Source organism: Lepus europaeus, chromosome 22 (assembly GCF_033115175.1).
Source record: "Lepus europaeus isolate LE1 chromosome 22, mLepTim1.pri, whole genome shotgun sequence".
Classification (NCBI taxonomy): Eukaryota; Metazoa; Chordata; class Mammalia; order Lagomorpha; family Leporidae; genus Lepus; species Lepus europaeus.
Genome location: NC_084848.1, coordinates 16,090,890 through 16,235,068, shown reverse-complemented (window position 1 = coordinate 16,235,068; position 144,179 = coordinate 16,090,890). Strand labels below are relative to the sequence as shown.

Here is a 144,179-nt window from a genome sequence, read left to right as displayed (position 1 = left end):
GACTGATGGGAATTCTCTGAATATATGTAGATAATGTGTATTGACTTACTTCCACTCAAAAGTGAATGCAATTTAAGCACCCAAACAAATGACATTTATTTACATTTGAATTGAGGTGAGTTTTAAAAAATTAATGGAATGAACTTTTTTAAAATATTTATTCTTGGGGTTTACCAGAGTGCTGGTTTGAGTCCCAGTTACTCCACTTCCAATCCAGCTTCCTGCTGACATGCCTGGAAAATCAGTGGAAGATGGCCAAGAAACTTGTACCCCTGTCACCCATGCAGGAGATCTATATGGAGTTCCTGGCTCCCAGCTTCAGTTTGGGCCAGCCCTGGCTGTTGAGGCCATTTGGGGAGTGAATCAGTGGATGGAAAGAATTCTCTCTCCCTCTTCATCTCCCTCTCCCCCTCCCTCTCCTCCCCTCTCTCTCTCTTCGCTCTCCCCTCTACTCCCCTCTCCCCTCTCCCTGCAATGTATGTCTCTGTCTGCACTCTGCCTTTTGAATGAATGAATAAATTAATTAATCTTTTTAAAAATTCATCCTTTGAGATCTCCAAGGACTATAACTTTAAAAAGGAACAAGAAATGTTTATATCAATAGATTCTGTATTATTTTTCTATAAATCAATAGAATTTATTTTATTATTTTTTTCTTTTTTTTTATTAAACTTTTATTTAATGAATATAAATTTCCAAAGTATAGCTTATGGGTTACAATGGCTTCCCCCCTCCCATAACTTCCCTCCCGCCCGCAACCCTCCCCTTTCCCGCTCCCTTTCCCCTTCCATTCATGTAAAGATTCATTTTCAATTCTCTTTGTATACAGAAGATCAGTTTAGTATATATTAGGTAAAGATTTCAACATTTTGCCCATATAGCAACATAAAGTGAAAAAACTACATTGGATTACTAATTATAGCATTAAATAGCAATGTACAGCACATTAAAGACAGAGATCCTACATAATTTTTTTTCAAATTAATTAATTTTCTATGCCATTTCCATTTTAACACCAGGTTGTTTTTTTTCATTTCCGATTCTCTTTATATACAGAAGATCACTTCAGTATGTAATTAGTAAAGACCTCATCAGTTTGTGCCCACACAGAAACGCAAAGTATAAAAATACTGTTTCAGTGCTAGTTATAGCATCACTTCGCTTTAGATGACACATTAGGGACAGATCCCACATGGGGTGTAAGTACACAGTGACTCCTGTTGCTGATTTAACAATTTGACACTCCTGTTCATGGCGTCAGTAATCTCCCTAGGCTCTAGTCATGAGTTGCCAGGGCATATAATATTATAAATGTCTGACAAATAACTAACCTTTTAAATATTTGAAACAGTTATAAAATTCAGCAGTTATCTTCTAGCCACTTCCCATTCTCCACTAGAGAGTCTCTCTGTGGCCTCCAGCATACCTGCTCATCACTCCAATGTTCACAGCATAAAAGCAGAAACTTCTCCAACACGTGAGTTAACCCTTAATGTAATGAAACATTCAACCCTATCTTTCCTCTTTAATAGAAAGAGAATATTAATAATTTTCTCTTCCCTCCATTTTTCTGTGTATTTTCCCAATTTTTGCCTCTGTTAATGGCAAAATCCCCTATAGTGATTGTCAATATCCAGTGTCTCCAAGTTTCTTCTTCCATTCTTTTTTGTTTTTGTTTTATTTTATTATTTATTTATTTGAGAGTTACACAGAGAAGGAGAGGCACAGAGAGAGAGGTCTCCCATCTGCTGGTTCACTCCCCAATTGGCCGCAATGGACAGAGCTGTACCAATCTGAAGGCAGGAGCCAGGAGTTTCTTCCGGGTCTCCACGTAGGGTGCAGGGGCCCAAGGACTTGGGCCATCTTCTATTGCTTTCCCAGGCCATAGCAGAGAGCTGGACGGGAAGTGGAGCAGCCGGGACTCGAACTGGTGCCCATATGGGATCCTGGCACTGCAGGGAGCAGCTTTACCAGCTATGCCACAGTGCCAGCCCCTTAAATTTATTTTTATTAATTTATTTTTTTTCTTGACTTATTTTGCCCTTCTACCATGGGATTCAGAAAGAGAGCCCTCATAAAATGCCAGTACCCTTCTTTTGGACTTCCTAGTCTCAAGAATTTATGAGGAAATAAATTAATTGTCTTAATAAATGACCCAGTCCCAGATATTCCATTATAGAGGCACAAAATAGGAATAAGGTATAATGCATCTCCCTCCTTTTCTAAGACAATAACTCCCACCTACATAGCCCTAACAAGCTGGCTTAGAAAGCCATATTTTGTTCCACATAATGACCCTTTTCCAGGAATTAATGGATTAGACTAAGAATAAGCCATGACAGAAGGACAGTGAAATCCCCAGTCCTATGAACCAATGTGTCATCACTGTGACCTCATCTATGGAAGCAAGGGAGACCAGTTAGTCACCTCTTTGGTGTTTGGTTTGGGGAAGCTGAAAGACTGAACCACTTGATAGAGTCAGGGAAGAGAAAGATCCAGGGATGGCACTTGAGTATCCACATGGACAGCAAAAATCAAAGGGAGCATCAGAGAACAACATGAACACAGGGAAAGTCAGTTTATAGGAAAACAAAAAGGAGCAAGAGAAGAACACAGAGGCTGTGATCATAAAACATAGTCTTAAGTCTTAACATAACAATAGGTCTATAAGTCACTGTTCTTAAAGTAACTTAAATAAATCTCTTTTCCTTGCAGACAAGCTAGTCTAACAATTCACCAACAAAGTGCACCATGAGGTTATATATTTATATTAACTACACAAGACATTAATCTTACTTTTGTGTTTGAGTAACTGTTTGTTAGGTCAGGTATGTTTGATATTGTCAACAAACAAAAATGAACATAATCACAGTTCAATGACTAAATGTTTAAGTCAATTACAAAAAACAATGTTAAAATCGGTATATTTCATGATCTACTGGCAAATGATTTCATGTATATAAGCGTCTAGTGAGGCTCAGAACAATGCAGCTATAATTTCAGTTGAACTGGAAATAGTGGGTATACAAATTTGTGGTCTCTGATTTTATTCTTAATTTTCAAATATACTAAGCTAAAGATCAACTGTAACAGAAAAGATGGAGGATGATCTTTGCTAGGGGGATGGAACCTGCATTTTGATTGGTGATGCAGTTTTTGTGGTAGCTATTGTGTGAAAGTGACAGAGAAAAATAGACACCAGAGACATTAATCACACAAAATCTGTCACTAAGGAGGGACACAACCAACAATTTTACCATCAAAATGCAATCCATAATCAAGAGAAAAGGGAATTGCTTCACTATGTGATTTCACTGCTGATAACTAATTAATTGGATGCCAACTGCTAAGTACTAGAGCCAAGGCAGACAAAGGGTCTATTTTCTGCTTTTTCAACAAAAGCATTTATCAGTGAACTATATTCATTTCTTCAACTTTTTTTTCGGTCAGGCTGAGATTTTAAATGACTCATGTAAAAAAAAAAAAAAAAAAAAAACCTCTGATAATTAAAATTCCTAAAGGCTTGGGCATAAGTTGCAAGTGGAATATTTTTTAAAATGTGATCATTGCTATTAATTCTAGATATCAAATAGTATGGTGTACTTCTTGGAATATTGCAAATGTTTGTTGTTACCTTGAGTTAAAATTTAAGTAAATACTAATCAAGAAAAACATATTTTATGTAAAGGCTAGACTGGTATATATTTTTGCATTCACATGGTTTATGTTTCTTGTTCAGAGTTAACAAAGGAAGTAAAATATAAAAATTATGGAATAAAGAGGTCAACCTTGAACTTCAGATTTCAACTCCATTAAAAGATGGATTCTACAAAGATGGTTGTTTTTATCTGAATTGTTTTTCTTTTCTTTCCATGCCCATCCTTAGTTATTAACCAAATTAGAGTTATTACCCAAAGACAGAGGGGCTACAATCAAATCCAGAGGGAATTCAAGGGCAATAACTTTTTTGTATGCAAGTGTGCTGTTCTGTTCTACTAGAGCTATTCAGGCTTTCAATGACTTTATTTTTACCAATGCTTTAGGGGAACAACAACAGTAAAAAGGATTAATATTGTGTGTACATGAGAAACAGTGAGGGAAGGATCATTGAGATTGGACTGGTCAAAAGGAAAAACCAAAAGAGAATATGTAGTTTCTTGAGAGATGATAAGACATAGTAAGATAGTAAGATATATCATCTACTTGAAGCCATTTCTGGTAGGTCTGTAAATCTATGATCATTTCCCTATGTGTACCCATCTTCTGTGACTCCCAACAAAGAAGTAATGTCCACATACTCTTCTGATCTCAAACAATATTAAAGTCTCTTCAGTAAAAAATGTCACTTCTCATTGAACATGGATTATTTCAACCCTCTTTGGCACAAGCCACTGCATTTTTACTGCGTATTCACATTGTGACTAACCTGCCTAGCACAATCCAATGTTTATTTAATTTTTTTAACTTTTATTTAGCAAATATAAATTTCCAAAGTATAGCTTATGGATTACAATGGCTTTTCCCCCCCATAACTTCCCTCCCACCCGCAACCCTCCCAACTCCCGCTCCCTCTCCCATTCCATTCGTTCATTTTCAATTCTCCTTATATACAGAAGATCGATTTAGTATATACTAAGTAAAGATTTCAACAGTTTACACCCACACAGAACATAAGTGTAAAATACTGTTTGAGTACTAGTTATAGCATTAATTCACATTGAACAACACATTAAGGACAGAGCTCCTACATGAGGAGTAAGTGCACAGTGACTCCTGTTGTTGACTTAACAAATTGACACTCCTGTTCATGGCGTCAGTAATCTCCCTAGGCTCTTGTCATGAGTTGCCAAGGCTATGGAAGCCTTTTGAGTTCACCGACTTCGATCTTATTTAGACAAGGTCATAGTCAAAGTGCAAGTTCACTCCTCCCTTCAGAGAAAGGTATCTCCTTCTTTGATGGCCCGTTCTTTCTACTGGGATCTCACTCAAAAAAAAAAAAAAAAAAAAAAAAAAAAAGGAGGACCTAAATGAAAGATCTCTGTTTATTTAATTTTTAAAGATTCATTTATTTATGTGAAATTCAGAGTTACAGAGACAGAAGGAGAAACAGAGATATTGTCCATTGACTGTTTCCTCCCCAGATGGCCACGATGGCCAGGGCCAGGCCAGGCTGAAGTCAGGAGCCAGGAGCTTCTTCTAATCTCCCACATGGGTGGTATCCAGGAACTTCTGTGTCTCTCACATGGGTAGCAGGGGCCCAAGTACTTAGGCCATCCTTTGTTGCTTCTCCCAGGCCATTAGCAGGGCACTGGATGGGAAGTGGAGCATCCAGAACATGAACCGGCACCCATATGGGATGCCAGTGTCTCAAGCAGTGGTTTTACCTGCTATGCCATAATGCCAGCCCCAATCCAATGTTTATAAAATATACCCCCTGTCCTCAAAGAGGCTTGTAGTCAAAAGGTCTGCAGTGGAGGTTAATCTAACATACAAGAAATACCAAGAGTTGAGGGAAAGAATGAGAGGAGAATGATACAGATTGTGATTTTGACTTTAATAAACTAAGGAAATAACCTTATTATTAATTCCTTATTCTAAAATAATTGTAAATTTATGCCCAAGCCTATAGGAATTTTAGTTATCAGAGATTTTTACATGATGTGGTATATTATTGTAAAAGATAAGTTATTTTAATTTATGGTATTTTGAATTTCCCCTTAGAAAAAGCTAAAAGTTTATATTTTTTAGATTTGAAAAAGAAAAATTTGTTTCATACCCAGTTAGTGCTAGCCCACTTTTATGTGTTGCCTTATATCAATGTCTGATTTTCATATTGTGGGCATGTTGTTGAGGGTGAATGAAGCCTGCCTTTTTTTTATAGCTCCATTTCTAATTTTCAGGGTGTTGTCAACTGCTAAAGGTGTCAATGAACTCTTTTCTATGGTTTTAAGTAAATATTTGATTAATCATTTCTTTTTCCTCACAGTATGATACACAGTAGTAGCACACTGGAATAGATTTTTAAAAATATATACCTAAATTAGCTTTGCTTGTCAGAACAGAGCAGTTTGATTATTTTATGGTATTTTACATAAATTTTGCCCTTGGGTAGACAGCAATCATTTAAAATGTATGCAGACAGTATTTGGGAATACTATGCCAGTTCATTTATTAAGAGTACTATGTCATTTAAAATGTTATAAAAATGGACATTTTTTTCAAGTATTTTTAATACACTTATTTGTTTCCACAAAACAATAAAACAAAGTTCTGTGCTAGGAATCCAGAGAACTAAGTATTATTGTCTGCTCTTTTACCATTTTCTGATCATCTTTAATGATTTTCCATCTCTTAATAATCATAGTAACAATAGCTTGAGTTGAGATATATCACTAGAGAAATGGGAAACAAAAATCCAATGATTCATGCTATGAGATACTATATATGGAAAGCAATAAATGCACATATTTCAAAAGTATGACACTTAGTAAAAAAATTAGAAGCAGAATAATATTTGCAGAACAATAGTTTGTATAAATTTGGCAAACATAAACAACAGTGCTACATTCGTTATTTTTAATTTTATTTATTTTTATCTTTATTTTTTACAAAAATACACAGGGCCTATGTATCATAGTAACTATCACCTGAGTGAAAATAATGATGTGGATGGGGGGAGAAAACTAAAGGTCAGTAAAGCAAGGGAGAAACTTTGCTTGAACTCAGAATGATAATTTGGCTCAAGTGGAGAAATATGATTGTAGTTTATCTTAGCTCTTAAGGATCAAGAGGAGATTTGAAAAGTATTCTTAGATTCAGGTAGCTATGCCTGTGTCCTGCACTAAGGACCTCCTGAGAGAGGATTGTGGGTGCTCAAGGGTCTCAGCAGGGGGCAATAAAACAAGGAGGGACTCCACCTATCCTGTTCTCTGCAACCTGTGGTAACCCAGGTTCTCTCTTTCACTCTGATGAGGTGGTTATATTGTCTACAAGTATTTTCTCTTTTGGAGAGTGAAAAACTGAATTCAGAGCATCTTTAAGAAACATTATGGAGTTACAGAAAGCACGGCTGTTGTGGCATCAAGGTAAAGCTCTGCCTAGTTCTTTGTAGGCCAAAGGACTTTGGATGAGTTATTTGTATCTGTTTCATAAGCCTCAGTTTCCTTATCTGTCAAAGGAAGAGATAAAAGCATTTGCAGTGCAGGGTTGCTACACTGAGATAATTTATTCATTTCACTCAACAAATATTTATTGAGTCTCTGCCATATGCCATTTTTCTTGGGGTTTGGATTGATATAGAAGCAAGCAAAACAAGTTTTAAAAGCCTAATTTTTTGAATTATAGTTGGAGGGAGGGACTACAGTAAATAAAATAGTTAAACAGATCACAATGATAGATGGTGATATGATTACAGGAGACCAAAAAAAAAAAAAAAAAAAAAAGCAGAAATGGGGGATAGGACCATGCCCACAAATGGGACAATTCTGTTATTCTATTTTAAATAGAGTTCTTGATAAAAATTTTGCTAAGAGTTTTGAACAAAGATCTGAAAACATGAAGGAGGAGATATTCAGGATAACTGAGAGAATGGCAAACAGTCTTGGTAAGCATGTGGTAGAAGCTAGTCTGACATATTGAAGATGAGCAAGGAATCAGTATAATTAATGCCGTGATTAATTATAACAGGCTGTTGGCTCCTGAGTTCATGCAGATGAACTCCCAAAGTCCTAAGTTGATAGTACTAAGTGGCAAGAATCTTAATCCAATTTTGGTGTCTTAGAGATGGGCCTGAGAGGGTTAAGTACGTCATTGGCAGCATGTTGTAAAAAGGCAGTTCTTGGTAGATGTTATAAAAGCCTCAACCAGACCTAGCCATTTTCTCTGTCTCCTGGTTTGTCATAAAGCCCTTCCCCTTACCATGTAATGTTCTGTGTTGCCTGGGGAATACTCTCACCAGATGCCAGCCACTGGGTTCAGACTGTGAGTCCCTAAAACCATAAACTGAAATAAACCTCCTCGCTTTGTAAGTAGCTCTTGTAGTATTTTCTTGTAGTATCAAAAAGCTAACTAATATAATTAGAGAGTAGGGAGCAAGGGGAAGTAGGAGATAAGGGATAAAGGCTCAGTGTCCACATCACAGGGATTGTGTGGACCATTATAATAAGTTTGACCTCTTCTCTGAGACAGAACACCCTTAAAGGGAACTAAGCTTAGGAATCATAAAACTAGTTTACTTTAAAAGAAGACTTCCTGGTCGCTATGTTGGGGGAGATTGAAGAAAAATGGTAGAAGCAAGAACCTGATAGGAGACATTTGCAGGGATTTCATCAAGATGGTAGTGACTTGACCTGACTAGTACAACAGAAATAATGAAAAAAGAATTTGGGTCTCTTTTGAATATGCTAACAGACTTGGATGTAGAGTATGAAACAAATGAAACGATCTAGACTAATATTCATAATAAGCCAGCTCATGCAACGCTTGGAATCTAGAAGGGACTTTCTCAGGCAGTCACTCCCAATGTTAATTTATACTAGAACTCCCTATAGGGAACTGTTAAAGTACGAAGTTCTGGTACCTGTGATCAGAGGTTTTTATTTGTTTGTATTCAGGATGATGCCTCTCAGGTATCTTCACTTTTGACAAGCATGCTAGGTGATTCTGTATGGCCCACATATCTGTCCATCTAGAATTGTTGATCTAGAAAATTTCTTGATATTTTCAGAAATTTAAGTATTCTTTGAAAAATGTAATTAAACTAGGAAAAATCAGTGAAAACTCTAAGGTAAATATTGCATTTTAGTTTTAAGACAGGGGAAAATGTCCAAAGATATGACTTATTTTCATTATGTGAGAAATGTGGAGGTAAGTGGAGTCAACAGTTAACACTTGCTTTTAGGGAGTGTAAAAGGCAAGATGACAGGGGCTGGTACTGTGGCACAGCGGTTTAAAGCCCTGGCCTGAAGCGCCAGCATCCCATATGGGTGCCAGTTCTAGTCTCGCCTGCTTTTCGGAGATCCAGCTCTCTGCTGTGGCCTGGGATAGCAGGGAAGATGGCCCAAACCCTTGGGCCCCTGACCCATGTGGGAGACCCAGAAGAAGCTCCTGGTTCCTGGCTTGAGATCAGCGCATTTCCGGCCATTGCAGCCATCTGGGGAGTGAACCAGTGGATGGAAGACCTCTCTCTCTCTCTACCTCTCTCTCTGTAACTCTATCTTTCAAATAAATAAAGTAAATATTAAAAAAAAAAGGCAAGATGGCAGAGCATGCCAGTGAAGATATATTTAATCATCTTTGTACATGGAAATAGTAGGCAATATGAAAAATGAAGTAAAAGCAGAAATAAGACAAAACTGACTACCAATCCTTTCCCATTATTTTGTATTTAGGTTAAAATTATATCTGTACCTCCACTGGGGCAAAAAAGGTGAAAGAAAAGTAGCTACCATTGATTGTCAAATCTCAGCTTTAATTTGAAGTTTCAAGATGAAGGAATATAAAGCATTTGTAAGCCTTTTGCATTTTTAACTCGATTATCTTTCTTTGAAATGTGCAAACTATTTGGTGCCTCTCCACCGAGATTTCTGCATTTGTAGATTGAAAGCTCTCAAAAGGATGCTGAATTAAGATTCCATCTGGGTCTAAAATAATCTGTCAAGCTAAACAAAGCCAAGTGACAAAGTGTCTGTTGTGATTTTAATTAAGTATCAGAGGTTCACTTATACAAGTTCCCTGTATCCATAACTACCCTTTGAATTAGCTAACAGTCTTAAAAGCAGGAAATCTACTGAGAGGTCGCTCTCTAATTGTGAGCTCAGTTTTTGAGATGTGAAAATCAAGAAGCACAGACCATTCTGATAAGACTCAGGTAAAGATCCTAACATTTTGGGTGTGCTTTAGCCTTTTGAATTCATCCATTCCATCTGAAGGAGAAGATGGAAATTTGACAATAAAGCACAGAGACTATTTTTATATTGGAATATGCAGATAAAAGATCAAGGTTAATTGCCAATGGTACCTATTATTCATTTTTATAAATAAAAATAGCATCATCATTATTTTGGCTTGGAGATTGCTAGAAGATTAGAAACAGTCTTGTTATGTAGTTAGGAAAATTAAAGGCAGGACAGCCAAAAGAATCACTTCAGGTTAGTAAGTTGACCAGGAACAATGGACTACAAATGCCGAAAAGACCAGGCTCAAATGCTTACCGATGACAATTCAATGCAGACAAATGAAATGTAATTATGACTTTGGCAAGTCTTCATGCCACAAGACAACTCTTTGTGAGAAATAAAATATGAGGTTTTTTTTTTTCTGAAAGGACGAAGAAGTCTCTGGAGACAAATCACTATGTATCATTAATGAAAGAGAAACAGAAAGAAAAAGACAAATCAAGGTAGTTAAAGTGTGTTAATGGCTCAATTGTGTTTTCACCAAATCTGAATACTTGAGAGAGCACAAAACAAAAGACATATTTTGAATTCCAAAATCATAGAAATGAGTAATAGACTTCCAAAGTCTGGATAACCTTTGAACAGGAAAGAAATTTCTGCATCTTTTCAGGTTTTGCTGTGATAAATCTAAAATTAGAAAATAATAATGGTCACAAGTTTTCCCAAATTACAGCATTTTACGTTGTTATTTTTCCTTTTTTCTTTTTTCCCTTTTTGTGAAATGCCTTCAAGGGACAAATAAGAACGAGTGATTTATGTGGAATTCAGAGGATACCTGATGGGCGTGGGACTGAAAGGTTGGATCTAGAACAATAATTCTTGACCCTCAGATAGTTTTATCCTCAGGATAATTCTAGCAATATTTGGAGAGTTTTTGTAAAAAAAGATTTATTTATTTATTTAAAAGGCAAAATGTCAGTAAAAAGAGAGCAGGAGAAACAGGGAGAGATGGATCTTCTATCCTCTGGTTCATTCTTCAAATGCCTATACCAGCCAGGGTTGAGCCAAGCCTAAGCCTGAAACCAGGAACTCCATCTAGGTCTTCCACTTGGATGGCAGGGACCCACGTATTTAGACATTATTCACTGCTTTCCTAGGTACAGTACAAACCAGCACTCCAATATTACATGCTGGCTTTGAAAGGAGTGGCTTAGCCTATTATATCACAATGCGGGCTTCTGGTGATATTTTTGATGATCATGGATTGGCATCTTGGGATGCCAGTAGGGGCCAGAGGTGGTTCGGAGCATTCTACACTATTACAAGGGAAGTTTCCCATGACAAAGAATTAAGCAGTTCAAAATGTCCTTCGTGCCAAGACTGAGAAAACATTTAAACCTTTTAGACCTCTAAAGAGGGATTAATCCATGTAGGAGGAATGAAGAATGTTCAGGCTACTATTAGAAAACACCTGAAGTTCTTTAGGGATGGGGAGAAGGTAAGAGAAATACTTTCCACCTGTGGTCATTTTGAACTCAGTTTAAATGAAGAATTTTGACTGATAGAGGTAAAGACAAAGATAAGCAGAAAGGCATAAAAGTGAGGGAGATTGTCAACGTCTACTGACATCAGGAAGATATGTACTGAGGAGAAGCACAGGACAGATTCATCAATAAAGTGCCTACTATGTGCAAATACCTTGCTCTCTGCCTTGCAGATACATTTTATAAACTTGAATTACATGGAGAACCTCAGGCTTTGAACACTGCAGTCCAGATGCTGGATTTATTCTTAGTTGATATGAGGAGACTTCAAGAAGTTTGTGGGAAAATGGAATTAAGAGATACATTTATTTGAAATATGAAGCCACTAGGGTTTTTGAGCCCAGGGGTAATATGACTATCCATATAATTTTAGAAACATAATTCTGGTTGAAGAAACTAAAATTACTTGAAGGAATAAGAAAAGTTTGAAGAAAATTATTGGCACATTTCCCAAAATGAATTTCCAGACTTACTAAAAAGTATCATTGGATGGAAGTTTTCTATGGCCAAATAAGTTTGAGAAATGCTTAAACTAAATCATGGGGCTGGTGCTGTGGTGTAGTGGGAAAACATCCTGGGCTGGAGCGCCGGCATCCCATATGGGCACCGGTTAGAGACCCGACTGCTCCACTTCCAATCCAGCTCTCTGCTGTGGCCTGGGAAAGCAGTAGAAGATGGCCCAGGTCCTTGAGCCCCTGCATCTGCGTGGGAGACCTGGAAGAAGCTCCTGGCTCCTGTTTTAGAATCGGTGCAGCTCGCTCCAGCTGTTGCCGCCAACTGGGGAGTGAACCATCGGATGGAAGACTCTCTCTCTCCCTGCCTCTCCTCTCTCTGTGTAACTCTGACTTTCAAATAAATAAATAAATCCTTTAAAAAAAACTAAACCAGACAAAGTTCTCTATTATACCAATTCTTAGAATCTTTCCTTAGTTACTACACATTGTGACTCTTCACCAGATACTGTAGGATGTAGCATTTTCCAAATATACATGCCTAAGGAAATTTTTCATGGTTTATACAACAGGAATCATGTTCCAAAGAAGACTTCATAGATGAAATATAAGGCAATATATAGGGAAAAAAATACTACAGTGATCTAGTAGCTATTGTGTTAAAACAATTTGCTTTTAGACCTCAGACTGAGACACTGAGCAGAGAATGATACCCTAGGGAAAACCTTCAGGAATCAAGATGCTCTAGTGCACTTCAAGATATAGGCATGGAAGCAGGAAGTAAGAAGTCCTCAGAAAGGGCTAGAAGATGGATTATGGCGCTTTGATAATACTGACCAATTATTGTAGTTTGTTTGAAAGACTGGGTTAAGAAGGATTCTGAGGCTCTATAGAAATCAAGAAGAGATTAAATCAGTCAAGTGATATCTGCCTTAAAAGCAAGGAAAGTTGGGCCGGCGCCGTGGCTCACTAGGCTAATCCTCTGCCTTGCAGCGCCGGCACCCCAGGTTCTAGTCCTGGTCGGGGCGCCGGATTCTGTCCCGGTTGCCCCTCTTCCAGGCCAGCTCTCTGCTGTGGCCAGGGAGTGCTGTGGAGGATGGCCCAAGTGCTTGGGCCCTGCACCCCATGGGAGACCAGGATAAGCACCTGGCTCCTGCCGTCGGATCGGCGCGGTGCGCCTACCACGGCGGCCATTGGAGGGTGAACCAATGGCAAAAGGAAGACCTTTCTCTCTGTCTCTCTCTCACTGTCCACTCTGCCTGTCAAAAAAAAAAAAAAAAAAAAAGCAAGGAAAGCAATAAGGAGTCCTCATCTCATGTGTGTTACACACAGACTCGGGAGAAGTGCTATCTCGAGATGGTTTATTTAGTGTTTTCAAACTTTTTTTTTTTTTTTCAAAAGAAACCTCACCTAGACACCTTAATAAGCAGAAGACGTAAATGCAAAAACTCTAAGAAATATCTAACCTAGAAACTCTGCTCATTGTATTCTTACTCCCTCCCTTCCTTCTCTCTGACATCACTACTCATTCTAGTTCCTGGAGTTTATTAACTAATTGAAAAAGAAAAGGCTAGGAGATACTAAGGGGAGCCAGATACAATAAATACAAATATTTCTTTCTTATCAGCGAAATCCTTTCTTTGTTTTTCTTCTCTTCATTAAGTTTTTATACAGTTTTTTAAATCAATATTCAGGGAGGATTTAGAGGAATTTAAGAGGAATTCAGTTTTAGCAATAGGCAATCTAGTAGAAGAATTTTTGGTTCATATGTGACCAGTAAAGTAAAAGGTTGGAATTTACAACTTAGGGACCCAAATTGATGTTAGGAGCCTTAGAAACTTTGAGATGTATTTGCTCAAAAATATTTACTTGCAACTTTGGTTGTTAACTTAATAATTTATCTGGTAAAATCATAATAAAGTGTGATGCACAATTTTTGTCTTGGAACCAACATAGAAATACTATACAAACAATTTATCACTTTGACATGTTTCAGAAAGCTAATGAAATTGGCAGATACCTGTTTAAAAAATTAGATCTAGAGCAAAGTTAAACCAATAATTTGGAGTAATGGATGGGTTTTATCTGATACATAGAAACCATTCTTGTCAGCTGCAAGGACTGAGTGTTCTCGGCTCCAGTTTAAACCAAACAAATTTGGGAGGATCACAGCTTCTTACTCAGCTTTGGGCACCTAACCCCTACTGAAGATACCCAGCCCAAGTGTTACAGATTCCCAGTTATTCTTTGCTGATGTAAAGTTATTGTTTTGAGTATCTAGACCATGTACAATTGCAATGGGTATTTTATTTCTGAGACTTTAAAAACAGGGAGCCGGAAAACAGTAGTCTTCTTTTGGGAGGTCCTGTCATGTCTCTGAGGAAATAAAAGTATACAACATACACAAACTGCACTTTTGGATGATTTTTGAGCCATGAGTCTTAGGTTACTACATTACATGTCTATCCATAGGTGGGTATAACTAGCAAACTTGATATGGATGGGGTAATTTTTGTTATAAATTCCATCCTAATATAATATAGAATAGCTAACATACTTGAAGCAGTGGATCCCTGAACATTTTTCAGGGATTATTTGCCAAGATACAACTCTAAAATGGGAGTTTTAAAAGCATTGATTCTGTGTTTTGAATTATCTAAAATGTGTTCTATGCACTGTGGCTATGAAACTTTGAAGAGTTGCAGTCTTGATATCCTACTCTGGAATTGTGTCAGACAAATCAATAACTTTTACAACTAATAATAAATATCACCTTTCAGCAATTTTAATGAGCCTTATAAGGAAATGTGGAAGTTTGCCTGGTGTTTGCAGATACTTAGCTATGAGAAAATTAAATTAGAATTAAGTCATATTAACTGCCATTAATTAGAGTATGAATATATTCATATAACTTAAGACAATTAAGTAATGTTACATGATTAATATGATTAGTATTAATCCTCAAAAATTTAGCAATGAATATATGATATTTTAGGCATGATAGAATGGAATTATTATTATACCTTGAGTATGAAGATCCATTCACAAAGATACTTGGAGTTAAATCCAGATAGACCCAGCATCATTCTAAAATATTCTTGGCAGAAAACTGGCACTTTTTCATTTCCTTTTATTTATTCTTTTGCTTGTGCCATATTTCACTAAAATGAACCATGTCATTAAAATAAACACTTCAAGAATGTGCTGTTAGACCTTTGTACTTGTTTCTTCATGGAAGTGTAAGTAGGAGCATCTTTTTAAGTTAGTAGAAATGAAAAAAAAAAAGGTAACAATTATGAATCTTAGGATTTGTGTTTTAAAACATAGAGAAAATACACATTTTACTTTCTGGACAATAGATTTTTTTCTCTTCTGAAGTGTAAACCACTATATACACATATGTATGCACATGCATGTGCACACATTCACATACATGCACACACATATATATGTATGTAGTAAATGTACACACATATGTGTAACCCACTATATATTCATACACACACACATAGGCTCTAAATAAAGAACTTTCAACTTTATGCCTCCACATGCTTTTGGGGACAAGTTAAATGAAACCTTATCCACATACATCTGGACATACTCAGGATTTGTCATGTTGGAATCAAGAACTGGGATGGCATCAATCCTACTGTCACCGGATTTTGATCAGTGACCTTCCCTTAACATAAGGACGTTTAGACAGTTTCTGAAGAGTTCTCAAGATGTAAACCACACTGACATGACTTCATACACACGAATCGGAAATGTTTCATTGTTTGGTTGTGATTTCCATGCCAAAAGTTTCCAGATACTGAAGATATTGACAATATGTTTTCAGAGAATAGGAACTGCCGGACTGGCAGGGGATGGGGTATCCAGGATGTCTGGATTTGGAGTGCTAAAATCAATGAAAGCTTGAAGTTCCAAGCTATTTTTGCTAAGAATTTAAAAGTGACATCTCTCATCGATGATCTGTGATGCCCAAGAGAGAAGTATGCCAAAAAAGGAGAGGTGAGGGATTTCCTTTACTCATAGTAAATAATATCTCCCAAATGTCTTGCAGAAACCCACAATTAGGAGTTGCCAAAACACTTTAACATCACATTCTGGCACAACTTCACTGCCTCTGCATTCAACTGCAGAATAAGATGAACGGAAGAAAAATGGAGTTGGAGAGAATGACCAAAAAAAAAAAAGGAATGAGCTTCCTAAGTCTTTAAGGTGATAGTAGTGATATTATCTGTGAAATTGATAAAATTCCAGTCTTGAATAAAAATAAATTACAGATGAGACCACTCTGAAAAGGAAAGAAATGGAATAGAAAATATGTAACTTTTTAAAGAGAAAAGGCAGATTCTTTACTCATCTTATCTCTTAAGAATGAGATATTACACCATCTGCTCCCCAAACCGTTATTTCATTTCACTCTGGATTTCTCCTTGGTCTCCTCCCTGCGCTTCTCTGAATTTTCAGATAGGCTCTCTTCCTGTGAGTCACATCCTTTCTTTAAATGTTTCCATATTCTCCCCTTCTCTCTGCAGCTTATGTGTGACTCCTTGTTAAGCATTTCAAAATATTACACTTTACTTAGTTGAAATACTTTGCCTAGATCTAGCACCTTTTATTTTTAGAACTCAATGGTGTGCAAACAAACACTATCTTCCTAACTACTGTGTTAAAGCAAATGATTACTTATTTTACAGGTATAAAATTGTGTCACCCTTTTTAAAATGATAGAATGAGTTGCTCACATATTGATTCTATAATGCTTAGTTTAACTCAATGTCTTTTTTAGGGATTTGTTTATTTATATTGAAAGTCAGAGTTACAGAGAGAGGGAGAGACAGAGATCTTCCATCTGCTTGTTCATTCACCATTTGGTCATAATGGCCAGGGCTGGGCCAGGCCGAATTCAGGAGTCAGAATTTTCATTCAGGTCTCCCACGTGGGTGGCAGGGACTCAAACACTTGGGCTATCTTCTGATGCTTTTCCCAGGCCATTAACAGGAAGGTGGATCAGAAGTGAAACAGCCAGGACATGAACTGGCATCCATATAGGATGCTGGTATTGGAAGCAGCAGTTTTACTCACTATACCACAATCCCAGCCCCTACTTCAGTGTCTTTCTAGGGCCATTTAAAGATATCCTTTAAGCTGTGGTCAATTATTTTTTTTAAAAAAACCATTTATTTATTTGAAAGTTGGAGTTACACAGAGAGAGAAAGCAAGGCAGAGAGAGAGAGAGAGTCTTCTATCCGCTGATTCACTCCCTAGTTGGCCACAATGGCTGGAGCTGGGCCTATCTGAAGCCAGAATCCAGGAACCAGGTCTCCCATGGGGATACAGGGGCCCAAGGACCTGGGCCATCTTCTACTGCTTTCCCTATGCCATAGCAGAGAGCTGGATCAGAAGTGGAGCATCTGGGACTTGAACCAGCGCCCATATGGGATGTCGGCACTGCAGGCAGTGGCTTTACCCACTATACCGCATCACTGGCCCCTGTGATCAATTCTTATAAGAACTGATTGACATTGCCTTCTTCTGTAACATTCTACATGGTATTTCAACAAGGGTGCTTTTCGGCTACTCATTGGTAATTATTTGCCACACACTGATTAAGCGAGTAACTTGGCGTCTTCCTTTGTCTTACTTCGAGCCAGTGACCAAACCCTTTCTTGCTTACCTCCTGAACAGCTCTCTATTTCTTGCAAACTATGACCTGCGGATCAATTCCAACCATCAGCTTTGGTGAGTAAATGAAGTTTTATTGGACTAAGCCCCACCAATGTCCATGGCAGAATCCTTATCACTCTCCTATTAAAAACCTTTCATGACTTTCCATTTCAGTCAGTATAATTCTAAACTCAATTACAGGTCCTATTGCTACCTCTGTCTTTTCTGTTTTCTCTTTTTTACAAATAACTATAGATGAGTTTCTGTGATATTTTATGCCATACTTGAAAAAGCTCCTATCTACAAAAGGCCATACTAGATGCCTCTTACATGTTTTCCACAAAAGCATGTTTTCCCTAAATTAGCATTTACTATAATTGTACAGTAATTTCACTAATTTGTCCCAATCCTCTGCAACAGTCTACTTCAGAATTATATTATTATTGCCACATTGACTGGCACCAAATGCTGCAATTGGCCCATATTGGAGTCTCAGAAATACTACATGCTGTAAGTCATAAAATGTAGACGCCATTCACATACTAAAAAATAAAAAGAAAGATCTATCATATTGCCATGAAGTTTAATCTGGAAAATTAAAACAGAAAACCAAGTTGAGAGAAGTAGTTCAAGCCCAATAATGGTAGAGCAAATGTGGCTTTTTGTTGGAACATTAGCTAAATTTATGTAAGTGATATGATATTGTTATGAAGAGATAATGAGGTAATAACTAGACATATTTACTGGTTTATGACATGCAAAGAGCAGGAAACAATTTTGCAGCTATATATCATTTAGCTCAGTCTATTACTGTAAGCATGCTAACATTATTACATCCATATTCTCTTGTTATGAATGACTCTAACATACTCACTATAATTATTTAGATATGCATTTTGATGGGTTATTATTAATGATAACTTTTTGGTTTGAGTCTCACTATTTTGAAATATATGAAAGTATCAGTATGAGTGCAATAAAACTTCTATAAGGTAGGGGGAAATATTTGAAATCTATTGATGAATCAGTACAATGTTACCCCTATAGGCATAGAAAAGAGATGATTTGTTTTCCATAAACACATTTATTGATTGTGACCCATTGTCAACATATCCTACATCTTGAATTATTTATTCATAGATGGTTATGGGTATTCTGGGATACAGATATATACTTTTTCCACATGAATGCATGCCATCCTATTAGACATGAGTTTTTCCATATTATTTTTTTAAACAAAAGGAAAGATAGCTTACCTATTATAGGAACTCTAGTATTTGCCTTCTCAGAGCAATCTCTGACCATCATAGTCATGAGTTTACCTAAAGTGTAATGAATGTTGAGAGGTCAGAGATAAGAAGAGCAGACAAGAAATTCATGTTTATCTTTTGCAGTTTAGTATATCTGGACCTCCAAAAACAAAATGGAAATTTGAATTTAATATACTCTTCTTAAACTAAATTAAAAATTAATAATATTAAAACACGCACTTAAGTGTTTTATACAAATTCCACCCACACTGTTCTTTAAATGGTCATTTAAACATTATTTCTGTTGAGATCTTTGCTATTATAGATAATGAAATCAAAGCAAAACTACATTCCAACAGATGGATATACTTTAAAACATTTCCAGGAAGAGAAATATTGTAGAATGTAAGTAAGAAAAACAAAATTATTAAAATATTTACAAATGAGACAATTTTAGAAGCCTTGAAAGTTAAGTATAATGAAAATATAAGGAGGTTAGCTCATGCAAATGAGTCCTGGTGTACTTCAAATGTCCCTTCAACTGCAGTTCCCAAAGTGGCTTCTTATTGTGTAAAAGTAACACATTCCTACATTAAACAGTTTGCCAACAGAATTTATAAATTGGTTGGAAATAGCACTTGTTTTCCAAAATCTCACCCAAAACATCCACAGGAAACATTGTCAGTGTTCTTTCTAAGTATAACTTTATAGCTTTCTAAAGCAAATAAATGTGGACTATTATGTGTTTCACTTAAATGACTTATGCTGAGAAAGGAAAGCCCCCCTTCTGTTCTTAATGGTTATGTGACAGGGACAAACCAGGTCTGAACCGTTTGAATATGTATCCCCTTACTTCTGCATGGTGGGATTCATGGTCACCCGCTAGGCAGGGTTAACTAATGACTGAAATGAAATCCAGTCATTGAAGGAAATCTCAAAGGCTTCCTGGAGTTAGATTGGAAAGATGTCACTGAGAGAAGGGCTGTACCTTATGTGTTTGCAGTGTTTACAGAACCTATGACACAATAGAACATGATTAATGAGGCTCTTCAAACTCTGAAGTCCCAAGCATAGGACTTTGTACTTGTCATGTCTAAAGATCAACCTTTATCACCCCCATAACATAAGAAATGTAAACCAGAACGTAATCATTTCCTAGAGGAATAATCCTGGCTTTCATCCTCAAGTAAACTAAGGGGTTAAAGAGGAGACATTCTCATTTTTAAATATTACTGACATTTTTGCTTTAAAACTGCTTTATTCTTAAATACTTTCATATTTATCACTTTATTTTATACTAAACTAGCAAAATAATGGAAAGCAAGTTCATCGGAAATTATTATCACCTTCTGACAGTTGAGACATCTGGGCCAGAAAGACATTAAGGGACTTTTGTAAACACCCAGCTGGTTGGGAACATGTTTAACACCAGAATTTGAGATGATTCTATTTCAAATCGACTGCAACATGCTCTTCTACTTAAACACATCCTATATGGCATTAGTGAAAGAATCTGACTAATTGGTGAATTTTCTCTGTATCTTCACATTTACTTTTTACTCTTCTCCTACATCTTGAGTAATGTGACTAATTTTTAAAAATGTGATTTATAGCCCTCATAATTTTTGTGCATGTCAATTCAAGAAATTAATCTCAAAACCTTCAAAATTATCATTTTCTGTCCATCAAAACTCACACCTCATTAAATGCATTTGCTCCCATCTCTCTTCCATCCGGGATACGGTTGTGAATGGGTGATGGATGACTCACTGGTCCACCAGATCCAGTCACAGTTCTGACCTCTTTCATTCTATCAACAGTTTCCCGAGGCCTGAAAAACAAGGTCTTCCTGGCTGTAAAAAAAGGCTATTAAAGAGCATACGAACTCAATTTTGCTACTTCTGGTGGGCAACTTTTGTTTCAGAAAAATGAACACAAAATACCAACCAGGACTCATTTTCAACTGAGAGCCACGATGCCAGTTGTGCCTAAGCTCCTAGCGTGAGGATTATAAATCCGAGCTGTGGACCTTTTTATATTGCTGAAGGTAGATTTAGATTATTCTTCTGGGCATTGTCATCAGCAGCTCCTAGCAAAGCATGATGACAGTTTATCCAAGTGTGAGAGACATGACATGTTCCTATTCAATTTTCTTCTTTTTTCTTTTCCTCTTGTAGTTAATTTTTAGCAGGTCATCCCACTGATAAAGTGACATGTTTATCCATTCCAGACATTTCAATGGAAATCGTGAAGAAACACATTTAGTGGTTTTGCTTATTTATTTTCTGGTTGCTCATAGCTTGGGTTCTGTCTTCATTTGAACAAAGAAAGATCCTTGATCTAAGCTCCTTGATGGACAAGATGTTGTCTTTATTTTTTGTTTTCCCTTTGGCAATTGATACTGTGTCTGACTTTCTTCTTAACCCATCTGTCTTACGCTTTCTTGTTTTGCCAGAGAAAAAGAAAAATTTGACATCCTCACAAAATGATATTTATATTGCCCTAACTAGACAGAGTAAGAAAGAAGATAACTGATTGATAAACATCTGAAGGAATTAAACTGTTCCATGGCTATGTTGAAACAGTTCGTAATTCTATTATCAAAGGCAGATTTTTATTAATGAAGAGTTGTGTTCCTTTAAATCTCAGTAAACAAATGTATTATGGATTGTAAAAATAGAAGAATCTTGGCAGTGGAATCCAGTGAAAGAGAACTTAATACAAAATCAGTAAATATTTTCATCGTTGATTTATAAATCTTTTAAAAAGTTACCCATTTTTCAAAAGAAAATAGAGTAGAAAGTATTTGTCATTCTGTAATTTTTTTTTGCTTCTGAGTCTTATAGATCACATAGGTGATTTTAATCAAATTGGAAATCACCTGCTGTCTTAAAAAACTAGTAAGCTACAGGAGGAACTGTTTAGACATGCATGCTACTTTATTATTGCTGATCTTCTCTATGTCTTTTATTTACCACTCTTAAAATAATTCACATCTTATTTATTGTTGATGTGAGAGGACCTAGCAAGGATTTTGCCAAGGTTGTGTATTCGTAAATGTAGATATCTTCCTTGTTGGCTTTTTAAAAAAAATAGTTTTATTTAGAGATACTTTGAAAATCATATAATTTTCTTTCTTGAGTACACAGCTCAGAGATATTCTCTAGTAAATTTAGTAAGTTATGCATCCATCATAATGAATCACCTTTAGCACATGCTCAACCCAGCATTATGATCCCTCATACACATTTACTGTTCATCTACATCCCCTTCTCCTTTCCCCAGTCCTCCTTCCCCTGACAACTAGTAATTTGCTTCCAGACTTCATAGCTTTGCCTTTTCTGTAAACCTATCTAAATTAAATCAGGCAGTATGAGGTGTCTTGTGGATAGCTTCTTTCAGTAAACATGATGCTGCTGAAATTTTCCCTTCTCATGGCATGTATACGCAATTTACCTTTATTGTCAAATAGTATTCCTTTACCTGGATATGCCACACTTTATCCAATCATTTACCAGTGGATGGATATTCAGGTTGTTTCCAACTTTTGACTATTATGAATGATGCTACAGAGAACATTCCTGGAAAAGTAGCTGTGTGGTCACGGGTTCATTTCTTTTGGGTAGATACCCAGGAATGGAAATCTTGGATCATGTGGTAAATTTATGTTCTGCTTTTTGAGAAAATATCATATCAAATTGTTTTCCAAAGGATTTACACTATTTTTCTCTCCTATCAGTAACGTACGAAGTTTCTAACTTCTCTACTTTTTTTGCCAACATTTGTTATTGTTTTTTTTTTTTTTTTTTATTGTACCATTCTAGTTGGTACAAAATAGTTTCTCACTGTGGTTTGGCTTTGCATTTCCCTAATAATGCTGTGATCTCTGGCTTTCATAGGCTCACTTCTGTAATTTGTTAACTTATCTAATTAAGGCAGGCAAATGAAGAATACTTTGAAACTATTTTTGTTTTTATCCATAATGACAAGGAAAAAAAATTTCCTGGTGACGAGTGAATAAAATGTTCAGCAGAGCATGGGCCAAACCCTGGAAAGGCTTCTAGAATCCTGTTGTCTATTACTAGCTGTCTCACTGATTCTGTGACTTTGGATATGTAGCTTACACTTCAATCTTCATTATCTTTTTGTGGTGGGAGTGGGATGGAGGACTGTAAGGTAAAATAATTCATTTAGGAATGTTTGGGGGGCTGCTGCCATGGCTCACTTGGTTAATCCTCCGCCTGTGGCACCAACATCCCATATGGGCACCGGGTTCTAGTCCTGGTTGCTCCTCTTCCAGTCCAGCTCTCTGCTGTGGCCCAGGAAAGCAGTGGAGGATGGAAGTGCTTGGGCCCCTGCACTCACATGGGAGACCAGGAGGAAGCACCTGGCTCCTGGCTTCAGATCAGCGTAGCTCTGCCCATAGCAGCCATTTGATGGGTGAACCAACGGAAGGAACACCTTTCTCTCTGTTTCTCTCTCACTGCTCTCTCTGTCAAATTAAAAAAAAAAAAAAAAAAAAAAGGAATGTTTGAAGGGACAAAGTCTCCACAAATGGAAGTATTTTAATATCAACAGTTTGACCTGCTAATTCTGCTCTGTACCCCGTGTACTTATATTTGCTACACTTAAAAATAATCTAATAGGGGCCGGCTCCACTTGCAGCACCGGCATCCCCTATGGGCGCCGGTTTTAGTCATGGCTACTCCTCTTCCAGTCCAGCTCTATGCTGTGGCCTGGGAAAGCAGTGGAGGATGGCCCAAGTGCTTGGGCCCCTGTACCCACATGGGAGACCAGGAGGAAGCACCTGGCTCCTGGCTTTGGATTGGCGCAGCACCAGCCATAGAGGCCATTTGGGGGGGTGAACCAATGGAAGGAAAACCTTTCTGTCTCTCTCTCTCTCACTGTCTATAACTCTACCTCCTCAAATAAATAAATAAAAAAATCTTTAAAAAATAATCTAATAATATATCATTTATAAATCATTAAAGGAAAAAGAAGGGGGAATCCCTTCTTTTATATTTCTATACAAAGCATGAGAATGCAGCAGAACCCCTTGAAAGAAAAATCAATAAATAACTCAAAAACAACAATTCCTACCTTTCGGTGTTTTGATATTGTGTTTGGGATTAACAAAATATGTCTTCAAAACATGAAGGAAAATGGGAAGGACTTTCAAAACCAATCGCCTAATGACCTCATCAGAGACAAGGCCCCCGAAGCCTTGGTTAACCTGCAAAAGAGACTTGTGACCCACACTAGCTTTTCAGTAGCCAGGAAGGAGCATGGTAAATGATTCTCTAGCCTGTATTTAAAATATCATGTTAGTGGAAACACCCAAAGTTAAAACAGAGAAACTATCTCTGAGACACTATATCCTTAAATTTTTTATTATCAAGTTTCAGTTTTATTTTTCAAAAATGATTTAAGTGGAGAAAAAGTAAACATGAAAGCCAAGTTGTTCCAACTGAGTGAGTAAATGAGATGACTAAAGCCAAGAAACTCAAGCACTGGAATAATTAAGAATAAACTTTGTAAAAAACAAAATGAAAGAACAACTTGAAAAACTTTACTGTTACTTTTATTATCTAAGAATGGGAAATATATAAAGCAATTCACCAATTAAGTATATAAATCTTTAATATCTATTTATTTGTTTTTATTTGAAAGAGAAAAAAAAATAGAGAGACAAAGACAAACAGAGATCTTCCATTTGCTAGCTCACTCACAGATGCCTGCAACAGCCAGGGCTGGGCCAGGCCAAAGACAGGAACCTAGGACTCAAGCCAGGTCTCCCATGTGGGTGGCAGGGATGGACACAGTATTTGAGCCGTCAACACTTGCTGCCTGCCAGGGTGTACATTAGCAAGAAGTTATAAACAGAAGTAGGGCCAAGATTTAAATTCAGGCATTCCAGTAGGAAATGGGGGCTTCCCAAGTGGCATTTTAACCAACTGCCTCAAATACTACTCCTATATTTTTAATGATATTTAGAGAAGATAAACTCAGAATTTCCTGAGTTGAGGAAGCTTATTTCTTGAGTGGGTCAAAATATGGTAGCAAGAGGTTATACCTGAAGGAATTGTGCAGAATAACTTTTCCTGAACTAAGCAGCTTTATACCTTTGAAGCTCTGAGAGTGGAACAAGGATAACCAGCAAAGCAAAAAATGGCAACACAAATTAAACTTCATGAAGTAGCTGAATTCTATAGGTTCAAATCTATCTTACATTAAACTGCGCTCTACAAAGCCCAACTATTACTCTTATTTTGAATTTTTAAATACCCCACCTCACTTGATTTCTTTATTTCTACCCTAGAAGATGCTTTTTATTTAAATTTATTTCTTTAAATTTTATTTGAAAGGCAAGGACAGACAGACAGCTTTTCCATCTGCTGGTTACCTCCCCATATACCTGCAAAAAACAAAGCTCTACCACACTGAACCCAGGAATCTGAAACTCCATCAAGGACTCCCACATGGGTGGCAGGAACCAAAATACTTGTTGAATTGGAAGCAGAGGAGCCAGAACTCGAACCAGGCGATTTTAATTGAGACTCAGGTGTCCTAAGAGGAATCCTAACTCCTATGCCAAATACTACCCCTTGGCTTTACTTCTCTTATCTGAAACTAAGGCTCGGAGCATTTAAATAATTTCTCTGATAAAGTGATGAAAACTTGCAGTTAGATCTTTCAAGGCCAAATTCAGAGTCTTTTGTAATTGCACAAACCTTGAGATGCTCTCATAAAAATTCTTGAAAACTGTTTCTTCCCTTGTATAGGATGAGATTTGATTTTTCTGTATCAGTAAAAAAAAAAAAATCAATTCTAACTCAGAATTATATATAGTCTCTCTCTCTCTCTCTCTCTCTCTCTCTCACACACACACACACACACACACACACACACACACAGGTAAATGTGTTTTCTCAGATGAAGACATCACCTTCTTATTTTTTAGAACTATAGTTAGATTCTGAAGGCTCGGTAACATTTTCTACAATGGAAGCATCTAGGATTGACTAAGTCCCTGGGTAGATCTTTCATCTCTTTTTATATCCTTTTTAGAAAGGCGTTTCCCTCACTTGTGCCTCCCAGTGCAGTTGGAGAATGTTTGCATCAAGTTTTTGCCAGCTTCCCTTTGGAACAGAAAGCAACTGCTTAACAAATGGCAGGTTTATGTAAGAGGAAATCTCCATGGTTTAACGTGCTTTTGTTTCCTGTCAGTATGTACCTTCTGTTTTTGTTCACGCATAATCATCTTGTAACCTGCACAGAAAAGCAAAGAAACCAAGGCTTTGGGAAATGGATATTCAGGCAATTACTTACACATTGATTTTCCAATTCTCAGTCCAACGGGCTTTCCATGAGACAGGGGACTCCAGTAGCTAGGGCTGCTGAATGCAGAAGGATAGATATAAAAGTAATGCCAAAAAAGTGTCCTGTAAAATCAGTGCATTGTCTAAAGAGCCTCATCATAATTTAAATGAGAACTTCTCTCTAGAGAAAGGCGTAATGTATTTGCATATACCTAAATTGTATTTCCCCATTGAGTGAGTCTCCACTAGATTGAGAATTTTGACAAGATAGAGACTGAATCTATTCAAGGGCCTGCTGCATGTTTTATATTTTCTACTATTGTTTATTGGCCGAAAAGAAGAGCCACATCCTGTAGTGTGGGGTTTCAAAATCAGAGGGGTATACCTTTTAATGTCACAGATTCTTGTGAATCAAGTCACAGTCATAAAAAAAAAGGATATTATAGATTAGGAATACTTCAGGCTATGATAGAAAAGCAAAGCGACCTCTCCACAGTTGTGCTAGGCAGGGCTTTCCTTACAGTAATCTTCATCTTAGAGAATACCAGGCTTTTTATCAGAAGCAGCTTATTCTTCAAGTCAAATAAGCATGTTTTGAGCATCTTCCAGATAAAAACCACCGTATTGTACACCAGGGGAATGGAAAAGGGAAACCATTTTGAGATACTAGGATCTAATAGAGAGACAAACATGAAGATAACTAATATCATTTTAACAGAGACCGAAATGAGCACATGACCAGAAAAATGTGACAGAGAGAATGAAATAAGAAGTATTCAATATCATCATTCCATTAAGAAATTGGAGTTCCAAACCAACCAGAGGTGTGACAATGGGATTGGAAAAGAAGGAGGGGAAGGGAGCATTTCAAAAAGAACCAGGATCTGGAGAAAGGCCAGGTTTGGGAATTATTAAAGCATGGCATGGTTAAAAGAGGCTTGAAAACCAGAGGAGATGGGGCCGGTACTATGGCATAGCCAATAAAGCCAGTTCTAGTCCTTGGGCCCTTGCACCCATGTGGGAGACCAGGAAGAAGCTCCTGGCTCCTGGCATCAGATTGCCCCAGCTCTGGCCATTGCTGGCATTTGGGAAGTGAACCAGTGGATGCAAGATCTTCTCTCTGCTTATGCCTCTCTGTAACTCTGCCATTCAAATAAATAAATTTTAAAAAATAAAAAAACAAAGGAAAAAAACAGAGGAGATTGTTGAGCATTTTCCTAAGGAAATACTGGAGAATTTTCTGAAAACCGATACAGGAGGAATTTCCTGGGAGATTATTCTTGGCTGAATTTAGTACTTGGGATGTTTACAAGTCACACTAAATGCTTACTTTACTCACTTCAAAAATCTAAATTCTTGTGAGTGGGCTGCACTTTGTGACTCACTTCCAAAGCACAAAGCATGGTGAGGGCCAATAACTTTATGGTACAGAAACATGGTACACACTATGTTGGAGAATGTTGTCATCAATGACATCACCTGAGAGAATGTGATAGTAAGATGCTCCCCCTCTGCTATTTTTTCCCAAAACCCATAAAAATGAAAGAACAACAGACAAACCCAAACTCAGAAATATTCTACAAAATACCTGGCAGTTATTTCTTGGAATTCTTGGGGTCATGAAAATTAAAATAAGGAAAGGCTGAAGAACTGTCAGCTCAGGAGACACAGTGACTAAATACCTTGTGGTGTCCTACATGGGACACTGGAATAGGAAAAGGACATTCATGGGAAAACTGATGAAATATGAAAAAAATATACAGTTTAGTGACTTGCAATGTATAAATTTTGCTTTCTCAGCTTGAGAAATATTCCAAGATAATGTAAGATGCTAACATTATGTGAAACTGACAATATTTAGATGAATATATATTACTTATGTTTTGAAGACTGGGACTGTGCTGTTATCATTAACAACATGTCAAATTTTAAAGCACTTCCATATATGCTGACTCATGATGGAACAATATTTTTAGGGTAATAGAGTAGGGATTTTTTTATGTCCACTTTATAAATGAAGAAGCAATATCAGAGTTGAACTTACTCAGCATCAAAATTGTTACTGCCTTGATAAGAAGCTATGGTGTTATTATCCAGATACTGTTTTGTTTTTATTTTCACTGTGTATTAGAAAGACAAGGGAATGTGTGTGTGTGAGCATGTGTGTGTAAGCTGACATGGAATTATGTAACAAAACTGTGTGTATGGGGAGGTGCACAGACTTCGATATTGCAATCAAATTTTCATGAAGGGACCTGGGGATTTGTGGCATAGCAGGTAAAGCCACCACCTGTGATATCCCATATGGGCACCAGTTCATGTCTCGGCTGCTTCACTTTTGGTCCAGCTTCCTACTCAAGGCCTAGGAAAAGCAGAAGATGGCCCAAGTACTTGGGCCCCTGCTACCCACATGGGAGACCTGGAAGAATCTCCTGGCTCCTAAATTTAGGCCTGGCCCAGCCCAACAGTTGTGATCATTTGGAGAGTGAACCAGCAAATGGAAGATCAATCTCTCAATCTCTCTCTCTCTCTCTCTCTCTCTCTCTCTCTCTCTCTCTCTTTGTCTCTACCTCTCTCTGAGACTTTGAAGTAAATAAATAAATATTTTTTAAAAATTTCAATTGAAATGAAAACTCCATTTTAAGGATTGAAGTTCTAGGAATAACTGACCTCTTTTTTAAAAAAAAAATTATTTGTTTGTTTGAAAGGCAGAAACACAGAGAGAGAAGATATGGGGTGCAGAGGCGGGGTGGGGGGTAGAGATCTTCCATTCACTGGTTCAGTCCCCAAATGGCCACAACCTCCAGGGCTGGGCCAGTCTGAAACCATTAGAAAGGGGCTTCTTGAGGATCTCCCACGTGGGTGCAGGGGCACAAGAACTTGGACCATCTTCCTCTGCTTTCCCAGGCAGGGAGCTTGATGGGAAGTGGAGTAGCTAGAACTCACATCGGTGTCCATATAGGGTGCCGGCACTGCAGGCAGAGGCTTAACCTTCTATGCCACAGCACCTGACCGACCTTCTGCTTTCTGAAGTTCAAAAATTTGCCTTTTGTTTCTTTTGTTTCTTTCTTGCCCATCTCTCTTGTCAAAGTGTAATTTCTCAATAAAGTAACCTATTTTTAACAGTTTTGAGAGTGTGCAAAACGATTAAATTTTGGAGCCCCTGAACTACACATTTCCTATTCTTTTGCCTTCTCTGGCCCTATTGTCTGTTTCTAAAGCTGACTCATAGGTCCTGTGGATAAGAATTTTGTTGCGATGATTCTGTTCATACATACGATGTGATATTTTCCTTGTCTTGATTACAACCGCAGCACCAATAGTCTTCCATAGGGAGTACATCATAATACTGTTTTCTTATAATGTAAAGAAAGCAGCAATTTAAAATACAACTCTGCAAACATCTTCACTCGCCTTTTTGGTCTAAACATTTTCCAGCAACATAAATCAGAAAGTAAAACCTATACAGGGCTCTGTTTTTGCTTTAAGCAAAAATGTCTTCTCAAAGAGGAAACCGTTACTGTGTTATCCCAAATCAAGATTCAGAAGGAAGAACCTCTTGGATAATTATATACACTTAGATAGAAAAATGGATGTTTAAAAGCAGGTAGATGAGTATTTGTCCAAAATGTGGTGTTCCTTGTTGAATCTGCTGCCTAAGAAGCTATTCCTATGCTCTGCTGCCACCTTGGTAAAACAGAAGGATTTACAACAGAATTCTTCCCCGGGGTGGCTGGAGGCAGCCTCCCCACTGCCTCTGTGCGCCGGCAAGCTTAGGAGAGGCATCTGACAGGCTCTTACCCCATTGGCCGGGGGTACTTTGTACAGAGGAGAACATCTATCCGGTGGGGAAGCATGCTGTCTCTTTTCAAAATAACTCGGTCTCAGCGAGATTCACTCGTTCCTGTAGAAAAGCTTTTCAAAGGCTCAGTAATTCTTTCTTTAGTCCGGAAGGGAGACCAAGGAAGCCGTCCCTGTGAGGATGTGAGTTTGCCCTGGCTCTTATGTGTGCGTCGGTGACAGCAGAAGTGCTCTGCCCACGGGGTTTTCTTGCCTAAGTTTCCATTCCGTGTCCACGAGATGACTCGCTCCCGACCCCGGTTAACTTCTTGGGAGTTCCAGAGCACGCGGTTTGCAAAACACCATGGCTCTGGGCTGCCAAGGCGGAGGTGTATTCTGTGTGAAGTCTTTGTCCCAGAGTTGGGGAAACTATCTCTGGTTTAAATCTAGGCGCTAAATCTGACCTACTGCTCTCAGTGTTGGAACTTTTTCTTTCCTCTCCTTTCCTCGTTCTGTTTCGTTTCCCCTTGGTTACCTTGGTTATTCCCTTCTAAGCCTCCTGTCTCCCCCTTTCATCCCATTCACATGTCAGACTGACTCATCTCCCCGCCGCAATCTTCCGAATTTGTCAGATATTTCAATATGTGTTATCTGGCTTACTCGGGCACTGAATGCATGGGGGGGGGGGATGCAGCTTTCCTGGAGGGCCCCCTTACATTTGGCATGGACAGTTGTGTGCCGTCCACAATTCGTGCCACGTTCGGTTACGAGCCAGAGCTAGAAGCAGCGAAGAGTTCCAAACCTTCGAAGCGCATCTAGGGGAGAAAAAAAAAAAAAAAGGAAAGAAATATTAAGGAGGGGGGGCGGTAGAGCAACAAACGAATAAAGACCCAACTTCGCTGGCAACTTCAATAAATCCGGTAACTGGAGGCAAAAAATAGATTCCGAGGGCTGGGTCTGGTCCGGATGAAACGCTCAGGCTCCTTCCCATCCCGGAGTCTGGAGCTGGAAACCCGCCGCTGGCGTCTTGCCACGCGAGTGCCCCTAGACAACCACAGCACCGCTGGAAACGCACGTGAACAAAGCGCTCGCTCCGGGAGCGGCCGCCTGTGGTTTGCTATTCCAGCGCGGCTCCTCCAGGGAGTGCGGGGCGCACACAGGGTTAAGTTAGTTCCCTCCTTGGTAGGAGGGAGAGGAGGGGGATGGGGCAAAAGCAGCCTGGAGTTCGCAGGCTCTGGTACCTCGCCGTTAGTCGTACGTTCCAAACCTGCCGCCTTCACTTGCGAGTCTGATCCCTTTTACCGTCACCGCCGAGGAGCCAGCGCTCGGAGATAACCTCAGTTCCCGCACTCTGCGCCAAGGCGCTGCGCTGCTCCCGCCCCGGGGTGCACTTCTGGTGCCCCGGGTGTCCAGCGGCGCAGAGCCAGCACCTCCGCGTCCACCGGAACCCCGGGACCAGGGCGGCAGTTCTCAACGATGGGCAGGAGGGACCTTGGCGGCGACCCCTAAAACAATACCATGCCCCGGGAGCCCCGCTGCTACCGCGCCGGCTTCTTCCCTTTCCACCTCCCCGACCCTGTCGGATTCGGATGAGCCCGTAGCGAGGAGACGTGGCCGCCAGGTAAAGGGGCTGCGGTGCCAGGTGAAGTTTCCAGCAACCGCCGGAGCTGTGGCTACGCAGGAACCACGCTGTCGCTTTGGGAGAAGCTGCTTCTTATTTATTTATTTATAACCAGCGGGGCGGGGGGGGGGGGGCGGGAGGTGGGGAGCTGGTCATCCAGGTGGCTTGTCCTAGTCTTTTCTCTTTCCCTGGGAAAGAAAATATTCTGCTCAGCTCTCCTCTGACTTCGGGGGACATCCATCTATCTGCGGGTCGAACCCAGCTCCTCTGAGGAGTTTTATAACTGAGTTCTGGGTCCAGAAGCAAATGAGCTTGCCAGCTATAAGCGCCGATCCTAAACTGGTGTTGCTGGAGCCCCTTAACGCGTGCAGGAGTCCAGCCTCTCACGTGCCAAGACTGAATCTCCTAACTTCCACGAGTAACAACCCTTCCAGCTCCCACCATCTGCTGTTAATGCCACCGGGGTTATTATCAAGTATCTGAAGCCGCGGCTGCGCACCCCCCCCCCCCCCGCCCGCAATCCGGGATTGATTAGCGGCCAGGACGATGCGGGCTGTGTTAATTCCTTTTCCTTCGCGTTTAGGGGGGTAGGGGTGGGAGGAGGAGCTGCTCTTTCCAAAAGCAAGTCCCACTAGAGCCCCGCGGGTCGCTGAGCCGGGGCCACGTCCCCTCCCTGGCTCCCAACCGGGGTGGCCGAGGCGCCCAGAACACAGGAGGCTGAGCTAGAGCTACTTTTCCTGCGCCGCGTGCGTGGGACATAAAGGGGGGGGGGCATGTAACGCTCCCACGCGCCGGATACACGGGCGAGGAGGAGGTGAGGGTGGCTGGGTAGGGCCTAGCCAGCTGCCACCGCGGCCCTGTAGGGTCTCGGGGGCCTCCTGGAAAGATCCCTCCGCCGAGCTGACCAGTCCAGGGCTCGCCCCCGCGCCTTCAGCGCCGGCGCGGTCACTTCTCGTAATCAGGCCCAGGATCACGGTGGCCGGGTTGAAGTCGGGGCACTACCCAGGGCAAGGAAGCCCTTGGGGAAAAGGTGACAGGAACCGGCTGAACCCAAGGCGGAAACCCGGGAAACTCCCGGACCCTGCGGGACTCCCTTTGAGCGGCTGCGGGTGGAGGCAGAGGCCACCGCTTCTGTCGTCTTGGACGCCTTGCTATGGTCACCTCCCAGCAAGATGGCACTCACGGTTCCCCTCCGATTAGCGTCCCCAGCCGCGACCCCGTGCTCCCCGGGAGAGTTAGTTGGTAGTCTGCATTTGAGTTTGGAGAGAAGATGGTCTGTGCTAGCGTTAAGTCAACGCGTTTTCCTCGCCGCCATCGTTTAATGGAACAGGAACAGCGCGCGGCGACCCGGGGGCTGTGTGAGCGCGTGTGAGCGCCGGGTGTCAGAGTGCGCCTTGGCGCGGGCGTGCGTCTGGGTGGACCCTTGCGTGGCCAGGGAGGCAAATCGGGCGTTTCTCCAAATCGTCCTAACAGGACTTTAGGCGCTTGGATTCGCGAAGGTAATAGACACAACCGGGATGCGGAGGAAATACAAACAGTCGGGGAAGTGGTGCCAAGTGACTCAAGCTTTGAACTGGAGACTGGGAGTGCGGGCGCGCCTGCCTTGGGCGCGTCAGGAAATCATCCCTAGTCTGTCTCGGGCCCCGCCCCACTCTCCTAACCCCCGAGAGCTGAGTGTTAGGTCCTGGGCTGGTTTAAAACTCGCCGTGTGCTTCTCGCGTGGCCGCACCGAGAGCGCGACTCGCAGCAGCCGAGCTCTTGGCGCGGGCTCGCTCTCCCTCTTCTGTTCGGATCCAGTCTCTCTCTCCGGACTTGTTAAAACATGACAGCAACTTACTGGAGGCAGGAGCAGCAGCAAAGAAATGAGGCGAAAATCAGCGCGCGCACGCACGCACCCCCCCCCCCCCCACACACACCTGATTTTCCTACATTACTCTTGAACCTTTGAGAAGGGATTGCAAGGAGAAACGTGGCCTGTGTACCAAGGAGGCTTCTTGAGCCATCAAGCTCGTCTTCCCAGTCTTGGAGACCGGGTCTTCAGCTGTCCGCTGCCATCCTTGGGGACAGTGAAACGGTCCTCCTAGCAGTAGCCAAGGGTGAAGAGAGCAAGACGAGCTGACATCATCACGTTAAATTCGGGATTATTTCCTCCAGTTAAAGTTATTTAAAGAGGTCTGGGATGTGGGACCCAGCGATGGGGTGGGGCACATAGCCACGCTTGCCTGTATTTGAAATATCGCCATTTTGGTTGAGAGGCTTCTATCAATCCTTACCCTCTAATCTCTCATTTCGATCATTTCTCAGTGTCTAAGTAAGCTCCTGCCAGGAAGTACAGTATTAGGCATGTACGGGCGAAATCGTCTTTCACGGCTCCATTGGTGGCGTTTTCCTTAGGAGCTGGGGATAGGAAGTGCAAGTGTAGGGCAGAGCGAGCGAGAGAGAGAGCGAGAGCGAGAGCGAGAGAGAGAGAGAGAGAGAGAGAGGCGTGCAGGGTCAAGGCGGCTTCCACAGGGGTGGCCCCGGGGCTCTGCGACTCTCTTCAGGCAGGACAGGGTTAAAAACCGAGACCGACTTTGCCTCTTAGAAAGCTTTGGGTTGCAGCCGCTCCTCCCAAGCATTCTTGAAACCCGAAAAGTGGGAGGGACTTGTAGGAGGGAGGGAGAGAAAGAGGGCTCGCGGAGGGGAGAGCGCCAGAGCGCGGGGGACGGAGGGAGAGGAGGAGTGCGGGAGCGGCGGAGGCCATCCCGCGAATTCATTACAGTAAACATCTCCCGGGGGGTGTCAGGAGGGGTGGGGCGGGGGCCGCAGCGCCTACATTAGCCGGCCCGCGTCGGATCCAGCCAGCAGTGTGGTCGGAGCCGCCTCCCGCCCCGCGCCGGGCGGGCGCAGCACTTGGAGCGAGCCCCGCGCCCGCCCCCGCGCAGTCCGGCGCAGCGCCGCGGTTCGCACACACGCGTCGGAGGTCCTCCGTCCGCGAGAAGCCCCGGCGCCGCGGGCCCCTGGCTGGCCCCGCTCGCCCTACTCGTTCCGGGGTCCGTTGGCGTGTCGGAGGCGGAGAGGGGGAGGCGGAGGAGGAGAGGAGGCGGGAGCCGCGGCTGCCGGATCCGAGAGAAAGTGGCATGCCCGAGCCCTGGAGGCGGAGGTGGCGGAGGACGGGGGAAGACGATGCCGCGGCTCCGTAGGGGACGTAGGCGAGAGCGAGCGAGGCGAGCGGGGCGCCCAGGCGCCTGCAGACTGCGGGGAGGCGCGCGCCGCTCCGAGGCTCCGGCCTCCGCTCCCCTGCGCCCCGACGCTGCGGGCGACAGGGCTCGGCTCCAGCAGCAGCCGCCGCCGTCGTCGCCGCCGCCGCCGCCACCCGGACAACCCGGCAAAAGTTTGGATCTGGGGGAGGGAGCGGCGCTGAGCGGGATTACCACCACCAGGGCTGGAAAGAGACCTCGGGAACCTTCACAGGTAACGCACACCCACCCCCACCCCTACCCCCACCTCCCTCCGTCCAAGCTTGCCCCTCCACTGCGCTCCTGCTCGCTCCCTGCTCCTTTCTTGGCGCTCGTCAGGTCTGACCCAAAAGGAAGAGGCAGGCGAAGTTCAAGATCCCGGGGATGGGCACCGAGCGCTCGCAGAGCCACAGCTACGTTAAAAGAGCCCGTGGTGCGTCTCTGCCCGAGGTGGGCAGCCGTGCGGGCCGGCGAATCCCTCCAGGAGCGGGTGAGAACCCTTAGCCCCAGCTGGTGCCTCGTCCCGCAGCTCTTCCAGAATCTGGAATTGGGAATTCAAGGCCCTTTAGTGTTATTCGTCCAGGGAGTTGATTGATGGGCTTCTCTCAGCCCCCCCACCCCCGACTCTCTCCTTCTCTCGCCGCTGTTTAGCATCTTGAAAAATTTGATTCAAACCCATACTCATTCCCCCGCTGCGACACGGGACCCAGGACTGCAAATTTGGGGGTGGAGAGTTGGGGGTTGAACATTGCAAGCTAAGGGAAAAATAACCTTCTCTCCTTTGGGCATCCCTGGAGTCCTCCCTCTGTTCGCATTCCGGCGTTAGAAATACGAACTTTTTAATTGAGAGGGGAGATGAGTCGTGCTGCTCGTGGGTGATGCGAATTCGCAGTTGCTGTGCGTGTGTGTGTGTGTGTGTGTCTCGGGGGTAGGGGGGTGCGTGGCGCTGCAGAGAGGCCGGCTTTCCTCGGTGGCCCTGATGCACCCTGGTGCCGGGGGCAGTGAGAGGCCCCATGTGCGCGCCCAGGCCGGGGTCCACGGAGAGGGACAGTCAGCTTCTCTCCAACTGCGGCCTTATCTAGGCTGAGAAAATCTGCCGCTCACTCCCGTGGCAGAAAGATTACAGCCCCAAACCCCAGCTCCTCCTCCCCCACCCCCACCCCCACCTCCGCGTGGAGTTTTGCCGCTGCTATCATCTTTATGATGATGGTCATCATTTATTCACCTGGAAACTCATCGCGCCCTCTCTTATGAATGGAAAACAGACCCCGAGAGCTTTTGATTAATTTTAATGGAGGGAATCTCTTGTAGAGCTTACAGTAAGCTAATCAAGGAAGTGCAAGGCACAAATCCGTGTAAATGCTCGCGCAGGAGTGCAAGGTGCTGATTAGATTTCTTTACATGCTGCATTTGCTATGCAAAGCCTCTTCTAAATGGGAGCTATTGCTTCCTACTCAGCTGGGAGGCTCTTTAATCACACAGGGTTTCAGGGAGCTTTGGAGCATGTCCACTCGCTCACAGGCTTATTGCTGAATTTATTATGTCTAACTTCCCCCAGCCAAAAGCTAATATGAAGCTACCCTGCGTATCGGGGGCAATATTGTGTGTGGATTTAACTGGTATGACCTTATTCAATCTCCAATGAAATGATCCCCAAAATATTTTTGAGGTAAAGAGAATGCAGGTTGGCGTTTGTCCAAGGATATATTTGGTTGTTGCAGTGTGAATGTGAAATTTTAGGTCGGTATCTGAAGTCTTCAGACTCCCATTATTAGTACATTTTTTAAATCACTAAGCAACCAACATGCACCAAATACATATGATCGACAAGCCACCATATTAGAAGAGAATCAATTTCTGGATATTACGTGTGCCCTGAAAAGGTGCTTTTTATCCCTAGGACGTGATTGCTTCTGAAAAGACAACTTTTCTTCCTTCCTTCCTCAGAAGCCTGAAACAGGATAAACTGTTTAAGGCTATTAATAATCACAAAAGGCAGTGCAACATCATGCTGTCATGTGTGCTTGCAAATATCTGTGACTGAGGAGGTCCCGAGATGAAATTTCAAGCATTACTCCATGTCTTTGCCAGGAGGTTACGAAAATTGTAAAAAGAATTGGAGTAGCTGTACTGTAGGAGAACCTTTTAGAAACCTAGCATGGAGGGAATGATTTTTCTTTTTAAAGCCCATGTCCTAACACTTCAGTAGTTTGCTTGCAGTTTTAGAAATTCCAGAAGATGCTGTTAACAGAAGAAAAGTAGATTCCCAAATGACACCATGCTGGGCTACCCTGAAGTACCCAGGACAGCCAAGGGTTTTCCTGCATGCTGGGTTTCAGGTGATGTGATCTTAACAGAGTTTAACTTTGACCGGCTGGATCTAATTTGAACCTTCTCTGATGCCCGTTACATTTATATTCGGGCCTGCTGGAGAGTTTGATTTAGGATTTAGATGTGTCTCCCTAAAGCAACTTTATATTTTCCCAGTTTGAAGCTGTGGTTTCCAGAAAGGCTCAAGTATGCAGGAGTGCAGAAGCCTTACTCTGCGGGGACTCAGGGTGAACATCTGATCTAGTGAGACTCTTCAGCTTTGCACTTTGGAAGAGAGAGTTGCTGGATGTTGGGCCTTTTTTGGTTTTACTCTATTTATATGATTCATAAAAGGCCAAGGTGATGGGGAATATTTCTAATCAGGGCAGACCTTTTTAGATAGTCATCTTTTGGCATCTTTAATTTCAATTCAAGTTCATTTTTCACTAGATTACTTTAATAACTTTGTGGTTTCTGCCACAGTGATTCAAATTCAGTCCATTAGTGACCTCTATCTGTGAGAAGTGAATACTCATTGTTTTTCTTCTCATCAGAGAATGCAGAATATGTGGTGGGGAAAAGCCCCACCAACCCTGTAGTTCTTTCCGAATATTTTCATTTTTATAATTTGATTTTTCTAATACTGAGTTCAGTATGGATAAGTGATATTTGATGACAGTAATAAAAATGTTATGGGCTAAGAGACTACTAAATGGTTATTCTATATAGTACTGACATATGATCAACATAAATAAAATGCCAGGGCTGTTCACTGCCAATAAAAGGATTGTACAGTTGGGTAGACTGTTTTTTGGAACTCACAATGCTGCTGAATAAAAGGGAAATTATATGCCCCTGAGTGCTTACATAACAAGGGAAACCTGAGACTAGCTCAGAACATATCCCTGGTAAGTAGACTTTATCATAGTAGTGTGCATATGTCTTTAAATTGAGCGGTGCTTCTCCTGTGAACCTACAGTGCAGATCAAGGACGAGGTAGAGTGTGAGAAGGGTATTTATAAACAGATGGTCCTTTTAAGGAGACTTTAAAAATCTGACTCCTAACCCAGTTTTGTCCTCTGACTGTGTTCAAATAGAAAATTTTAATTTTAGTTGATTATTCTAAAGGCTAATTGAAGACAAAGTTTACGAATTTCTTAGGTGAGTGGATGCCATTATTTGACATTTACCAGATGGTTTTGGACACAGTGGTATTTGGGGACATGGATTTTAAAATTATTTCTTTGCCCTTGTGCAGGTTTCCCTCAAAATACATTTTAAAAACCAATTATTACTATTACTACTAAAGATAAACAACATAGTACCCTAGGCAAATCTCTTACGTTTCCCACCCTACAAATTTCTTTGCTTTCTGTGAAATTATGTTTTTCTTCCCAAACTATATATTCGGGAGAACTATCAGTATCTTTTTACTCCTTTCAGTAATAAGTGACCTCCCATTAAGAATCTGTTTATGATAAAACACACACACACACACCCTAACAGCCATGTTAAAACAGAGAATCTTTTCAAGGTTTTAAGTATGTTCCTTTTTTAAGGGCTATGACACAAATATTGTAATAAAAATATCCTGTGTTCTGATGAATACAGAGACTTATTTCAGTCCCATGAAACAGTAAAACACTGTATTAGCAAAATAATCAGTGGTGTTTTGAGTACATGGTCAAAATCTGTTAGAACTTTCAGGTTTTTTTTTTTTTTTTTTTTTCTTGGCGAGTTTCACATCTACTGGTCTTTTTGGTTTTCTTTGATTCCTTCTACTGTGGCTCTTTGAAGTGATTCAAAATTAAACAGTAGCTACATTTTTAGGGAAATTCATCACGTTATGTTCAGGATTCCAGAAGAGTTAATGATGCAGAAAAAGTCCTGTAAAACATCTTTCTAAAAGAAGTCCTTCTCTTGCAGGCTTCCCACTTACTGGCCTCCTGTACCATTTGCAGTGAATTGGAACTCCGTTATTTATTTATTTTTTAAATACCAACTCTAACTTAATTTAATGTGGGATGTGTTCCTGCAAAAGTGAGCAGCGCCTTGTGTCCTGAGTCGCTTGAACAAAGCAGTGTCCTTGTTACTGATCTGTCATAAGGGAAGGTCAAAGAAAATATCCTTGTGCAATTTGGGAAGTCAGAAGGCCACATTCATGATTCTGAAACATTGGTCATTTATTTTGGTAATACTTAGTGAGAATGCACTTTTTGGGCAGTTTAGTGGTTAAAAAATTATTCTGGAATAATTCACAAAATAAATCGCTGGTGCTAGTAACTATTATGTGCTCATTAGAACTGGATGATTTTTTTTTAAATTTTCTTCTCAAGGTGCTTTTAAGGGATTGTATGAGGAATTTGGGGAAAGGTCTTCTCAGTTCACAGATCTTATTGTTATATTTTATTTCTCTTTATTAGAAGTTTCAAAACTTAGATAAGTGAACCTCCCCCTCTGAACCTTTGAAGAACATGAAAGTGTTTGGTCCCAAATCCATTGAAAAATTTCAGGACTCAAAATTCCTAGATGCTGTTAGGCCTCAGAAAGCTGAATCGGCTGCCATCAGGAAGTGAAAGAACAGTGCCTCCCTAAACCAGTTCATGAGGATACTGTCTGTTAAAGTCAACAGAGGTCATTTGACTGAATGGAAAACATTAGACACATATCAGTCCTGAAATAGGTTCACATGCTGGTGTCACTCTTAGCCCCAGCTGCCTTTGGGTGTCATTTCCATAAGAATCCAGTGTCAGAACAGCCTTGGTCAGAGTTTCTTTTCCCACATTGCTCTTGAACTTAGTTTTGATACATAGAAGAAGGAAAGGATGCATGGAATTGCACTATTCATCACACATATTAGATAAAGAGGAGGCGAGAGGTTAGGGGAACAGTTAAGGTAAGTACTGTCCATAAAACTTCTGAGGGAGCTCTTTTTTAAATTTAATATTTATTTGAAGTCAGAGTTACAGAGAGACAGAGACACAGATCTTCCATCAGCGGGTTCAATCCCGAGATGCCACAATAGCCAGAGCTGAGCCAGACCAGAGCCTGGAGCTTCATCTGTGTCTCACATGGGTGGCAGGGGCCCAAACCTTTGTGTATTTTACTACTGCTTTTCTCAGACCATTAGCAGGGAGCTGGATCAGAAGTGGAGCAGCTGGGACATGAACTGGCGCCCATTTGGGATGCCAGCAGCTCAGGCAGTGACTTACCTGCTACGCCACAATGCTGCCCCCGCCCCCTGGGAGCTCTTTTAAAATTTAATTTAAAATTACATTCGTATGTCTGCTTGTGCCCTTGACCCCTAAATTTTCCAGTTCTCACATACAGGATTTCACTTATTCTTCACAACTCCCTTTGTGCCTTGTTCAAGAAAAGTCCTACCTACCTAGCTTCTGACTGAGTAACTAGAATGAGAAAGAAGGTAATGGTTCTTAACACTGTGCAGAGTTAATGATGGACATTTATTTTACATTTTATTACACAGGTGTAGAATTCTCCAAGTGCAGTGTGGAAGTTTCATTCTTTACGAACTCACTCAGAATGATGAAGGTAGATACTTTTATTAAAACAGTAAAAAATATTACAATCTAGAAATACGTAGGCTTGAAATAATCGTATTTCACTATCCCTCCAACGTTATATTGGATTATAAGTTTGCCTGTTTTCAGTTCGCTTAAGTTTATGGTGTAGGCATTTGGCACTTTAACTGCGATGAGGAATGAGATATAGAGGAAATTTTCTTGGAGGAAGGAAAGGAAAAACCTAGATTCTCATGTCAGCACACTCCTTTCTACATTTGACCTTGTATGAATTACTTAATATCCTGGAGACTTAATTTCCTCTCTGCAGAGTTCAACAGAGTTGTTGAGGGGTCAAATAAGATTAATGTGTGTGAAAATGCCTCAATAACAATACAGTGTTATATTCTCATAAAGAGGCATTATTCAAATTGATAACATTTATCACCACATGACTACCATGTAGTCAGATAAGCGAGGTGTTGTCTAATTAAAATGGTAACCAAGCCAGAGTATCCAGTCGTGCCAGAGTTTTCCCTCCTGTAGATAGGGTAGCCAATCAGTGAAGTGTCTGGTGCTCCCTGCATCATTTCTTTCACTCCTTTAATGATGAGTTACTTCCTTTTGTGGATTTGATCTATCTTGACACACGTATCCTTTTCAAGGATGAAGGGTAATTAGGATGAGTCAAGTTCAAGGCCCAAACTTCCCTCTCTTGACAGCTTGGCATAATGTTGGAAACTGAATATTTCATGAATGGATTCCATGGAGAATCTTTTTTGGAAGAAGTGAGTGTTTCCTCAAATAAGGTTGTTTGTGTTTGCCATTGGCATTTTACTTTAGCTGTTCTAGTTACCTTTTGTGAAACACTGTCAGTGATTTTTTAAAATTTGATTTTGCAAAGTTCGGCAAACTAGTGCAAAAGACTATATTTTTGCTTCTTTGGCAAATCCATTACCAATGAATAAGAAGACCTGATTCATTACACCAGCACATATTCCAAAGCTTGTGTTATTTTGATGATGTTAGTATCAGTAAAACTTTGATGAAACAGTTCCTTACAACCTGTTTCTGAATATTTTTATGGTTTTGAGATTTGATATGCTTATAAGTGTTCCAAGAGTGAGCAGGTTCATTTTACTTTTTTATTTGTTTACATTTAGACCTTTGTAAAGGTTAATTGTTTATTGTTTTGGATGTCAGAAAATCCACATCTGTGTGAAGAGTGTACTTATAAAATGTGTGGTTAGATTGTCATTCTTGATAAGAATAAGTATTTCTATCAGTGATTGGATCTGTGAAGTCTGTATCAAACTTCTTTTCAGTTTCTCATTTGCTACTTGCTAAAATCTTCCTTTTTTCCCCCCTCAGTTGAGTAGTGCATTGTAAAGTGCCTCACCATAGAACTATATTTTAAAATGAAAGATAATTTTTGTAGTTTGGTAAAGTTTATCTGAGTTCCTTTAGTTCTGATAGGGATGAATAATATGATACTAATTTTTTGCACCAAAATAAATTTATCTTTTAATTCCATATTCTAGAAACTTTTTTGAAATACCCCCTACTTGAAGAAGGAAAAAAATCTTTGCTACTATTTGGAAGAGTTCTAATAAAATGAGAAAATGTGTACATACAGAATTGGTGTGTGTCTACGTATCCTTGAAATACAATGCAAAAGTAATTATAAGTCTTAGATACGTTATAGATGACCTCATGTAGCGGGAGTGGGTTACATCCTGAAGCTGGTTGGTGCCAATTTAGCACATATGCCCCTACTTCAGTAAAATAATAAGATTTAAATTGGAGATTTTCCAAGTTGGTCCCAGGGAAACTATAAATGAAGAAAAGCACAACATTGAATAAGAAAGAAACATATTTTGTATGAATGGCCTGGTACTCGTGAAGATGCTATTACTCCTGTAGAGGTAAGAGGTAATCTGTGGACAGCAGAGACAGCTTATTTGTTCAGTCAGTTTTTTAGTACTTACCACGTACAAGGCATAGCCTCCCTTTCAGACCAGATAATCCAAATGTAGATAATGTAGGATCCTTCCAGCTGAGACTACTGAGGCCAATAAGGAGAGTTGGAGACCTAATTGCATCGCGGTTCCATACTCAGTTGAACACAATGCACTCAACACCAAAAAGCATGCCAGAAATGTACAGTGAAAGCAAAAAGAGCTCTGTATTTGGAGAAGGATAGTCCCAGGTTCTACTGCTGGCTCTGCCACTTGCTATTTTTGTAATCTTGGCCAAACTTTAAAATGCCTTTAAGTCTTTGCTTCCTCAAGTAGAAAATGAGGCAAAGCACTTTATGCTTGTAGAGCTATTCTTCAGAGGATTGCAATAATTATGTAAACTGTCTACCTGTTCTGGCACATAGTAGAGGCTTAATAAATACTGACTACTGATCCTTTCATCTTCCAAATGACACTGATTTCATTGTGTTACTTTTATTCTCTACACATATTTTCTTGCCATTTTCTCTGTAATCCCAAAGAATGCTTTTGATTTTTTTGAGCTTGAGACAGCCTCTTCGGCAAAATAAAATTTCATTATTTATGCATGTAGCAAAGCATGAAAAAGACAGCAAAGGAAATGAGCGTTTCACGCGGTGGCAAAAGGAGCTTACAGCTAGTGGTGTGTAACATGGGGTGATGATGTGAAAAGGGAGCTTGTCTCGGTTTAGGGAATCATGGAGTGATGTCAGTGAGGTCCTGCCTACCTAGTTTGTTTGTTTGTTTGTTTGTTTGTTTTTTTGGCTGTTGTTTTTCATTGTAGTCATAGCTTTTGGCAGTTGAGAGTCATATCTATGCTCCCTGCACTCTGGGCCCTGTGTCCTTCCTATAATAGCCAATGCCTGCAGATTGCCAGGAGCCCTGTGTCTAGACCATGATGCTGAGTACAGGGACCTGTGATCAATATGCCCTCACCAAGGGACAGACATTTTAATCAAGATGACTGTTAAGCACTTGCTTCACACAGTTGATCCCATGATTCTTGGTGGAGTCATGAAGATATTTTATTGTAGAAGATTAACGTGAATTATTGTTGTGCTTACGCAATGCTTATTCTGACCTTAGAGTGATTTTCCTTACGTAACAATGAATTGTTAGAATCAGAGTTCTGTTTTTGTGTTATCAGTCTAGTGCGGAAGTATTTCTTTCAGAAGGTGATTTCCAGTTCATTTAAGTAAAGGAGCATCTCATCACCTCTCTGGAAGATACTTCTAAACCAGTACATGCTCAAAAGCATTGGTGAAAATGCATAATCCTGGGATTAGTTTTCATTTATCATTATAATTGCATGTCTTTGTATTATAATTTCTAAATTCTACTCAACCAGGTAATGTTTGCTCTTTATCTCTCAAAGCTGAATTTTTAAATTATGGATGCAGGGAATATATATTTAACTAGCACAGATCTCCAAGTTGGGAAACACATCACTAATTCTTCCAGTTAAGATCATATAGTATATAACATATAATGATATGTAACATATATACATATCATTAATCATAGTAGAATAGAGAAATGCAGGACTATAGTACATTTTGTAAGCTGTTAACTAAGTAGCTTCTGAATCAATATTCAACCCAACATGAAACAATAAGACCTTGTTTTGCTACTTTTGAAAATCTAAGAGATTAAAATTCTTTGTGAAATAGTTTTTTATTTATTTTTTGACCAGATAGGTAAGGAAAAAGTTCAACAGTGCTGACAGTAATGGAATTTAAAACTCGATTCTAATAATCTCTGAGTCCAAAGGAATGCCAAGCCAACATCCGTTGGAGTCATGAGCTTGTAACTGAGGATTTGACAAAGATTGAGCCCTTGCCTTGTGCCAGGTACCATGCTAGGTTTTGTACTAGGCACCTGGATATTCTTTCAAACAAAACCTGGTTCCCCTGCTCACAGAGAAGTCTGATGGGCCATCCTTTAATTACCCTTTTCCTAAACTGACACATCCATTGACATTAACTGGAGGAACTGGTTAAAAATACAGATTCCCAGCCTGTAGTCCTGGAGAGTCTCATTAATCATGTCTGCAATAAAGCCAAGAAATAATAAAATAATTTGTAGATACTTCTTCTGGTCCAGAGATTTCAGTGATTTTACGTGTCTGCTCCGTATCACTTGTGAATTTCTGGGAGAGTTTTTTTTTTTTTTAACTGTATTTTATCACATAATGTAACCCCACCCTTCTAGAAATGGATCTTCAGAGGAGCTAGATAGCAAAATGTCACTCTTGATAACCACAGTCTCCTGTGTGGTCTTTCCATCATCACTATCCTAGTGCTGTACTGTTCTTGGTATCGTCAGAGTTAGTTTCCTTAAAAGAGATCACATCTTGGAGGTCATTATTCACTAATTTCCTGGATCCCCTCTCTCTCTGTGTAAAGCTGGTCCAAATGGATCAAACCAGCACCCAGACCTCAGTCGCAAGTACCCATTCCCTGCACCTCTATTTTGACGACTGTAAGGCAGACACCTTTTGGTCCCAAGGCTTTCCCATGTGGTTTAGAGACATTTTCTGCTCACTCTCCTTTTAGATAGCTCTTCTAAGAGTTTTGTAAAAGAAGAGACATCGTTTTCTCTCGGTATTATTATTATTAATTATATTAATTACACTTTTCTTCTGGCTTCTATAGCATTTTGTTTGAACCATTGTTAGCTGATTTTTCATGGTTTATCATGAAGTGCCTATTTACATGTGTGTCTCTCATTAGACTCCAGGAACCTTGGCTCATTTGTTTTGCTTCCTTAGTGCTAACAAAAGAGCCTCAAACACATCAGGTGATGCATAAATGTAATTAAAGAGCAATTGTGTTATTGTAGCAGCCAATCTTAGAAGACAAGATCTCCATAACCTGTTGAGAGGGACTGCTTCCACAGAAGTGCTTTTTGATTTCCATAGATTGATTGCCTAATGGGCATGATACAACCACCTTTCTGGCTTCCTGTAAGCAGGTTTGTCAGGCAAATGCTTGCTGGTTAACCCAACCCTGATCGTATCAAGCTCTCTAAACCACACATGAAGTAATTCAGATGCCACACTGAATAGATATGTTTAAAGAACAAATAATGTCATTTCATGATATATCTTTCTTGGCACTGATTAAAAACTGTTGGTTAAGTAGTTGTTCACACAGATGTGGTTTTCCATAGAATGAGAAATTTTAACTTATAGCATTAACTCTGTGTATATGCCTTAAAGACAGCAAAGGAAAGAACTTGTGAAAATTTGTGCATGTACTCTGTTTTGTATTTTTTGCTCCTTGTTTTTGTTTATTTTATCCTAGGTAGATTATTTCCTGATGGAGATCTCTGAGGAGTCAGAGACCTCTAGAGAAGTAAAAAGAAGACTAGAACTGACAACTCCTTAATCATTCTGTCTCTACAAAGCAGGATCCATCTTAGACTTCAAGATTTGCACATTGAGTACAACAAAGACAATGTAAAGGTTACAATAAATTCTAAACTTTTATAGTTTAATGAGATCATGGTGGTTACAGAAGTTGGACTTCGGCTCTTTCCAGTTGGCCAAAAGACATTTTTAACAATGATTTGTTGCTTTCATGATGGATTATCAATTGATGGACAGAGATGACTTGCATGCAAGAAGTGTGAAATGTTCAGTGCATTCCAGTCCTCTCCCTCTTCCAGTACACCTCTTTTTCAGTGGCTAAAAATAGTAGAAGAAAATGATGTACATCTTGATGTGTTCCATTCTTGACCCCCGGTTGCCTCTGGGTTGTCTGTGTGTTCTCATGAATACACCATGAGACAGACATGAAACAGCAAGTCAAGTGATTTTTGATACACCACCCCGATCTTTTAATGTTAATTTATAAAACTGTTTGGGTTAAATAATTTGCTCTCTTGATTCTTTATTTATATGGAGTATTAGCCAGGATGCATTCTCATCCAGGAATTCCATATAATAATAACAACAGCAGCAGAAAAATAATGCAATTGATTGTAGATAAAACTGGAGTGCTATTTATGCAGTCCATATATATTATCATATGAAAAGCTTCAAAAAGTCCTTGTAAAGTTGGCTCTATTGATTAACTTTGTTAATTAGTCTCCATTTTACATGCAGGGAAACTGAAGTAGAATTGCCTTGGGTTGCTTATTTTATAGGTATTATTAATTATCTTTATAGGACAGGTAAACTCTGGGTAGTTTTCAAAATCAACTCTAAATTTATTTATCAGTGATTTCAGACCTAAAGTCAGACAGTGGCTCAGTGTCCACTGAGTACAAATGACAAGCTACTGACCAGTGGTCTAACTTTCCATATTTGACTTTGCTAATAGATAACTATCTAAGAATTCACCATGTAGCCTTTGCCATTTTTGAGTGAAAAAGATTCTTGGGTTTCTCAATATATTTCTGTATAATGGGAAGAGTGAAAGAAATTACTATTTGAAAATGAACATGAGAACTTTTAGCACATTTTCAGCACTAATGGAAATCTGTGGCTAAGTGCCTAATGATTAAGGACTACATTTATTGTAAAGAGCACTCTCCGTTCTTTGCCTCTACCCTTTTACCAGCACTACTAATAAATAGTTAAATGGATTGATTTGAGTTTCACCTCTTTTTCCCTGTGGAGGTGATAATGGACAATGAAATGACCAGAGGGCAGATAATAGCATATAGCAAGTAGCTTCTCAGAGGACCTTGGAATAATGGAGAATTGACTGTGTTATAAATAGGTCAGATTCACTCCTTTTCTAAACCTATGTAATTTCTCAGCAGTAGATTTTTATTGGGTGAAAAAAAAATGGCTCATAGTTGTGCTGGGAAAAGCTTGTTCCATATTGATAATTTGAAAATAAGCATTCTATGTGCTTGTAAGTCTTAACCCTGTTGAGTTGGACTTTGAATTTGGGGTTGTAATTACGATTCTCTAACCCATGGACACTATTATCTAAATTAAGTGATCCATACCTTATTTCTTTCACTTCCCTTTTGGTAGTAAACTGTGGTTTCTGTTGTTTATATGTTCTTTTGTCTCATGTACTCATTTTCTGTCATGAGGCAACTGACCTAGGTTAGTCTAGATGGCTCTTTGATGGGGTTGTTTTTGAAAGTAGGTATCAACCGGGTGTGGTGGCCATTTGGTGAATGGTTCCTCAGCTAATCAGCTTCACAACCACATAAAAACATCAACGCTGTTTGGCCCTCCGGTGAATTCTGTGGTGTTTCTTTCTATGGTTGTGCAAGTCTATCTGAGTTGAGTGGAACCAAAACATCTGCTACCTGCAGTTTGCAACTGAAAATTCATCAACCTATGTAAAAGAAACTTGTACAATACCAGTGTTGGTCCTGCTGGAAGTGGCCACTTGGTTTGTTTGGATCACATGTACCTGCAAAGGATCAGCATGTGTCATAGTATTTTACTTCCCTCCACATTTTGGGTACTGAATTTTCTGCTGGAATGCAGTGTCTGTATGATTTGGAATGAGCTAATGTTTCCCAACAAAGACATACTTAAAAAAAAAAAAGTACTTATTTACTTGAAAGAGCTTCAGAGGAGTTGGGGAAAGAGAAATCTTTCATCCATTGAGTCACTCCCAAGATGGCCACAATGGCCAAGACTGAGCTAGGCTGAAGTCAGGAGCCAGGAGCTTCCTCCAGGTCTCCCTCATAGGTAGGAGGGGCCCAAGCACTAGGACCATCTTCCACTGCTTTTCCCAGACCATTAGAATGGAGCTGGATTGGAAGTGGAGCAGCTGGGACATGAACCAGTGCCCATATGGGGTGCCAGCATTGCAGGTAATGACGTTACCTGCTACACCACAATGCCAGCCCCAAGACACATTTCTGTTTAGTTCGCATTTCTTTTTTAATCAAGATATCCTGCCTAGAACCACTATAAGTAATTTTTGATTACTCTGTTTCACTCATCTTCATCAATTCTGTCACCTGTTTTATGCATTTTAAAAATATTCTGTTCCTTCTTGGCCCTTTTGCTTTGGTTCCACTTGGCTATTATATTAACCCCGTAGGAGTGTCTCCTTTCATCTTTCCCCTCCTGACCTGCATGCCAGTTACTTATCTTCCTCATTCCTGTACTGATAACTGTATATCCCATTGCTTGCAGAGTCAAGTCTAATTAAACTCCTGTATCTGACACTTCAAGATCATCCTTTCTGAAGCCTTTCCTAATCTTTCCAAAGAAAGCTAATTTTCCTATCTTCTGAACTAGCTTTAGGGTGTTCCCTTACTTTTATCTCCGTGTGTTATTAATCTCCTCTGAAGGCTTTGTGTCCAATGTCTATGAGCTTCTTTACGGCAACCCAGTGAGTTTTGAGGAGTTGAATTGAACTCAAGTGTTTGTCTCTAATCTACCTCTGTGAAAATTACATATAGTACAAGACTGTGTTCAATCTTCTATAAAAGTAGCTCTCCTCAGATTTCAAATATTGGGTAAGTAGATATTTACAAAGTTAGCACAGATAACTCTTATGTATATGATTTTTAGATGATCTAATAGGAAAAGTTTCTTTTGTTTTTTCCATAGGACACTTTTTCAAAGCAGTGCAGTCTCTTACTTTGAAACAGGAAGGTGGAACATTCCAATAGCATCATAAGTCCTCCGTTCATGTTTGTGAAACCTGTACCCTTTCCAGGCCTCTAGGCAAAAGCAAATAGAAATAATCAGAGGCATTAGAACTTGATTATGTTGAATTGGATTCTTGTAACTGAGGCTTGATAGCCAAATTAGTGGTGTGGCAGTTTATACTGAAGGAGATTCTTGAGATATTACACAACCATAGACTTGCTGGAGCCTTTGAAGTCATCTGGGTATTTTGAAAAATGCATCTCATGCTTTTCATTATCTCCATGATTGTATTCTTCTTAAGAGGAAGCTGTATCACAATGTCGGGTGGGGGAAGAGGGAAAGTCGCAGAGTCTGCATTCAGATATTTTGGATTTGAATCCTGTTCTGCGTCAGCCAGCTAGGGTGACTTTAGCATGTTTCTTCATCTTTTTCTGTACTTCATTTATTGTACTCATTGGCAATATTTTAAAATTTTAATTGAAAGGCTGAGAGAAAGAGTGAGAAAAGAAATGCCTTCCATCTGTTGATTCATGCCCTTATGCCCACTACAGCCAAGGCTGGTCCAGGTTTAAGCCAGGAACCGAGAACTCAATTTGGGTTTCTCACGTAGGTGGCATGGACCCAATCACTTGAGCCATCACTGCTGCCTCCCAGAGTGTAAATTAGCAGAAAGAGCTGTATCAGAAGTGAAAAGATGATAGAAAAAAATGATACTTAGAGGATTCTCTGATCAGATTGAGTGGTGGCACACATCAAATACTGGTATGCATGAATTCCCTTCCCGTTTGTCTTCTAACCTGAAATTATATGTATGCTGTGGCTTATAAATACCTGTCTATATATTTTTTTCTGCATAGGTATGGAAGTTTTGTAATTTGATGGTATTGTTTCCCTAAAGGATTCATCCTCTGTGGGATTACAGTGACTCTGACCTAATTCCTCCATAGCGGTATTTATTTCTAGGGTACAGAGAATAAGGTCTAATAGTAATAGTCACCATTGTGTTCCATTAGGACACTCATTGTTCAAGAATTCTTAAAATCCCTTCTCTTTTTGGAAAAACAATGTATTTTCAGCAGACTCATCAATTTAAAAACAGTATGTATCATGGATTACTGAAAGGAATTACCAGAATAAAGTGCTCTTCAAAATGACTGCCTGTGGAGAAAGTTGGGCACAAAAATTTTTTTCTGCTAAATTTCATCTTGACATTAAAAACAAGAAAAAGAGCAACGTTCATAATATATTCTATGGGGACAAGGCTGTGAATGTTTCCACTAGGTGGAATTAATCAAGTAGGATCTTCTGGAGTGAACATTTACTCTTAGAAAACCCTGGGGAATGTCTATTAGGAGACAGATAAACAATAAAACGCATGCTGTTGTAAAGAAGGAAACAGAAAAAAAGGCAAATCAAGCAAATAAATTCATTGCAGACCATACTGTGGAAAATATTTCTTGATATGACATGCATTTCATTTAGCATGAATGACCAATGTCATTATAATGGGCTAATGGATTTTTTTTCAATGTTACAATGTTTCAATGTTACAAAGCTGTCTTTATAAATCAAAATCTCACAGTCCTGAAATTAAAGATATTTTTATGCTACTTTGATAGAAGTTAGCATTGTTTTCGTCTCTATATGGATTTGAGTTGAACAGTGTGTGAACTGAATGTTAGAAGATACAGAATATTTCTGTTAACCTCAAACAAATGCATCATAGAGCTTATGGTTGGTTATAATTTTTCTTGTGTAGAAATATTATCTCCCTGTGTGCCACATTTTGGAAATATAGAAGGGGTTTCTTGGGGGCCAATTTTAGGATTTTCTTCATTAGAGAGCTTTAAAATAACAAGAATAAGGGCCTTTCTTTGGATGCAGCGAATTAAGCCACTGTTTGCTACTCTGGCATCCCATATGGGAGTGCTGGTTCAAGTTCTGGATGCTCTGCCTGGGGAAGCAGCAAAAGATGGCCCAAGTACTTGGGTCCTTGCCATACTCATTGGAGACAAGGATACAGTTCCTGGCTCATGGTGTTGGCTTGGTTCCTGCTGTTGTCACCATTTGGAGAATGAAGCACTGGATGGAAGATTCTCTGTCTCTCTCTCTGCCTTCCAAATAGATAAATCTTTTTTAAAAAGAAAGTTGATAATGCTTCCCTCCCAGTTCCATGATTTTAGGTTGCTAGACCACTAATGGAATTGCTGTGAATCTATGTGGCAAATAGATTCCTGAAAAAAAATATAGTGTTTAGATAATTCTTCATTCTTAAGTGACAGATACTTGTTAATCGTAATATCTAGTGAGAAATCCCTCAGTTCACTTACCGCTAGTTTGGATGTGATTATGATTCTACATTTTTCCAGAACTCCTTACAAGAAGATAAAGGATTGTAAACTTCAAGATCCATTTCCTTCTCTCTTCAAAACTAAGAGCATCTTGCAGATGGAAGTGTGGTAGTGGGTGTCTGTGAAACGGGGTAAATGAAATCATATGATAATGGAAATGATAGAAGGGACGGAGTTTCTGGAAAGAGAATGGAAATATTAGAGGAGAAACTTGAAAAAAGCAGAGGCCTGTCACTGGTAGAAATAACTTTCTAGGGTCTCCTTTGTGGTTCCTTACTCTGAAAAGGGTAAGTAGCTCCCACAGTGCAGCAAAATATTATTTTCTTTGTGTCCCTCCAGAATTGAGCTCTTTAAAACTGAAATCATTTTAAAAAATAATTTGAGCTGTAAATTGATTGCAATCTTAAAAACTGAAATCATAACCTTTTTTTTTTTTTTTTTTTTTTTTTTGGACAGGCAGAGTGGATAGAGAGAGAGAGAGAGAGAGAAAGGTTTTCCTTTTTGCCTTTGGTTCACCCTCCAATGGTCGCTGCGGCCAGCTCATCGTGTGGATCCGAAGCCAGGAGCCAGGTGCTTCTCCTGGTCTCCCACGCAAGTGCGGGGCCCAAGAACTGCCCTCCCAGGCCATAGCAGAGAGCTGGCCTGGAAGAGGGGCAACCGGGATAGAATCCAGCGCCCCAACCGGGACTAGAACCTGGTGTGCCGGCGCTGCAAGGCAGAGGATTAGCCTGTTAAGCCACGGCGGTGGCCTGAAATCATAACTTTTAAAAACTGACGCGTCACCTCCAGTTGTACTGTTTGCTATGAGGGGGAAGGGAGAATATGCCAGTGATCCCTTGCATGGCCAGACATGACCCTATTTAGATGGAATCTCAAGCACAGCATAGTTAATCATTGTTGTAATTCAATGAGCCTGCCTTTGAGTTCTACTGCTCTGGGACTGTGAAATTTTGGGCATATTATAAATTTTATCTGTTCCTCTTCCTTAAAATGAAGATACTAATACTTTATAGAGTTCTTATAAAGACTAATTGAAATAAGCTGTGCAAAGTATTATGCATAGTAGGGTTTTACTATATCGTTGTTGGCATCTTATGTGTTTGGAACAATATCTTATTCCTATGTTCTTCAATGGATAGATGCATGCATTTTATACATGATAGATGCATGTGTTAAATTATATTATAATTGTAATTAGTTAGAAAGTTTATTTACTGAGAAATTAGATGGGAACTGTTCCATTTTTGTAACTTTTTATTTTTTATTTTTTAAAGTTTCCAGCCTGGCTTTATCATTTTAGTTTCTTATCTTCCATAGTAGATAGGGCATATGTAATTATCCTTATTTCTAGATTCTCAAAGAGGAAAATGAAATGCTGAAGGTGATGACCCTTTCCAATTTAGGCAAAGTACACTAAATATGCATCTTAGCAACAATTTATGCCATGAATTGTGAATTGGATGGTATAAACAGTGTAGTATACTTAAAAAGTCAATAACATGTGGGCAAGAGAGCTGAATCCTAGGGTTTAGTGCTACCTTTAAAAAAGAAATCTTTGATTTCTATCACAGTATTTCACTGTGAGCCTCAATTTGTTCATCTGTACAAGGCTCACCAGTTCTAATAATTCTCTGGTTCTCAGAATCTAGGGTGCTGGCATTATCGGTTTGGAACTTGGCTCTGGGTTTCATCTCTTTGGATTTGTACTTGCCTTCCACTGCTTCACAGCTTCGTCACTTTAGCAAGGTATTTGACTTACATAAGCCTCACTTTTACTTTTTTAAAAAATATTTGATTTATTTGAAAGAGATAGAAAGAGGGAGGGAGGAAGAGAGAGAGAGAGAGCGAGTGAGCAAGCAATCTTCCATCCACTGATTCATTCCCCAAATAGTAGCAACAGCTTGGAGCGAGCCAGGCTGAAGTCATGAGCCAGGAACTCTATCCATGTCTCCCACATAGTGTAAGGAGCCCAAGCAGGTATGCCATCTGCTGCTGCTTTTTCAGGCACACCAGCCAGGAGCTGGATTAGAAGTGGAACAGCCGTGACTTGAATTAGTGCCCATATGGGTTGCTGGTGTTTCAGGCAGCAGTTTAACTCACTGAGCCAAGCCTCACTTGCTTCATCTGTACAGTGAGGATAGCAAAAATAACAGCACTTTAATAACTTGTCTTGAGGATTAAATGAGATAATACACAGGAAGCACTTAGCATTCTGCTTGGTGCTTAATTAGCAGACCACCCAACAGGGCTTATTTTTTTAAAAAGATTTATTTATTTATTTGAAAGAGTGACACACAGAGAGAGGAGAGGCAGAGAGAGAGAGGTCTTCATCCGATGGTTCACTACCCAATTGGCTGCAATGGCTGGAGCTGCGCTGATCCGAAGCCAGGAGCCAGGAGCTTCTTCCAGGTCTGCCACGCGGGTGCAGGGACTCAAGCACTTGGGACATCCTCCACTGCCTTCCCGGGCCGCAGCAAAGAGCTGGACTTGAAGAGGAGCAACAGGGACAGAATCCAGTGCCCCAACCGGGACTAGAACCCGGGGTGCTGGCGCTGCAAGGTGGAGGATTAGCCTAGTGAGCCATGGGCCATCTTCTGCTTTCCAAGGCCGTAGCAGAGAGCTGGATCGGAAGAGGAGCAGCCGGGACTAGAACCAGCACCCATATGGGATGCCGGCGCTTCAGGCCAGGGTGTTAACCCATTGTGCCACAGCGCCGGCCCCCAAACAGGGCTTATTCCAATAAAAAAGTAAGTTATGTATAACTGATGCCTCCAGGAAGCAACAGACATGAACATGTTCCAGTTTTGCTGGCCCAATAGCCAAACTTGTGCCCGGCAAAGCTCCCCAAAGGGCAGAGCCATCATGGCTAGTCCTGGAATGTCCCCATGGTCTCTTCAAGGAGAAAACATGGAACTCAGGAATTTGAGGATGGTATTGATGATTCTGTGGGGGTTTTCTGATGTTGACAGGTAAGCCATGAAAACCTTTTTGGGTTTTTGACAGGATTTGAAGGGCTGATTGTGACACCTTTGATGTGAGAGAGCTATTCCTGAAATCCTTCTGAGATACCTAAGCCACTGTAACTAATGAGTCTTGTTGTTCATCTTTTTGATGCTTCTGTCACTGTACTAAATCTCTGAAAAATTTACCAGCCTAATAATATCCAGGATGTGGCTTTAGAATACTGTAGGGATGATGATATTCTTCATGCAAAGCGTAGCATATAACTCCCACACTGAATCTGAGTGATGGGATTTTGTGAGTTAAAGACCTTCAGGCAAACAAAATAAAGTGAACAAGACAGAGAATAGGTAGTGAGACTCTATCCTCTACCTGCTGGCTCTCTCCATTCAATTCTGGTAAGAGAATCTGCATTAGTCATGGTTATGAAATGTGTGTGTATCTCTCCTTTGAAAATGTTCAGACCAAGCAACAGGATTCAGTGAATAGTGCAACAATAAAGGTTTGTTAGTCCAGAAGCATGATTGAGGACAAGGTGTGATGATAGAAATCTTAGAATGCAACAGATAAGTTTTTAAGTATCTTCCTCCAATAATCCACGTGCTCTACCTCTCTCTCAGTGGGGCCTTGACACTGAGATCATCTTAAGGCTGTTTGTCCTTGTTGAACTCGTTGGGTTCCATGGACATCGGATTCATACTTTTGTTCCTAGATCCTAGTGCTGATCGACTATTCAGTTGGGAAGGGAAGAAAAAGGAAGGAAAAATTGAGAGAGAATAAGAAAAGGGAAATGAGGCCGGCGCCGTGGCTTAACAGGCTAATCCTCCGCCTTGTGGCGCCGGCACACTGGGTTCTAGTCCTGGTCGGGGCGCCGGATTCTATCCCGGTTGCCCCTCTTCCAGGCCAGCTCTCTGCTATGGCCCGGGAAGGCAGTGGAGGATAGCCCAAGTCCTTGGGCTCTGCACCCGCATGGGAGACCAAAAGAACCTGGCTCCTGGCTTCAGATCAGCGAGATGCGCCGGCTGCAGCGGCCATTGGAGGGTGAACCAACGGCAAAAAGGAAGACCTTTCTCTCTGTCTCTCTCTCTCTCACTATCCACTCTGCCTGTCTAAATAAATAAATAAAATTATAAAAAAAAAAAAAGAAAAGGGAAATGACTTCAGCTTATTTCCAACAGGTGCTTATAAGTAGTTTATTATTGTTGGTTTTTCATCTGCTTTGTAATTTTGTAGATTGGTAGTCTTTGTGTTATTAAGAAGTAGCATTGACCAACAAGATTCAGAGAACATTAAAGCTCATCTTTCTTACATGCTAGACACAGTTATCCAAACTGCTACAAAAACATTTTAGATCCCATTTTATGTTCATTAGCTTTTAGGGACAGATAGACACTTGTCAAATGTGATTTTTGTAGAGTTACATTTGAAAGAGTCTCATCATACAAATAAAGCAAAGCACTCCTTTTCTCTTGTAGAAAAAAAGGGGATAATTTATTTTTTTCTTTTTCAAAGAGCTTAACTTAGTAGAGGGATTTATATACACTGCAAGATAGATACCATGTATATTTCAGTAAAAAAAGTTTCATGATTGAGCCAGCAATTTATTCAAGTTTCAAATACTGGAAAGTTCTAAGCACCAGTTTAATAGTCTTGCACAGGGATTTAGCATTTTCATTTTGCAAAATACTATGTAAAAGATAAACATTTATCAGCAAGCTTTCATAGGATGCAGTGCCCTTACTGCAGAGTGGGAAACATGTACTTCATTTCCCATATATGTGAACATGTAAGAAACAGTCTAGAAAGTACAACATTTTCTATTTTCACTCCCTTCCTTCCTACCTTCCTACCTTCCCGTGGAGAGTGTCAGTGGCCTACAGCTGATTCTCAGGTGTTGTTAAAACATTAGTGTGGTTTGTGTACCTCTTTTAGATCCTTCCCTCCTCTCCTGAAATCTGTTATTCCAATAAAACCTGACTACATGTGAGTTTCAGCACCCCCTCTATGGTTGAAAGTGCCTACTCTTTAGGTTGTGATGTTTTTATTAGACCTGTTGTGTGAAAAATTTAATTTTTTGAACAAAACCGTTCCAACTATTAATGTTAGTGTGGTTTTTTAATCCAATCCAAGGAAGGGTTACCTCTCTTCTATTATTCTTCCCTAAATGTAAAAGTACAGAGTTGCTGCTCTGAATTTCAATAAATTTAACCTGGTTGAAAGGACAGTTCCGTGTCCCTGCACTATGGCTGATAGTCTGTCCATTTTTCCTGTTGCCGAAGATAGGGCTTGCTGTCCTGCAGAGCCAAGGGTCAGCATCACAATACCCTCTCACCTTGGGTAGGCATCACACCCCACATAATGCCCTGATGTGGATTAAAGACCTATAACACCATGTAGTCATGCCTGTCTGATGGAGATAGACATTGTTCTGGTAATGTAATTTGGGTCCCTAGAGACTTGGTATGTAAGTTAGAAATTTGATTTTACTCCTTGCTTGAAAGCTGTCTTTATTGGAAGGGGGAGAAGGAAAATCTGAAGGAGTAACATTGAAGGTTAGTTTTTCACTTCATATTTCACCAGACGTTCAGTTCTCCATCTGAGGGGCAAAGAAGGCCAGCGGCTCCAATCATCTTACTGTGTGAGTGCACTCCAAATCAAACTTGTCGGCGTGTCAGGCTATCCCTAGACTCCTGGAAGGCACGACAGATTAGCAGAGTAACTATTTCTCCTGTATCTGAGATCTTAAAATGAATGTGGTAAAGAGAGAAGAAAATTGGAAGAAAGCCAACCAGAAAACTAGAAGCCATTTTTAAGGAATAGAGGCAGAAAAAAGCAAAAGTATGTAAACATGCTTCTATTTTCCAGCAATGAGATGTTAAGGAAAATACAAGTAGAAGCAATATAATTAAGAAATTTGCTACTAAGTAAATTTGGTTTTGTGAATATATATTTTACTTACATGAAATGGCATAGAATATACAGCTGATTCTCTTAAAATTAAAGCAATAATAGTAAGCTTTCTGGAATTTTTTTTTAAAAGATTTTTATTTGAAATGGAGGGACAGTTGGAGGGAAGGAGAGAGAGGGGGAAGAGAGGGAGAGAGAGAGAATACTTTTGTTTTCTTTCCAAATGTCCCCACTGACCTGAAGGCTGAAGCTGGATTTCAGGATTCAATTGGGATATCCAGGAGTAGGTGGCAGAAATTCAACTTCTTGAGTCATGACTGTGCCTTTCAGGGTCTGCATTAGAATGACGATGGAATAAGAAACCACAGGCAGGAATCAAACCCCCGGCACTCTGGCATCTTGACCACTAAGTGTATGCCCCATAGTGTTCCTTTTAAAGAAATAACGATGCTACTAGCTATACCTAGAGAGCAGAAGTTCCTGTAATATTCATCTCATAGTATTTCTGGAGCACCTAGGCACTGAAGTGATGGCTAAATCTTATTTATGTCTTTCTGCCATTTACATTATGAGTATGAGGTGTCATGAGTAAGGCAGCACCTTGATTTTCAAAAAGGAAATAGACTAGATGTACATACACAGGTCCAGACAGAGGATAAAAACAAAGCAGTCTCTTCTCAGAACCACTTTACTTTTACCACTAGTTTATATTAGAAGAAAAATGATGATTGTAGAATTAGTCAGAAAGCCTTTTCAGGAAATGAAGCACATAATGGACTTCTGTGGAAATGTTTTAAGAACAGATCATAAGGCTAATGAAGGCTCCATGTATTCTGTGTTGCCCTTGAAATATATGTGGCTATGCATGTGTGCATACATACATGTGCATGTGTATTTCTTCAGTTGGGTTATATTGACGCTTCCATTTTGTAGGCAGAATGAGAGACAAAAGACTCTCATTTGTCCCCAGAATTATACTCAAGTTTTGTGTTTTTACCCCGCAACATTTATCCTTGCTTTGAAAATAAATTTTAAAAAGTAAGTGAATAAGAATAAGCAGAACAAAAACAAACTGGGCAGATGAAGGGGAGAGGGAAAGTTGGATCACAAGAATGGGTGGGTGCTTAGCTGATTTCAAATGAGAAGTAAAGCAGTGGACGATGTTCCTGGATAAATGTCGATATGCATTATTAAATGAAACAGCAGTAAAATATACACTGTCAAAAGCATTTTTCTTCTAGAGACACGGGGAGAATTGAAATGCAGTTTCAAAGGAGAGGTCTCTTCAGTGTTTCTTCAATCATTTTCTTTTTGAAGCTTTAATTACAGTGCTGCTTGCTACCTAATGTTTTCAGTTTAAAAATGTACCACAAAAGAGAAGAGAAGATGCAGTTGCTCAGAAGAGCATCTATCGCAATAGCATTGGGGTGTTTACTTTCCAGGGAGTTCCTGCTACATGATTCCTTTCTAGATCAACATTCTGTTTGGGAAGTGTTTTTGTTTCATGCATATCTGACATACTGTTTCTTTATAGTGATGGCTGTGATACTGCTATTGGCAGATCAGATAATAACCTTTGGGAAATAATGTATTCTGAAATAAAGGAGCTCAATATTTGCATAGCCTTTTCTGAATTGGATAATGTGCACAGGGTGGCTATTGGCTCCAAGGGATTTAGTGTTCTAATAAAAGAAATTTGTGTTTAAAATGTGTTTGCAAAGGTAGAAGCCACATAGAGGCACTTGTATACACATTGAAAGGTGCAAGCACATATACATGCATATGGGCACACATAGATAACTGCCACCATTACTTATATGGGATAAGTTGTTATTCAGCCACACCAGCTCTCAGCCTAAGGATGCAAGTATGCAGAGGACTGAGCCCTGTTTTCAAGTTGTTCACCCCTGGTGGTATAGACATGGGTGCAAGAACCATAAGCTGGATTGGGTATGAACACAGCAACCTGGGAGGAGAGTAGAAGTGGGGAACCTTAGGCAGATTCCAGGAGATGATCTTTGAGCTAATCCTTAAGGAAGGAATAGGAATTAGCTAAGCAGATGAACAAATAAAAGGTATATTAAAAGAGGCAGGTAATCACTTTGGGTGAAATTTACACTAAAACGAAAATGAGTTCTTTCATTTCCAGATAGTTCAATGTTCTTGAAATGCACTGTCCTCCCTGCTCAGAGGAGAGGGAGTCAGGGAGTTAAAACACAGTTGCTTGTTACAAAGGCTATATCAAATATATTGTATGTAGTAGATACATAATATGTCTCTACAAATGACTCTTTCTGTATATATGTAATATATATATATCACATACTTGCAATATATATATAATGTTGTTTATAAAGTGCTTTTATGCTGCTTTTCCCCTGTAAGCTCACAGCAGCTCAGTGATCAGATTAATGTGAACATTGTTTTTCAGATAAGGGAAGGCAGGTGCAGAGCTAGGGTCACCTGGCTTACTGCAGCCTCCTCCATCCCATGACATCCTGGATCTCGTTACTCTTGCACAGGTCTGTCCATTATGACCTTTAGGTTAGGTAGCAGGTCCTGACCCAGAATCTCCTGGAAGCATTTGCAGTATTTAGTGGGTGACTTTCCTGAGACTTCCTGGATCACTGTCCCTTTATCTCTGTTGATCTGTACCAGGAAGGCCATAGAATCTGAGCAAAATGTTGACTTCCTGGGAGCCCTGCCAGGGCTCTCTCCTTGTCATTCCAGGAATTTCATCAACTCTTAGCTTCTTTATTTCTGTGTTTCAGAGTGTTTCTGCCAGGCATACCCTGTCTGTCCCAGGCCTGACTCTTGGGGAATGAGTAGATTCATTTTTAATTCTCATGTGTCTTCTTCCACATGGGCATTTTTCCTCATTTGTGTAAGTGAGGAGGTTTGAATCTACAGTTGATGGAAATGAAGTCTAGAATCAGGAAGAATGCAAGAGAAACATATCTTAGCCTATCAGAATTAGAAATGATACTATTCACACAAAAAAGAGCTGACTTCCCATGAAGACAGTTTTCCCACATAGAACCTATGCTATGTGACCGAGAATTTGAAACAGCTAAAAAAGAAATAGTTATTCATAAGAAGAAAAAAATGGAAGGAGCTATGTGCTGATGTAGCTTGTCCACCTGCTTCTGGGTTTTGTGATGCTTGTGGGAAATGAAAAACAATAATATGAAGAATGTTTCTTTCTCTCCTTTTTTCCTACAGTTAGAACTTCTTGACTAACAAAAAATGCAGAAAAGCAATTACTCTGTTACTTTAATTACTCTTCTAATTATAACCATAACCTTGTCATATTATCATAATTCCTGAAACAGAAAGTGCAAGCTCCAAATTGCACCAATATTTGGTAATTTTACCTTGCTAACGACTGTCAGTATACAGAAGACTACATTTTTTTCCTCATTACCTTTCTGTTGCACAGTGTAAATTTCTTTGCCTTGGAATATTCTGAGCATGTTTATGTTCTACCACCCCATGATTTGAACACAGCTTTTTAACATCACCTCACAGTTTCTAAAGCTATCTCATGGGTAGTATGTGATTCTTCCCTGGCTGTTTGATGGTAATGGGGACTATGGATGTATCCGGAAAGAACAGAGAACAGCCTGGGGTAAGAAAGTAGCTATTTATCAAGATATCTTATTATCTCAGTTTATGTTGTTGTAAAATGTTACTGTGCATGTTTTGTGAGTTTGTATCTACTAGAAATTTGTTAGCCATTGTTAACATACTGTAAGGAATAAGGATGCATATTATTTTAGGCAACTTAGTTTTATTCAGCATTTCTTTGCCCTCATTTTCAAAGAGAGTAACTATTAGGGACTCTTGCTTAATGGAGTCATTTGTTATTTTGAGATATACAGAGTGGGCACTGGATATATACATACCCAGAATCCTGGCAGGTAGGTTGTAAGGCATCTTGATGGTATGGCTCCTGTCAGCATGAAAATTTTCCCACCATTATTATAGCAGATGATATTGTTGACAACCTATAAAGTTGCAGAATAGCTGCCTACTATACAAAGGTAAGGTAACAATGAGATAAAATAGAAATATGCCAGAAGCCTTTCCAAATAGAGTAGCAGATTGTCCTTATTTTTGAATGTATAATCATGTAACCTTCAGCATCACTGGTTCCTCAGGCTCCCCAAGACTTTGGTAAAATTATGAAATAATTTCTGTTATCTTTGTACTGTGGACATGTTGGTGTTTGTTTTTTGTGTCTAGAAAATTCCAGAGCCCCCCATTCTTTCACCTGTGGGACACATTGTTTATCATATCTGTTTCTGTCCCGAAATTTTCTTTACCTATGAAAACTGGTCTCAAGATAAGTTGGAGGCCGGTGCCGTGGCTCAACAGGCTAACCCTCCGCCTTGCAGCGCCGGCAAACCGGGTTCTAGTCCCGGTTGGGGCGCCGGTTCTATCCCGGTTGCTCCTCTTCCAGGTCAGCTCTCTGCTATGGCCCGGGAAGGCAGTGGAGGATGGCCCAAGTGCTTGGGCCCTGCACCTGCATGGGAGACCGGGAGAAGCACCTGGCTCCTGGCTTCGGATCAGCACGATGCACCAGCCGCAGCGACCATTGGAGGGTGAACCAACGGCAAAAAGGAAGACCTTTCTCTTTGTCTCTCTCTCTCTCACTATCCACTCTGCCTGTCAAAAAAAAAAAAAAAAAAAAAAAAAAGATAAGTTGGAGACACATTCCCACTGAATGTGACTGAAACTGATGCTGTTAATTTCCTAAAAGTATTATCATTTCAGAACCATGAATAAAGCTGGGGACCAAATGTATCTGCTGAAGTGGAATGCTTGATAGCTGCTCAGCAACTGGACAGGGGCACTAGGGGAGGGCAAGCATGGCTTGGTTTGACCATGCACCTGATCAGCTTTGTGAACCCATGTGTCCCACTCAGGTTCCCAAATGGACATTCCATTTTCACACATACATGGACATTTCTGAAATTCAAACCAAAAATAATTGGAATTCTCTGTAAATGGTTGATGATGATGATGATGATGATGACGGTTATTGGATTTTTGGCTGTTTGCATCAAGATGACCCAGGTTTTGTACAATTTCTGCCATGTTTTGCTGTGAGGACCTAATCAGGTTACTTGACTTTATAGAACCTCAGTTTCTTCCTCTGTAAGTTGACTTAATGATACCAACACATGAACTTTTTTTAAGGTTCATATGAAATGCTAGAAATATCAGAGTGAGTAGATGGGCATACAATGTCAGCTACATAGGGTCTAATTCCTACATCTCTTCTTATACCACCATTTTTTTTCCTTTGTAATCTAGATTCAGGGTCTCTAATTTATTTCATTATTACCTTAAAGACTATGATGCTGTTGGGCATCAATTATTTTTCTGTTCTTTAGTACATTCTCAGGTCACAACAGTTCAGTAACAGGAAACATCATCACATGATTGTATCATGTACTTCAAAATGACATCTACTGATGGTTGAACAGTATAAACAGAAAAGAACATAATTGGTCAGAATGACCCAGGGGAAATAGCCCAATGAAATTAAGCAAAGGAAATTTTATACTGTGTGCAGAAAAATCGATGGATTACAACAGAACTGTGTAAGAAAAGAGAAAACTATTTTGAGTCCTAGAGAAATGGGTGCTTGAGGGTGGTGGGGATCAGGGACCAGTCTTCTTGTTCCTTTTCTCCAAAACTGTTTCTAAAGTGTTAAATATAAATATAAATACTAATGACATGTGATGAGAGGTTTTTTTTTGTGTGTTTTTTTTTTTTTAATAAGACATCCAGGAGCATCTATACCACATCCACTCCCAAAAAGGGACACATACCTTTTTTTTTTTTTCAAAGAGTTATTTATTTATTTGAAAGTCAGAGTTACACACAGAGAGAAAGGCAGAGAGAGAGAGAGGTCTTTCATCTGCTGATTCACTCCCTAGATGGCCGCAACAGCAGGAGCTGCACCAATCCTAAGCCAGGAGCCAGAAGTTTCTTCCAGGTCTCCCATGTGAGTATAGGGGCCCAAGGACTTGGGCCATCTTCTACTATTTTCCCAGGCCATAGCAGAGAGCTAGATTGGAAGTGGAACAGCCAGGACTAGAATCAGAGCGCATATAGCACGCCAGCAGTGCAGGCGGCGACTTTACCCACTACATCACAGTGCCAGCCCCAGACACATTACTTTTTTTGACAGGTAGAGTTTACAGAGAGTGAGAGAGAGAAAGGTCTTCCTTCCATTGGCTCACCCCCCAAATGGCTGCAAAGGCCAGAGCTACGCCAATCTGAAGCCAGGAGCCAGGAGTTTTTTCCTGGTCTCCCATGTGGGTGCAGGGGCCCAAGGACTTGGGCCATCCTCCACTGCTATCCCAGGTCACAGCAGAGAGCTGGATTGGAAGAGGAGCAACAGGGACTAGAACCGGCACCCAAAGGGGATGCCTGCACCGCAGGCAGAGGATTAACCTAGTGCACCATGGCGCCTGCCTGGATGCATTACTTTTGAGAATTAGAATTTTCTGCACACTGTTACCTTTCTCAGCTATCACTACAGAAGCCCCATGAAGTCAGAATTATAAGTTGCATACAGTAAGATTATGGCAGATCTTAGCACCAGCAGCTCACACCAAGAAGTGGTAAGCTTGAAATGGGACCCAGATGTATTTGACTCTGGCATCTATGTTATTTAACAGGTGCCAGATGGCACTGAATCTTTCCACCTTTTTTTGAGCCTAATGTAGTTCTGATTTTCTGTTATCACCAAACCTTTATACTTTATGTGAGCTTGGCAGAGAAAAACAAAAAATAAAAAATAGAGTAAACATCTCAAAAACTTAAAATGTCTTACACATTTCTTCCTAGGCAGATACCATGGATATATCTTTTATTTGTACGTAACTCAATGGACAATAGTTGACTCTTAAGTCCCAATGAAGTGCTGTAGTTGAAAGGGAGATAGATGATATGTGCTACATTTAAAAGTCTTAGCATGAAAAAGCCATAGAAAAAGATAGTCCTGCATTTGATACTTGAATGGACTGCTGAAATCAGGGCATTGGTAATCTTCCTATATAAGATCCTTCCTTAACATGGAAAGGACAGAGTGGGAAAAGGGTTTTGCTCTTCAGTGGCTCTTTTATCAATGTTTACATGGCACAAAATCAAAGTGGCACTTGGCTATCTGCTTTTTTTAAGACTGTACATGGAGACTATGTCAACTAAATGGTGTTTTTTCCCACTATCTTGTGAATTGATTTGGACAGTGACTATCTATTTCTTGAGTGTGTGTTGCTTGGATTGGCTTGAATTGCCTATCAGCTTAGAAGCTTTATCATTCTTTAATCCATTTGTCAAGTAGCAATTGGGGACTGTTAAAAAGAACACTGGTTTCTCTCATTTTATTACAACTGAATTGTCTTAGAGAAATAGAGTATAATAGGAAAATTAAACCAGTGGGAAAAAAATCACTAGCAACTTGAGTTAGAAATATATTTAGATAATTAAAAGCTTAAATCATTACATCAACATTGAGCCAAATTGGGCCATTCCTAATATATTTATGGAAGATCTATTTGAATATATTTTGCTATTGGCATATATGGCTAGTTTTCTGGTGTGGAACACTCTCCACACTAACGGTATCTGAAAGTAAGATTTTTATCTTACACATCATTTTCTATGTCTTTTGTAGACACAGGTTACACTATTACAGAAAAATGCTGCTATTCCTATCATGATTGAAAGAAATGATACGTAATTTAACACAGTGATTCTTAAATTGTGCAGCTCTGCACCCTCTTTGCAAATCACCTGCTTCGTGTGTATGATGAGGATTATACTAGTGCTGATCTCAAAGGTTTCTTTGTAGTATTATGAGGTTACATCTAACAGTGATTTGTAAGTTGAAGAGTCCTACTTACATGTAGGTCCTACAAGTGATAATTGCTCTGATTCTTTTGTGTAGTTCATAAATTAAGCTATGTTTCATGTGGCTTATCTTAAGTTCATATAGTAATACTCAATTTAAGTTTATTGCCTTTTGTCTCACAAGATTACTCTCTCGTCTTTCCTGAATAGTCATGAATTAGTTATCAAGAGCAAGTCTAGCCTTACAAAAACAATTTCTTTATTTTTAAATTTTATTTTATTCATTTGAAAGGCAGAGAGAGAGAGAAACAGATCTTCCATCTGCTGGCTCCCTCCCCAAATGCCTCCAAATATCCAGAGCATGGCCAGAATGAAGCTAGGAGCCAGCACTGGATCTCCCTCATGGATGTCAGGGACCCCAGTCCTTGGGGCATCCTCTGCTGCCTTCCAGGGTGAACCTTAGCAGAAAGCTGGGATTAGAGGCTGAGCCAGCACTTGAGCCTAGCACTCTGATTTGGGATGCAAACATCTTTGTATCTTTGGGGACTGTTAAAAGAACACTGGTTTCTCTCATTTTACTACAACTGAATTGTTTTAGAGAAATAGAGTATAACAAGAAAATTAAACCAGTGGGGAAAAAAATCACTAGCAACCTGAGTTAGAAATATATTTAGGTAATTAAAAGCTTAAATCATTACATCAACATTGAGCCAAATTGGGCCATTCAAATATATTTATGGAAGATCTATTTGAATATATTTTGGATATTTGGAGGCATTTGGGGAGGGGACCAGCAGATGGAAGATCTCTATTTCTCTCTCTATCTCTCTGCCTTTCAAATGAATAAAATAAAGTTTAAAAATAAATGTGCTTCTCCAAACATTGCCCCCCCCCCAAAGCAATTTAATCTTGGTTCAATCAAGTCTTTGGGATTTTAAAATGTTACTCTCTTATTTTTATAGAAAATTAAAATCCATAAATTGAGAATTCAAACTCCTAAATATATTTCTTCAATATTAAAGAGAATTACAACACCTAACCTATATGATATTAAAAGGGAAGCTATTGAATGTATGCTGGTCATTACATATTTTGTTATTGTTGTTAAAGAGTTATTTATTTGCTTAAAAGAGTTTTTGCTATTTCACCCCTCAGATAGCCACAATAGCTGGTGCTGGGCCAGGTCAAATCCTGGAGCCAGGAACTTCATCCAGGTCTCCCATGTAGGTAGCAAAGGACCCAGACACTTGGTGCCATCTTCTGCTTCTTTACTTGGGCTGTTAGCAGGGAGCTGGATTGGAAGTGGAGCAACCAGTACACAAACTGACACCCATATGGGATGTGATGTCACAGGTGGTGGCTTTAGCCACTATTCCGTAACACTGGCCCCTGGCCATTTCATGTTGTAAGAAGGAGGTAGGATAGTTATCTTGTGATCAATAGTTTCATTATGTTTTTCATAGGATTTCTGTGACATCAAGAAAGGAATAGCAGAGTTATGAACTGTGTCAGTCATAGGTTCAGATTTAGAAAGACAACATATGGAAGAATGAGTGTACAAATCCACAGAAACCCTAAACTGTATTTTAAGCTAGAGTTCCATTTTTGTCACCCCCATTCCTTTCAGGGATCTCAGAAGAGGAAATGAAATATCTTACTTTAAATACTGGTTTTTGTTTTTGTCTATTTTCTGAATGAGGACGATGAGAGTCGTCCTGACCCAAATGACTTGCAGCCTGGAATGTCTTATATTATCTTTTACATAGGAGTGATATTAATAACGTCAGTATGTATGGAGTCATAAAAATAGCCTTTATCATAACATCACTTGTGTGCTATTACTTTTCCTATAAGAAATCTGTCACATTCATTTCAATTTAAAATGTGATTATGACACAAGTGGAACCTACAGTTGTTTTAATGGAGTGGGTGTAGAAATAATGACCTTGATGTAGCTATACAGAGTATTCTGTAGGATCTGAATCTCTCATAGTTTCTTAATCTTATTAATAGGAATGTCACCACCTTTCTATTACATGCACAGTTTAGTGATCCAATTTGTTTATTTTTTCTAAATTTTCAAATGATTTTGAGAGACAAATTCAGGCAGCTATATTAATGTATATATACTTAGAGTCTTTGCCCCCAGGTTACTGGTTTTAAAATACAGCTTGTTAACTTTTAAAATAAAAGTAGCTATTTTAGGTTGTCATGTTTGAAAGATACTTGGAAGTAACATAAAAAAGCTTCTAGAATGAAAGAGCTGTTGCAAGTCATGAGGGAAAATGTGCTTGATATAACACTGTTGTATTCCTACCAACTGAATCTATGGGACCTTGGATCCTGTGATGGAATTTGTTATAAACACCCACCAACAGGAATTATCTTAAGGGAGAAAAAAAAATACACATTTTTTGTTAGTCCCTCATACAGAAATGTCACTGTTTCAGGAGAGACTTCAGAAGGCAGTGAATTGGCAAAATGTACCAATTTTTATATGATACCACCCATCCCAAATCATTAGATTGAGAAAGATTAATCTTTGCCTAGTGGTAAATCCACGACATGCTAACAAATAAATCAGTATAGAAAAATGACAAACTCAAGGAAATTTGCAAGTGCTACTCTATCAGCAGTAGCGTTTTCATGAATTAACCTAATGATTCACACTTTGGAGACTGGAGAGCAAAGTTTATTATACTTAGGTATAGATTCACTTTCATAATGACATTTGCTCTCAATTCCAGTTGATGGCGTTAAAGAACACATGTGAGCCAATAAATAGAGTCCAGGTGTGTTAATGGGAAAAGTGTTTTGTCTAAATGTTGTGTCTTAAAGTACCTTAATGAGACATGTAAGCATGCAAGGGTCAGGGAAGATGGTATCCCTTGGATCATTGTTGAGTTTGGAGAAATTACAAGGGAAGGTCTTACTAAGAAAACACAAATGGACCTAAGACTAAAATCAGGGACTGTTCTTTGTGAATAAAATTACTTTCCAAAGGAATGGAGAAAACCATCTTAATTTTTCAGCCCATATTATTAACAGTAGGTAAATTCTCAAGTCTAATCCTGAAAGAGCAGTCCTCACCAGTCTCATGTGTATGTTTGTGTTTGTATTTATGGTAGAGAGTGCTGCTGCTATCTTGGAGCAAGCATTTTAGAAAATGCAATATCTGTTATTGTTCAGTAGTTGATCCAAATATACAAGGATTGTATTCTTGGCCTAATTGCAGGGAAAGGAAATGTCATCTGGTGGCTGGAAAACAGTCTGAGTGTTGGATACTCTAAAATCTTTGGCATTAAAAAAGGGAACATATCCCTTCTGTGTATGAGCTTCCAGGGAATGAAACAAGCGTAAATATTTTTCAGTTTGGTCTTTTCCGTATTAGTCATGATGAAAAAGCAGTCCATTTCTGCCAGAGGAAGGATGGCACACCACAAAACTTAGCGACAGTGTTAATGTTTGTATTGTGACTAAAAAGTAATGAAAAGAGTGTCTGTAGAGCACACACCATTTCTCATGATCCAGTGTTGCTGAAAGTCAGAGGAAGGACTTGTCTGTTAGCACCTGTGTTAAGTGAGGAATCTGTTAGCATTTGCACTGAGTGGTAATTTTTTCAAAGGTGCCAGGATTTGAGAAAGCATCAGCAAATGTGTACAGGAATTATGTTTAGAGAAGTGGTTGAAACCATCCCAATTCAGTTCCTATACTTGATATGTCCCCTTGGAACTGCATGGACACCTAGACAGTTTGAAAACCTACAACATCTCCATCACCAGCATGATGCTCACATATAATAGAATCTCCAAAAGTATTTGGGAACTGTGAGCTTCCTTCTTCATCCTTTCTTTATGGGACCAAGATGGAGTTTTCTATAAATGTGATGTGCTTGTTTGTCCTATCACCATGATAACTGGAGTCAGATTGCCTTGGTTCCTATTTCAACTCTGTCACTTAGTTAAGAGCTGGTGCAGTATCAGTACAATGCAGATAATTATAGTATGTAATCACAGAGTCCTCTTGATGATAGAACAAGTTAATAGTATCTGTAAAAAGTATAAAATAGAGCCCAGCACACAGAAAGTGACTTTTACATGTTTGTCCCCCTATGGAGTTCAGTGCCAGGTTTAGCTTGATCAGCCTTTCTTGGTGTGATTTACCCTCCTCTCTGACAGCAAGTTACAGATGCCCTGAACAGTCCCACTAAATAAGGAGCTTATTATTTATTTGGTAATTAACTATCTTCACTTTCTTGTGATGAGTTCCCTGAGAATTTCTCCCCTTTTCTTCTTCATAAGTGGATGAATAAGAAAAAGGTACAGAAAGGTGGGTAGGTACTTCCTTTATTCATAAAACCTTGCTTATGTGCAGAACAGAGGCTGCTGGGGATGAACATGGACCTTAGGCACACCACAAGATGTTTTTCCTAGTTTTGCCCCAAGTAAGTAATGAGAATGACATTGAAATCGTAAAATGATGGGACAGTCTGAGAGGCCGTATGTGAGGCATTAGTACCCAGATAACAGTCATTGCTGGGAAAATTTCTCAGTGAATTTAATTTTCTTCTTGTTATTTGATGGAGATGTAATTCATATTAAGGATGTACTCTTTGGGCCAGCGCCGTGGCTTAACAGGCTAATCCTCCGCCTTGTGGCGCCGGCACACCGGGTTCTAGTCCCGGTTGGGGGGCCGGATTCTATCCCAGTTGCCCCTCTTCCAGGCCAGCTCTCTGCTATGGCCTGGGAAGGCAGTGGAGGATGGCCCAAGTCCTTAGGCCCTGCACCCACATGGGAGACCAGGAGAAGCACCTGGCTCCTGGCTTCGGATCAGCACGATGCACCGGCCGCAGCGGCCATTGGAGGGTGAACCAATGGAAAAGGAAGACCTTTCTCTCTGTCTCTCTCTCTCACTATCCACTCTGCCTGTCAAAAAAAAAAAAAAAAAAAAAAAAAAAAGGATGTACTCTTTGTATGGGGCAGTGTAGCAAGTTAAGCCACTGCCTGCAATGCCAGCATCCCATACTGCTGGTTTGAATCCCAGCTGCTCCACTTCTGATCCAGCTTCCTGCTAGTGCACCTGAGTAAGCAGTGGAAGATGACCCAAGTCCTTAGGCCCCTGAAACTCATGTGGGAAACTTGAAAGAATCTCCTGGCTCTTGCTTTGGTCTGGCCCAACCCCTGCTGTTGGCTGCTGTTTGAGGAGTGAACCAGTGGATGGAAAATTTCTGTCTCTGTGTTTCCCTCTTTCTGTAACTCTGCCTTTCAAATAGATTAAATATTTTTAAAAAGGGAGATATACTCTCATTCAAGAAGCCTGGGCCAGCTCTGGAAAAAAAAAAAATGGTAAAAGAATTGGTATTGGGCGTCAAACCCAGTTCACCTCCTCTTTTCTTTTTTGTCTTCTCTTTGTTTTCATGAACTTGCTCAGAAACCAATGTCCTCATCCTGATCCTTCCTATGGATTCCTACCTTGACTGCTCTCTCATTCTGTTCTTGGGATATGTATCTTTGCCCTGTCAGTGATCGAACTTTCTGAAACCCAGTTTCAGTGTCTGGAAAGTGGAGAGGCCATTATTGCCTTCAGAGGTTAATGAACATGGTACGGTTGGCTTTCTGCATCTGTAGGTTTCACAGCTATTGATTCAACCAATTCCAGGGTGAAAATATTTTGGGGAAAAATTGCATAAGTACTGAACAAGGACAGACATTTTTCTTGTCATTATTCCCCAACAAGATAATGTAACAACTATTTTTCAGAGCATTTACATTGCATTAAGTACAAGAAGAAATCTAGAGACGATTAAAGTATACAGAAGAACTGCTTAGATTATATGCAAATATTACAGCATTTTACATAAGGAACTTGCATATCTGTGGAGTTTGGTGGCCATAGTAGGGGGGTCCTATAATCACTCTCCTGTGACTACCAAGGGGTGACTGTATTGTAAACTGTCTAGCATAGCACCAGGCATGTACTAGCCGTATGTCCCTCCCTCCCATTTCCCCTTTACATCAATCTCCCATTCTCTTAAGGATTTATAGCTCAATTTACCCCCCCCCCCTTTTATTTTTTAGAAATCCTAACTATGATACTGGTTTATCAGTAAATCTTTCATGGTGGAGGTTTTAGCATTGTGACAAACTATTGAGGGCTGTTTAGGGGGAAGGAAGGTGCTGTGGTCACTACAGCTGACTGCTATTTTGCATTTGAACACTATTATTGGATTTTTGCCTGGGAGAAAAAAGGAAATGTGTCTGCCCAAAGCAGCTCTGTCATTACCCCTGCATCCTTGGCAGCAGAACATTTATTGTCACAGCTACAACTGTCAAAGCAGGGTTTCTTTTTCCAGCGTGGCATGGAGTGAAGGGAAATTTTGAGCTCTTCTGGTTGCCCTGGCTGTCCAGGAGTTTGCACTAGAGGCAAGAACATGGACAGAGTTTGGTGTGGAGTCTTCTGTCCTGGGAACAGTAGGACCAGGGCAAGGCAAGGACAGCAGCAATGAGAGACTGTTTCACGCAGCAAACATCAGCCACAGTAGCTGTATTCAACTCAGCCCTTAGAGATACAAGGGACCATTAGGAACCAGGACATTTAAAGTGTGCTTTAGAGTTCTAATAAAAATCTTCAGAGAGTCATAGTGAAGGGTGTGATTTAAGAATTTCAGATGAAGTTTATTTTGTTCCTATTTGCCTTGATTACTATGATTTGTTTTGGTTTTATCAGAGCTACTAAAAATATAGTTATCTTGCTAACCGGTGATGAAATAATGTCAGGATACCAGTTTCAAGTAATGTTATTAAAATAATGTTTTGGAGGGATTTTTGCATGAATGGTAAAAATAAGTCCAAGTGTTGTCATGACCAAGCTATTTTCTTTTAAATATTTTGGCCAGATTAAATTTCAGGATCATGTTAATTAAATGTGACAGTCTTAGTGGTTATTTATCAAATGTTGTTATGTCCATTTTGTCTACCATAGTATTCTTTAAATATCTTTTTCACAAATTGGGTATATCATCTTTCAACCTTAGAAAAAAATCAAGAATAGAAAATGACAAACTTTTGTACCAAACGAAACTCTGTATTTCTACTACCTTCATTCCTCAGCTTCTGGTATTGACAACTGTCATCCAGGAGGATAGAGTTGTCATTTTGACACATAAATTATACCTTGGCTCCGTCAAAGATGTTCTCTTGTTTCTTTGCCAATTAGTATTGAGTGTTTTAGGTGAAAGGCCTTGGTTTTTATAGGTTTCAAATTCCCACTCTATGTAAATAACTCAGTAAATATGTATGTAAATTGAACATTTAATAATTCAGCTCTTTTTAGGCATTAAAATTCAGTCCTACTCCTCAACCTGAAGACAGTACTGGAGGCAGCTCAGTATTTTCATTTTTAGAGGTCAATTATTTTTTTTTAATGTTGCATAGCTGTGTTTTAATTTGCTCAGTTAATGAAGGAGCAGATGGCAAAGGGCATGGTTTTAAAGAATTTGTTATGTTTTCTTCTTAATTTCTTTTTTTTTTTTTTAATTTTTGACAGGCAGAGTGGACAGTGAGAGAGAGACAGAGAGAAAGGTCTTCCTTTTTGCCATTGGTTCACCCTCCAATGGCCGCCGTGGTAGCGCGCTGCGTCCGGCGCACCGCGCTGATCTGATGGCAGGAGCCAGGTGCTTATCCTGGTCTCCCATGGGGTGCAGGGCCCAAGCACTTGGGCCATCCTCCACTGCACTCCCTGGCCACAGCAGAGAGCTGGCCTGGAAGAGGGGCAACCGGGACAGGATCGGTGCCCCGACCGGGACTAGAACCTGGTGTGCTGGCGCCGCAAGGCGGAGGATTAGCCTAGTGAGCCGCGGCGCCGGCCTTCTTAATTTCTTATTATTTCATTGAAAATAACTCTAGCAGCTTAATATATTCCATTGTACTTTTGCTTTCATCACATTTAAACTACTGAGTCATGAGTTTGTTTATTTCTTTATTTATTGAAAGGCAGAGTTACAGAGAGGGAGGGAGGGAGGGAGGGAGGGAGAGAGAGAAAGAGAGAGATCGAGAGATCTTCCATCCACTGGTTAACTCGCTGAATGGCCGTAACAACTGAGGCTGAGCCAGGCCAAAGCCAAGAGCCAGGAGCTTTTATTGGGTCTCCCATAAGGGTGCAGAGGCCCACAGACTTGGGCCAAATTCTGCTTTCCCAGGCCATAGCAGACAGCTGGATTGGAAATGGAGCTGCCAGACTCAAACCAGCACCCATATGGGATGCCAGCATTGCAGGCAACAACTTTACCTGCTATGCCACAGCTTCCTGCTAATGCACACCTGGGATCCAGTGGTGTTGATTCAAGTGCTGAAGTCCCTGCCACTATGTGGAAGATCTGAATTGAGTTCCTAGCTCCTGGGTTCAACCTTGCCCAGCTCTAGCTGTTGGGGGAATCTGGGGACTGAACAAGTGAATGTGAGATCTACTTATCTCTCTGCCTTGTAAAATTAAAAATCATGTACATTACAATTTAAATGATGCAGTAGGGGGCAGGTGTTTGGTGCAGTAGTTAACTTGCCACTTGAGACACTTGCATCCAGTACATGAGTGCCTGAATGGTGTGCCAGCTAACTGCCCCGTCAAGCTTCCTTCTAATGCACACACTGGAAGGCAGCAGATGATACCCCAAGTACTTGAGTACAGATTGAGTTCCTGGCTTCTGGCTATGGCTGACCCAGCACTGGCTGTTGCAGGTTTTTGGAGGACTGAACCAGCTGCCTTTTAGTTAAAAAAAAAAAAAAAAAACTTGAAAAAGAAGGCAATAAGAGTGTCAAAAATACAAGGAACATATACAGTATACAGTAGGAAAAAAATCCAATTAAGATAAAGAAAGATTTTTCAGAAACTCTTAACAAAGAGTTAATACAAGGTTGTGGGGTAAAGTAAATATTTAATTACTAGATCACACCAAATAATGTGTAATGTGGTATTTTCACTTAAGTGCTCATGATTAGCAATATAAAGAGTGTAACCCAGTAGATAGGGTGATTGATGTAGGCATGAAAAGTGAGAATTGATTTGTCTAATCTCTGACCTTTTTCCTTCCCAAAGGCCACACCAAAGTTTTATTTGCAGAAATAGAATCAAATGCAGTGATTGCCCATCTGGTATTGAATATTTCCTTAAGTTTGCACTGTGGTAGAGTGGGAAGAATCGTAAGAGCTAGACTTGGCTGGAGCAGCGGTAGGGCAGAGACCTAAAGCCAGTCTCCTTTTCTGACTCTGTGCACTTGATGTCTGAAGAACACAGTTAACACCTACTTCACTTATCAAATGTCTCACAATTTGGCTTGCTAGAGGTCTTAGTAGCTTCTGTTTCTCACAGCAGCAGCATAAACCCTGTGTCCAGACACCGGTGTGTTTAAATAAGTGAGAGAAATGTGACTGTGTGTGTATTCTGGGGGTTGGGGTAAAGGGAAAGGGTAGTGCCTGTTTACCAACATTTTCATGTAGTCTGCAACCAATGTTATTTATGCAATCTCAAGTATTTTCTGCTGGAGCCTGGAGAATAATCACTGTTGTTATCTAACAGTTGCACAGTGGTGAGACAGAGTAAAATGTTGAGAACCAAAGGTCTAGATAGCAATGGTCCAACTCTTTGGCCTGACATTCAGTGCTGTAAGCAACTTGATAATGCTCTATCTGTCTCCTAATCTCTGAGTCCTGTGTTTTCTCATTGCATGACTATTTGTATCATAAACCTAGGATTTCCTCTTCTCTGCTTATCTAAATGCTATTCCCCTCTCAAGGCCAATCTCAAGTAACTTATCTTCCATGAGGAGTTCCCATACTGCTGTAACTCATGTTTTCCCCCTGTGAGCTCATAGTCTTTTTCAGTTATACAGCTTTTGGTTATTCATCAGAAATTGCCATTTGTACTTGTATATTGTCCTATTGCAGTTAAATAACCATAATTGTCATTAACTTCTCAAGCAAGTATGTATTATCTCCTTAACGAAGACATGAAGAGGAGAACAATGTGTCTCTGAATTTTTGCATTGTGTACATAATCAAGTCCCATGTTCGTAACAGGGGTTGTTATTGAGCACAGATTAGTTAATTGATCATAAGACACTTGTGGGTAGATGATAGGTTTTGGTATTCTTTTGTAGCCCATTTGTGCTATATGCAACTAGGCACAGAGTACATTTGTGCTGAGTACTGGTAAATACATGAAAGGCCTTCAAGAAGTTAATGGAAACATGGAATTAAACGCTACAGTGCATTTTTCTGTGGGTGTTTTGGAGATGTCTTATATGGTGGCCAACCCACTGGACCCACAGAAACCAACATTCTTGCTTTTCATTCCTGTTACTTACTGAGCCATGTGCCCTGACCTGTGGTGGGTACTTTCCATGTTAACTTGCTATTCTTCACAGTGGCTCTTGGAGTTGGCTGCTGGTATTCATATTTTACAGATGACTGTAGGGGTTTGAGTAGCCTGCTCAAGATTTCATGGCTAGTCAAGGTAGAATGTGGAGTTAAGCACAGATCCAAGTAGCTTTCAGGAGAAAGCTCTTAACACTCACTGCCTTCCCCTGTCCTGAATTCTTGCTGTGTACACACTATGCTTCAGTTTTATCTTTCCAGTTCCTGGCCCCACATATCACTGATGTTTTTGTGCCTGTATCACAGGCAGTGGCTTAATTCATTGCACCACAACACTGGTCACTAGTGTAACATTTTTTGAAATCCATTCACGAGATGTCTTAAGAAAGCTCATGAAAAATGCATATTGGGAAAAGAAGTATGCATGGATTTCAACAAGTTTTGCACCAAAGTAAACATTTTTACATTTCAGTTTCCATCAGCTTTTTGAAGTTCCTTTTTATCCCAGAGATGATATTCTGCTGATGGAAAGAGGAGACACTGTCCTCCACAACATCATTCCTACCCACTCCTCCTCCATAGACAGACATATGTGCATAATATTACAAGCAATTGAGTTTCATGTTCAGTGTAGTGCAATTAGATTTTTCCTTATTTACTTTTAAATGTGGTGTTAACATTTACTGATAAAATGAAGAGGCAGTTTACATCTGTTCAAATAACTCCCGATTCAGACATGGCTTTCTGCATGTTTTACTGTGTTTGGGCAGTCACTTTGCAGTGAAGTAATTTGCACTTTAGCTAAGGGTAGAAAAATGTCTCAGCTCCTTCTGTTGGGTGTGCCAGCTCCTTCAGCTGTTCAAGAAACAGGATGAAGGAGGAATTGTTTAGCAATGAGAGCATGGGGTGAATTCTGGCATCAGGTGTCAGAGGTTCTATTCTTGGTTGCACTTCTGAATGGCTAATTTAGGGTGAGGATGAGGTTTCCCTTGGCATCCTCATCTGGATAATAAAGAGGTGGTCTCACAATATTTTCTCAGCGAATATCTGGGCTTATGTTATTTCCTTTTAACATTATCAAATTAACACTGTCTTAAGATTTGTGACTTCTAAACCACCTCTAGAGCCTGACTTGAGCCATCAGATAAATCTGATTCTGACTTTCTCATTTCTTTTTATTAGTCTGGGCTATAGAAGTCATTCTTAAATGAATGTGCATCAGGAATTACCTGGGAGCTTGTAAACACAGTGATGTGTGGCCCATCAGGAGACCTGATCTTAAAAGGAAGATCCCAGTAGTCCTCATTGTCCAAGTGCTTCCCAGGAAACCGGAAACACGTGAGTGACAGTTGCACCGTTAACCAGCTCAAAAATAGTTCATTCAAAAGTTGACCAGGATTGTTTCTCTATTCTATTTTCAGGGGTGACAGATTTGATAAATAGAAAAAAAAAAACAAGTCCAATTTTATATAATTTCTGATAGATAATAAATAATTTTTACATACAGTTTTGGCACTTTGTTTTTATCTGGCAATCCTTTATGCCATAGATTCAGGAATATCTCAGTTCTTTCACAAGTATTAATATGCTTAGTGGTCTGAAAGGGCCCCAAGACAACAGGGCTTTAGTGGAGTTTTTGCTACTCCCCATTAGCATATATCATGAGTCCTTTTGAAAAGTATTATGTTAGAAATTTGGAGATTCCTTCTTTTTTTACCTTTCTGCTACATTTTGCCAGGATAGCATTCACTTTTTAGTCTTTAAATAAATTGAAGGTTTTTTTTTTTTTATAGTGCAAAGGAATTTAGCCACATGGCTTCTATTAAACCATCACTTCATACGGAAGTATGTTCCAAGTTTTCTCAGGTGGGTACAACCACCTTGTCCTAAATTGTGTAACTTTATTTTGATGTGAGGCTTATAAGGAATCTAAGCTTTCCCTATTGTCCAATTTGTTGTCTTCTCAAATAGTTATTCTTCAAAATGGAAATTTTCCACAGTAGTTGAATTGTATCTCTTCAGAATCCTTTGGAAATGGATTTACCCAGGACATACAGGGCAGTGTAGGAAACAAAGGAATTGGCCATTGTTCAAGAGCAAACCAGGTCAGCACCAACAGTACCAGGATTCATTTCCACTTAAATTGATCCCAGGGTACCACCTACACGTATTACAAACTGACTTGGCAGAAAAGGGCTGTGGCCATTAGATAAGCAAATATTTTTGCTTTGTTTTTTATTTAATAAGTTATCAAATGTGATTTTCTGTATACTTAATAGGCTCATTTGTCTTGTGAAGATGACAGATACTAGTCTGAAATAGGTGTCTGGGATGGCCAAGATAATAGTTCGGCTGATGGACCCAACCTTATGATCAGTATGAGATGGTTTATTTCCAGCTTTTGTCTCAAGCTTTTACCACCTCACTGTGATTGAGAAATATAGACCCAGATTAACCTACACAACAATGCCTATGTCTAAAACAGACCCGAAGTTAATGTTATTTTCAGGTAAATGTTAATTGTGTGTATCTGCTACCTCTAAGGGGTGAATTAGAGGACTCTATGACTCTTAGTACTCCATTCTCCACTTTCTGGGACTGAGGTTAATTTGATTAGTTCTTATTGAAATATTTCTTCAGACTCAAAAAAAAAAAAACCCACAAAAATCACTAACTCTGTTTTCCCCTTAAATATCATTTAAAAATTAATCAAGAGGTTTATGCACCTTTTTATTAAGTGTAAGTTAGGCTGGAACTAGGGAAATGAAATAGTTTTCTGCTCTGGAACTAGCACATCGGCCTCCCCAATGATAATTACATGCACTAACTGTCACTAACTGGAGTAATGAGAGATTGACAGTTTGGGTCCCCGAGGCCCTGGTCCAACAGCTTTTTTATAGTAAGTAATGAAAACTGTATGCTACAATGTATACTTTCCATAAGGAGAATGATATAATAAAGAACATTCAGCAAAAATTTAAAACCTTTTCAGGCTGAGTTTCTCTTCTCTGAAATGGTTGAGATCAGCTGTTTTTCAGATTTTTGGATTTGTTTGGATTTTCAAATATTTTCAGGTATACCATGAGTTGTGCGAGCATGTGACCTGAATCCAAGCATAATCTTTGTTTATGTTTCAGGTACACTTCATACACCTGATCCAATGATAATTTACAGAATATTTTAAGCAATTTTATATATGAAACAAAATTTATGGTATGGAATTTTCTACTTGTTTTATGTTGATGCTCAAACATTTTTTAGATTGGAGCATTTTGGATTTTTAGATTAGGGCTGCTCATTTTTTTTTTTTTTTTTAGAGATTTGTTTTATTTATTTGGAAGAGTTACAATGAGAGGTAGAGACAGAGAGCAAGGTCTTCCATCCACTGGTTCACTCCCTAGGTGGCTGCAATGGGCAGAGCTGTGCTGATCTGAAACCAGGAGCCAGGAGCTTCTTCTGGGTCTCCCATGTGGGTTCAGGGGCCCAAGGACTTGGGCCATCTTCTACTGCTTTCCCAGGCCATAGCAGATAGCTGGATCAGAAGAGGAGCATTCAGAACTAGAACTGGCGCCCATAGGCGATGCCAGTGCTTCAGGCCAGGGCTTTAACCCACTGTGCCACAGAACCAGCCCCAGGGCTGTCAAGAGTAATGGTATTTAAGAGGAAGTACAGCCCCCTTGGCCACGTTCTAGCCATAGTTAGAGGTAAAATTTAGTTGAAGGCCTTCACATCTGAGTGTCAAATGCTCATTTGTGAGGAAATGATAATACTGGGCTATGGAGAACATTAAAGCAAGTAATATGTGTTAAGTGCATAACATAGTACCTAGGAAGGGTACAACCTTTAAGGAATTCTATAAACCTTCATTCTCTCATGCCTTTAAGGCTCCATTTGTGAGAACATATTCTAGAACTGGAAAGGATGTTTATTATACTAACTCTTTAAAAATTATTCATGGGCTTGTGTATTTATACACTGCGTTTCCTCTGATTAATAACCTACCATTGAATTCACCATGACCAATCATTGGGTAAACTGGTCTTCCTTTATTTGCGATCTATTATATTTGAAAATTCTATATGTCAGAGGAGGCCTCAGAAACTCATGACCAAACCTTCAGTTATTTGAGTGTCTTGAATTTAAAGACGTTTTAAATTGTGTGTGTGTGTGTGTATGTGTTATTTTCTTTTCAGGACAAACACTATATTTTCATCACTGTGTATATCATTTGATGTCTCAAAGTACTTGGCTCTTTCTCTCTAGTTGAGCATAGAGACAGAGACATTATTATTTGTCTAAACCTATTTACTAACTCCAAATAGCAAACAGAATGACTTGCATTTATAAAGTGCAACATATTAACATTGTTTTGTGTTTAGTGCTTGCAAACTCACAACTTTATATGTTATTAAAAGCTTTCAACACTTTCTTTTCCTCCTTTGAAAAATAATCACCATATTGCTTGCCTCTAGCATTTTTTCACAGAAAGCCAAAGACAGTGATTTTCAATTTCTGAAAATCTAATTGCAAATACAAAGGCAGTACAAACCAGTTGTACCTATTGAGGATCAGCTAACGAGCCATTTGTCCTTTTAGTTTTTAAACTCATTTTAGATTTGTAGCACACCATAGTAAAACATTACTTGCTTGATGCTGGAAATTTCTTGATGACTGGAAATTGGAGAAAAGATATTGAAGATACACCTTGAAAACATTCCAGATGTTCCCATGAAAGCATTGACACAGTGCTCAGAGGGCAGCAGGAGCTCTACTGACAGACTCAAATCCTTGACGGTGAATTCACACAACGTACACATGTTTTATATTTCTGTAGATAAAGTGGGAAGCCAACTCTGCCCATGTGTGCTCCTGATCTTAGATATTGTTATTCCTCCAAATATAGTTCAGGACACTTGTCAGCACACTGTGAAGCTCTTGTTAAAAATAAAATGGAGATTCAAATCTCAAAATAAACGAAGAGCAATTTGTAATACATTGCCACTTGCATTTTTCATTGTGGGATGGTGAATCTGAAGCCTGTGAAATTCTGTTATGAGTGACCCCATTAAAATAATTATTCAGTGGTTAATAATTATTCTGGGTATGTTTGCTATTTGAGTAGAAAGCTACAAAGCTGAAATGATTTTAAAGAGTGTATTTTTATATTTTGTCAATATATATAAATATTAAGGAGAGGAAGTAAAATGATTCATTTTAAATGACATATGACTCCAATTCTCTGTGCTTTGCTGATACAAAGCTCCCATTGACATTAGAGTTGAGTGCACGCATGAAAAGGAGAATTCTAGTTCCAAGCTCATTGCTGTTTCTAAAAGGAGATGCATGGATTTTTATTAATCCCCTGCAGCCATACACGTCTTCAATATTTTTCTTTCGAGGCAGTATACTCTTAAATCTGTTTGTCAGCCTACAAGGACCAGCTCCTATATTCCACACATGTGCTTTGCTTCTATTATTTTCAGCAGGACTGCAGTGGGAAAATCAAGGACAGACTTTGTCCTTTACTCAGTAAATGACCATCACTGTCCTTGGAGAAGTTGTCAAATTGTAGTTGAGGACAGAAGGGCCAGACAATTTTAATGTTGCATTCCATGTCAATTTTTTGTTGTCAACTATGCACAGAGGGTCATCAGTTCGTTGTTTCAAAAAATACATCAGCACCTGTTTATTTTCCCAGTTCTACATGTAGCCATTCAAGAGGCTTCTAAAATTTCACTGCAGCTAGCTTTTGTGACTTGTGCCAGAAAAGAAATCATAGACATGCGATATTAACTAGGCAGCGTAAAAGCATATTGCAAACAATATTATGAAAAGGGAACATCTTTGCAAGTCTATAATCATTTTGAATAGTAACGGCAGCAGTAATGATGATAACCGATGGATGATAAACTGAGAATGATGGCTAAGTGGCTCTTTCCAAGAAGTCAGCTTGTAAATCAGAGGCACAGTGGAGGGAAGGATGCATGGGCTTGATGTCCAATCACAGCCTTTGACATGGGTCAACTAAATATATGCCATACCAATATGCAGTACAGGTATAGGAATATGACAAAACTATTTTAAAAAACTTTCCAATTATCTCATGAATTTTCTTATGTAGCACAATCCATGGGCACTCTTTTACAAAAAGAATGTGGCTTCAATTTATAGAAATGCACAAAATCACAGAGAGCCAGATTGAAGTATGACATACTGCTCCCCTGTCTTGGTAGAAGTAAATGGAGTCTAACTGGATGGTTTTCCTTCTCCTCAAACACAGGCTGACACTCCAGAAACTGGGATCGTCTGTCAAATTTAGGAAATACCTGACCAGCAGAAACATATTCTTCCTGCTTGGATCTTCATCCCTTCTCATCCACCCCAGTATCCCTGCTAGAAATCAGTTTTGTGAAAGCACTCAGAATTCTTGTTTTAAGATGCCTGGCATCTGCAGTGAACCCCCTATTCCTCATTCATCCTCCTCTCTAGATAAACGCCTTCTTTCTGCTAGGCCTCATTGCCCCTCTTCTCAGCGGGAGCTGGCTTTGAAGTCCGTGGGAGCTGTGCCGTGGGCTGGGGGAGAGGAACTTTGGAGGGGAGGGACAGGGGCTGCTGAAATTCATGCTGCTCCACTGGACTGCACGTCTCTCCTTCTCCCTTTTTGCATATTTTGTTTCAAGTGCATGTTTTCTCTTGGCTAAAATGAAGACAGAATTGATCTGGTTTTAAAGAACCCACTGGAACTAACTTGTTTATGTACACAGAGTTGTCTGTGACAAGCAGCTGCCACAAAAACCACCAGTGCCAGGATTTGGAAGTTGGATGTGGAGCCACATCATGCAAGCTTAGGGCATTTCAGAGGTGAGGGAGGGCCAGGAAGCATCAGGGAAATTGTAAGTGAATCCTGGTGTTTTCTTTCTTTGTAACTCAGTTTCCAGCTACTTGGAGCAAATTACTTTCCCTCTTAAAAACCAATTTTCATTATCTGTGAACTGGAAATATAACTCTTAAGCTCATAGGGTTGTTTTGAAGAGTAAACTACTTGGTATTCTTTTTATAATTTTTAATTTTTTGATTAATTTCCTTTCATTTTGTTTTAAAGACTAAAAGACAGATAACACAGGTACAAACCTTCTGTGTATTGGTTCAGTTGCCAATGCCAGCAGTAGCAGCAGCTGGGTCCAACTGAAGCCAGAAGTCAGGAACTCAGTTGGGATCTCCCATGTGGGTGATGTGGACCCAAGAGCTTGAACCATAACCTGCTGCCTCCTAAGATGTGCTTTAGCAGGAAACTGTATCAGAAGTCAGGTAGCCCAGTCTGGAATCCAAGCACTCTTATAAGACATACAGGCATCCCAAGCAGCAACTTAACTGCCCAGTACCTTCTTAAGCATTTTACATCATTTCAGGTCCATATTAACTGGTTAATGACTTGAATTCTTTGTCATTTTCAGGATTGTATTTATGGTACCAAAAATACAAAGGCAGTTTCAACTGAGTAAGCATAAGGGTTTAAAGGGAAAAAAAAAAAAAAAAAAAGGGAATCTTTTAAAGCAACACTGCTGGAATAATTGTGAATATTTTTTGTGAGTATCCAGCTGGGAAGGTATGGCCATCTCATGTGTAGGGTGCTGGGATTTCCTAAAATAAATGGCCATGGCCATACAAAAGAGATTCTTATGTCATTTGTAGATTTGTCCTTGAACAGTCACCAGTCCAGTTTGGGTTGTCTCAGTTTTGTCACTCAGATTTGCATCTTGTCTTTCTCTCTGTTTTTAGTTGTTTGGATTCCTCCCAAAGTATTTGTGGCCGAAATTCCTTTTGGACTCTGAGCTGCCTTTTTTACATAAGCTTTGGATTGGAATCAATAGATGCCAGGCGCATTCAGCCTAATAGCAGGTGGGTGTCTGCTGGACAGGGTGCCTGATTTGCCTGACAGTAGCAAATTTAGGCCAGAATTAATGAGCTATAGAAGGTACTGGTGGTGTCGCAGGATTTTTGCAGGGTTTTCAGAAATAATTTTGTTTTTTCTCTCCTAACGGCGTGTGCATGGGTGGGTGTGTGTGTGTGTGAATGTTTGCACACATGTGCACACTTGCACCTTGATATGGCATGAGCCAGTTTACTGTTGGAAAATAAGAGCCACACGGAGCTAAAACCCAGGCTCTTAAATCTTAATAGAATTCCGTGTAAATTAATTGTTGGCATTAGTCTAATGTTCGAAAAGAAGAAAACACTACAGGGTCTGGGTGAATTGTTGAAGGTTTGCTTACCCTTGCTCAGATACAGTCCTGTAGTGCCTTCGCATTACACATCAGAAAACAGCTGGTGAGCAGAGGCAGGTCATATGCAGTGGTAAGTAAGGTACTGGATTTAGAATCAGACACTGCCACGTTTCAATTGTGCCTTTGCTCTTTAGAAGATAGCTAACATTGAGAAAAATGCCTGCCTTTCGACTTTGTTTTTATATTGAGTCTCTCGTATATCAGGAAGTTAAAGAATAAAATCCTTACTTTCTAAATATTTTTAGAGATTAAATGTTGGAGTACAAGTAAAATGCCTGGTATCATCATCATAGGCCCTCCCTAAATAGTGGCTTTCAAGCTAATCTATAGAGTTAGATGAGTCTGGTTTCCCCCATGTTTATACTGTCTAGCTGGCCTTTTTATTTTTCTTATTTTCTGTGACACAGTAGACTTCCTATTGTTTTAGCTTTTCATCTCAAACATAAACTCAGCTGTGGAGCCCATACCTTCTAATTGTTGACCACTAATGCCCTTTAAATTTGCTGGACCTCCCATGGCGGGATGGTATTAAAACAACCTGATCTAGGATGGGCAAAGGATGAATAAAATGGAAATGAGGCCTATGCAAATTAACTTCCCATTTGTTTGGAGATCCTCTGGAGGCAGCAGTAGTCCTTAAGTATTCCAGATTCTAGACCAAAGCAAGCAGTGCTCTGAATGCTTCCTACCGGGAGAAGACCGACCTCTATATTTAGTGGTAGTCTAAGTAAAGAAAACACCAGTTTGATGGTACCGCTCTGGAGTTTAGAAAGCCCCACCACGTCTCTACTTCTTGGAAAAATTTGGTGGTTGTTCCCTTCCCTAGGGCTCACAGCTTCCGTCTTTGAGAAAGTTCATAGTCACAAGTGCAGTGTTGTCAGCATTGCTGACCAGTCCAGGATGAACACTTCCATCTTCCTCTGGGATAAAAGGTTAAGCTTTACCTATAAAATACATTCTTCCACAGTTGTTGTAGAGTATTGATTATTTTTGAACTTATAGAAATCAATTTTAAAACTTGAAGTTATTTTTGTTCAGGGAGAAAAGTATACATTTGTTAATGGGGCTTATGAAAAGGATGGCCCAATCTTAGTTTTCCCTGTTTTATTTGAGTAAATCGTGTAATATTAGGGATCATTTTGCAGTGTTAATTTTTCATATAGAGATGTTTTTCAACCCCACTCACTGATTTTCATTTGCAATTAGTGAGTGTTTGATGAAGGCAGTATAGAAAAGTGGCTAAGAACTCTAAAATCAGGCCAACCTGGGTTTAAATTATCACTGATCTTGATAAGTTACTTATACTCTCTGTGGGACCAATTTATTCATCTGTATAGTGGGAGTAACTGGAGACACAACCTCAAAACCACTGCATGTATTAAATGAAGGAATCTTAAATAAGGTGCCCAGCACATGTTTAGGTACTCAATAAATCACAGCTCTTGCTGCTATTATAATCATTACTGTGATATGTATAATGAGAGTAATAAACAGTGCTATCTCATACAGTCCTTGCAGTGTTTATGTGAGATATTCGTGTATACTTTTGCCCTGCAAAAGAAGTGCTCATTGATGTCTACCTGTTTTGTTTTATTTTTTATTAACTTAGGATGAAAGCATGTTATTTTGAGAACTGTTAAGTAGTATCTATGAAAAGGGACATTATGTAGAGGGCTCTATGTATTTTATATATATTTTAGTTTCTTAGCATACATTTCTCTAGTTGTCTTCCCCATGATTCATTGCACACCTCTGGAGGTTAGAGCTAAACTACCTCCTCACTTTCCTTGCCCTTATTGAAAATAGCTGTCTGAAAGAAAAGATCCTAAGGATATTCCCATGTGAGGAATGAAATTGTCCTTGTGCAGAGTTAGGCCTCTAGGAACTGAACTGAGTGCAGAACATCATTGAAAGATAATCTTTATTAGATGCTGAAAATTACTGGCAGAGATCAATGCTAAAGGTGAGACTGTCTTGCCTGTTACTTCCAATAGTGAATACTTAAGGGACATGTATTTATATGGGATATCCACCTTCCTGTTTTATGCTGTATCATAATACTAAAGAAGAACAAGTAATGAAAAGGAAAATATAAAGTACATCATTTTAATTTTAAATCAGAAATTTAGAAAACACTCTTAATCCCTTTGAAATCATTGCTACTGGTCAACTGGGGTAGCCAGATTTCCCCTAGCAGTAGCTACCAAGGAGTTAATCTATTGAGCAACTGATGGGCTCTCTGCCCCATGAACAGAATTCAAATGTGGCCTAAAGCAATGAATTTAAGGAGCAAAACACTCCTATTTTGGCAACAGTCGCTAGAAACCCCAAGTACTCTCAGAATCAGGCAGCAGGTGCCGTGGAGAGATGCTCCAAGCATATCCCAGGACTCTTACAGGATAAAGTCAGAATCAGAGCTCCTGTACCCCTTAAAGAGCATCTTCCAAAGCATTGTGCAGAAAAAGCACTCACTTTATGTAACACTGAGGGCTGCATGTTGATTGCCATGCTCTAGAGAGAGCTGAAAGCAGGAGCCCCCTAAAAGTCAGGCAGAAGGAAGAGAAAATGGGGCCTTTTTTTAAGCTAATCAGAATCTGACAATGGCTTAATGTGGATGTTTTAAGAATAGATGGTGATTGGCAGGGTTTTCTTGTTGTTATCAGTTGGCTCCTCTGGTGCAGTGAACTTTCTTTGTCCCTGCAATAGGATTTATTTATTTGTCCCCTATGGAGTATGTGCTTCCTCAGTGCCTCAGCAGTAAGTCTGAAGGTTCCAGAAGGCTCTACAATTAAATCACTTTATTGTCTTAACCTGTCTATTTAAGCGTGGGTGAAATGGAGCTCCTTAGCTACTTGCCTTGCAAAATGCTTGAGTTAATTAATATTTGCACAGCAGTAGAAAATGCCTTTTTTTTTTTCTTAACGGATTGTGCACGTACCAAGCTATACAGTGTTGACTCAGGGCATTGCACATATTTTTTCGTTTAAATAATTAGCAGAAGAAATTACATGAACAAAAAAATGCTGAAAAGAATAAATGAGAAAAATGGAAGCCGTGAAAGGCCTCCTTTATGATGTTTCTTAATTCTGTATTTCTGTAAAGCAGCAAACATTAAGTGTCTAGATAAGGTGATGCGGTATAGACTTTGAGGTTCTTCCTTAGACATTCTGCAGTTCTGTCTCCCCTTCCTGTCTCTTAGGACATAACAATATGCCCTCCAGAAACACAGAAGACAGACATTCTTCTCTGGGCTCACATGCCTGCTTCTGTGCTACAGGCCAATCCTGCCTGGGTTCAGCAGAGAATTACTCACTGTGCAGTAGCTGGCTGCTGCTGCAGATGCCCACTAACACAGGGTTCTAAGTGGTGCTGAAAGCTGCTTTATGAGCCCTGCAGAGGCGGTATGCATGTGTGCAGCTGCACATCTGCGAGAATACTGGTGGGTTCAGGCATCGCTGGCCCTACCTTATAGTCAGGCTTTCTGTGGGGGAGTTATATGAGGCTTTTGTATTCTTGCTTATTTTTCATTGCAAATGGGGCAGTGTCCAAAAGGCATCTAGTAGAGGTGGGTTGGAGCGGCGTGCATGGCAAAGGCAATGAATACAGATAGAAGAGGGCTGAGTGAAGGCAAGAGGCAGGCGTGAGGCTCTCTGGCCTGGTGAAAGAGTGTTTAACTTAGTGCCGAGGACTATGGTTGGCGTTCTGACTCTGCCTCTGGCAGATATGTGACCTTGAATCCTGGTGTCCTTCTTTGTGAAATGGTGGCCCTAATAGTTACCTCCAAGATGGGAGTGAGATTAAGGGAGGTAATACTTGTCAAGTCGTCTGTCATCAACACTCAATAAGCCTCCCTCTTTCAAGCCATCCCTCCTCAGGTTTGACTGAGTTGAGTATCCGCCCTACAGGTTGAAAGAGCACACATGTTTGCTCAAATGTTTATTTCTTTTACAGATCTCTTTCAGGTTTGGTTCATCTCGCATTATCATTTTTCAGAGCAGTATTGGTATTATCACTACAGTCAGTCTGCCTTCCCCGCTGGAAGGGGGCTGCATAGTATTCAGGTGTAGTGGTGACTTACAAAGTGTTAGCCTTTTTATTTCTGATCAAAAGTGTAAGGCAAGTGTATTGTTCATAATTTAGAAAATCTAAACTTGATAAACTAGCCACCAATTATCATCTCAGTACACAGAATCTCTCTCTCTGTGTAGTGTGTATTGTATATGCTTGAGGAAGTAAATAGAAGCTATTCTACTATTTGTCATATGTATTTATATTATTTAGGATTCTTGATGCTATAAGTTCAGATTTTGACAATGGATGAATAAATGTTGCTTTCTTCATGTTTATCAAAATCTCCTTCACGAAAGAGATGGAATGGAGAGATACAAAGTTGAAAGGGTCCTTGGAGTTCTTCCAGGAACCTGACATAAGGTCCAGGGGAAGAGCTGAGAAAACAAAGCTGAACAATTGAATTTCCTTTCTTAATGATTTTCAGGAGATTTGCACCAAAATAAACTTATCTTTTAATTCATATTTTCCACAAATTTTTGAATTATCCTTGTATTATAAAATTTATACATCACACATAATTATATAACATGTATATATAAAAAAGTATATATGTACATAAATGTATGTATGAGTATACACACATACATGATTCATCCTTACACCAACACTATGGTACAGAATTTATCCCCATTTTACAGATAAGGAAAAAGAGGCACAGACAGGTTAATCTGCCCACAAGTAACACAGCCTGTAAACACTGGAATCAGGCTTCAATACTAGGCAACTCTGGACATTGAGCTTTTTAAAATAAACTACTCTGCTTACTGCAATGGTAATGCTGCTGTAAGAAATAATGCTCAATCAGTGAGGATAAACTTTCAGTCATGCGAGATGAATGAGTTCTAGTGATCTGTTGTGCAACACTGGGCCTATTGTTAACAATACTGTATTGAACACTTAATTAGTTAAGAGGGCAGATCCCATATTAAGTGTTACTACTATAATAAATTGAAAATTATTTAAAAATGCTCAAAATTGGTGTTCCATATTATTTATAAAACTCATTTATATTTGTATGCCAATTCTGATGCAGTTTACAAGTTGAAAATGTGTGTATACTATATTTACATTATTTATACATTTAAAGATATATGTAAACCTCATTTAAAAAAGGAAAAATGATAATTAATATTTATTTATCTGTTTTTTCTTAAAAGAGCTGAAATTTCCACACCAGTTGGGAAAATTCATTTTTTTTTTCTTTAAAACGATTTAGTTTTTTATTTGGGAAGTAGAGTTACAGACAAAGAGAGTGTGAGAGACAGAGAGAAATGTCTTCCACCTGTCAATTCACTCTTTAAATGGCCAGAGCTGAGCCTATCCAAAGCCAGGAGCCAGGTGCTTCTTCTGGTCTCCCATCCAGGTGCAGGAGCCCAAGCACATGGGCCATCTTCTACTGCTTTCTGAGGCCATGGCAGAGAGCTGAAAGGAGCAGCCGAGACTCAGACCTGCATCCCTATGAGATGCTGGCACTGCAGTTGGAAGCTTAGCCACTATACTCCAGTGCTGGCTGGCTCCAGGCAAATTCTTATTATAGTGTAGAATCAACTTAGTAATGATCTTATCATTTGAACAAGGGGACTGATACTCCCCAAGTTAGAAGAAAGGTTCATATCTAAAAGATTGCCATAGCAAGGTAAGCTGGTTCTGGTGGAATTTGAGTGGGACAGCAAACTTCCCAGGAGCATATGCATGTTCAAAAAGTAGAGGTTTTTTGTTGTTGTTGTAATTTTTGTAGTTGAATCTCCTTTATTGACTGATATTTTCTGGTTTAGCCATAGGGAAACCTACACTGGTTTATATAACCAATATTTAACTTGGTATTTGGCCTATGGCTATCTCTTAGACAATGTATGACTACCCATTTTACCATCAAATGAGGAAGCTCAGTTTTACTCTGATTTCAGAATGATTCTTGAATACACCCACCCCCACATTTATATTTGTTCAGCCTTTCAGGAAGTAGGCATAAGTAGATTTTAGCCTTGAAACTGCTTTGTCATTCAGTTTGTAGCTGGCTAAGGAATGAAACAAAAAAAAAAAACAAAAAAAAAAAAAAAAAAAAGGAGCAGAGCTCATCTTGGTCTAATTGGCACTGACAGCACACACCAGAGTGCCAGTAGTTCCAAAGAACCCTGCAGAAGACCTACTTCAGCTGTCAGAGGTCTTCCTGATTTGTTTTGTTTGTGTATTTGATGTATAATCTTGTGGTTTTTGGCCCTCTTCACCATCTAAAGCACAAAAACATATTGGATTCTTAGGCTGTTTTAACAGGAACTTGCTCATCAAGTGCCAACTCTTTCAACAAATTAAAGGACTTGACCGTGAATATTTTTTCTCCAAGTGAACATTTTGCTGTGACTCAAACCCTACCACAGATTCAGCAGACAAATGAAAACAGCCTCTTTAGATCTAGTCACGGTCGACAGTTCAAAAGAAGCAAGTCAAAACCCTTAAGACTTTAAGTAAAAACTCATCCTTGGAGCAAGAGCTTACATTTCAAAGCTGATATTATATGATAACAATTTTAACTGCTTCTTTTAGCATAAATTTCTCTTGAGTAAGCACTACCCACAGTGTTGTATCGTCTTAACCACTCCATCAGTAAGATACCTGTGAGATACAACTGGGCATGGAGAATGATGAGGGAATTTTGTGTGTGTTTGGGCAGGAGGTGAGATGGGGAATTAAATCATTATTTTTTTAAAGATTTATTTATTTGAATGGCAGAGTTACAGAGGGAAGGTGCGACAGAGAGGAAGAGAGAGGGAGAAGAGACATCTTCTGTCTGTTGCTTCACTCTCCAAATAACAGCCAGTGCTAGGCCAGGATGAAGCCAGGAGCCTGGAACTGCATCTGGATCTTCCACATAGGTGGCAGGGGCCCAAACATTTGGAACATTTTCCACTGCCTTCCTAGGTGCATTAGTGGGAGCTTGGTTGGAAGTGGAGCAGGTAGGACTCGATTCAGTATTCATATGAATGTCAGCATTCCAGGCAGCAGCTTAACTCGCTGTGCCACAACTCTGGCCCCAAACTTCTCTTATTTTAATTTTCTTTTATATTGGTATTGCTGAGATTAGATTAAAATATTCTAGAATGAACCAAGTATGACCATTTAAGTACTAAATTTTCTTTTCCTAATACTACTATAAGTTTAAAATGGGTATTTATTTTTATGACCTCATGTTTTCCATTCCTCTCAATATATTATTAAGTGAAACACATATAGATATAATTCTCAATAATAGTAAAAAATAATTTAAGAAGCATGTCATTAACTGGATGAAGTGCTTTGCTTGAATTATCTCTTGTGGTACCTTCACCTGCCCTTCAAGATAGGTGCGGGTATATTAGATCTCTATAAAGTGAATCACTATAACCTCCCTTCTCCGTCCCTTGCCTGCCTACCTTCTCTGCTTGCTTGCTTGCTTCCTTCCTCCTTTCCTTCACTCCTTCCCTCCTTCCGACCATATTGTTTTAGACCTTAGAAAGTGATTCGCTGATGTTTGCTTGTTCATCTCAATGGTGGGATAAGAGGATTGATAAAGACCTTCCTTTTCAGTTTGTGGATTTAACCAATTAAAAGTGGTACATAGGTCAGTATATTCATATTGTGAAGGCCATCATATTCACACAGCATCATGCATGAAGGTATATAGTAAACGTTTTCTGAGTTACCTCTCTTATTTGCTGAGTGTGTGGTTGGGACATGCAGCAGTCACATGTTCACTGAGGCAGACTTCTATGTACTATTTCCTCTGAATTGGTGAGTGACCTGGAGCACGTAACTGAATCATTTTTGGGTTTTCTTCGGAAGAAAGTGAGAACAGTTTTTCTGTTGTTAATACCTCTTTAATTTTGAAGGCTGAAGTGATGTTAACTATGAAGTACTTTGAAATGAATTCTAAGACATCCAGTTCATTGAAAAGTAAACACAATTTTTGAAAATAGGATTGTTTCCAGGAATTAATTTTTAGGATGAAATAGTTCTTTTTTCAGTGATCAATATTTAAGATATTACAAGAAGAAAGACAAGAGGTAGTAATAAAAGGCCTTTGCAAGCCCACTGTACGTTTGCTTCCATTTTCTCAGGGGTAGATAATTTCTTAGGTCTTGGAGCTGCTGGGATTGGGTAAATACAAAGCCATTGTAGACAGTGGAATGAAGCACACATCAGTGGTGGTGATGTGGGTGGCACTTACTCATTTCACAAAAGCTGAGGACACATCTTAATCTTTCCCAGTAGCAAGTACGTTGTCCTGTGAGAATGGACACATTTTCCTGGTTGGAAAGCCTGCAATGAAAACACATTAGGCCTCTGAAGATCTGAATGTGCACAGGCAGGGGACAGACCTCAGCCTTGCCTCTTTCTTGAGGAAGTCACAGAGCAGGTTCTTATTCAGCACTTGAAACATAACTTATGGGAATGCTTACATGATGAGGCCACCCATCACCTCAAGCCTGCAAAATAGCTATCAAAGTGTGTTGCTGATTAGTACATGGCATAGTTATCTGAGAATGAAACAAATCTCCATATGTCTAGGACAGTAGGCAACTAAATCCTTCTTGGTTGCTCTTGATTTACTGAGTAACGGGTGTACGTGGCTTCCTAATTTATAAATGACGTGGTTTTTCTGATGAACACATAGCATTTTTATTGCTTAATAAATATTTCATGAGATAAGCCCTAAATCTTAATGATGTGGGGAATAAAGGCATGTTATGCTTACATAGAATGCTACATAGTTTTAATATGCATTGATCTTATTGTTTTAAAAACATACAACCATCAACAAATGAATAATGTTCTCCACTAAATTAAAAAGTAAATTGCAAATTGATTTTAAAAGATTAAAATGGCTTCTTTACATATTACTTGATTTTCATCCTGCTTGCAATGGGTCATTAAAATATATGTGACAAGAGGAAAAAGTATTTTATTATTTTATGCTTTTTAAATCAAATGATAGAATAAAGATGTTTTTCTCATTTCTTAATGTTCACCAACGTATTTTTGTGGTGGTTGAAAATAGAAAGCAAAGAAAATGATCCCAGTGAAGGAATTAGGTAACACCTTCTTTTTCTGCTCATTAAGTCCCAGTAACTACATCCCTGGCTTCTCTGCAATTCTGATAGTAATCGGCATGTAAATTGTGGGACACAGTAAGTGGAGACCTTCACCTTCCTTTTTTATCAGGCAAATAGAACTGGTAGAACATTCTGTTTGGTGATAAAAATACATCAATACTAAAAATAAATAAGGTTTACTGTGTGCAAAGAAGCATTGGCATTATCTGCTCATTTAAAAACTGGAATAACACAAGTTCTGCATGTTTATGCAGGATGCCATGCAGAGTGCAATGGGTGACTCAGATGTGGAAGACATACTACATTGTTGATTCTATGAGCACAGGGCTTTCTTTGCAATCATTCCATAATAATTTCACATCCCACAAATATTTCACCTATTATTTTCTAATCTGTGAATTGTGTGGGTCAGAAATACAGAAAGTGCATCCTCATCTAATATACACTGAATTTCAGTTTACATCTGGATGAGTCACATTTTCCTTTTACCCTTAGATGAAATAATTGCCACTGGATTATACTCTGTTTCTTTAAGGACCTTTAGGACAACTACAGAAGGAAAGAGAAAAATAATATTTTACCAAATCTATATATAATATCCCTAAGTTATCTTTTTATCTTTTTTTTAGCATTGGCTAAAAATAGTTGGCTTTCAACAGTTAAGGTGATTTTTGAGTTTTCTTAAAATTTTTGGATTTTCTCTGATGCTGTTGTGCCCAGTCATGTGTTACTTTTGAAACTCCATGATGCTAACTATTACCTCTTGGGGATCATCTTAACTTTTTCCCATACTCATCTCCTGGCTGCATGACCATTATGTTCCTTTAAGGCTTGTCCTGTCTTTCATGTGGTCTCTCCTTTAAATAATATTGGAATGCTATTGATTGGATAAGACTGAAAATGTATTGAGCCAAAATTAGTTAAATGTCAGCAGTATTTTATATATGTGATATACTTTCTGAGGAAAAGAATCAAAGGGATATTGTTGACTTTTTATTGACTACCTGGGAACCAATGAGTAATGTTTTATAGACTCTTGACTATTTACATCATTATACACTTCAAGTATTTCTCTTGGTTGTTTAGCAACAGTCATATGGCTCTTTGTTATCAGGGTATGTTTTACCTTTAACTGAAATAATTTTATACCTGGCTTTGAATTAGATATTTAGCATTTGATTTTTATAAATGACATTTTTATAATTGTTAGTCACCTTTCATACTGTGGGTCAGAGCATTTGTCTGCTTATTTAAAATACTCAAGTCCAAGTATTTAGTTGTATTTTTTTCTCAGATGTACTAAAAAACAGTGTGAAAGGATGGGCGTATGGCACAGCAGTTAAGACACCAGTTGAGATGCTTGTATCTTGTATCAGAGTGCCTCAGTCTGAGTCCAAACTCCACTCCTAGTTCCAGCTTCCTGCTGAGGAACACCCTGGGGAGCAGCGGGTGATACCTCAAGTGCTTGCATTCCTGCTGTCCACATGGGAGACCCGGGTTGAGTATCCAGCTCCTGGCTTTGACCTGGCCCAGGCCTAGCTGTCGTTCAACATTTGAGAAGTAAAACAGAGGATGAGAGATCTCTGTCTGTCACTGTTCTTTTTCAACAAATAAATATTATTCTCAAAAAACACTATGAATAGGGGCCGGCTCTGTGGTACAGCGGGTAAAAGCCATGGCCTGCAGTGCCAGCATCTCGTATGGGCGCCGATTCCAGTCCTGGCTGCTCCACTTCCAATCCATCCCTCTGCTTTGGTCTGGGAAAGCAGTAGAAGATGGCCCAAGTCCTTGGACCCCTGCACTCACGTGGGAGACTAAGAAGAAGCTCCTAGCTCCTGGCTTCGGATCAGCTCAGCTCTGACCATTGCAGTCATTTGGGGAATGAACCAGCAGATGGAAGACTCTCTCTCTCTCTCTTTCTTTCTCTCTCTCTCTCTCTCTCTCTCTGGCTCTACCTCTCTCTGTAACTCTGTCTTTCAAGTAAATAAATCTTTAAAATAACTCACTATGAATAATGTTAAGCATATAATTTTTAAATATTCATATTATAATTTAAATAATACTGAACAAAAAAGTCAGGATACTTCTGTCAGTGAATGAGCATAGTTATCTTTTACCTAAGAGGAAATTTCTATTTTCTTTCAACAGTAATGAGGTTTTAAGTCCACTCAGATTATGAACATTTTAATGCACTGGCTCTAGAACTAAACTCCTCAATCCAGTTCCTACCAGAAATTCAGTTGAAGTTGGTAGACCCAGATAATTCACCAGCTATATCATGAGGCTATGTCCCCTATGGTTTAGAACATGGTGCTGTGTCTGAATGGGAGGAACCTACTTCCACTGTGCTGTGCTTGGAGACACATAGTGTTTGGTGTCCTGCTCCAGACACTACCTACTAACCAACTAACCATGGTTTCCTTCCTTTGGATCCCCAGGGCTGTTCTGTAGATAATAGTGCATTTCAAATATACTGTTTATTGACTAGGGGGGAAATTTCTTAATTTTGTTAAGTCTTTAAAACAAGACATTATTGACTAACAACTTAAAAAAATATATACCCTGGAAAGGTGCCTTTTGAATGGGAAGGTAAGATGAAACAAGGTACCTGATGCAAGGTGTGAACCACAAAGGAGTAATAGGAGAAGATATACCCTGTGTACGTCAAGAGGCAGGACCTTGTCCCTAAGGAAAGTTAAAATTCTGTAAAAGGAAGCAGCTTTTGAGCAGAAGATTGGAAATGCAGATTGTGATGGACTGACTATAGCAGAGTTCAGGGTCTTGCTCAGATCCTGCCTCTATGTCATGTTTGCCCTCAGAAGAGGAGGTTTGGGGGTCCTTGGTCGCTAAGGGTGCAGAGTTCTGGAGACTTGTGTGTGGCAGTGTGTGCATGTGTTTCTTTAACATGGTTTTCTGTGAGTGAGCAGAACTTCACTGGACAGCTTTCCCCAGGTATATGTGTGTGTTTCCAGTGCACTCATGCCTGCAAGTCTCAGCTCGGATGTCCTGGGTGAGCCTGACCCTGTCTGTTTAGAACTGCACTCAATTGGTCCTTCAGCTAATTCCTCCTCACCTCAGTAGGTGCTGAACACACATTTGGGAGCTTTTTCCCTGAGCTCTGAAAAAGAGTAAGGCCATTGCTGTTCTCCCAATCTCACTGATTTTCAGTTGGCAATCATGCATAGTTTTAGTCATGATACACATTTTTCATGAACTTTTGGAAGACTCTTCATATGCTCAAATTTCACAAAATTTTGCACCAAAAAACACTAATCTTTTAATCACATTTTGCACAAACATTTTGAAGCATTGTTGTACATGATTCTTATGTTATAGTACTTTAGTATTTAAGTCCTTCTATCATCTAGGTTTCTTACAAATTAAATTAAAGAATTAAAGTTTTCCTAATAATTAGGTAACAGGAGATGACCTTAGATTTGGGAGTCACTTAATCCTAGGATCAAGTGCTAATATTTATAATCTGTGTGAGTTAAAACAAACATTTTTTTCATTCTTAATTTTAAAAATACCTTAACAACAGGTAGTGATGATGACCTGCAAGAATTTGATCAGAATTACAATAATATCTAAAAAAAAAATAGTAAAGTGGTTGGCTTTGAGAAAGGTGCTTGGTTGTTGGTGTGAGTATGTATGCTTGTTTATTTATGTAGGTGTACATGCATGTTACCATGAGAAATCATGATTCCTTTCAAAGATGGGGAAGAAAAGAACCTTTTGAAGTCTATATGAAAGGAGCTTAGGAATTAATGTCCTGCTTTTATCCAAAGTATAAGTGCCTGCCCTGTTCAAAGGGCATCAATAGGATTAATATTCAGAATTTTCTTTGAAGTCCTAATACAGACAGGCCTGGAAGTAAAACCCATAGATATTTCTATAGGGGAATAAGTTCTCACTATCAAATAACAAGCCCAGTGGGAAAATGAGGCCATTTCTGGATTATTGCATTTTCTTGTCTTCACATACATAGTTGTATATTTTCTTAGTTTCGTGAAAAAGGTCTGAAATGGTTCATTTGACTGGCAAGAGGTGATTATATTCTGAGGTCTCTTGTTTGGAGTTGAGCTCTACAAGTCCCCCTGGGGTGGGTTTGGAGGTCTTTGAGTTTTTTGCAGTTGAGATTGGGCTCCTTTTTTTATTTGCTTTTGGAAAGGCTTGTGGCTGAATCTCAGGAAATTACAGTTCAGTTTTTGACTGTCCAGGAAGAGCCTTTTAAAATACCAGTGCCCAAAAAACAAACACCATCTCCCTGCACAGGGCAAGGAGGCCACATCCCACCCAGGGGCCAGGAAACAGGTTCCTCTGAACCTTTGCTGCTGTTTGTTTTTACAGGTCATCTTCTCTTTCAGATCTGGAGTCGAACATAGAAATTATCCTCATGGATCTAGGTGGAGTCCGTTTAATAACCATCCACCCTCATCTGAATGAATCAACCATTTCCATAAGGATGAAAATAGACATAGACTTTTCATGGAACATTTTTTTCTTTTTATTTATTTATTATTATTATTATTTTTTGTAGTTGTTTTGAGGAGTTCCAGCACACTCGTTACCTATTTTTCATGAATCATGGTTCAAACCAGATACAAGACTAACATTAGGTGGGCTTTTTTGTTTGTTTTTGATGCATTGTGTGTGTGTGTATGTATGTATGTGTGTGTGTTGAAAAATTTTCTGGATTTGTACAAGACATACTTAGATAAAAGAATTTTAGACTTAAAAATTTCCAAAGTAACTGAACCCATCATCTTTCTAGAGACTTTTAAAAAACATTTTCACTGTTTAAACTCTTTTAGCCTATCACCATAGTACCTGGGGGAATTCAGATGTTTCCTGAGCGAGCAGTTACCATTCAACTGCACAGATCAGAACATGCTTGCCGTACCTTGTTATGTGATGTGTTGACTTTCAATTGATTTTAAGCACATTTTAAATGGTAATGAGAATGCTGAGCTGGGAGATAGCACTTGGCTATTAAAGACTTGATTCTCCGAAAGCAAGCAAACATTTAAAAATGATAGAGTTCCATGATAGTGAAAGTCAAGGTGAATGAGAGTGTTTCTTCTTTATATTTTTAGATGTGCTTTATTATATTTTATTGCATTGATATGAAAAAAATAAAGAGGCCAACTAGAATTTGCTATCCAAGTTTAGATCAAATTAAGTATGACATAAGGCTTTGCTCAAAAGGTATAACTTCGTTGGTGCTTTTGAACTCAAATCATCCTTTCAAGCAAAATTTAATATGAAAACGTCAATTAAAATATAATAAGGAAAAATGTAGTTCAAGGAACTGGAAAATTAGGGAAAATATATCAGAGCATAAAAGAAAGATGAAGAGAAATATTAGCTATTTAGGCATGCACTACATTTATATTTTTTGTACTCAGTATATTCTCTTATTAACTAGAAAAATATGTAAATAAATGAGATGAACGACTTAGAAATATTTGATTTCCATATATGATCTCACACCATAGACATGCTATCACAAATTTGTTTTCTTTGTTTTATTAGATTTTTCTGGCTACCATTCCCAGCTAAATGGTCAAAGTCCATGAAAAGTTTTCAAATCACACTGTTTCCTTAGTAAAAGTTTTATATTGGATGTTAAAAAAGATGCAATTCATTTTACGATAGTTAGTGGGTTTAAACAACTTGAGACAAGTTCAGTCTGTTCAGAGACCAGTAGTTTTCTCCCATTCAATTATTTCTACTTCTGCAGAAATCAAAAGGCAGTGGTGAATTGTTCAAGTACTGTATGGCTTAAAATTATATACTGATAGATGTTATGGCTGAGTGGGACTACAGAGGTGATATGTTCTGTGACATTCTTTTCCATCAGCAAAATTAATTTATTTACTGCCATGAAAATAATAGTGTGCACTTGGGGACTAAATAGTCTTTCTCTCCTTAGTTTCAACTCACTTTAATGGTATGTCTACAATATTCACTATTTCATTTCAGTTGTTTCATTCAAACCTGTTAATCTAGTCACTTCACATAGACACAGCCTAAGTCTAATGATGAAAATAATGATTGTCTTTATTGAGCACTAACTCCATTCACACCATTTACTAAGTAAAGGCTTTGCATAAGTGGCCTCATTTAATCTTTACAACTATGTTGGAAAGTTATAGAAATTAAATGATTTGCTGAATATCTGCCCACAGTTCATTAATGGCAAAAGTGTTTGGACATACAAGTCTGTCTGACTGCATTTCATTTATCCTGGAATTTAGACATGTTTTTGTAGTTGAATAAAGGCATTATGTTAGAATTATAAACTCCTACATGTGCAGGTGGTTTTTGGTTGTAGTTCATGGGTGATGCCAAGCTTCTGGAAGCAGATGCAGGAAGCCACGTGATCTCTGTCGTGCTCATCACCACTTTATATCTGCTTGATTCATCAAACAGGGCTTGACTTCTGATGCTGACATTGGAGTGCTGTTTAACTCTTAGAGCTCTTTCTCTTTGAACCCAGAGTGTGGCACTTCATTGCTGTGACTCATAGGATTTTCAACTAAGTGAGTCCGTCTTCTGTGGTTTTAATACTCAGGTGCCTAACCTCAGAGAAAGGATATGATCACACATCTAGATAGTGACAGAACTAAAAGAAGGATCCAGATCTCTGGAATCTGTTTTCTAGTTTTCACAGTCTCCCTTTAAAAAGTCATGTTGAGTGCAAACAGCTTTTGGCCATACAAAACATTCTTTTTTAAAAAAGGAATTATTTATTTTGAACGCAGAGCAACACAGAGAGGGAGAGACCAGTGGGACAGGGAAGGGCACAGACTGGATGGAGATCTTCCATTTTCTGGTTCACTCCCCAAATGGTTGCAACAACCAGATCTGGGCCAGGCTGAAGCCAGAAGCCAGGAACTCCGTGCTGTTCTCCCATATGAGTGACAGGAGCTCAAGAACTTGGGACACCTCCTTTTCCTTCCCAGGCTCCTTAGTAGGAAGCTGGAATAAGAAGCAGAGCAGCCAGGACTCAAACCCATGCTCCAGTATAGGATGCGGTTATTGCAAACGGCAGCTTAACCCGCTGCTCCATGACACTGACCCCTCAAGGGTAGTCTTAATGAGGACTACAGAGAAGGTGGCTCCCAAAGATACTTCATGTTGCTACTTCTGATTTTTAAAGTAACCCTTTAAGGTATGTATTATTATCCACATATACTAGGAATAAACTATGACTTGGTGAAGTTAGGTGAATTTCACAACATCACGTAGCTACTTAGAATGTTCAAAAATTGACCACTGATTTCTCTGTGATGCATATGTGTTTCTCCCAACACCAGACCAACTGAAGAAGCATTAAGTTGGTTTAACAGTGTCACATACAACTAAACTATTCCTAAATTCCACTGTAACCATTCAGTTCAGTCTTTCTCCCTCTTCCTCCTTCCCTCTTCCCTCCCTACCCCTCCCTCCCTCCATCCCTTCCTTCCTTTGATTAAAATGCATGTGTGTATTTTACAAATACATGTTGAAAAATGCATATGTGTATTTTACTGGTGAGGAAATCAGCTCATAGGAAGAGTCTGCCATTTCCCAAGTTCACACAATTAGGAAGTGTTAGATCTAGGATTTAAATCCAAGACCCAAATTAAAAGATGGTAGGCTGCATACAGGCACAGAAAAGTTGAAATGATACGATTACTATCACAGTCAGTAGAGATAACTGTTTGTAGCAAAAACAGTACAGCATTCCTACAGAATATCATCTGCAAGCAGTTGAGAGTGATTAGAAAATAGACTGGAGATAAGGAGATGTGAGTCAAGTGCAGTTTAGCTCATTCATGGGTGTTGCCATATTTGAAGAGGAGGAAGCACATGAGAGATGTTGTAAAGGAAGAGTCGACCTCATGAATGAGTCATCTGAGTGATAAGAGGAACTGGGGGGCAGTGACTGCCTGTTTACTGTGGGTAGCTGAGGGAATGTCAGTGTCATTGGTGAAAATAGACAAGTCAGATGAAGAGACGGAGAGAAACGGTTTGAAGTTCCAGAAGGGTACATGGTCATCTGTATCCAAAAGTTTGGAAACATAGAACTTATTTCTGGCCAGAGGTTGTACTGGGTTAAAGATGAGGATCTAGTTTTATAGGCTGAAGTAGTAGGTAGCATTTACTCATGTTTCACAGTTATGGTGTCCAGGAACACAGCTGTGAGTATATTCCACATTTAGGAGTTTCAGAGAAGACAGGTGTAGTCAGAAAGTAAAGATAAAGATTCTGACAGAACATCAGAGAAACTGATGGAGGTGGGAATATAGACAAAGGAAAAGTCAGGAGTGTCAATCCATGCAGAGAAGTCAAGTCAAGGAAGACTGAAAGGCATCCTCCTGTTGTGTATGATGAAAACTGCTACCCCCTGGTAGTTTCAGTGGTATTTCAATATACTATACACTGCAATGTAAGAAGCCAGAGAGTAAGAAAAACAGTATATTATTTACACGAAATCAGAGAAAGGTAGAGAGGGAGTTTAGTGAACTTCAGTGCTGGGGACATTTTTGGAATAGGGAAGACCTGCTCATCCAAGAAAAGCTAGTATGAAAACAAGCCTCTGAGTGATGCATGATGCTTCAGAATATGTTAGTCTTCTCTTAAGTGCTGAATAAGTATTTATTGAATTCGTAATTTGGCCTTTTATCAAGCCAGAAAGATAGACATTACTTTTTTTTTTTTTAAAGTACTCAATCATAGAAACCAATGGAAGCCATGATCTATAATAAGCAGAATGGTGGGATGGGTGGAAGAGGTAGGATGAGGGGCACAAGTTTAGCCTCAGGAAAGAGGAAGTCCATCTACTGGCCCCACAAGAACTGAGGCACACAAAGGCAGCAAAGATGTGGAGCAAAGATGGGCAGACAGCAACTGAAGTGCTGAAGATGATTTTGGGTGAGGTTGAAGGGAGATGCCGTGTGAAAGAGACCCACTGGCACAATGTGGTTCCGTGGCAGGCAGTCGAACTCACAGGGCCTGGTTGGACTCTCATAGACTCAGACCATTGTTGAACCAATTTGTCTGCATTGCTTACAAGCCCCTTTGAACTTTAAATGACACAGCATGATCCTAATAAAGTGGTTCTGGAGCACAGCCAGACTTCCAGGAGTAAATGTATGCTGAACATCACCAATTCCCTGGGGAGACTGCAGGCCTTTGGATAATGGAAGACAGCAGGCTGCCCCAGCAGCTGGTGAATGGCAAGCTGCTGTGGATTAATGACCTGGGGAGAAAAGCCCTACAGAGGTTCCCAACCCAAAGGAAAGAGCATAACCAGGGACTCAGAAGTGTGGCTTTGAACCCCAGCTTGGCTACCTGCTGTCCAGACAAGCTTGAGCAAATCTTTCCTATTCCTTGAGCTTTGAGTTTCTTCATGTATAAAGGGGGACCAATGAAATTACATAACTCAGAAATGTTGTGAGGATCAAATGAGATTTTTCAAAGGATATTTTGTAAATTGAAAATTCTAGGCATTTATTATCACTTTCATCATCATCATCATTGGTCAAACCATGGAGATGTGGATGGCTTCTGGGGAGATATTACTGGCAGGATTGCTCTGTATCTGACATACGGTATTCAGAAACAGGAACATACTCCTTGGGGTCACTGTGGAATGTGTTGAGAATCAGGCTTCACAAATACTTGCTTCCTGGAGGTCAGGTATAAGAGTTTTATGTGCCACAAACAATGCTTCTTGGTCTGTATGTAGGAAATAACTCTTTTCACAATAGATACTCACCACTTAAACTATATCTTAAATGTGAATAAACTTTTCATTATATACTTATTTATCATAAAGGGTAGTGAAATATCTGCTCTGATATTAGCTTGGCTATTATATTATTACACATATATATTTATATACCCACACTATGTAAATACATATGTAAATACAGATGTATGCTACAAAAAATACATATACAACTACTTTATTTTCTTTGTTGTCTCCTGACAAAGTTGTCTTTTCAAATGATTATACATTTATTCTAGTTTTTCCAAATAATCATCTTGCTTAAACTGCCTTAGAATAGTCCGTTTGCTCTGATTTGGAGTTCCTTTTGCAGACTTATTCCTGGTACCATACTGGCTCGTCTCTGCCAGGCTTCTCCACTGGAAGGCAAAATGGCACTTCTGACATCATTAAGGACTCTGTAGCTCAGAAAACAAATTGGAAAAATAAGGATTGTTCATAATCAGTGGCCTTTTGTCTTCATCAGGGTCAGTTCAAAACTCCAAGTTGGAGTTTTCAAAGCATTAGTATCTTAATGGAGCTCTGCTCCATAAGAATTAAGATTTGGCCACAGTCCCAAAAATTGTAAAGAATAAGATGAAAAGGATGCGTGTTTTTTTTTTTTTTTTTTTTGCTTGAGGGACTTTACCTTTGCAAGAGTGACTTTTGCATTGTTCACTGAATGGATTTCAATAAGAAACAAGTTATTATATCACAAACGGATGATGTATCCTTTGATGCACATAAATTGTGTGAAGACCCTTCATTTCTACTTAAAATGAAAGTAATAACCCTTTTGAAGATATATTACAGATAAATCTATCAAAACCTCAGATTAGTGATCATCTCTGTTCTAGGGCTGTTTCATGGGTGGGGGGTGGTCTGGAGGAGTATGAAAATTCCCAACAAAACCTGTCTCACATGCCATTTTCTCTCTCAAGTCTTTTAGATAGTCCCATTTAAATAGAGCCATTCTTTGTTTTGTGCCTGGATATAATTTTATTGTTACCTCTAATTGTGGCCTTTAGGACCCTTTGCCTTAAATTATTCATTGATCCATCATCCCTGTCTTCTTCTTTCCTAAGTAATATGAAGGTGAGGAATTGTACTATTTCTGAATTCCCTGAAGGTACTTAGGAGGAGCTCACTGTGTAACTGCTGCATTTGTTTCCATTAAATTTAAGGAGATAGAGCCCCTTTGTGTTTCTAGGGAAGAGAAAGTCCAAGTTCTGGGCATCAATTATTAAGGGTGAGGGGCAGGGAGACTTGTGTCATATGCTTCCAGAGTAATGGGATTGACTAAATAACTGATAACCTCGAAACAGCGTATAAAAAATGATACGATGCTATCTTATTGCTCATTGCTGAGTGAAGCTTTCTGACAAGGTCAGGATAAGGACAGATAAATAACTTCTGACAGAAGATGATGGGATTCCCTCTTCATTCTTTTCTTTTTTTGTCTCATCTTTGCAGGTAATGAGACTTAGATTAAGGATGGAGAAAAGGTCAGAAACTAAAATTCTACACGTTTTTCTCTTTGTCTTTATGGAGTTGCTCTGACCATCTTAAAGTATACTGCTTTCATGGGAGTCCACATCTGTTGCTTTCTTCAGTGTTATTTCGATGAAGTGAGGAACTTCAAGAAGTCATCCTAACTAAATTAATTCCACCCTGTTATGAATTAATAAAAATAATTTTTGTAGTGTTTGATTGTTTTTGCAGAGTAGAATGGGTTGGAAATATCGTCGTATATATTAAAATTGAAGAGGAGCTTTAATGGAATCAAGTCCGTCTCCTTTCATACTGATGAATGACGTGCTGCCCAGGGGAGTTAAATGATGTGTCTGTATTTGCAGAACATTCAGGAATAAAAGCTTGATTCCCTACTTCTTGCCTAAATCCTCCTTTAGTTGCACCTTAATCACAGTGCTTTCCACATGTTTATGTCACCCATTAATTTTCTCTAACGTGTTCATTTTATTTACCCAACTGTATATAAATATTTCAAGGGTTCTTGACATTTTTCAAGGACATATCTTTGACTTCTTTTAACCTGTCCTCTCCTAGCCCAGATCTTTGAACATTATTATTCATAGTAGGTCACACTTAAAAATAAACGATTGCTCTGGACAGTATTTGCATAAATTGCTGTGAGGAAATAAACAGTACTATTTTGAAAACTCCACCAAAAAAAGAAAAAAGATAAATAAACCTAGGCTTGTTCATCAAACTGTGATTTTTTTTTTCTTAACATTTCTGAAATAGAACTAATGGTGGAGAGAATAAAAGAATGTGGATAAACTAAATTGCTCTAAATAGCTGCAGTTCAGAGCAGTGCTTGAGAAATACCTTCAAAGACAGCTTAGAAAATGGGCAAGAAATTAGTCTTTCCTGCTGTGTGTGTTTGCAGAAGGGAGGAATGAGGGGATTAGGAAGGAAAAAGGGAAGACAACAGCATCCCTATCAGCCTCCTCTGACTGTCACTGCTGTTATCACGGAGGGCTCGGGAGTCATCACAGGTCACAGAGAAGATGCCACTAAGAATTCATAGCCCTTCTGGGGCCGTACTGCAGTGAACCTGATCAATAATTCAGGAAGTCAGAAGTGCCTGGGTGTGGAAGACTTACTGAGCTTTTTCATCTTTTCCTTTAATATCATCCCTGGCCTTTCAATCTGATTCAATTAAAACCTGCACCTTCCCACCTCCGCCCCCTTTCTTTTGTTAAGGAAGACCATTTGGGTAGCCCTGCGGTTTTGTTTTTCCTCAGCTACATTTTGCTTTCAATAACTCACAAATATCACTGTACCTTGGTAGCATAATTTCTGCCTGTAATTGTAGCTCTCTCTATTGGGTCATGCACATTCCTTTTGCTTGAGTTTTTGCTATACCAAGTCATAGATTTTCCAAGTTTTGGGGCTGGTAGAACCATAGTATGCATTTGAAATTATATGTAATGTACAGCTCCCCTAATATCAGACATAATTGGGACAATTACTTCAGTTAAATTAAGAAATCTTAAAAATATTAAATAGCAACTTGTTCACAGAAAGTTTAATTGTATGTTAATTTGCCAGTCTTTTGATGATGTAGAACCAAGATTTTTGTATGAATGTGAAACCAATGTTTGGGCTGGCGCTGCGGCTCAATAGGCGAATCCTCCACCTGTGGCTCTGGCACACCAGGTTCTAGTCCCAGTTGGGGTGCCGGATTTTGTCCCAGTTGCTCCTCTTCCATTCCAGCTCTCTGCTGTGGCCTGGGAGTGTAGTGGAGGATGGCCCAAGTCCTTGGGCCCTGCACCTGCATGGGAGACCAGGAGAAGCACCTGGCTCCTGGCTTTGGATCAGCGCGGTGTGCCAGCCGCAGTGGCCATTGGGGGGTGAACCAATGGAAAAGGAAGACCTTTCTCTCTGTCTCTCTCTCTCACTATCCACTCTGCCTGTCAAAAAAAAAAAAAAAAAAAAAAAAAAAAGAAAAGAAAGAAAAGAAAAGAAACCAATGTTTGAATTTGTGTTGTTTTTTTCCCCCACAAGCATCAGTTCTTATTTCCAGTTTGCTTTGTTATCTTGGAATGAACGCTTTTTAAGACTCTACCTTCCCTGTCTCTCCCTCATGTTTTCACAATTTGCCAGCAACTTTGACCCATCATTGATGAGTTTTTCTAACCAATCAACTAAATTTTCATCCATGAATAATTCCTTTTTGTATTCCTATTTTAATTTTTTAGATACAGCATTTATTCATATTATATAATTACAGTAGAAGGTATAAGTGGCATCACACAATTGGGGCTCTTGGTAAGCATAGAGTATAACAGTCAAGTGTGTAGAGGGTAGACATGTGATGCAGCAGTTGGGACTCCTGTAATCCAAACCACAGTGGCTGGGTTTGAGTCCTGGCTCTGCTTCTGATTCCAGCTCCCTGCTAATACACATCCTGGGATGCAGCAGGTGTTTTCTCAAGTGATTGGCTCCCTATCACCCACATGGGATTGAGTTCACATCCCTTGGCTTTGCCCTGGTCAAAACTGACTTTTAGGGTATTTGGGGAGTGAACCAGCACATGGAAGATTTAATGAAAAGACAATATTTTTTTTTTTGAGAGCGTGTGTAGAACTACTAGACATACTAGACAGTTACTTGGGCAAATGCAAACATGTAATATGCCATGGGTTGCTGAGAACAGGAAGGCATAGGTTTTTATTTATTTATTTATTTATTTATTTTGGTATATTGATTAAGTGGACTATTAGGAGAGACACTGTGACATAGCAGGGTTCTTCAACAAGTTCTTGGAGAATGCTTATTCTGAAAAAAGTATGCATGAACACCAAAACCTTTTTGCATCAAGGTAAACTTATATTTTCATTTTTCCACACACTTTGTGCATTGTCCGCATGTATCCAAGCTACTAATTCTAAGCTGTGTAATTTTGGGAAAGTTACTTAAACATTGGATCCTCAGTTTCTCTGTCATTAAAATGGCAATATAATGACACATCATAGAATTGCCAACAGAATTAAAGGAGTTGACAAATCTCAAACACATGATACAGTACGTTTCCATTTCACATGGCAATCAGCACACATTAGGTACTATTATTCTTTCTTCCCCTCTTAGTGGCCTAAGCAGTGTCTCTCAAAGATTCTTTCATTTTTTTTATTGTCCGCTGCCAATCCCTTCCCCCTGGGAGGTTGCTTTGATATTTTTTCTTGCATATCTATTTATGTGCAAGGAAACTTTAGAAAATTTCTGTGAAAATGGAATTAAAAGATGAATTTATTTTGGTGCAGAAAGTTTTGAAATTCTTACATACAAAGAGTCTTCAGAAAGTTCATGGAAATATATAATACACAAACTTATGCCTGGGTTTTGACTTCTTTGCACTAAAATAAACATTTTAATTCCATTTCTCATAGACTTTTAAGGTAATTCCTAAAACTTTTAATTAACACATAAAAATTGTGTATTTTGGGGATACTATGTGATATTTCAAGACATGCATACATTGTGTGTTGTCTAATCAGTTAAATGAATCTATCTCCATGGACTTTTGGATTTATCCATATTGTAGCCACTTGGGGGAACACAACACCATGGTGTCTCAGGTTTTTATTTCCTTTCCCCAGTAACCAATTTTTGTCCTCTTGGGGATAATGTCATCTTCATGGAAAATGCATGATATATTTCAGATGACTGCTGCCTCTAGCCCAAGGCACCAGGGTACTGTGTTGCACTAGGGCAGACGCTCTCATTTTTTCTTTTAAAGATTTATTTATTTATTTGAAAGGCAGAGTTACAGAGAGGGAGAGAGAGAGAGAAATCTTCCATCTGCTGGCTCACTTCCCAAATGGCTGCAACATCCAGAAATGGGCTGATTCGAATCCAGGAGCTGCTTCTAAGTCTCCTATGCAGGTACAGGGGCCCAAGGAATTAGGCCATTTTCTACTGCTTTCCCAGGCCGTAGCAGAGAGCTGGATTGGAAGTGGAGCATCTGGGTCTCGAATAGGCACCTGTATGGGTTGCAGGCACTGCAAGCGGCGGCTTTACCTGCTACGCCACTGTTCCGGCCCCAGATAGACTTTATGGTATGAGATTGGACATAGAAGTCATGTCTCTATCTCCCAGGGATATTTTCTTCCTGATATGATAGACAGATTTGGGAGCTGTTGTGATGATATGGTAGAGGGCTGCAATAATAATTTTTTAGGGCCTGAGAAAGCAATTAGACTCAGGTAGTTTTACTTATGTTAACCACTTGGCAGTAGTTTTTGTAACTGTTTTATTGTTATAATAGATTGTCACCGATGCTATGAAGTCCTTATTCATTGACTTGAAAAGCAGAATTCTTGAACTGTTAGAACCGAGATCACAACACCTGGGAATAGACCTTTTCTCAGATTCAGGAAATTAAAATATTCTTGAGGAGACATGGAAGCTGAAATTAGGTTCAAGGTAGATGTTTAGAAGTGAGACTTGCCCTCAATTTACAGGCAAGTTTACTTTCAGTCCTGCAATGAGATTGGATCTAAGTGAATTGCTTCTTAACTACCTTATGCTATCATTGGTTAAGCATGCTCTTCTTGTATGTCATGTGCTTTATGAACTTTTCACTGTATTATGAGATGAACTAATATCTGTGTTGTGGCAGTCCAAGCTGATCAGTACAAAGTACTGAGCTACCCTAAGAAAAGAAATTTATTTTGTCACAATTCTGGAGGCTAGAAATCCAAGATAAATATATTGGCTAGGCTGGTTTTTGAGTCACCTCTCCTTGGATGGTAGATGGCCATCCCTTCTTTCCTGTATGTTCACACGCTGTTCTCTTTATGTATCTGTGCCTGATTTTCTCAGTAGAACATCATCCATATTGGAATAGGGAATCACTCTAATGGCCTCAGTTGAACCTAATTACATTCTTCAAGATTCTGTCTACAAAATATATTTATATTCTGAAGTTCATGGGTTTAGAACATCAACCTGTGTTTCTCAGAGGGACACATTTCAGTTCATTACAGTCTACTCTCATTGGGTATACGATTCTTGAATGAGTGGATGGATGAATAGATTTTATTTCATTTTAGTAAGCCTGGAGCTAGCAGTTTTAGCAACACTTAGTTAAATAATAGTAATGATGTTTAAAGTTTTTATGTTTATTCCAGTCTGAAGATATGCTTAGAGGATATGTTCCTCAGTGATGTTGCTATTCTTTCAGTAACAGTACATGATGATGGAGGCAGATCCCTTTATCATGTGAGCATCCTATACCATCAGCAGACCTGCCCCAAACATTCACAAGGTTCCATGTAAGGACATGGAGATAGGCCTGATATAGATAATATATTTTAAAAGTTACAAATCTTATTAACAATTTGTTTTAAGAGTGTGTGCAGTTCTGTGCTGTGACTGACCTGCCTTTCAGAATGTCTTGGATGGCCAGACAGGCTTGACTTAAGAATTTCCAAATTCCACCAAGGGAATGACAGTACAAGGTCAAACATCTGTCCCTTTTCACCCGGGATCTATCCTAAACTCCAAGTGGTTTTACACACACAGGTGCTCAACTTTGCACCCCCCTCCTGTCTTCCAGATAAGCCTAGCTGTGTCATAGTCACAGGAGATGGATCTAGCAGAAAGGCCCTGGGAGAAGATTTTAGGCAGGAATTTTTGGGAACTGATTATCCAGGATGCAGCTAAGAATGAACAGTACAAGATTTCAAATGGTCACGCCACCTTGACCCTGAACATCCCTTGTCCTTGTGAGAGGTGTAGGTTGCAGATCTAAGGACGGTGCTTTGCCAATTTCAGCTCCTTCATCACTTGTTTTGAGTTTATTCTTGTACTCTGAATTCCCTGAAGAATGGTCAAGAATTCTGTGGAGTTAAAAGATGCTGAGAAGACACCAAGGACAGAGCTCAGCCACATCCAAAAGTAGTTAAAGAAGCTGACTGTTTCCTTGGGAATTCACATCAGTAAATCCTGACCCTAAATACTCACAGTTTCTGCATCTGTGAATCCTTCAAGACAAGCTAACTACTTGTGAGGAGACTTATTTTAGAAATGTGTCAGCAGATTTCATGTAGAAGTAGAGTAAGCTTGTTCCTGCAGCCCTGAACTCGGCTCCTCACTCATGTGCATCAAGTCTGGCAGCAGCCCAGAGCCCCTGTACTCAGGTGAGCCATCACAGCCTCTTATGCATCTACCAGCCCAGGCTGCCTTCAAAATCATATCAGAGCCTGGACTGCAAAGGCAGGTTTTTTGTTTGTTTGTTTGTTTGTTTGTTTTAATCACCAGAGTCAGTAAAAGCCCCTCTTCAGATTATCTTAGCTGTTTGGAAGGTTGTGCATGAAGCTTCAAAAGAAAAAAGGCCAATATTTTTCTTTGCCACATAGAATAATTTATAGATAGAAACCAATTTACTTGCTAGGGAACAGTGGGTGGCCTGTGCCTTCTCCTGTAGAGGGGACGTTATGCTAGGCAGGGTGGCAGGCTTCAGTGCTCATGAAAGAAGGGGAGAGGCTCGTCTAATTAATTACATGAATGTCTTTACCCAGCATGGGTACCTGACTTTGTCATAAAAGTTCTTGTTTAGTCAAAGCTGTATTTGTTTAATTTATTTATTACATATATTTATTTCCAATGGGGATTTGCAGCAGCTGAAAAAAATGGGAGTGGTGTTCAGAAGAATTTATGAAGCAAGATATTTGAAGAGAGAATTCTGACAGGAAAAGCTTGGAGATTACTTTTCCTCTCCAAGTTCCTTTTCTCAATAAAACGTCCTGTTCCACTTCATCATTCATTCCCCTCTGCAAGAACTTCAGCTCTTTGCTGTGTGAGACAGGTACTGTCTTTGGATCTTTTCCCTCCCTCACCACGCTCTGCTCCTCTAGTGCATTTCTTTGCAGGCTTTCCATCACCCTGAAAATAAAATCCAAAAGGTTACCAAAGCCACAAAGCTTTTCATGATCAAGTCTATTTGAACTCTTGGCCCTGTGTCTGCACCCTCTCCTCTCCTTGTTGCTAGCAGCTTTGGTCTTTCAGATCCTGAAAGAGGTCAGCCTCTTGTACCTTTGTGTGTGCTCTAACTGAGGTCTGGGCCATGTTTTATGCCTTTCTCCTCTCATGTACTATGTTTCTCTCCCTGATTCCCCATTCTTAACAACTCATTCATTAGGAGCCTTATTTCTCCAAGGCACCATCCGTGACCCCTATAATTAACCCCTCTTGCCCCCTCCTTTTATTTTCTTTCACACTCATTTACTTTCCTTGATGACACTGATCATACCTTTACCATTTCAAATCTCAATTTGGTAGTTTCTATTTGATTTTGTTTTCCATATTACTTTCTAGATACATAACCTTCCTGACTTTATCTTTCTTGGTCCCTTTTATATCACATAGTAGATCCTGAACTGTTGATGAAGAAATGAATGAGGAATGCTAGTTTTAAGAAAAGCTCTGGGGGCCGGCACTGTGGCATAGCGGGTAAAGCCACCACCTGCAGTGCCGGCATCCCATATGGGCGCTGGTTTGAGTCCCGGCTGCTCCACTTCCGATCTAGCTCTCTGCTATGGTCTGGGAAAGCAGTAGAGGATGGCCCAAGTCCCTGGACCCCTGCACTCATGTGGGACACCCAGAGGAGGATCCTGGCTCCTGGCTTCAGATCTGCACAGATCTGGCCATTGCAGCCATCTTGGGAGTGAACCAGAGGATGGAAGACATCTCTCCCTCTGCTTCTGCCTCTCCCTCTCCATCTCATTCTCCCTCTCCCTCTCCCTCTCCCTCTCCCTCTCCCTCTCCTTCTCCGTAACTGCCTTTCAAGCAAATAAATAAATATTTAAAAAAAAAAGAAAGAAAAGCTCTGATATACTTCATTTGATTTAAAGAATCTGAGAAAAGTAGTTGCAGTTCAGGAAAGAGTAGCCTTCTAATCCAAAGGAATGAGTTAATAGTTATAAAATGTTAAGCATCAGGGAACCAGCAAGGGAAGTTTTTTGATGAAGTAGAAGCCCATTGGAAAACAAACATATAAACTTGTTGCCCATTCATTTTTAGAGTGTTTTGCTTCAGATGGCAATCTTGCCATTGAAATGCAGTGCTTCATAATATCACCCTTTGCAAACCAATGACAATACTCCCAAGGACAAGTCTGCACTTCAGTTGAACATGGGCATGTAGCTAAGGAAGGAATGAGTAATGCCGAGGAGTGATTCTCTGAGCATTGCCATCAGTATGTTAAATCTGCTTTATCACCCCAAACCTCATATTACTCTCTAATGCTTAGATTTTATTTTTACTCAGTAGGGAAATTTGGAACCCTTTTCTAATCAAATACTAAGTGCTTGCAACAGTGATGGAAAAAAATCCAAAACCATGTTCTCACATGAACTGTGTGTGTATGTATGCATATATGTGCATGCATACATGTTTTGTGTATGAAAATGTATAACATGTATGTATGTGTACATGTGTATATATGTGTATGTGTTTTCCTGTGTATTTGTATGTACTTTTGAGAGTGCTTTTCAGCTTTGTTGCCTCCCTCGTGATAGTTACATGCACATGAGTCCGGGTAGCCTTGACTGAATCAGGATATATGTTGCATCTTTTTCTTTTTTTTAAGATTTTATTTATTTATTTGTTTGAAAGGCAGAGTTACAGAGAGGCAGAGAGAAAGAGAGAAGTCTTCCATCTGCTGGTTTACTCCCCAAATGACCACAACAGCCAGAGCTGAGCCTATCCGAAGCCAGGAGCTTCCTCCAGGTCTCTCACACAAGTGCACAGGCCCAAGCACTTGGGCCATCTTCTTCTACTTTCCCAGGCCATAGCAGAGAGCTGGATGGGAAGTAGAACAGCTGGGACTCTAACTGGAGCTCAAATGGGATACCAGGACTGCAAGCAGCAGCCTTTCCCTCTGTGCCACAGTACCAGCCCCATATGATGATTTCCTAAAAATGAAAAAGTCATTACGTTCTCTTGATTTTTAAAAAATTTTTATGATAGCTTTTTTTAAAAAAAAATTGTTGAAATTCATTGGTAGTGATTTGTTCAGAAAATAAAAGCTTTGGGGTAAAATTTGAAAGCTGCAGTGTCCATAAACGAAGGTAATGACCCAATTGGCTTAAACCTGCAAAAGGATTTACTCGAATGTTTAAATTCCCCTTTGTTTGGTGAACATATCTCAAAATTCATGTAAATGAGGGATGATCAGTGCAGATTGTTTAAAAGTTGTTTATGAGATCTGATGTGCATTTTTAATATTTTCCTTTGCAGATATAGTGATGCAGCTCATTTGGGCTTTTATTTTGAGCTGTGAAAATGATTTGATCTTAACCCATGTCTAGTCACGTTTGGCAAGGATGTCCTTGAGAAAAGAAGGTCAAGGATAAGAAACAATAATCTGTTTTCTGTTTCTGATGTCTCCTTTAAGTCCCTAAATCTAGACATAGCTTCCCTGAATATAGCCTGACGCCTCAGTAAAACAGGTGTTCTGAAGATGAGAAGGCACTTTGTAAAAGCCTATTTATTCAGTGAGAAAATCTTGTACCATTTGCATTCAGAGTCATCCGTATGATACCAGAATAGGGTTAAGAAATGGATTTTTCATTTTTTAGACTCAAAACCAGATAACAGAACTCACCAGGAAATATACGTTATGTAATTTCATTTCATGCAACTAATCAATATCACCAACAAAAATCTGTATTCTCCTTTTGAAGAAAGAAAAGATTTTTTTCATTATGTATATTACATATGGGATGCAATACTTTGATGAGGAAGTTGACTGTGTTTATATTTTTGGATTCAGTTTATTTTTTGAATAAGCTTTTTTTATAGCTCTAAAGATACTGGCCTATTTTGTATTGATTCTATGGAGAATGGTAAAGTGGTATGCAGTTAAAACTCAGTTGAACTGTCACAGTAAATTTAGACAAGTATTTAGAAGCTATTGATATTACGTGAGCAGATTATATATATATATGTGTGTGTGTGTGTGTGTGTATAAAAGAACACAAAAATCTGATTTCAGGTCACAATGACTGTGGAACTGAAGTGTTAGGTAGGTATCAAAATTTCTATCAAAGTTTGTAGAAATGGTTCAAATTAGTCTCATTTCAGAAGTCACGTAGATCAATAAGGGTATAGAAACTTGATGTTACTCTGTAAAACAAGTGTACTGCTGCAGTAGCTGCAATTATTGTTTAATTGCCTGGTCTGCGGCTTTTTGTGATGTCATCTGGTTTCTTTATGTTCCAGAACTACTCATCCATCTCTCTGTCCATCCCTCAATCTCTGTGGATAGGTTGTGTAACTTAACACCTTTGGAAGCTGTTCTGAAAGATTATCTCACTGATTCTTTTTGGGTCCTCAGACTGAAGATATTGAAGAGTTTTTACAGACTGCCTCTTCAAACAAAGTAATCATCTGAAGGTCATTCTTTGATTCGTTCATTTATTTTACAAACAGTTCTTGAATGCCTGCCACGTGCTGCACTAGACTCTTGGGAAATAACAGTGAGCAAAAGCAGACCAGCCTCTGCCTGCATGGAGCTTGCAGGGCACAGGGCAGGAGATAGGAGCAAGGCTCTGCAGCCCGTGCTTGGGTCCCAGTCCCAGCGTTATCACTCATTCTTTGATTGATCTAACAGATGTCTCCACATGTTTACAGGATTGATGGATAGGAAGATGTATATATGTATCAGCAAAAGAACTCTAATCAATGAATGAAAAAGGTTACTCTTAAGGGACAACTGTTCCCTGGCACAACAGTTTTTGTTGTTATTTTTCTTTAAAGCTAATAGTAGAAATGGCCAACATAATGAGTGTGTTTTCCGTGTGTTCGATAATATTCTAAGTGATTTACAGCCTTGCAATAATTGTGAGAGATAAATACTATTATTTTTTCCCATTTATCATGAGTTAACTAGGGCACAGAGAGGTGAAATCATATGCCCAGGTTAACCCAGCTGGTAAGTAGGGCAGCTCTTTATGTCATCTGTGTCCAGAGCCCATCCCTTACTCATTACACTTTCTCTACGTTTCTTAAATCAATTTACTGAGTGCCTAATTGGCATGCTTATTCAACTTAACATATTTTATATTTACTTTTCCCACCAATCCTGTAGGCACTTTTCTTTGACATGAAAAATTGAAGTTCAAAAAGGCCAAGTTGTGTGTTTTCACCATGCTAGTAATGAGTGAATGAACCATGACCAAAACTAAATTCTGACTGACTCCAAACCCTCTGCTCTTCCTACAACATCAGCCACACACTCACATGTTTTTTGATTCAGAAGAGAGAAAGATCAGTTATTGCTATGCTCTGAAAGCTATGCCTGAAAGGCTGGGTCATTGGACCTTTTTAATTTAAATATATATATACATATATATATACACATACATATATTTATTTATTTATTTATTTATTTGAAAGTCAAGTTAAGAGAAAAGGAGAGAGAGACATCTTCCATCTGTTGGGTCACTATCCTAGATGGTTGCAATGACTGGGATTACATCAGGCTGAAGCCTAGAGCTTCTTCCAGGTCTCCCATGTGAGTGGCAGGGGCCCAAGGACTTGAACCATCTTTCTGCTGCTTTTCCCAGTCTGTTAGTGGGCAGCTGAATTGGAAGTAGAGCAGTCAGGACGTGAACAAGTGCCAATATGGGATGCCAGTGTCACAGGTGGTGGCTTTACCCACGACTTCACAATGCCTTCCTCTAGATCATTGAACCTTAAAATGAATATCAGATTCACCTGGGGAAAGTTGGCAGCATGCACATACCCACCCTTCTTCATGGCTTGGATCCAGAAGCCTTTGTCTTTCTTTACCTTCTTCTAGTATTTTTAATGACCTTTGAGTTTGGGGAACCTTGGGACTAAATGCTGCAAAGAAATTAAAAATTTTCCCAGGGTCCAGAGTTGTAATACAGCAGATTAAGCCACCAGTTGTGGTGTTGGTACCCCATATCAGAGTGATGTTTTGAGTCTTAGCCGCTGTGCTTGCAGTCCAGCTCCCTGATATTGCACCTAGGAAAGCAGCTGGTGATGGCCCAATTACTTGGGTCCCTGCCTCCCATGTGGGAAGCAGGGATGGTGTTCCTGGCTCCCGGCTTTGGCCTGACCCAGTTCTGGCTATTGCATCCATTTGCAGAGTGAACCAGCAGATGGAAGATCTCTGTGTGTATGTGTTTCTCTTTCTCTTTCTTTCTCTGTGTCACTCTTTCTAATAAAAACAAAAATTCTCAAAGGCAAAAGCCTAAGAAATCAGTTATTTTCTGTGAAACATGAGATATTCAGTATATGTTTGAACAAATCAATGAATGCAATGAATCCATTTTGAAATGGATTGAAGAGTACATAGATAGGAGCTATAGCAGGTCCATTTTTAATGGACCATATACTTTATATCCCATTAATACTCTCAATTCATGTTTTTCTACCTAAAATTCTGTTCCACTAGTTTCCATTCATTTCTTGGAACCAACTCACAAGCCAGTCACTGTACAAGTTGATTTCAGGCCTTGAAATCAGCTGGCCATTCTACCGTCTGCACATGGGTAGTGGCTGGTGCACAGAGACCTTCTGGCAGTCTCAGACTTTAAAGGTATCATAGAACTATGCCTGGGAGCTCCCTAGTGGATTGAGAGGGATATGTGGCTGTTCTGAATGTGTCCTTAAAGTTTATGCATTTGAGATTATAACATTGGTTGTTTGAAACTCATCCCTATTATTTGAATCCATTGGAAACCACTTAAGAAAAATTCTTCAAATGTTTTAAGAGTATTTTGTACTTGCCAGGACAATTGCTTCTTTTTTGGTCCAGTTTTAATGTTTTCAATTGTAGACTGACGGGAGCCAGGAAATTGTCAACTGTTTAAATAAAAAGTGTTTCCTTTCTTACTTTAACCCCTCATTCCCTCTTTCTTCCATCCTTTCTTTCCCTCTTGTCTTAGTAAACAAAAATTTTCATCTAATGAGGAACTTCAAGGGGCTCATTTGAGGTTCAGTAAAGGGCATGGGAAATTAGTTTCAAGTTAGGGGATGACTGTTGTTAAATGTTTCCCCAGATTCCTGTGCTAATCCCCACATTTTGGCCAGCTAAGTAAAGCACGTTCCTGATTGTTGTATGAGCAGTATTTATTCCCTGTCTTCAAGAATGTGCATGGGATCTGTAAAGTGCTTTCCTGTCTCCAGATTGTAACAAAGGCCTGTGTAGTGCACCTATGACTCTAGATTCCACACCTGATTTTAAGCACAAATAGCTTAACTCCAGAAATTCCAAGGCAGATGGTGACCCCTAGAAACATCCCTCTTCAGTTTAGCTTTCTCGTTTTTATCACTGCTTTCACTGTGCAGTCTTATCACAAGATAGCCAATGCTGAAACCATTAAGATTTGATTAGGTTTATCCTAGTGTCGTTATAATATGATATTGGCGGTTCTTATTGACAATTCTTATTTTCTGTACCATGATTTTTATAGTCTCAGTTTATTAAGCTCTCCTTGAATACAGGCTCCTGAAATTAATTAAGAAAAAAAAAGTCTTAAGCAGCAGTAGGAGAGAAAACTTCACAGCAAGCTTTTACGTGATTTATTTGCTTAGAGTCTCAGTTCCTATGAAAAGAGTTAAAGTAAAGTAAAGTAGCCTGGAATAGCTGCTGCTGTTACTCTCATCTTTAAGAGACTGGCAGGGCCAGGTTCTTGCTATCCCCAAAGAGCATTAGTTACATGTTGATTTACACTTATGCTTCTGAGACTTTGAATGAAAATTTCTGCTGCTGCCTAGCATTTTCCATTAACCTATTTTTCATAATCTTTAGTTTCCTGGAGGAAAAACAAATTCAATATAATGTTCAAACAAATACAGGACAAAAGAAAAAAAATTATCCCCAATAATTGAAATTCATTTTTAACCCACCATTTAGAGACATACATGAAGTGCCTGATGATTTGGAAATATGAGCTTGCTCATTGTCTTCTTGAATCACTGCGACTCAGTGAGAAACACAGAGTTGGGAGAAAGTGCTGTGCAAAGTTTTGTTTCTTAGTTGAGCTGGGTTTCCTCTCTGGAATCCAATGACAAGAGCATGGATTCATATGCACAGTTTCTCCAATCTTTCCCCAGCTTGAGCCTTCTTTCCCTTTAGATATTCACCTTTCCCTGCTGCAGCTCTCCCGGATACCCATAGGGATAGGTTAAAGCTCTTTAGCAACACTAAAATCACCTGGTGCTCCAAGATTAGTGCTCCTTGCATAGTACCCTAATTCTCTGCTTCCTTAACTCTTTTCTCATACTAAACTTTAAACCACAAAAGACCAAAACCTACATCAGCTCTCTGTATACCACTGTGTCTTTGTTCTAGTGCTCAAGAAATATTGGTTGGATAAATTAAGGAAAAGCTCATTGCATTTCATGCTTTATCCATGCCCGTGGCAAAAAGCATTTTTAGGTAATTTTATTTGAAACTCATCTTTACTTTTCCCTGGAACACTACAGTGATAATATCATCCATCCAAGACACCTGAAAAAATGATGCAGGTCACTGGTTCTCAACTTAGGGTGATTGTACCACATATATATGGCAATAACTTGAAAAGTTTTGGCAATAACTGGAAAAGGTACATCTGGCAGCACCTTGATAAAAATTATCTGGCCCAAAATGTCAGTAGTGCCAAGGATGAAAAACCCTGGGATAGGTGAAATTCCATGGAACTTGACAAGTCAAAGGTGATGTTATTTTCTACATACTACAATTCACCTCTCTGAATATCATAGCAATAAATGCATATAAAATAATAGTATAGATTTATTACATTCTTACTGTGTTCAGGCACCATGTAAACTTTTCAGAAGTACTGTTTTATTTAATCTTCTCAACAATGTTATATGTTGGGAACTATTGTTATCCCCATTTTTCAGATAAGAAAACTAAGACTTCAAATGTTAAATAATATATTCAGGATCTTGCAGCAATTCAGTGTTAGTGGGATGCAAAGAATTCAGGGCCTTGGCCCTGTTTTATTTTGAGATTTGTTTTTTATTTATTTGAAAGGCATAGTGACAGAAGAGACAAAGGGGGAAAAAAAAGAGATCTTTATGCTGGTTCACTCCCCAAATGGCTGCAATGGCAGTGGCTGGCTCAGGCCAAAGAAGGAGCCTGGAACTCCATTCAGGTCTCTCAGGTACTTGGCCCATCCTTCCCTGCTTTCTCAGGCACAGTATTAGCAGGGAGCTGGATCAGAAGCGAGCAGCCAGAATGCAAACAGTTGCTCCAGCATGGGATATATGGGACACCAATGTTGCAGGTGGCGGCTTATCCCACTTTGCCTGGGCTGCAGCCTCAAGGCCTGTGTTCTTGACTGGTAGACTGTACTGCTTTCTTCATAAGTATGGTCTCCTGTTTAAAGTCTCAAAAGAGTTTAGCCCTCAGTGTCAGTAGAAACCACAACCAAGAAATATAGAGGAAATTTAAATTTAAAAAATGCAAATTAAAACTAGCACTATGAACTAGTTTTTTTTAATATTATACTTGCACTAATTTGGGCAAAGATAGTCATTAGCTGACATGCACAGACTATTGTTGATCCAAGGATCAGAACAAATCTGCTACATGCCATTATGTTGTAGGATTCCCTACTGAGATGCTCAAAGAAAGATCTGAAAGTTTGTTTTCATTCAAAATTGGACTTGTCATAGCTGATCAACACACTGATCTGGATAGGGCTTTTCTCTCGTTATGGTGTAGCCACAGTGACAATTCACCCCATGCCCTGTGTAATCTTATTAGGAGCTTTCTTCGGGACTGCAATGCCTTGTCTTCTTGCATAATTATAAATGTGCCCACAAGAGAGCAAGCCTGGGGGCAGAGCATTGGCTGATGTCGCTCTTTCTCTCTTCATAGAGGACGCAGTTCAGACAAGTGGAAACCTTACAATCTGGATGCACAATAATGTCTATGTCTGTCCCTCAGTGCTTGATTAATCCCCAGTGTTCATTTCTTTGGGGCTCAGCTATGAACTGCCATCCTCAAGTATTGGTTCGTTGTTTCTTAGGCCTACAAACTTGGATTGTAGACACATTTAAGAGGCATCTCTTCTTTTTACACAGAAACTTAGTTTTTTTTTTCACATAGGAAATTCTGTTCGCTGTATGTCACCACCACATTTTGAGGATTATTATTTCATTGTAATATTAGGTTCAATTATTTTCATCAGATGTTCCTACATTTTCTACAGAGTAAATGCTAATAGCACCATTTTTTTAATGCTTTATAAAACTGGTCTCTTATGACTACAAATAAGTATTGAAGGTCCTACTAGACACTACTACTTGTCATTCACATAAACATTTTCCACTGAGGCCAGATGACATAAAGTTATGCAGGTGTAATTTACATATAAGATGTAATTTGAGACTGTTTCCTAGGGATAAAAGTGATTAGTATGTCTTATACCTTTACACATCTCAAAAGAATCAAGGGATGTGCTCTTGCATTTATTTTATATTTAATGAAAACATGAGTGATTAAATAAGACATCACTATGTTTAGGGAAATGCTTCTCAAATTTTAATATATTCACCAAAGGTTGTCTCTGACATTCAGATTCTAGCCTGGAGGTTCTGAATGTCTACCAGCTTCTTAGGTCAGGTTCATGCTTCTGGACCAAGGCCACACACATGTAGCAAGAGATCAGGAAACTTTAAGATTGTTTGAAACCTGAGCTAAATGTTGCTTCAGCTGATTGCATTAATCCCATTTTTTCCTGTGCTGCTATTAGTTGTATAAATTATTCTTCAAGCACATAGAGATTTCTTCCAGAAAGATTGGCTTCCTTTCAGTGGTAAGACATCTATTTGTACTTTTTAAAAAATCCGGTAAGTCTTGATTTTTAATAAAGTATTACATCTTCTTTTTGCCTGGGAGAAGATATTTCACCCCTTTTTTAAGTTTTCCTAACAATAAACTATGAATTTTACCATTTCTGGTCACCAATGGCATTTTTAGATGGTTTACAGTCTTTTAAATTATAGAACAAATTTACAATATCCTTGACACTTAAATAACACTTATATAAGTGCTTTTTTTCTTTTTAAATTATATTTCTAAAGATAGCTGAGAGGACTATTTGAAATCATCTCTCTGTGCTTTAAGATGTAAGTTGATTCAATCTCTGTGTATTGGTGAGAATTGAGAGACTTGCAGCTCGCCATGTCCTGTCATGTTGTCTTACTTTGTAGGGAAATCAAATCTGGCACCTTTCAATTAACTTCTATACCTCTCTAATCTAAAAGCAGATGGAACACATTCTGAGCAGGAGGCATGATTGCTATCTGTAGATTGCCTTTACTTCCTCAACTGTGTCTCCTATCATTTTTTAAATTGGCTTAAAGTCCTATATAAACAGAAAAGCACTCGCAGACAGGAAGGTGGTGTTGTTGAAAGAGAATTTATTCCCAGTCATGAACTTGGCAATTCTTAAAGGGACCACAGTGGTGTGTCTTATCTGTACCTGGAGGTCCCAAAGGAGGGGGTAAGTGGGTGTATGTCACTCAGTGGAGTTTGGTCGTTCTCATTGGAAATGCCAGTGAAAGCTGTTTTGGAGGAAGGCAGAGGAGGGGAGGTAAGAGATGGAGAAGGACAGAGAAGTCTTCTCTCTGCCTTCACATGTATGTTACGTGTGTATTTCTCTCTGCCTTCTTTGTGTTATGTTTGTCCTGCTTTATCATAAGGTCAGATCGAAAGGATGCAACTTTTTTGGAAATGATTTCTTTCATAACATAGAAATAAAAGGTCACAACATATCATTAGGTAACAAACAGCAAACAATAATAATTCCAGTTTTTAAGTATATGCATAGAAAAAAGAGTAAGTAAAGTTGTAAGATTGGGTGATAATATAATAAGTGATCTTATTATTTCATCCTGTATTCTTTATATTACATTTTCCAGAATTCCCCATTAAAGATGAAATGCTTTTGTATCAGAATTATAACGTATACTTTAAAGGGACACAGAAAGTTAACATAGCTACTTTTTTATTGCATGGGATCTAAAAAATTATATGATAAGTATATTTAGAAAAGTATTAGGAAGAACTTCTTAACAAGGGTGCATCTTTTAAAATATCTTTTTCAGATGCCTTAAGGGCTGATTTTGAGGCCAGAGTGCTGTTTAGGACGTCTGCCATTCTGTGAGTCTGCTGTGTATCCCACTTCCCATGTTGGATCATTCTCTCCCTTTTTTGTTCTATCAGTTAGTTTTCGCAGACATTAGTCTTGTTTGTGTGATCCCTTTGAGTCTTAGACCTATCAGTGTGATCAATTGTGAACTGAAATTGATCACTTGGACTAGTGAGATGGCATTGGTACATGCCACCTTGATGGGATTGTATTGGAATCCCCTGGCACATTTCTAACTCCACTATTTGGGGCAAGTCTGATTGAGCACGTCCCAAATTGTAGAGCCCATGAGAGTATTTTAGGCATGGAAAGCCAAGACACTCTGGCAAAAAAAAAAAAAAAAAAAAAAAAAAACCCACAAACAAACAACCTACATGAAAGATCTCTGCGAGTGAGATCCCAGTAGAAAGAAAAAATGGGCCATCAAAGAAGGAGGTACCTTTCTCTGCAGGGAGGAGAGAATTTCCACTTTGACTATGACCTTGTCTAAATAAGATCGAAGTCAGCAAACTCAAGAGACTTCCATAGCCTTAGAAACTCATGTCTAGAGCCTAGGGAGATTTCTGACGCCATAAACAAGAATGTCAAATTGTTAAGTCAACAACAGGAGTCACTGTGTACTTACTCCTCATGTGGGATCTCTGTCCTTAATGTGTTGTCCAATGTGGATTAATGCAATAACTAGTACTGAAACAGTACTTTACACTTTATGTTCTGTGTGGGTGCAAATTGATGAAATCTTTACTTAATATATACTAAATTGATCTTCTGTATATAAAGATAAGTGAAAATGAATCTTGATGTGAATGGAATGGGAGAGGGAGTCGGAGATGGGAGGGGTGTGGGTGGGAGGGAAGTTATGGGGGGGGGGAAGCCATTGTAATCCATAAACTGTACTTTGGAAATTATATTTACTAAATAAAAGTTTAAAAAAATCTTTTTAAGTCCTTTTTTTTTTTTTTTTTGACAGGCAGAGTTAGACAGTGAGAGAGAGACAGAGAGAAAGGTCTTCCTTCCGTTGGTTCACCCCCCCAAATGGCTGCTACAGCTGGTGTGCCGCACCAATCTGAAGCCAGGAGCCAGGCGCCTCCTCCTGGTCTCCCTTGCGGGTGCAGGGCCCAAGCACTTGAGCCATCCTTCCCAGGCCACAGCAGTGAGCTGGACTGGAAGAGGAGCAACCGGAACAGAATCCAGTGCCCCAAGTGTGACTAGAACTTGGGGTGCCGGCGCTGCAGGCAGAGGATTAGCCTAGTGAGCCACAGTGTTGGCCCAGTCCATGATTTTTGATGTTTAACCTTTATAGCTCTATAGGCTTTTCCCTTAAGTTTTACTGGTTGTTCAGTTACCATTGCCATCTTAAAACAAGACCACAACCAAGAAGATTTGTAAGTGGTCAACCTTAACTGTTATTGCAGATTAGGCAGCATGCCTGTGGCCCTTTTCTATTTGAATATGAAAATAGATATTTAAGAGAATGTATTGGTTGGAATGTGAAATTCACAGTGCAGTTATTGATAGAGATAAATGTATGCTTTCCTCTTGTAGATTGTAACCATTCATTTCTTGAGTAACATTTCAACTAAATTAGTGTTATTTAAAATATCATTTAAGGGGCCAGTGCTGTGGCGTAGCAGGTAAAGCCACCGCCTGCAGTGCCGGCATCCCATATGGGTGCCAGTTTGAGACCTGGCTGCTCCACTTCTGATCCAACTCTCTGCTATGGCCTGAGAAAGCAGTAGAGGATGGCCCAACTCCTTGGGCCCCTGCACCTGCATGGAAGACCTGGAGGAAGCTCCTGGCTCCTGGCTTCGGATTGGCGCAGTTCCAGCCATTGCGGCCAACCAGGGAGTGAAACTGGATGGAAGACCTCTCTCTCTCTCTCTCTCTGCCTCTCCTCTCTGTGTAACTCTGACTTTCAGATAAATAGAATAAATCTTTTAAAAAAATATCATTTAATGTCAATTCCTGTCTCATTACTAAGTCCCAGTTACATTGTTGAACTTGGCAATTTTTGCATTGTTTGCTTTTTAAAAAATATTTATTCATTTGAGAGGCAGAGACCGGGAGAGAGTCCCCATCCACTGGTTCACTCCTCAAATGCTTACAACTGACAGGATTGGACTGGACTAAAGCCAGGAGCTCAAAACTACTTAAGCAGTCATCCGTGGGCTCTCATTACGAGGAAGCTGGCATTGACTGTAGAGCTGGGACTCAGCCCCATGCATTCTGACCTGGGATGTGAACATTCCAATTGGCATCTTAACTCCTCTGCCAGATGCCCACCGCTCATTACTGCTTTTAACTGACCCTTTTCTCTCTTCTTTCCAACAGGTTGTGGACTGAGTTTAATCGAGAAGTGTACGGGCTGATCAATGCTGGCCTGACCTACAGCAGAAGAAGGGAGCTCCACCTGCCCAGGTGCACTTGTGTTGATACCACTGATAACTTGGTGTCATCCACTGCCTGTGTGGAAAATTCTCCCTATTGAATTGTTTTGCACATGGAGGACAACAGCAGAGAGGGCAACACAGGTTGATAAGAGTAGAGACAGCAGGAAGATAATTTTACTGTATGCCCTCAGGACATTTCCCCTAGCTGGAGTTCTGAACTTGGACAGAACCCTATCCAATCATTTTGATTTTGCTATAGGTTTTTTTTTTTTAATTATTACTTTCCCCGACACATTGTATTTTATTTCTGTACTTTAGAAATGGGCCTAAGGATCACAAAGTGGCCCAGCCATGGGGCTTTGTTTCTGAAATCTTGGCTCATCATTACCCTGGGGCTCTACTCACAGGTGTCAAAACTCCTGGCCTGCCCTAGTGTGTGCCGCTGCGACAGGAACTTTGTCTACTGTAATGAGCGAAGCTTGACCTCAGTGCCTCTTGGGATCCCGGAGGGCGTAACCGTGCTCTACCTCCACAACAACCAAATTAATAATGCTGGATTTCCTGCAGAACTGCACAACGTACAGTCAGTGCACACGGTCTACCTTTATGGCAACCAACTGGATGAATTCCCCATGAACCTGCCCAAGAATGTCAGGGTTCTCCATTTGCAGGAAAACAACATTCAGACCATTTCACGGGCTGCTCTTGCGCAGCTCTTGAAGCTTGAAGAGCTACACCTGGATGACAATTCTATATCCACAGTGGGGGTGGAAGATGGGGCCTTCCGCGAGGCTATTAGCCTCAAATTGTTGTTTTTATCCAAGAATCACCTGAGTAGTGTGCCTGTTGGGCTTCCTGTGGAGTTGCAAGAGCTGAGAGTGGATGAAAATCGAATTGCTGTCATATCAGACATGGCCTTTCAGAACCTCACAAGCTTGGAACGTCTGATTGTGGATGGAAATCTCCTGACCAACAAGGGCATTGCTGAGGGCACCTTCAGCCATCTCACCAAGCTCAAGGAGTTCTCAATCGTACGTAATTCACTCACCCAACCCCCTTCTGATCTCCCTGGTACGCACCTGGTCAGGCTTTATTTGCAGGACAACCAGATAAACCACATCCCTTTGACAGCCTTCTCCAATCTCCGTAAGCTGGAACGGTTGGATATATCCAACAACCAACTGCGAATGTTAACTCAAGGGGTCTTTGATAATCTCTCCAATCTGAAGCAACTCACTGCTCGGAATAATCCTTGGTTTTGTGACTGCAGTATTAAATGGGTCACAGAATGGCTCAAATACATCCCTTCATCTCTCAACGTGCGGGGTTTCATGTGCCAAGGTCCTGAGCAAGTCCGCGGGATGGCCGTCAGGGAGTTGAATATGAACCTTTTGTCCTGTCCCACCTCAACCCCAGGCCTGCCTCTCTTCACCCCAGCCCCAAGCACAGCTTCTCCCACGACTCAGCCTCCTACTCTCTCTGTTCCAACGCCAAGCAGAAGCTACACACCTCCAATTCCTACCACAGTGAAACTCCCCACGGTTCCCGAGTGGGATGGCAGTGAAAGAGTGACGCCACCTATTGCTGAACGGATCCAACTTTTTATCCACTTTGTGAATGATACTTCCATTCAAGTGAGCTGGCTTTCTCTCTTTACTGTGATGGCGTACAAACTCACATGGGTGAAAATGGGCCACAGTTTGGTGGGTGGCATTGTTCAGGAACGCATAGTCAGTGGTGAGAAACAACACCTGAGCTTGATTAACTTAGAGCCCAGATCCACCTATCGGATTTGTTTAGTGCCACTGGATGCTTTTAACTACCGTGCTGTAGAAGATACCATTTGTTCTGAGGCCACCACGCATGCCTCCTACTTGAACAATGGCAGCAACACTGCTTCCAGCCATGAGCAGACGACATCCCACAGCATGGGCTCCCCTTTTCTCCTGGCAGGCTTGATTGGGGGTGCAGTGATATTTGTGCTCGTGGTCTTGCTCAGCGTCTTTTGCTGGCACATGCACAAAAAGGGGCGTTACACTTCCCAGAAGTGGAAATACAACCGGGGCCGGCGGAAAGATGACTACTGTGAGGCAGGCACCAAGAAGGACAACTCCATCCTGGAGATGACAGAAACTAGTTTTCAGATCGTCTCCTTAAATAACGATCAGCTCCTTAAAGGAGATTTCAGACTGCAACCCATCTATACCCCAAATGGGGGCATTAATTACACAGACTGCCACATCCCCAACAACATGCGATACTGCAACAGCAGCGTGCCAGACCTGGAACACTGCCATACGTAACAGCCACAGGTCCAGCATTTGTAAGGTGGACAGTAAAACTCTTGCGAACACACACGTGTGTGCACATAAAGACACACAGATTACATTTGATAAATGTTACACAGATGCATTTGTGCATTTGAATACTCTGTAATTTATACGGTGTACTATATAATGGGATTTAAAAAAAAGTGCTATCTTTTCTATTTCAAGTTAATTACAAACAGTTTTGTAACTCTTTGCTTTTTAAATCTTAAAAAAATATATAGTTGCTGAAGTACTGTACAGGGTTGTACAATGAGAACCCGACGACAAGGCAAAAGAACGAGTGATGCTTCCTTCTGATGCATATTAACCACTTGGCTGTCGAAGCTGTCAGAATAAGTTGTTTTCATAGAGCTGGTGGTCAGGTGAAAGGGCCAATTAAAATGGACTCATCAGGGTAAGATGAATCACATGGGTAAAAGAGGAAATGGCCCAGATGTTTTTTATGCTCTTTCTATACTTCCTGGTCAGGAAGAAATGTGAGAGATTCCATCCTGCAAGAATGGAGGTAGTTACCCTGATTAGACTCAGTGCAGAAGATGCAGAAAGCGTCACAAGGAAGCTGGTTCCCTTGAGATGAGTTAACCCAACCTGACAGAATCAAGAAACCTGAGATGAGATTTGGCAAGATCCTCAAGCCCAGGGGTTAGCTTTCTGACTGGGAACTTGATAATCACTCTTCATGCTTCCCTGGCCCTATGTGATAACAGAATTAGAAGCTTGAGTCTGATTTCAGTCGTCTTCAGGGACCAGTATAATGTCCTAGTAAGAAAACTCCCTTTAAAAGTGTTACTATTCAAATCATATGTCAGGTTGAATCACATTCAACAGAGATATATTCTAGAATACTTTTTTAGAAGAGGCTAATAAAATAATGGGAAGAATTATATTGAATGGAATTATTTTTGATAATGAGAATTATTTGGGTAGATTCACTGAAGCTATGTCAACATGGTATTTAGATCAATGAGGGATCAATGTTTGGAATATATTCCAATGACTTGTTACTTAAAAATTACCAATACTAGTTAGAAACACCTGGTTGGTGATTCTCTTATACAGTATCAACTGGCTTTGTTAGTATCATGTTGAAATAGCTTGAATTAATATCTTTATCCCCCTTGCAAATTCTTGTCTTCCAATCATCTAGCATATATTTTTGTAATTAGTTGTTTATGACACCTTTGTTTTTCCACCCTCTGCTCAGAATTTCAGGAAAAAATGGGTGCCAGTTGTAGTTGCACAGAATATCCGTATGTACTCATTTCACTCTAAACTGCATACTGATTTTCACTGCTAATAATTCTATAAGAACACACCAACGGTGGCCAAATGAGTGCATATTTTTAAAAGCAATCTCAGATTTCCACCTTGGATTGGTTTTGATCCTGTTCCACTTTTGAAATTTCATTTGCTCCTTCTCAACGGTGAATGTTCCTGTACTTTGGAAAATGGTGGAGGGATCATCAGTCTTACATGATGAAAAGTGAACAGGTCAGAGAAGGAAGTGCTTCTCCCAATCTTGACAGAGCAGGAAAAAGAGCAGAGGGCATAGAAAAGAGATGGATGTCCACACTAAATCTAGACGTTTTTGAAGCAATGTCCGTCTTCAGAAAACATGACTCATTTACTCTATTCCTTGCCATCCCTTAGATGTAGAAGGGCTAAAAATCCACCTATATTATCTTAAAAAAATACACCCATGGAAAACTCTTCTCCAAATCAAATTTAGCCATTTCACTATATGAGGTATATTTTCTTTACCACTGACCATTATGTTAGAGACTCATGAAGTAAATGTCACTATCATCTTGCTTTCTAAGTAAAATAAAACTGTGATGTGTCTTCTTTGTAAACGTTTAGCTATAAAACGCTATGCAAGTTTTTCTTTATAGTAAGAGCTTTATTTTCTTTAATAATGTACCCCAACTTATATGTTTTAATCTCCCCCATCCCTCAGAGTAAGCCGAAAATATAACTGAACCTATAATGTTGTAGACACAAGAATTGAAACTGTGCAGTCAGTAGAGCTGAACTTAGCTATGAATTAATTTAAATTAATTCTAAGGTGACTCTAGTTTTCATGTTAGTCTATTAGCTAGAAAGTTTTGGCTGTTGTTTCTTTAAAGCTATGGTCCACACAGTGAAGGGATAAGACAATCCGTGAAGGTGATCCTAGTAGCAGTTAAGCCATCTAAAATCAGACAATGACATGGGGGTTTGTGTACTTAGATGGATAATTCCCTTCCACTGTCCTCTTCCCCTTGGCTGTGTAGATAAAACTGTGTGTTCAAATGATGGTACTTTGACTTTTGACGGTTTTTTATTTCTGTTATTCACAGAATAATCATTCTCATTTGTTTGTATTGTATTCTTAACTCCCAGTGGAATTTTTGGCTGCTGAAACTTCATTGCTTTGGACCATAAATAATAAGGATGGAGAGAGTCCTATTATGTCTTCTGGGATTCACAAAATCCTTTGGGGCTTAAGTGGTACAAGGGTGACCAACTTACATTAAGTGGTTAGAATGATCCAAAAAGTTTCCTCTTCTAGAAGGTGTTCCTGAAGGGACAGAATCTCTTGATAGGCTTTATTTTGATGTTGCATTTTGATATTGATGATGAGCAAGGCTTATCAAATAAGCACCAGTTTCCAATCTATAGTAATATACCTGGGGCTGTACCTACACCAGGATAGAAAGCACATCATAGAATCTGTAATGTCCTGTGTGTCTTATGAAAATTGCTGAAGGAACACCCCTGGTAAATTATGCTTTGCTTTGCATTTCTAGCCATGGGAATATGTTTTGCAGATATATTTGCTCTGCATTTGGGCCTCTCTTGCTGTGTATACCATGTATTTTGAAGTGATTAATTCAGAATCACGGTTGAAAGGTACAGGCCAATCCCATGGAATGAAGCCATGCTCAATGGCTTTCTCATAACTTATGCTCTCTTACCAAATGAGATAATCTCTGAAAGTAAGTGACCACTTTCAGAGCTCAGTCACTGTCATTGTAAAAAGGACATTCCAAAGGGAAGAGTCATCGCTATGATCACACAGGTATCACTGGCACTTAGTCATACCAAGGATAATCTTTACTAAGTACTCATCTAGGAAGATGTTTGATCAGGGGAAGACTATGAGCTTCCCTCAAACAATTCAGATGCATTGACAGCCAATCACGTGGGTCAATTACAAGCAGAGACAAGGAGAGGAATGTGTCCCCATGCCTACTTTCCTTATGCAACAAATGGAAAATACTCTACCTTGTGAAAAATAATGCAATTTATAATTATCTGGATGTTTGTTGAAAATATATTAGACATTTTCCCTGAGGTTAAACAAAAAGTGTAAAGGTTAAAAACAAAAAGTGTAACATGACCAGTCTGGTAAAAAGTAGTAATGAAGTAGCTAATATCACAGCTCCATTTCTTACTAGTGCAGATCATAATGGTCTTAGTCATCTCACACAACTCAGAACTTACTTCCCATTGGGAAAACAAGCACTTCATGTTGTGAACGAAGCATCCATTCGAAACACAAGGCAATATTTTGGTTCACCGGGAGCAGATGCTGCAGTTGATTACCAAACGTTAGCTTCAAAGTCCAGTGCAGCTTTTGAAAGGAAAGTGGTTAAAAAGAAGATATTACATTTTAGTTTAGAACATGAGAATAATGATTTTGCTCAAGACTTACCATTTCAGCTGCTTGGGAAAGCAGAAGCAGGAAAGAGCTTCCCACAAAGAACAAAATACCTAAAACAAAGCAACTTCTAATTCTTGGTCTTGTCAGACCTTTCCTGATGCTCCTTTTAAAAATCTGAAATACTAATGGTAGGAAGCTGTAGCTTACATCTTTTCTAATTGCTTCAGCAGGGTCAAAAAGACTATTGCTGGTAAAGAGGAATGCTTGTCACTGATTGTGGGGGGAAGTTTTATACACGTATAATCCTGTTATTATATCAAATCAGATTCTTTTGCTATGGTTTTTGTTTCTATTTTTTTTAGATGCACACCCACCAAAAGAGCACAAGGTCATTGCCACATGCATTTTTAAATTAGTATGAAACACAAACGTGTTCACATGCACCCATAAAAATGGGACATTTGTAAAGGGGTCCATGGAAGGTACAATTTATAATCATTTGAGGCCAGGTAAAGGCTTTTGTCACTGCATGTTCCCCTATAATATAGGACTGGTATATATTCATGGAAAGTTAATCTTGATGATTTGTTATTGTTTGAACCATATGTTGATTTGCTTCTGGTTTGTGTTTAGTGTGTTCTCTCTGACAGGGGGCTGAAAGATTCTACATCACACATCCTCTGGGACCTACCATGTTGCACACTTTGTTAACTAAAAACTTCACTCTACACTATACAGTACCTTGTTGATATATTCAGTAAAGGCTTATTTTAAAAGAAAACCACATTGTGTTTATCTGAGTAAGTTCATTGGGACACAGCCCATGCTTGTGTTGTAAAAGAGGAATGAGGGATAACTTCCTGATGAAGCAAGATGATGAGACTGAAGATGACAGTACGGTTTTCATATTTTTCTGTTGTCAAGACAGCTTCTGTTAAGGACATTTGATCCTTTTTGTGTGAGGGATTTATATAAAATCCTCATGTTCTTTTCTATATTTTAAATTGTGAGAATCTATAAATATCCTCTAAGTATATGCACATATACAGAACATATGATTTTGTATTTGTGAAATCCATGTTGATTAGCTTAGAGATAATGCCAACATAGTTATCTAATGAGAATAGTCTTTTTTTTTTCTATTATATACCCTATGGATTTTAAATGTAATTTTTCTTTAAGAATTCTCATAGTACTTTTCTACTCCAGAATTATTTATATCTCATCCACCTTTACTTTCAGTGGCCACTCATGAAAATGCATCTACTCATACACTCAGATTCAATTTTGGATGAGTCTCATAGGATTTTCCAGAATGCTTTTGCCTAACCTTTCCTGGCAATTTCACTAATAATGAATTTGACAGAGATTGAATCAGGAAATAAAATTATGACATTAAAGTTAACTAGTATTAGTTATTTGTAGAATCTCAGTTGGAAAATTAGCTATGAGAGACAGCAGTAATCAGTGATTCATATTACACTAGGGGGGTTTTATGGGAAATAATGTCCGTGCTATTCTTGGTTATTCTGGCCAAGAGTTACAGACATTACTCTACGGAGATTAGACCCCTAGCCAGGGAACAGCATTCGTTCAAAAGGATTTATTCGTGTCCTACTCTGTTCCAAGCACCAGACTGAGTTCACAGGCCTCACAGAAGAAGAAAATGCAGTCTAAGCCAAATCAAGCATATCTTCTACTCCACTACATCCCTAAACAAATCTGTGTGTTGATCCAATGTATTTACTCTTCATCTATTGTCTACAGAACTATGTTAAGTTCTACTGAGGATTCAGAGAAAAATGTAACTCCACCATTAAGGAAGTCACAGATTGTGTAATAGGTGCTTCTAATGCATCCCAGTGTTTCAGAGCCATGTAATATCTTTACATGGTTGCATGAAACTTTCAGGGTAAGGCTGATGTTGCATCTGTCTTAGATGATCTAAGTTTTTAATAGATGAGACAAAATGATAGTACATTGATAAAATCAGAACGCAATTTGGATTATATTTTCAAGTTTACATGAAAACTTAGTAATTATATTTGGTAATTGCCATGCAGCGTTTTAAATTTTCAGTTGAATACCAGAAATCAAAACAATCTGAAATAATAATTATGACATCTGATAATTATAGAGCCCCTTTGTATATGTAAGACGATTTGCAATGCGTTTTGATAATATGTTTTATTTTTTTCTTACAATAACTGCATGAGGCACATTTTCTAATTTTTCGGACTTTTAAAAATCACCTTCAAGAGAAATCAAGTGACTAGTCTGCAGTCATAAACCCTGTGAAGGCAGAATCTGAACTAACCACAGACATTACTCAATGGACTGTTTTCCTGACTCCTAATAAATTCACTAGCCTTATGACTAACTTTCAGGACAAATTCTTAACCAATCTTTGATGATGAAGCTGTTATTTTTTATGATGATGCCCTCTCGGTAGACACACACATTATAATTAGTTCCTTTGGAGAAATCCAAAGGGCATTTTTAAAATCCCAAACATCTATCTCCTTTAAATCCTGCAGTCATCCATTTCTATTTTTTAGAGAGATTGTGTTTTCATGATTATTTGATGACTGCACATTTATCTGATTTGAAAGTTTTAGATGCAATCAAGATATGCCTATACCCATAGGGTGAACTGAAAGACTTATTCAGAGGGCTTGAGTTGGGTTATTTTTAGTAATGCATTTGTTTCATACTTGAGAGGTTGCTCTAAGTATTTTGTAGATCCTGCTGAAGATGCACATATGTCAAGATCTATTAGGGCATTAGCAAGTTGGCTTCTGGATTTATTCTCCTTTTTTCATACCACAAATAAAGTATGCTTAGGAGATTTTATATGAGCTTTATTTTCATTAGTTATGCCAAAAATCAGGGATACGGAATTTTTGTTATACTCCAAACAGATGTCATTTAGCATGCACATCAACTGTTGATCTTATTTATCAATTTTGTTGGTATGAAGGCAAAATTAGCTGAAAATTTCCATTTCACCACTTCAATCACATAATGAACCTACATACTGGGTCAGTCTTTTCCTAATCAAGTATAAAACTGCCCTGGCTCTAGAATCTGCTAAACTCCATAATTTGACACTAAGTCCTTGTTTAAATGGTGGTTTCATTTTCAAATGGCAGATATTTACTGAGGCCTGGTAAGTTTTGGTGCAGAATAAAACTGGGAAACCAATTTTACATCATCAAAAATCTTGCCTAGAGGCTACTAATAGTCAACATATGGCCCAGGCTATTCCTACTTCATTGCTTACTTTAACAAGTCATTCCCTGAAATTAGTGGCCAAAATCCTGCTAATTCAGGCAAATGAATTTTCTCCTTGATTCCACAACACTGATGTGGTTATGACCCACCCTTTAGTCTCTTCTCATTTCAGTCTTTCCTACACCTCAGGACAAAGGATAACCTATAAAGAATCTGGGAGTGTAACACTATCTTGCTTTCAAAAACTTGTTACCATTACTTGAAACTCATATGATACTAAACATCCTCCCACCCACTGCTCTTGGCATTCCTTACCAGTATTGCCTTCAACTTCAGTACACTCTCTAGATTAGGCATGCATCTAATGTGAGCAAGCAAACAAACCTTTCAATTTACCTCCTAGAGATCTCAAACTCATTCACACTGCCATACTTCTACTCAAGATATTTCATCCTGTGACATTCTCCTTTGGTGACATGTTCATCCCTTATGATGTAGGACAAATACTCCCCTTTAGAAAGCTGCTTGAATCAGACTTGTCGATTATCTGTCTTCTCTGTGCATTGTACATAACCTTAAAATGATTTATTTTAGCACCAATATATTATAATATTTGGGGGTATGTTTTATGCCTAAACTCTGGGCCCCCAAGAGACAGAGAACATTCTGCTAGTTGTTTTTTTTTTTTTTTTAAGATTTTATTTATTTATTTGAGAGGTAGAGTTACAGTGAGAGGGAGAGACAGAGAGAAGGGTCTTCCTTCTTCTGGCTCACTCCCCAGATGGCCACAATGGCCGGAGCTGTGCCGATCTGAAGCCAGGAGCCAGGTGCTTCCTCCTGTTCACCCATGCAGGTGCAGGGGCCCAAGGACTTAGGCCATCTTCCACTGCCTTCCCAGGCCATAGCAGAGAGCTGGACTGGAAGAGGGGCAGCCGGGACTAGAACCAGCACCCATATGGGATGCTGGCCCACAGGCAGAGGATTAACCTACTGCGCCATGGTGCTGGCCCCCATTCTGTTAGTTGTATGTTGTCCAGTGTTAAGTTCAGTGCCCTGTCTCTAATAGATGTTCAGCACGGAGAACAGTCACCTGATCAGTCCTATGGACAGATGGCTTTTATAATAACCTTCGAGAAGAGCTGTGGAACTCTGAATTATATAGAATTAGCCTTGATCAAACACAATGATATGAATTTTAAAAGAAAAAATGTATTTCCTAAAAACATCTCTTGGCTATTTGTTACTAGTTTTTAGCAGAAATTTTATTTTTGTGGCTAATTTCTAGCTACAGCTTTACCTGATTTGAAATCAACACTCACAGGGTGAGCAGAGAGAACTAGGAAAATGACTTACAGAACATCCTTTTACTATGCTCTGGACAACCTCAAAATTCTGGGCCAGCTTGCCAAAAAGCAAAGAAAGAGATATCTTTAAAAATCATCTTGCAACAAAGCATTATCATCATGAGAAGTCCACAAAGGACAGGTAGATACAAAGTTAAACATTTTGGCAGGTTGCTAGTCAAAAGGAATCCCCACACGTAAAAAGCACAGGTAGATTATTTATGTTTCTCATATCCCTCTGCAGAATCAAGAAACCAGTCATTTTTCACTGTAATACCCTATATTAAAAATACAGCACATATAATGTCAGGGTTTATATGGTGTCATATTGGGCATTGCCATGAGAATAAATAGTATCTTCAAGAAATTCTGTGTCCATAAAGGAGGCAATGGATAGTGTTGGTTTAGAACTCAGACTTTAAGTCAGGTCACCTAATTTTTGACCCCTTGGCAGTAACTCACAAACATCAAATTCTTTCTTTTTTAAAAGATTTATTTATTTTGGAAAGGTAATAGCAAAAGACAAAGGTACAGGCACAGAGAAAGATCTTCCATCCGCTGATTCACTCCCCAGATAGCCACAACAACCAGCACTAGGCCAGGCCAAAGCCAAGAGCCAGGAGCTTTATACGGGTCTCCCATGTGGGTGGCAGGGGTCCAAACCCTTAGGCAATGTTCTGCTTTTTTTCCCAGGCTATGAGCAGAGAGCTGGATCAGAAGTGGAGCAGCTGGGACTCAAACCGGCACCCATATGGGATGCCAGTGTCTCAGGTGGTGGCTTTATCCACTATGCCAAAATGCTGGCTCCATATACATCAATTTATTTTTCTTTAAATGGGAACAATGATTTTTTAACACATATGGTGGTTGTCAGAATTAAAGGCATGTGGGGCAATTGACACAGTATCAGATACTGAGCAAACACTGACTAAATGGCTTTGAGTACCATGTATTTTTCATACAGAACTAATTCATAAGCAGAGGGTGACATATTTCCTCATTAATTTATGTTTTAAACCAAACCTCTTGAGTATTAAAATCAGAATTATATGTCATGATTAGCTAATGAAAGGTAATTAACATCCAAAATTCCATGTCAATGTGCCCAACTGTTGTCAATACAAGTCCATTTCTTTCTGTTGTTTTTGCACAGCTGGGGAAGATGAGGTGCCATAGATAACACCAAAACCACATTAGGTACTTTGTCTCACAATGGATGGGACCACTGAACAGTGTAGTTGGAAGAAAACAGGTTTCTTTGTAATATAGTACCTCTTGTCTGCATATGTAGGTGTGGTTATTGCTGAAAGCTAATTAAGGAAATGTGAATATGAAATGAACCCTGAGAGTGAGTGCTCAGAAGACACTAGAAACTTGAAGCTTTTTAAAAAAAAAATCAAGCAGTAACATTTCTATCAGAAATCTATAGTTTCAAATACCATAGTTTTATTATGTTCTACTAAATCACCAACAATAAAATTTAAATTCACACGAGGTTTGCAGATAGGGGTGGTGGCAACAACCAAATGGAAGAACAGTTACAGATCTCTACCATGCAGATGTTGTAGTTGACTACATGTTACACAGTTCCTTTTTGCAATCAATATCATTCTAAATTTTGTCATCTGCTTGTAATTAAGAGGCATGCATCCTCTTCTGCTCGGTCATGTTGGTTTTTTCTTTCTATGCACTTTCTATTTGTAATAGCTACTCTCAGTGCATCTTCCTCACTGTGGTCTGCATGAGCATTTTCCCTTTATTTTTGTTTCCTTGCTCAACAGATTGCAAAAGGTCAGATGTTTGAACACTGGATAATACTATTTTCTCTCCTAGTCCTTGACTGCATTGCTTAATTTATTTCATGGCAGTTATTTGATGGTCCAAAACCAAGCTCTATTCTGTTTGTATAAGTATCTGTTCTTGATTGGTCAGCCCCCAGATCTTCCCATTACTAAATACTTTAACTGTTTAGCTGGAATACAGTATGCTTCAGTAGTATATCTGAAATAAGGGAGAACAAGGAAGTCCGTTATTTTGTAAAGGAAGCAGTTATATCAGGTAGAGTAGCCCTGCTTACAGGATTGTTGCTAATTGGATGGGAAGCTAAAATGGTCAAATGTTGTGGAACTCTTTTTTATTTATTTATTTATTTTTGACAGGCAGAGTTATAGACAGTGAGAGAGAGAGAGACAGAAAGAAAGGTCTTCCTTCTGTTGGCTCACCCCCCAAATGGCCGCCATGGCTGGCGCGCTGCACCAATCTGAAGCCAGGAGCCAGGTGCTTCCTCCTGGTCTCCCATGCTGGTGCAGGACCCAAGCACTTGGGCCATGCTCCACTGCCTTCCCCGGGCCACAGCAGAGAGCTGGACTGGAAGAGGAGCAACTGGGACAGAGCCGGCGCCCCAAGCGGGACTAGAACCCTGGGTGCTGGTGCTGCAGGCAGAGAATTAGCCTAATGAGCAATGGCACCTGCCTGGAACTCTTTAATTCTGAGTTCAAAGCTGTCTAGAGCTAGATTCAAATATCTGCTCCAGCCCATATTAACCCTGGGAGTTCAGCAGATGTATGTTTTAATTTTCTCATCTGAATATGGGGTTATAACAAATACCAACTGCACAATAACCATACAGTGCAGTGCCTGAAACTTGCTAAGTGCTGAATCAATGTCAGATACTTTCTGAAAATATGAGGAATTGATATAGAAATTGATATAGCCCAGGTCTCACTTATATCTTGGGTGAGGTCACTTCTCTCTCTGGCATGTTTCTTATTGATGAAAGGTAAGAGTTTGGTTGATCTCCTAAGTTCTTTGGGAATCAAAATTCTATTTAATCCTTGCTGATTTTCCATGAAGTTTAGCTTTAGTCAATTGAAATATTGTTCTTATAAATTCAAGATGTGTATGGAAAAAAGGGAACACTCAAACACTCAGTTCCAATGACATTATTATACACTTGATCTTAGCCAAAAGGCTGAGACACGATCCATTGACATAAAGACTGATACTTTCCTTCAAAACAAGGAGATGCATACTGTATTACTACGTCGGTATACTTATTTCAGTAAAACTGATCAAAGATTTACAAGAAAAAATGTATAAAGCAAAATTTATTTCTTAAAATATTAAATATATCTTCTGCTTTTGCAGATATTTTATGTAATACTTATTACACTTAAAATATTCAACAAAAAAGGAATCATGAGAAGAATACCCCAGAAAACATCAAATGATAAGTGTGGCTTATTTTTGATGGAATATAATAGATTTTAACACTGGTTTTACCACGTCTTTTTTCTCTGAACGTTGAGAATAAGCTCAGTTATGGTCTAAAAATTTGAATCTTTTTTTTTTTTTACTATAACTACATAATTCTCATTTCTAGGATCTTTCATGCACTCATTGAAACACTGCTTAAACGATAAGAATGGAATACTAATTTCAAAATATTCAGTCTTTAAAATGGTTACCTGAGAATACTACCTCTCAGTAAACATTAGCTTATTTTTTTAAAATTAAAATTAAAATTTATTTGAAGAACAGTGAGAGCTAGAGAAAGAGACAGAAACAGAGACTTCTCATTTGCTTTTTGTGCTCCAAAGCCTAGCAATAGCTGGTGTTGGGCCAGGCAGAAACCAGGAGCCAGGAACTCAATCCAGGTCACCCATGTGGGTAGTAGAGCCCCAAATACTTGAGCCATCATCTGCTACCTCCCAAGGTGTGCATTATGAGCATGCTGGAAACAGGAACAGAGCTGGGACTCCATCATAGGACTTCAGTATGGGATACAGGTATTCCAAGCAGCATTCGTCTGCTATGCCAAATGCCCACTCCAACATAAGCTTCTTTTGATCAGACCATACTCCTGATGAAATAATGAGACATTATTTTATTAAAGATGTTTATATAATGCAGACCTTCTAATAATTTACAATAGTCTAACAATTGATATTTAAACTAATGCTTTTTAATTGTGTAATTTAAAAATGATACTTGAAACTCAGATTGAAGTATCACTATTGTTTTACAAAATATTGTTTGTGTATCTCATTCTTTGTTACAAAGTTTTTTAAAGTTTATAGTTCTGTGAAAGGAATTCAACAAAAAGTAATCAAATTAGTAATATAATAATTTTTAAAGATAGAGCTGTATTATGCTACCCCTATAAAGGACTAAATTTGCACTTCAAAAGGAGTTTATAAAAGTAAATATAATGGAAGTATCTTATGGAAATTTTATTGCAAACATCACTAACATAACTTAAATAGAACTAAAAATTAGTTCACTTGAAAGGGGAAACACCTTCTTAGTAATCTCAACTAATTTTCCATGGTAAGATAAATTCAAATTTTGAAAGAGACATGTTTTAGAAATAATTCATTTTAACATAGCTTTCACTAATGACTGAATTACTATAAATCAAGTCTGTTTTTAAAAAAATAATATAAAATTAAAAGAAAGTAACAAACATGGCAGCATAAGGAATAGAAAAAGAAAAACACAAATATTTTTTCATACAAAAATTGCTAAAGATTTAGCAGGCAAAATCAAGCAATAAAAAACCCACCAAGTATGATTTACATAATGATGATCAAATGCAGGCAGGTAAATTGTGGCTTGACATACTTTTTTTAGGGAAAAATATGGAGCATATTTTGTGGACACACAAATAAACATATTTTAAACATAGAAATAATTTGTGGCATGGATATAAGCTTAAATAACCAGTATATTTTAGAAACTATGTTAAAACGCTTACATCTAGACCACGGAGTTAGCAAAAGAATTAATGAGTAGCTTAAAATATTAACCTTCCAAATATTAGAAAGACTACTTCCTGTTATTAAAAACTGTTCAGGAGGGACCAGCACTGTGGCATACTAGGTTAAGCCTTTACCTGAGGTGCCAGCATCCCATTTGGACATCAGTTTGTGTCCTGGATGCTCCACTTCTGATCCAGCTCCCTGCTAATGGTCTGGGCAGGCAGTGGAAGATGGCCCAAGTGCTTGGGCCCCTACACCCATGTGGAAGACCTGGAAGAAGCTCCTAGAAGCATTTTTAAAATTTAAAACAATTTTTAATACTTTACCATGTTCATTTCATATGTAAATATTTTCTTTTGTTTCAGTCCTGGCAGATTTCAGTGCTTTTCCCTGTTCCTGTAATGAGAGTAAATATTTCACAGTTTATCATAAGATGCTCAGGAAGAGAAAGGAAACTTCTCATGTGATTATGAGTGATTTGACTTTGAGCTTGTACCCTCCATCCCTGCCATACGTTGAATATGCTCATTTATCACTTCCACAAACTGCATATTTTGTGAGAATAGCAATGTATCTAGTGGAGTAATGATCCTTTCAACTTGTTGGCTACATTTAGAATCATACAATTATCATTTAATGCAGATCAGGGCCAAAGTTCTCATGTGAAGTAAAGCTTAGTCATCGCCCGGCGCCGTGGCTCAATAGGCTAATCCCTCTGCCTTGCGGCGCTGGCACACTGGGTTCTAGTTTTGGTCGGGGTGCTGGATTCTGTCCCGGTTGCCCCTCTTCCAGGCCAGCTCTCTGCTGTGGCCTGGGAGTGCAGTGGAGGATGGCTCAAATGCTTGGGCCCTGCACCCGAATGGGAGACCAGGAGAAGCACCTGGCTCCTGGCTTCGGATCAGCGTGGTGCACCAGCCACGGCAGCCATTGGAGGGTGAACCAATGGCAAAAGGAAGACCTTTCTCTCTCTCTCTCTCACTGTCCACTCTGCCTGTCAAAAAACAAACAAACAAACAAACAAACAAACAAACTTAGTCATCAAAATGTATTTTGCAAGTATTAGATATCTTGACTTAAAGGAAGATATAAAACGGAATTGTTCCTTTTGCGTTTCTATGAAAGAGGTTGTGGCATACATTTGTGCAAATTTTTCATAGTTTACTTTCTTGCCAGTTTTAATATGGGTGACGTATGTGTTTCCACATAATGGTGTCATTCAAAGGAAGCATATATTCCTTGCCATCATTAATCTTTGCTTTGCTATGTTCCAGTTTGCTTGTAATACCCATTATTTTCCTTAAGCCTTTGAGTGCAGGAATCATAGCAAAATGTGTACATTTCTTAAATTTTCAAGAAGTAAGGTGTGTCCTAGCCATTATGATGACAGTTGGGACCACGTGTCTTATACAAATATAAAAATTGCCAATAGAGAATGGGATAAATGACAATTGAGTGAGAATAAAAAAAGTGGAAGAGTGGAGCAGAGATACTAAGAAGACCTCACATTTAGAGGCAGCATCAGAGAAAGCAGCTTTACCTGTGTGGTTGTCACTCCAAGAACTCAAGTGAAAGCCTCCTGCGGCCAGCACCTTTGCATGGTGCTCAGACTGAATGGAGAGTTCAAGCTATGTCCTTGTTCCCAGAACACTCTCACCTCCAGGCTGCAGGAGGTGATGGAAAGCCCAGACATCTTACTCAGTTCTGATCAGCTCTGAAGAGCTGTGCCATCTACCAAAGGGATGGTGTAAGATTTCAGCGTGGCTTTACTTCTTCCTCTACCTGGTACTTCTTCCTTCTCAAGCTTTACACAGTTGTCTGTCACAGGGCCCTCTAGTGTGCTTCATGCAGGCTAACTAATCTCTGTCTCTTCTGGGGATCCCACTACCACCATCCACCAATGGGCTACTTCACATTTCTACTCAGGCTGTTTTATAAGTCACTAGATATGGAACTATAATTATGTGAAGGTGTCATACTGTGCCCCCAAATTTCCCTTATTTATTGAGAAAAATGATATGAAATGAACTTCATGTTATAAGCTTTTTCTGTTCTTCTAATTCCATGAATTTGAATGGTATACCTGACCATAAATGAGGCCCAGATTTTGGTGCATGTTTGTGGTAAACCTATTTTGGTTATTCAATACTGTACCTTTTCTATTATCTGATGACTATCAAATTTCTAGGGAAAAAAACCTTAAGAAATCCCCAAAATGAAAAAAAAAAAAAAGTAAAGCACAAAGTGCAAAAAAAAACCTAGTTAATATTGAATTTTTTAATGAAACCGAATGAATCCAAGTTTTCCAACTCTACATGAAAATAAAAATGTTTAGGAAAATGGTAGCCATTATGATTGAGGCATTAGCACAAGTGTCTGCTGTGAATAGAAAAAGAAATCTGCACTAAAAGCAAGAAATTTCCAGAGCTGGCAGTCTACTTTATAACAATTTTCTCTCATGATTCAATTATGTTAAGGATAGCTTCAGGATCCCACAGATTTTCTCAATCACCGTCTGGAAGCTGAAAAAGCAGTGACTCTCATTCACTGGTGCCTGGTTTTCCCTTTAGTCATTTCATCCCTTGACAAATTCAGTTAACCAGATGGCAGGTTGTTTATGTCATGCCTTCTCATTAAGTCGAGAAAATCTTGACAGGAGTTAAAGAGAATTTAATTCTCTTTCTGAAGTATTTATGGTTTTAAAATAAGTAGCTTTTCTTGACAGTAGTTTACCTGCATGGACAAAAAGAAGATGAGCACTAAAGGTCATTGGGCATTCAAGGCACCAGATTTACTCTTAATAATGCAAGTAGGAGTAGGATCCCCTTCAGTAATTCTGAGACTTCTTTTTCTACTTTCAGCCTCCTACTTTTTAATGAGCTCAAATGATTATAGTAATGAACAATTTATCTCAATCATCTAGGACAAGTGCTGATTTTTTTTCTTATGCTGTTGGCTAGAGTTAGCATGTTTATTAGTAGAATTTGCATTTATAAACTCTTTTGGTGTCATCAAGTATATTATCCAGTTTTCAAATGGGAAAACTGAAGCTCTGGCAAAGCACTGGACAGGATTTTACGATAACTGATGAAGTGAATTTTGAAACACAGAGGTTTGGATTTCGAGTCATGTTGCTTCCTCTCACTGCATCCTATTGCTTCACTAGTAGAATGTCTTGCACTGATTATTATTGCCTAACCGTTTACATAGTGAGGACTCTCCCAAGAGCTTTGGATGGATCATTCTGGAGATAAAGCAAAAGAAAGTGGCCAGTCTGAACACTTTGTCCCCCAAACAGCACGTTTTTCCAGTCTGATAAGGCACTCAGTGGAGTAATGATCCTTCCAATCTGCTGACAACACTGAGAACCATACAGTTCCAAGGTTTTAGTGTGGATCATGACCAAATTTCTCTTGGGAAGTAAAATTCAGTCACCAAACATATATTGCCAAGTATTAGATATTTTGAAAGGTTTTTAAATTGTTTAATCCCTAAGAAAAATCACTCAGTCTTCTCTACGAAAGCAAATTAAGCATGGTAGAATAATTTGAAAACACGAATAATAACTGTGTACTCTCATCAAAGTCTCTGCCATTTTAAAACCATTCACTTCCATTATGTACTACTTTTTTAACAGAAGTTTTTTGGGAGCATTACTACATCTATGTAAATGTACAGGAGTCTCACTGGTCAGGCTAGAATCTAGCATCTCCACCAAGGGAATTAAGCCCCTTGACTAGAATAAAGGCAACTTCACAGAAAGCTTGGCAAAATCATCATTAGAATCTACCTCTTGTTCTGTCTCACAAGTAGCTTGAGAGAATTGGCATAGATTTTTTTTTTTTTTTTTACAGGCAGAGTGGACAGTGAGAGAGACAGAGAGAAAGGTCTTCCTTTGCTGTTGATTCACCCTCCAATGGCCACCGCAGCTGCCGGTGCACTGCGCTGATCCGAAGCCAGGAGCCAGGTGCTTCTCTTGGT

At 39.4% G+C, this 144,179-nt stretch overlaps 2 protein-coding genes across 2 annotated transcripts; both read left to right on the top strand.

Annotated features, from left to right (window-relative positions):
* The first annotated feature begins 34,700 nt into the window (after nt 1-34,700).
* Nucleotides 34,701-124,993, top strand: LOC133751191 (uncharacterized). Its single transcript, XM_062181036.1, has 4 exons — nt 34,701-34,988; nt 83,071-83,114; nt 83,396-83,515; nt 124,830-124,993. Exons 1-4 carry the CDS (start codon nt 34,701-34,703, stop codon nt 124,984-124,986), a joined length of 609 nt encoding a protein of 202 aa, XP_062037020.1. The 3' UTR covers nt 124,987-124,993.
* Nucleotides 124,994-125,006: 13 nt separating this feature from the next.
* Nucleotides 125,007-131,781, top strand: FLRT2 (fibronectin leucine rich transmembrane protein 2). Its single transcript, XM_062181268.1, has one exon. It carries the CDS (start codon nt 125,209-125,211, stop codon nt 127,189-127,191), a length of 1,983 nt encoding a protein of 660 aa, XP_062037252.1. The 5' UTR covers nt 125,007-125,208; the 3' UTR covers nt 127,192-131,781.
* Nucleotides 131,782-144,179: the final 12,398 nt, after the last annotated feature.

Excerpts from the sequence above, each read along its gene's own strand:
- FLRT2 (XM_062181268.1), top strand. The coding sequence starts at position 125,209 with ATGGGCCTAAGGATCACAAAGTGGCCCAGCCATGGGGCTTTGTTTCTG.
- LOC133751191 (XM_062181036.1), top strand. The coding sequence starts at position 34,701 with ATGCCGCGGCTCCGTAGGGGACGTAGGCGAGAGCGAGCGAGGCGAGCG. Across the intron at positions 34,989-83,070 it reads GACCTCGGGAACCTTCACAG|GATTGTATTTATGGTACCAA; the intron begins GTAACGCACACC and ends TGTCATTTTCAG. Across the intron at positions 83,115-83,395 it reads ACAAAGGCAGTTTCAACTGA|TTGTTTGGATTCCTCCCAAA; the intron begins GTAAGCATAAGG and ends CTCTGTTTTTAG.